A 136,171-nucleotide genomic window follows, 5' to 3' on the forward strand; every position below is an offset into this window, starting at 1 on the left:
CACCTCCACAACCACCCTCCCCCACCTCTTTCCCCCCTCCCCCCTCACCACCACCTAAATTGTGAAGTTGGTTTTTCAACATAGTGTCTTGTACATCTCATTGTTGCAATGGGTCCACCTATTTCCTTATTTAACTATTTTGTTTTTTTTCCTTTCCCCTCCCCAAATTATACCAACATCAAATACAGTGAAAACAGGGGTTTTACCATGGGGGAGGGACATATAAAGCAACAAAAAAAAATCACATGATACCTTATAAATATGTTAGAAACAATAGCAAGAAAGGAAAAACCACTTGTGTCTCTATCTTGGGGTTCATTTCGCTTAACTTCATCTTATCTGGTCATATGTATATAGCTTTTAACCTTTTCTACTTGTCCCAAACATGTAGTAGTTATTGATTCTTAAGACCAAAGAATTTTCAAACACTTTCAATCCAGTGGACCAAATACAACAAGGAAAGTGAATGGTAAATTGAAAGTCTAAGAAACCCATTCTACATAAATATACAAAAGCTGTTTCAAGACTGTACAAAATTATAATTATAATTACTGATAAAGTGTGGACACCACATTGTATTGAAATTGCAATGTACAGTAAGCTTTCAGGAAAGCCTGTTTTTATTAAAATTGCCATTAATTTAAAATGTGATTGCTACAACTGATTAAATCTTAAAAGAACATCATCATCATTATTGTTATTTCAGATTTTTTTTAATGCAACCTAATTGTGGCAGGGCATAGCAAACAAACTCAGTTTTGCCTCAACTTCTTATACATCATGTAAGCAATAAACTTTGGCTAGTCGGTCACTCCCACAGAATACAAGCATCTTGCCACATCTTTATATTTTTTATAATTTGGCTCTTGCCTCCATCTTTAACTTCCTTTACTTTCTATTTGCTATCACTAGTTTCAGAGTTCATATCAGATTCAAACCAAAAATCTCTAAAAGTGAATATAAGTTTATGAAGAATTTAAATACATGAAAATATAAAATAATATTTTTCTATCTTTCTTATGGTGATCTTATAAAAATATTCTGTACAACAAAATTTTGTACAACATTGTACCTAAAAGATACTCATTATATTGCCATTGCAAAAGTCATTATAAATTTAGTTTTAAAACTTTAATATAAACTTACGCTAATGTTAAATATACTCAACTTTGACAGAAAAAATTGATTCCACGTAATGAATTTTTTAAGTGAAAACACTATGTATATGAATTTATCTGATTTTCTATTTTAAGCATTTCATGACAGTTAGGTGAAACTGGCATCACTGTCTGAAAATCCTGGTAAGTGATCTATTACATCACTACCTAATGTTTTACACTTTGTACATGAAGAAATGAAACTTGGAATTAAAAATGAGCAAAAATAATAGAATTTTTAAAGTTAAAATGTACCTTCCACTTACCTCAAGAACCTTACAGTTTAGGGGCTGGGAAGGTGGCTCAGTGGTAGAGTGCTTGCCTTGCATGCATGAGGCCCTGGGTTTGGTTCCTCAGCACCATATAAGCAAAAAAAAAGCTAGAAGTGGCGCTGTGGCTCAAGCGGTAGAGCGCTAGCCTTGAGCTGAAGAGCTGAGGGACAGCGCCCAAACCCAGAGTTCAGGCCCCATGACCAAAAAAAAAAGAATCTTATAGTTTAAAGCAAATAATAATTTATGTATTTATTAGATACCTTGGTTTTTTTCCCTAGTATCTATACAGCCAAGGATGAAATGGAAGACATGATCACTAAATTGTATGATAAATGTTGGAAGAAAAATATCGCTTATAACTTTCGTGTTCTTTACCATCTGTTTTTCAAAGGTAGACCACATGATTAATTACACAAACATTTTTAACACACTGCTACTGATAAATTTGAGTCTAAATTTAAAATGCTATAAAAATTATGAATACATTAGAGATATAGATCATGTGATTACTATCAAATGGTTATTTGTTGAAACGAAAAATACACTACATTTACGAGTATAAATTTCCACTTAGGGTTAAGGTAACTTGATAAGTTAAACAAGATTTTAACAAGACTGTGTTTATTCTGGCTATGCTAATACATAATCAGAAGATATATATCTTTGGAAAAATAAGGAATTATAAAGAGAAAACTATATTTCAGAAAAAATAACCCTGTAGAACATCTGTAGAATATATCTCTGCTTGTTACTTTTTAGCTTTGATAATCTCCCTGTAAACTGGACTAAATTCAGAATTCTTTTGTTTTCTCTAACATCTGGCTATAATTCTTCAACTCAAAACAAAGCCTGCTCAGTCCCCAAAGCTTTATCCACAAGCTGGACAACTTGATATTAATTTGTTGTGTCCCTTGACAAGTTCCTGATATGTGATTCTCACAGTCACATTACCAAACTGTCTAAAGTCAGAAACACTCAAATTTAAAAAAAAAAAAAAAAAAAAAAAAAAAAAAGGTGAAAAGTTAGCAACTTCACACTAGAAATCTCAGCACTATCAGGACAGGATTTTTTTTTATTATAATGAGATATTTTGTCCTCTTAGTTTTTCTCTTCTTATGCCTGTATCCTTCACCTAGCAGATAATGCTGTAATTGGATTTTTTTTTTTTTTTTGTCTGTCCTGGGGCTTGAACTCTGGGCCCGGGCACTGTCCCTCAGCTCTTCACCTAAAGGCTAGTGCTCTACCACTTGAGCCACAGTAGCACTTCTGGTTTTCTGAGTGGTTTATTGGAGATAAGAGTCTCACAGACTTTTCCTGCCCGGGCTGGCTTTGAACCGTGATTCTCAGATCTCAGCCTCCTGAGTAGCTAGGATTACAGGCTTGAGCTACTGGCGCCAGGCTGTAATTGGATTTTTACAATCAGTAGTTTCCCATGTAACTTGGCAAACTATTAACTCTGTCAGGTTAAACCCTGATCTTTATAGGCCCTAAATATCTTTTGTTAAGCTATGAGCTTTGTGGTAACAGGAAGTGATTATTCATGAATGTGCTCATAGAAAGTTAGCACACAATACATAAAAGATTTTCTTTTTCTTTTTCTTTTTTTTTTTGTTGGTAGTGGGGCCTGAACTCTGGGCCTGGGCTCTGTCCCTCAGCTCTTCAGCTCAAGGCTAGCGCTCTACCACTTGAGCCATAGCACCACTTCCGGCTTTTTCTGCTTATTTGGTGTTGAGGATTCGAACCCAGGGCCTTATGATACATGCAAGGCAAGCACTCTGCCACTGAGCCACCTTCCCAGCCTCCTTAAATGATATATTTTTAAATGTTTTTTGGTATTGTGCAGATTTCCTCAAATGGATCTTCATGAAGAGGTGACATTATGGTTAACTTAGAAAATTAATATTAAATATTAAATAACTTAGAAAATAAATCTCATCAAAATTAATTTTGAGGCTTGTTTGATTTTTTTAAAACCTACTATCATTTTGTACTAATTATCCATGACCATCTGGGAAAAAATATAGGTATTGAGAAAACTCTTATCTTTGAATAGTAGATGAAATTTGGTGATGATCAACAAATTACAGGATGCTCTGTTTAGGATTCAAACTTAGGATACTTGATATTTTTAGAATATATATATATATATATATTTTATCTCATTGCTTTGATTTTTTTAGTGAAATCTAGGCAAATAATTATTTCTTTTTGTTTGTTTTTTTTAATTTTGTGTCTGCCAAATAGGAATGTCATCAATGTGTAGACACATTGAAATTAGATGTTATATTAAAGACAAATATATTATATTTTATGTGTGTAGGAAGATAAAATTTTAATAACAAAAGCAAACTCTAATCTTATAACACATTTTTTACTTTTAAAATCTTAAGTTACCATGACAACAGAGAAAGTTGAAGTCCAACAGCCTCAATTAGATATTTTCTCCCAAGAAAACTAAAGATATTGTTCTTCAAAAATTTATACTTTTGTGGGCAAAACCTACCAAAATAAAATCAGATAAAATAAAAATGTCCAATTAAAACCATGCTTTTCTCAGAAATAACATCTGCAAGAAATTTCAATATCCTACTGGAGGCTTAAAATTATTACTTCCTCTACTTAATCCCCAGGCATCCTGAATTTCAATAATTTTAAATAATTTCTATGACAATGCCCAAAAGAACTGAGTGAAATGACTATTATCCATGAATTCTCATTTTGAATGACAATGAAACGACCAAGTTTAACTTGGGATGCAGCCAAAATATCATAAAATGGAGAAGTGACATTCTTTTATTAAATAGGTCATAAAACTGAACATCTTTTAGGTATCTGAGAATTTATTTTTACTAATAATGTCAATGCAGCTTCTAGTTTCTAAAGAATTTTTCTACAAATATTGCTTTTATAACAAGATCATTCTTCAGTCCTGCAATGCTATAAATTATATTAAATTGGCTTAATAATCTATTTATTTAAACCTTAAAAACAGAAGAGAATGTGAAGGTCAATCATAGAAAGACAATTGATAAAGAATTCTTAGCAAAATTATGTTTTAGATGTTTATGTGACTCTCACTTATCTAGTTAAATATACTTCATATTATTGTAACAAAATAAACTTGATGTATGTTTGAATTTTATATAATAATATCCCCTTACAATCTTCCATGAGATTATGCATCAATAATAATGAATCCCTATAGGATAAATTAAGTTAAATTTATTACTTTTCCATTATTGCGATATAATAAGAGTTTTACATCATTTACATAAATCATTTAGATAAATAAGAATTCCATGTCATTAAGAGCTATCAGTTTATTTAAAAACTCGTTAAGATTTGAATGTAAGGCAATTACTACAGACAATTGTGTTAATTTACTGAATTTCATTTATTATTGCACACAATTTATTGACTGTACATATGTAGAGGGACACAATAGAGAGTGAAAAAAGAAAGGGCTAGATTAACTGAGAAAGAATTATAAAGGACACTAGCTGACTGCTAGACAGAAATACATGTTTAAGCAGCATCGATGCTTTGTATTGACTGAAAACATGTTTCTGTTCTACCTAGGACAGTTTATGTCAAGTTGGTCCTTTAATGTATTCATTGGGTAACAGCCAGTGATAAGTAGTATGCTGGACATTGTTGCAAATCTTTGTTGTACATTATTACAATTAATCCTAATCAAAAATGAAAAGTAATTATTATAATTTCCATTTCACACGGAGGTAAGGCTGATTCTCACAGGTAAATGTTCCATGAGATGTGGGGGAGGGGCTTGCAATGAGAGTAGAGTTATGGGTAGCAATTCTTTTTTATTTATTTATTTTTTATTTTTTTAATTGTGAAAATACTGTACAGAGGGGTTACAATTACATAGACAAGGTAATGAATATGTTTCTTATCAAGCATTGTTGCCTCCTCCTTTGTTTCCCCTTCCCATCCCTTCCCATCTCCCACCCTCACCCCCACTCACACCCGCCCCCAAAGTTCGTTCGTTTTTCGACATAACGACTTGTACATCTCATTGTCGCAATGGGTCCACCTGTATCCCTATTTAAATGACTTGTTTTTGCCCTTCCCCTCCACAAATTATACCAATATCAAATACAGTGAAAGCAGGAGTTAAACTGTGGGGGAGGGACATACAAAGCAACAAAAAATCATCTTATTAATATGTTAGAAATAATCACAAGAAAGAAAAAAAATATTTGAATACTTAACCTAGGGTTCATTTCACCTAAAATCAACTTAACTGACCTTTTCTGTTTGTCTCAGACATACACTTGTTATTGCAAATAAGGGAAACCATGGGACCTATGGTTCTTTGGGCCTGGCTTACTTCACTCAATAGAATTTTTTCCAAGTCTTTCCATTTCCTAACAAATAAAGCAATGTCATTCTTTCTGATAGAGGCATAGAATTCCATTATATAGATATATATAGATATAGATATCACATTTTCTTGATCCATTCATCTACTGAGGGGCATCTGGGTTGGTTCCATATCTTAGCTATGGTAAATAATGCTGCAATAAACATAGTTGTGCTGGTAGCTTTAGTACTGCCTTGTTTGTGATCATTTGGGTAAATGCCTGAAAGTGGGATTGCTGGGTTATAGGGGAGCTCTATGTGGAGTCTTTTGAGGAACCTCCATACTACTTTCCGAAGTGGTTGACCAAGTTTACACTCCCACCAACAATGCAATAAGGTTCCCTTCTGTTCTGGGCAGCAATTCTGACTCAGGTCTCATGACTCCATAATCTGGCCTCATCAACACATACTAGCACTGTTCTGGTTATCCTTCTCTCTGAAATTGTTCTCTCATTGTTATTTTATGTAGTATATCTGTCTAGTCCTAAATGACCACAGACTTTGACATTCAGAAACTTTTAGATGTCATAAAATAGTTTGATATTTAGTAGCTTTGGGTGCTCTAAAGAACCCTAGCTCTATAATTGGCCACAACATGGGGATAACAACACAGAAAGAACAGGTTCTTAGTACTTCCTTTTATTTAAGGTTTTCTGCGAATAAGTAAAATTACAGATACCAGTTTAATTTTAAGTTCAGAAATAATTTGAATTTTAAGTGTTGCCTATAACATATATACACAATAATAATCATATACCTGAAATCCAAAATCAAGAAGGTATTCTGTATTTTCATTTCAGAATCACATTCCCATAAGCCATACCTCAATGAAGAGTTATTACTGAGGCTCAAGTCCCAAATGAAGACTTTTGAAAATATTTTAGTATTCATATTTGCAAACCCTAATAGAGGAGACCATCTCTGAGGAACTCTAGACTTATGATGAAACTAATCATCAAAAGAATTTGGGGTGGGAGTGTGGGGGGTTGTGGGGGAGATGGGAAAGGATGGGAAGGGGAAACAAAGGAGGAGGCAACAATGCTTGGTAAGAAATGTACTCATTACTTTGCTCATGTAATTGTAACCCCTCTGTACAGTATTTTCACAATAAAAAAATCAAAAAAGAGAAAAAAGTAAAGAATTAAAAATTATCAGCAAACTTACACGTGACTTACTTTACATTTCCCTTGTAAAAATACAGAAAATGCATTAAGCAATTATTAATGGACATAAAGTATTTTGATTTTGTAATGATTTAATGCTGAATATTGGACAGTTGCTTTCAAATCATCTTTAAGAAGAGCAGCATTCTAATAGATTGATAAGTGAAAGAGAGGGGGGAGAGGGAGAAAGAGAGGGAGAGGGAGTGAGAAAATGCATATAAATCAGACTCCAAAACATCTATCTGTGTGTTTGAGGATTTAGCAAACTTTTGAATATTGGATTTAAAAGTTACTAAACAATATTTCATGTTATTCAAAATGTGTCATGCTGCATTCTATGCTTTCAATCACACTCTTTTATTTTCGAGAAAACGCGAACTTCAAGATAAGTACCTTTCCTGAAGCTTCCTTATCCAGCTTTATAAAATTGTAGCAAGAGTCTCTTCTATTTAGATTATGTAGCAAGTGTCTTCTATTTAAGCTATGATTGCTTGCATGTTCAAAATGCAAATTTCATGTACTAAATCTTTTTTACTTGAACTCAAATAAAAATCTCTTTTACCAATATTATGGCCTCACACCATACAGTTTATTCATTCTTTAAGCTAAAATTCTCTTTACTTCTGAAAGCTGACTTCCTTCTGACTTACCTGCATTCTGCACACTTGGATAATGAAGCAGAGATTTAGAGGAATGAAGGAGTTATTTTTTATTACAGTGAGTCATATCCTATTTGATGTCCAACTAAACATCTCCTGGCTCCTCTGAGATACATCTGACACCATCAACTTCCAGGAGCACCAATAGTTTCCCTCGCTACTCATTTAATATCTAACAATATACAGATGACATGCCAGGCATTAATTGTTCATCAAAACCTTCACCCTCTTCAATTCCATTTTCTATGACTCTGTTCTCTCTTCCTTTCATTGCTCACCAAGCTTTTGTTTCCTCTTGCTTCATCAGAATCTGTCCTTAAAGAACCTCTTACTTCTGGGCAGGGAAGGTGACTCAGTGGTAGAGCACTTGCCTTGCATGCTCGAAGCCCTGGGTTCGATTCCTCAGCACCACATAAGAAAAAAAAAGCCGGAAGTGGCGCTGTGGCTCGTGGTAGAGTGCTAGCCTTGAGCTGAAGAGCTGAAGGACAGCGCCCAGGCCCAGAGCCGAGGCCCAGAGTTCAGGCCCCACGACCGGACCAAAAAAAAAAGAAACTCCTACTTCCTTCTTTCCACTGACATGTATTTAGGAAAACTCTAGCACTGATATTTACCTTCTCCAAACCTACAGTCAAACAATTGAATGTGGCTTGAAAATAACGTATAGTTAAACTGATAACTTCCACTTCAAATTTCATGATTCTAAGCCTCAAATTTTCAATGTTGCCCCAAAATTCTACTCTTTTCTTTTTGCCCTAGTCAATTTGCTTCTCATTCTGGAATTTTCTCCCATATAGTATTTTTCAGATCTTCTACCTTCCTTGTGGGATTAGGAAGGGGACTTTGTTTTTGCATACAAGGCAAGCACTATACCAGTGAGCAACATCCAGAACCCCTCTGCCCTTTCTTTGTTGCCCTATTTTTCTCTACCCAATTTATTGTATACCTCTCTAAGGAAAGAAAAGAAAAAAAAAAGACTTTAGACTTGAATTCTCCCATATTTCCACCACCCAATATACATGCCTGCCTGTAGCAATACTTTGACTTTCTCTTTGCTTCATTATTTTTTTAGTTTATAATATTTTCACATTACTTTGTTTTTAACTATTTGCAATGTTCTGCTTGAAGGTCACAAATTAAACATTTTTTAATTTTATTTTATTGTAAAGATGCTGTATGGAGGGGTTACAGTTACCTGAGTAAGGCAATGAGTACAATTCTTGTCCAGCATTGTTACTCCTTCCTGAGTTGTTCTCCCACTACCCCTTCCCTCCCCCACATCCCTCACTCTTCCCCTTCCCTCTCCCTCCCACCCCACCCAAAGTTTCATTTCCAGTATACTATCTTGTGAATATCATTGTTGCAATGGGTCCTTGTTTCAGGGTTTTGTTATTCCTCTTCCCCTCCCCAAATTAGGCAAATATATATTCAAGATGGAGGGTACCAAATCAAGTACAGTGACAAAGGGGGATATACCATAGAGGGAAGAACATACAAAGTAAACAAAAAATAATACATTAAGAACAACAACAACAAAGACAGACCTCTTGTGTCAATATCTTGGGGTTGATTTCACTTAGCATCCTCTTATATGGTCATATGTACATGGCTTTTGAGCATTTCCACTTATCTGATAAAATTATCCTAAATGTATACCAATTATTGCAAAGGTATTACTCTGACATTCCTTTACTGTGACAAACACCCTAGAAAATCAATTTATTTAGCCTCACAGAGATTTAAGTTTCTGGTCAGTTGGCCCCAGTGTTTTACTGGTCCACAGTTAACTTAGACATCCTTGTGGAAGTCTATGGCAGAGCCAAATTGCTCCCCCTATGAAGGCCAGAAAACAGAGAAAGTAACAGGAAGGAGACAGGTAGGAGATACCATTCATAGACAAGTTCCCAATAATCTACTTCCTCCAGAGTGGCCCCATTTCCAAAAGTTTCCACCACCTCCCAAAATAGTGTCACCAGCTGGAGATGAGTCCTTCAACACAGAAATGAATGGGATACATTTTATATTCAAAACACTACAATGCCTATTTTTCTCCTCAGAGGATAGTTATTCAACCTAGACTTCAAAGAACACGGTCTCTAACATTCCCAAAATTGGCCTGCTTGGCTTATCTTTGCCTCTCCCCTTTCTTGTCAATGTCTTTTTGTGCCAAGGATTGCTTTCAACATACATGTGGTCTTACTTCCTAGTTTCATGCAAGCATTCCTTGACACCTATCCACTTCCAGATAGTACAATTTCTACTGTACCTTTCCAGCTTTGCTCTCATTACATTGGACCCTTAAATCTCTGGCTTTTGGTTTCTTTCTTCTATCCTTTCAATGTTGAATGCTTTCTAGCATTATTTCTGGGCAATCTTTTCATATACAATATGAATTTTATCTCAAAACAACCAATGATAATTATTAATTGTACTTGAATGACTCCCATATGCTTATTTTCCCCCATAACAATTTGTTATACTCAAAGCAGAAACTCTTGATTTACAACACCCATGTGCACACACATGCACGTGCATGCACATACACACACACACACACACACACACACACACACACACACACACACTATTGAAAAGTTCTTTATTCAGTAGTTCCAGCTGTCCACATTAAGAACCTAGGATTTGTCATAATGATCTATTTCTCTCATCTGTTATACTAAATCCACTGGCATTTACCCATAATTTTCTTTGATATATGTTTGTAATTATATATGTCTTTTCAAATCTACCACCTCAATTCATCTTGAAAAAAAACAGAATCGTGGAAGTTTATAATGAAAATCAAATATCGTTCCAATCCTCAAAGAATTCCAAATATAAAAATATGATGCAACTCATAGGTTTCTGAAATGGTAAGATAACCTGGCTACGTGCTACAGAATATATATAGAAATAAAATGAAGTATTGCTTTTGTAATAAGAGATATGAAACTGAAGAGTACGCTGTTTCATCTTAAGGTGTTACCCAAATTTTACTCTTTCAGCACTCTTGAGAATGGGTATGTGTATGGGAGGGTAGAAAACTTATGGGAAAGTTACTGTAATATAAAATCTGAGAGAAGAAAAAAGCTGAGAAAGGAAGCTTGTAAGCAATTCTGAGAGCCAAGATTTGGATATTTTCAATTTGGAGACATGGGAGGAAATAGATACTCTTACACCAACAAATAACAAGGAAAAGATTCCTCAAATTATTTCTAAATCTTGGTGGCTTCTTTGATACCAAAATTACATAATATATTTCCATCATCTCTATTATTATATACTACTCCCAAAATAGTGAATAATGAAAGCCAAAATAAAACAATATCAAAGTCACAGACAGGTAGCTATTCCAGAATTATTTTGTGTCCTGTTCTCACTTTTAGAAATGTATCAAATAATGCTGCAATAAACATAATCGTGCTGGTAGCTTTAGTATGGTCTTGTTTGTAAACATTTGGGTAAATGCCCAAAAGTGGGATTGTTGGGTCAGCATTATTTACTATAGGTAAGATATGGAACCAAACCAGATGCCCCTCAGTAGATGAATGGATCAAGAAAATGTGGTATATATACACAATGGAATTCTATGCCTCCATCAGAAAGAATGACATTGCCCTATTTGTTAGGAAATAGAAAGGCTTGGAAAAAATTAATATTAAGTGAAGTAAACCAGGCCCAAAGAAACATAGGTCCCTTGGTTTCCCTTATTTGCAATATCTAGTATATGTCTGAGTCAAGCAGAAAAGGTCAGATAAGGTGATGTTAGGGAAATGAACCCTAATATATGTATTCAAATGTTTTTTTTTCTTTCATGCGATTGTTTCTAACACATTTATAAGATTATTTCTTTGTTGCTTTGTATGTCCCTCCCCCACAGTATAACCCCTGTTTTCACTGTATTTGATGTCGGTATAATTTGTGGAGGGGAAGGGGAAAAACAAATAGGGATACAGGTGGACCCATTGCAACAATGAGATGTACAAGTCGTTATGTCGAAAATGAACTTTACAACTTCCGTGCGGGGGGGGGGGGGGAGGATTGGGGGAGCAGGGGGCGGGGAGGATGGGAAGTGATGGGAAGGGGAAACAAAGGAGGAGGCTACAATGCTTGATAAGAAATGTACTCATTATCTTGCCCATGTAATTGTAACTCCTCTGTAAAGTATTTTCACAATTAAAAAAAAAACAAAAAAACAATAAAATAATGAGCAACCATATAAAAAAAGAAATGTATCAAATATTTTTAAATAGAAAATGATATTGTCTTAGTATTTAAAAATCTTAGCTATGTCTGAATTTAAAACCAAGGAAAGCATTATTGGTGTAGTACTTAAGTATACGATAATCACATCTTCATCAAGCCATAAGTCCAAAGTTCAGATTGTGCCTACACACTCAGTCCAAGACAAAGGACTGATAAAGGAATCTGCAAATTAAATTCAAGACAGACAGTCATCCAAGATATGATTTACTCATGCATTTCTATTCTTACTGTCAGAGCCAAAGTTAAAATTTTCACTATTTTATGTCAGATTTATCTTGGATGTATTTTAAGACTCAAGAATGAAATGACAGATCTCATCAGTTATATCATGATTTAAATCTATATAATGTCCTATGAGGCTCCACATATGCTCATAGGAAAACAGTAGTATATTCTGATAAATATACAGTACACATGGCTCCCTATTATCTTTAGCCAGTCTACTAAGTGTATGCATCCCAAGAGATATATGAAGAATAAATATTTATATATGTCTTAAAGTTCTTATTTGCCAGTCCACCTCTTAGGCAGAGGACAAATTCTGCAGCTAGAAGGAAGAAAACAACTTGCTGAGATAAAATATAAGTAAATCCCAAAGGATTTCTCCTAATTAACTCCAGCTTTTTTCTGCATTGCACTTCTGAAGCTTTGCTTAAATCAAACCTATTCTGATTATAGAGATCATACACTCTTGTCTGGATTTGTTTAATAAACATTTAGAGAGTCCTTACCACATTCCAAGCTTTATCCTAAGTGATTTATATCTTTAACTCTTCTCAACAACAGGTAAGGTTACTGTTATTAACCTCATTTAACTAGTAAAGAAATTGAGATTTAAAGTACTTAGCAATTTGTAAAATTTCAAAAGGCTAGAATATTGGGCTTTGGCTAAGACTGCTCTTAAATAATTCATAAAGCAAAAAGCACCTATCGAAACATTATGTTCCTTCCAACTTTCACCATTTTTCATTGATGTTTAAATTTTATTTATAGTTCAAAAACTAACCATTAAATAAAGAAAAAGTGTGAGGATATCTTCTAAACTTAAGCATTAGACAACTGATGTATTTTCTCTTCATGGAAATAGGTCACGTTTTAATTAATTGGATTAGCTGCATTTTACTATGCACCATGCAAGGAGATGTTGAAGTATTTGCAAATATTCTATACTGTCTTTACTGTCTTTTGAAGGGAGTACTAGGCTTTGTGAGTATAGGACCTTGTACTTGCTTGGCTGGTGTTCTACCACTTGAGCCATAACTCAATTTTCACTCTTTGCTTGTTACTGTTGGAGATGGAACCGAGCTGACTAGGGCTTAAACAGCAATCCCCTTCATGGCCAAGTATACCAGCAGTATTCCAATTTTTAAGAGCATTAATTTGCGACACAATTTAACAAGAGTAAACATTCATTCCATGTTGTATTAACTACTTTAATATATATTCCTTCTTTGCAAAAAAGAATGAGCTATTTATACCATATTTAATTATGAAATCAAACCATATTCATCCTCCTATATCTAAGAGTCTTATGACTGAAACTCCATAAACTATCTATTCCAAGCACACATAAATCATTCACACATTTATTATATCCTATTCTGCTTTAAACATCTGGAGTAAGCAAAATCTCATCCCATTACAGAATCAGGTTGTTCCTTCTGGAGCAATTCATTTATTTTGAATTTCCCTTTCAGTTTTCCCTTCTGTTGAACCAAATCTGTTCTACTTGAGGATAATTTTATCACTTTGGGCTATCCTTTGTCTTTTGCTTTTTGAGAAAACAGATTTGTCAAGTTTCATATGCCATATCATTCATCATTTCAAGTATACAATTCATCTTCATATTCTAAAAAGCTGTGCACCATCACCACAACCCATTTAGCACATTTTTTCAAAAAAAATCCTCTACATATTAATAATAATTGTTCATCTTCTCCTCAATTTCTCAAGCTTCAGAAGCTACTAATATCTCTACAGATAAATTTAATCACCCAATCTGTAGCTTCTGTGGGGCTACTTGTTTCCTCTTCAATATGTCTTCATCCACACTATTTCATGTCTGAATACAGTTATAACACACAATGAACAAATGTGAAAATGGAAGTAGGAAACTTGAAACAAATGGGCTTGGGATAGATTGAAAGGGATTGATAATGATGGAAGACGTGATGCTGATCAAGATACATTGTAAAAGTATTCAACAGGTTGAGTTGAAATTCCTCTGTACAATTAATTCAAGTTAATCAAAAAAACCTACATCAATCATTTCTATTACTGAGTAATATTTCATTGTTTGCCAAACTTTATTTGCCACTCATTAGTGGGTCAATATTTAAATTGTTTTATGTTTGGATAATTTCAGTATAAATATTTTCGTACTGATTTTGAAGATGCATGCTTTCACTTCTTTGGAACTGTAAATAGAACTGAAACTGTTGACACGTTAACACGAACACTTTGAAACACTGCTAACCAGTTTTCTGAAAAATGTCTGTACCATTTTACATTTTTCAACAATGGAAATAAGGATTCTAAATTTTCCATGTCTTTTACTATTATCTTTCTTTCTTGTTGTAGCCTTTTTATTGTGGAGGTGAAGTTTTATTTTATATTGCCTTTATTTACAGCTTTTGCCTAGCAAAAGAAGTAATAAGATGAAATGTCATGTTTGCAAGCCATGCATCTGACAGGAAATTATCACTCAAAACATATAAGAAATTTACACACAACATCAAAAGAAATGAATATATAATAATAATCTGACTAAGAAATGAATGAAGGACCTAGATATGTATTTCTCAAAAGATATACAAATACCAAACTGGTCTATGAAGTGTTCAGCACCTTGAGGCAAAAGGCTATGTATTGTAATTTATGTGAAATTTATAGCAATTATTCCTTGCTTATAACAGCACTGCATTTCTTTTTGAAGTTTGTCTACTTAGAGCAATGTTTTTACATACTACTTAATGAGTTGCTTCTCTTTGCTTTCATTGTACTTGTTAGATTCATCGTAATTTTATTACATTCCATTGTATGAGTACCTTACAACTTTTTTAAAATCTATTTTCCTGTTTAGTATTTCCTTTTATTGCTTTCTATTTGGTGTGTGTGTGTCTGTCTGTCTGTCTGTCTATCTGTCTGTGTGTGTATCCTGGGCCTTGAACTCAGAGACTGGGCACTGTCCAGTCTCTTTGCTCAAAGGAAGTGTTATATCACATGAGCCACAGCTCCATTTTTGGCTTTTTTCTTTTTGGTGGTTACTTGGAGATCAGAGTCTTATTGTTTTTCCTGGCTGGCTGGCTTTCAACTGTAATCCTCATATCTCAGACTCGTGAATAACTAGGATGACTGGCATACACAACTTACACCTAGATCTTCAGGGCTTTTTCTTTTTGTTTTTTTTTTTAACTTGATAGCTATCTCCTCTACACATATACTAGGTAATGTTATACTAGTTTTCTAAAAGATTTCTTAAGATATCTTACATTTGGATTCTTGTCCCACAAATTCATTTTTTTTATCTCTTTATGCAGTCATCTAGAGAGTAAGAATATTTAGGTATGATTCATATGTATATTTAACCATAAATGAAACAGATCTTTTTTTATTTCTCACTAACAATTGCATTTTTTGTTTTATGCAGTAGCTCATTTTTCATTTGAAGTGCTGGTTTTCATTACTGTTCTGTAAGAATGTCTTGGGTATATTGGCATTATATTTACGATTGTATGTGTTTATTAGTTATACATGCTGTAACTTCTACTGTATGATTGTTCACATTCTGATGAAAAGAAGCTCTTGATATAATGATAGACAACTAGTTCTTAATTTTAGTGTAGTCGAAGATTAACTTGTCCTTTTGATTAAGAGTTTTTATGATTCATGAAGACAACTTAGCCATGAAGATATTTTTCGCTACTAGAGGGATGGTAGGGGAAAAACAAAGGAGGAGGCAACAATGTTTAATAAGAAATGTACTCACTACCTTGCTCCTGTAATTGTAACTCCTCTGTATGGTATTTTCACAACAAAAACTTATTTAACAAAAAGAAATTCTATAATCTTCAAGTAACTATTTCCACTATTTCTTGACCAATACTCAATTATATCACTATGATTCATTTAAAAAATACACTTTTTATTGCCAACAGCCATATATTCTTTTGATCAACCCCGTTGGCCTGTTGCACTACACCTATATAACATACTGTGTAGCTCTACAAGATGCTTTAATCTCTTTTAGGTCAGGCTCAGTAATGATCACATGGTTGCTTCAAATATCTTCATCTAGTATATCTCTATGGAAATTTTGAGTCATCTCCTCCAACTAAATAGCAAATATATAATTTCAACCATTGTCACTATAATGATAGTGTGATGCATACAATGCTTGTGTGATAGAGAGATAGATGTGATGCATCAGATCTACAAATGTATCTAGTTACAATTGACATCTTTACAGTACTTTTTTTTCCAATTCATAGGCACAATATATCACTGTTTATGTATTTTCAGACCATCCAATGCCTTAATGCCTTAGTTTTGCACACTTTTGTTAAAATTTGAAATATTGATGCTTTCTTGGTGTTGTGGCACAAATAGAATTATGTGTTTATCTATTGTTAAGTATTGATTTTGTGTTTAGACTTATTGAGTTATTTCACTAAGTTGCATAATTTATGCACATGAATATAACATTTAATGGGATCAGTAATATTAAGCATTCATGAAAGATTTTTATTTTTCCTAAAATGTGTATGTTGGTAGTAAAATTGTCTGAGCTTTACAAAATAAGCTAAGCTTTGCTTTTTCTTCTGTTTTCTAGAAAAATCTCATTATTTGGTAAAAATCAGAAGTAAAACCATCTGGATCTGAAGTTTTCTTTGTGAAAGAAAACCACAAATGTTTGATTATCATTTTAGCTAGATGTTCCTGAAAAAAATTAAATGTAATATTTCCCTAAAATACACTCTAATTTTCAGTATTATTCTTTTTGTAACTATGGATTATTAAAATTTACTTCTGTTTTTCTCTGTATTATGTAGGTTTTCTTCTTAATGTTTTGTTGCTAACTTTTCAAACTTAAATACATTTTGGTAAGAAAACATGCAATAAATAATATCAATGTTTGTAATTTTTATGGAAAATTGTAAAGGTTTTTATAGAACTTTGCATTTGTCTTTCCTTTTTGTCTTTCTTTTTTAATTGTTTTCTAGGTTTTTACTTTTACAATTAATACAATTAATAGCTAAACCATATTTGAGTTTTGACAGAAAAATAAGAAGATTGGTTATAGGTACAAATACTGTCTTCTAAGAATTTTATTACTCTATTTCATCTGGTAATTGATAAGTATACCCTACAAAGTACAGCAGTGCTAGAGTCAGAAGCACTGAGATATATAATATATATAATATATATTTTTAACACCAATTTTTACACAAATTCATTTTCTTATCAATAAAAAACCTGCCTTTATTTTATTTTTTTCATAATTATGAGAATAAAGTGTTTATCTATTGACTTACTTCTCCAGATGACTTTCTTTGGATAAGTTTGTTTATTGGTCTAGTATTTTTTCAAAATAAATGTATTTAGATTGACATGATTCATTTAAAGCAAATCCATGATCACTTTCTCTTTTTTAGCTGCTCAAAAACTATTTGAATGTTTATTCATCAAAAATTAACATTAAGTATCAAGGTTTCAAGTTTATAGTTGTAAATTCTACTTTCTTCACCTTAATTGTGGTAGCTTCCTTCATTCTCGGTATTCTATTACTTGTCCTTACAGATTACCAATAGTAACCGTGGTGGCAATAGAAATAGCAAAGGTAACATTTTTACCTCCATATATTGTGTGACAGACTTTCTGGATCTTCTACAACAACCCATAAAATTTGGTTACTCCAGCACAGATGAGAAAAGTTGCTTCCTCTAGATAAAAACAGAAAAAGAATCTACATGGAGACATGGGTCAAGTAGTAGAATGCCTTCCTAGCAAGTGTGAGGCCCTGAATTCAGTTCTCAATACTGCAAGCAGAACAAGAGTTGCTTTAAGTCGGTCACCAGTGGCTCATGCCTATTGCATCTCAAGAGGTTTGACATTTAGATGATTGTGGCTTAAGGCAAGCCTAGAACAAAAAGTTCATGGAGACTTTATTCCAATGAACAGCAGTGATCAACTGTGGGCTTGTCTAAAGTGGTAAGACACAAGCCTTGAGTAAGCAAGCCAAGCTGAGTAAGAAAAGGCAGAGACTCCAGGTTCAAGCCACAGCACGCACACGTACACACACAAACACACACACTCACACACACACACACACACCAGACCTTCAGCCGGTGTTATGGACCTGCCGTGAGATAAAGTAATTTGGGGAGGGTTCTTTTGTTTACATTTAAATCCTATAGGGAATCAGTTAATAGATGTGAATCTTGGCCTGAATTGGATCAAGGTTATAACAAGTTTTTGCCATATTAAATTTAATTATTTTGATTACTTTTTAACCCGCCATGCATTTCAGTGTTACTTGGATAGATAAATTAATCTTCAATCAATATCTTTTGCTGATGTCATCATGTCACATTTGAAATCTCCTTAGAACTAAAATTTGTATTACCTCTACAGCTTTATCTAAGCTAGGTGTGGTAAACCTTACTTTTGAAGACAATTATTGTAAAATACACAAGAAAATATTGACCAAGAATCAACAAAATATGCTTGAAGACTTCAAATAGCTACACAATAGTCAGAATTTTACAATAATCAAAATAAACACTTTTATTTATTTTTTAAAACTATTTATGTCCATGTATATATATATACATATATATGTAGGAAATAGTAATCCCCCTTAAATAAGATCTGAATTTTTGCTAGTTTTGTGGAAAAAATATTTATCAACAAATAATATTTTCTGTTAAATTCACACAAAGTTTGCTAATGGATTTTAAGGAAGTCTAAAGATAGTCAAAGATAATTAAGCAAAATTATCCTATTATTTTTTCCTAAATTTTGAAATGCTATTTACATGTAATGTGTTGCTGTAATTTAGGGTAAATTGGTAGTCAGCAGCTATCTCACATAGCCAAACCATCACCGTTTTTACATCTGTAGCTTTAAGTCTGGAGCATTTTCTACTCTCTTATGATGTTAGGACACAGCTGTGCTTTATCTAGATTTGTTCAGTTTATAAAATTGCTTCTTAGTTTATCCTTACTAACACACATTGTATCAATATCCAAAGTTAAAAATATTCACAAATACAAGCTTCAGTCTCAGATTTCATAGGCAGTAATGAAAATGCCTTAGGTGAAGATGTATATCGTAATACAAACTCTCTCAAGCTTTCTATTCTCTCATCATCATTTCCATTCCTTTTTTATTATATTTTATTTTGTTGTAAAGGTGCTGTACAGAGTGGTTACAGTTACATTAGTAAGGGAATGAGTACATTTCTTGTAGCGACCGTCTACTCGACCAGCGAGGAAAAACGACCACCACACCAGGAGTCTTCTCAGATCACGCTTTATTGGAGAGCCTTTTTGTTGTAGGAGAGCTTGGGCGCGAGAGAGCGTGCACCCGAAACACAGCCGCTTATATAGGAGAATCGGAACGCGGGTCTTTCTATTGTTGGTCGCCTGCCTTTCACCGTCACCAGGTGTCATGGGATTGGCTGGGGGCTCTACCTGGCTCGTGCACGCGCACAGCCCAGGCCTCCCACCAAGCACCGTCTGGGGTGGAAACCTCAAAGCTGCAAGGGAGTGGGCGGAGTCTCGCCTCGGCTCCCTACAATTTCTTGTCAACCATCCTTACCCCTCCTTCATTTTTCTCCCACTATCCCTCCCTCCCTGTTCCTCCCACAGCCTGCCTGAAGTTGTAAAGTTCATTTCTAACATAGTGTCTTGGGAGTATCATTGTTGCTTTAGGTCATCTTTTGTTCTTGTTTCACCATTTTGTTATTCCTCTTCCTTTCCCCAAATCAGATAAACCTATGCACAAGATGCAGGGTATCAGAATCAAAAACAGTGGTTACCAGCGATAAACCAAAGAGAAAAAGAAAGTACTTGATATAGTACATTGATGAAAACAACCAGGTCAACAACAACAAAAAAGACCTCTTGTTTACATATCTTGGAGTTTATTTTGATTAGCATCATTTTATATGGTCTTATGTACATGACTATTGAGCTATTGTGATCCTCTGCTAGGAGTATAGTAGACACATACTAATTATTCCAAATGAGGGAAAACATGGAGCCAATGCTTCTTTGGGTCTGGCTTACTTCACTTAATATAATTTTTTTCCAAGTCTTTCCATTTCCTAACAAATGGGGCAATGTCATTCTTTCTGATGGAGGCATAGGACATAGCTAACAAGATATATAGAAAGCCTGTGGATTGGGAGAAGATCTTCACTAGCCATACAACAGACAAGGACCTCTTATCAAAAATATACCTGGAGCTCAAAAAATTAAACACCCCATCAACGAACACTCAAAGAAACAACCACCCTATTATTAAGTGGGCTAAAGAATTAAAAAAGAGACTTCTCAGGAGAGGAAATAAGAATGGCCAATAGACACATGAAGAAATGTTCAACATCACTGGCCATAAAAGAAATGCAAATGAAAACAACATTGAAATTCCACCTCAGCTGGAATGGCTATAATCACGAAATCTAATAACAACAGATGCTGGAAGGAATGTGGCCAAAGGGATCCCTACTGCACTGTTGGTAAGAAAATAAATTTGTTCAACCACTCTGGAAAGCAGTTTGAAGGTTCCTCAAAAGACTAAACATAGAGCTCCCCTATGAGCCAGCAATCCCACTTTGGGGCATTTATCCAAATGATCACAAGCAAGGCCACACTAAAGCTACCAGCACCACTATGTTCATTGCAGTATTACTTACCATAGCTAAGATATAGAACCAACCCAGATGCCCCTCAATAGATGAATGGATCAAGAAAATGTGGCATAATATACACAAGTAAATTCTATGCTTCCATTCCTTCTTTTATTGGGTTCCCTCAATTCTTTGCTCCCTGTTTTTTGTTTTTTGTTTGTCAGTCGTGGGGCTTGAACCCTGGGCTTGGGCTCTGTCCCTGCACTCTTCAGCTCAAGGCAAGAGCTCTATCACTTGAGCCACAGCACCACTTCCGGTTTTTTAGTGGTTTATTGGAGATAAGAGTCTCCCGGACTTTCCTGCCCCGGCTGACTTGGAACTGCAATCCTCAGATCTCAGCCTCCTTAGAAGCCAGGATTACAGGCTTGAGCCACTGGGGCCCCGCTGCTCCCTGGCTTTTTAGATAGAGTTGTTGATCTCATAGAATGAAAGTGCATTAGGGGAACAAGGTACAGATAAGTTTGAGTCTCTGTTAAGTTATTTGTCATCTCACTTAGAAAATGACACATGTATAGTCATACAAACAGCACAAATACACACATACAACTTACATAGAAAAATGTACATCTATTGAGATCATGTATTATAAAACAAGTATTATTTCCCACCTGCTAATGAAGAGTTTAGATTACACAATCTTTAATAATATGGTCTATTTAAAAGGCAACAAAAAAAAAAAGCCTTGTCAGGCACTGGTAGCAGACACCTGTAATTCTACCTACTCAGCAGACTGAGATCTGAGGATCATGGTTCCAAGGCAGCCTGGGCAGGAAAGTCCTCTAATTAACCACAGAAAAGCCAGAAGTGATGCTGAAGCTCAAGTGGTAGACTGCTATCCTTAAGCCAAAGTTGTTTAGGGACAGCACCCAAGCGGATAGTCAGAGTTCAAAGCCCAGGACCAGGAAAATAAAAAAAAAAAACACAAGAGATTTTCATTTGTTGTTGTTTTTAATGTACTATTTGATTTTTTTGTTTCTTTCGTATGTTCTTCTCCCAGTGGTATATCCCCTATTGCCACTGTATTTAATTTTGGTACCTGCAACTTGTATATACATTTATCTAATTTGGGGAGGGGAAGGAGAACAACAAAATACTGAAATAAGGACACAGGATGACCCATTGCAACAATGATACTCACAAGACACTATACTGGAAATGATCTTTACAACTTGAGGGGGTAGAGATGGGGGGTGAGGGGGAAGAGATGGGGAGGGAATGGATGTAGGAAAAAAGCAAAGGGTGTACCAATGTTCAACACAAAATGTACTCATTACCTTACTCATGTAATCCCTCTGTATGGCATCTTTACAATAAAATTGTTTTTAAAAAGCAACAACAAAAAACTCATTATAAGAAAGTTTGGAGGTAAGAAACATTTGTATTCAGCTCTTAATTATTCTGGACAAAAAATTATGAACATACTATGTAAATCTGAAGGAATAATGAATGTCCTCAGTAGTCAAACAGTATTTTAGCAATGCATGGTAACTCACAGCTACAGTCCCAGCTACTCAAGAAACAGGGATGGTCAATCTTGACCCTGCTTTAACAGAGAGAACACAGTAGCACATACCTGTGATCCCAGCATTGGTAAGAAGATTGCAATCCAAGGCCAGTCCAGCCAAAAAGCATGAAATCCTACTAAAAAAACTAAATATAAAACAAAAATGGTGGTGATGATGATGATGGTCATCATCATCATACTAATACCAGGAAAGGAATATAGAAAGGGGTCTATCTGGGAGTTATGAGAGTGAGAGAGAAAGAAAAAGATACTGAGTGTGGGCATGTTGAGTCATATGTATCTATATGTATGAGGAACAGCATATAGATAGAGGTGAAGAGGAAGAAGGAAGGAACTGTAGCAAAAGTAATTATAAGGTAAACTGTGCACATCTGTGAAATTCAGATGACCTCTCATATCAACAATATATGCTAATTCAAAATTGAAAGGAAATAAGTAATTAAAAAAAGGTCTGGGGCATGAATACCTCCCTAGCAAGCATGCTGGCCCCGAGTTCAAAACACTGGAACTACCAAACTCCTCTCTCCCTCTCTCCTGTTCCCACTCCCGCTCTTGCTCTTTCTCTCTCTTTCTCTCTCTCAGCATGATTTTCCTTTACTCATAGTCTCTCATCAGTGAAGGTACGAGTTCTCAGTCATCGGTACCATATTCATATTCTTCTGTCATGAGCTGAACTAACACAGTTTCGGAAGATCTGTAGCCTTTTGTATACATTGCTACCAGATTCCCCTCAAGTGCCTGCTCACCGTCCTTGGAGATACAGTGTTTTTGAGGGGATGAGACCTTTCTCCCGTGTCTGCTGCTAAGTTTAAGGGGAAGATATAATATGGCTATCTGATTAACAATACTATGAGAGGCTAAAAAATAATCAGTATCCAAAACTCGATCCCTTTTTAGAAGGGGTGAAGGAAGAAATGGGGTCTCAGGAAAAATATTAAAGCAATAAATAATGTGGTGACCCAAAAGTGACTCAGTCTGCTTTCACAAAGGAAGTTTGTCATTATGCTGGCTAAAAATATATTAATGAAATAATCATACAGTACAAGGTAACTTGAAAGCACCTGGACTTAACGTAGCCTGAGACACTAGATAGGAAAAGCTTACCTGAAGAAACATGATTTAAAATTTGATTAATGAGTAGAGTTTAATGGGAAAAGGAACAAGAGTCTTCCTCTGCTCTCAAGCAGAAAAAATAACAACAACAATAAAATGCATAGCTGGTGAAGAGACAGCTCATTGGAGGAAATGGAAGAAATCAACTCTTACTGGGTCAGAGAAGAGCAATTTACTAAAATAATTCTCTGAAAAAAAGGAACAGTGCTAAGAACACCAAAAAGAAATGCATAGAATTTAATGAAGATTTTGGTCTTGAACCTGAAAACAACAGGAAAAGATAGAGTTTTATTCAAAGTAGTAACATTATCAGATCTATAGTTTCAAAGATCAATGTAGCTACCATTTGGAGCTGTAGTCTATGTACTTCACACCTGAGCTCCCATCCTTCCTTTTGGAGCTGAGAGTTGTTGCTACAAAGGATTAGCGCAAATTACTGTTGTATCACACTGCATAAATCATAGCACATGGTGGCTGGCTTTTCACATTTATATTGCAGGCATTTATTCCCAACTCTGAAGCTGTTTAAATTGTCATGGTGATGGTTTGTGTACATTTTTACCATCTCAGTGCTCTTGGTACTCCCTGCCTCAAGACATTATTAAGTGAAATCCTCATTTTCTTTTCTTAATGCAAGCTCATATGTGCATCCTGACACATGCTTGATCATAAATCTTTGTTATATTCAAGGATCTAAGTCAGTAGAAAAACATTTATACATGTAATAATTTTGTATTTTGTTGCTGTGACAACTGCAATTTTTAAGGTATGTGGTAATACATGAAATAGGAACTAATTATGATCCCATTCTCTGTAATGCATTTAAATCTTTTTTCTTAGATGTGTGTTGTCTGCCTGAAGAATCAATTAAAGGCATATACCATGTTTTTAATGGGATGATTATCCAGTTTCTAACTATTCCAAATTATCTCACTGTATGAATCTATCATCACTTTCCCAGATACCTTGATAAAGAGAAAGCTAAAATTCTATAAGGTATGTTACTATGTAAGAACCAAAACACAACTGATCCTAGAATACTTTCCTGCATTATCTTCTTGTAAAAAGAAACCATCCAAAATAAAGCACTCAATGTCCTGTCTAGACAAATCCTGACAATCTATTATACATCTACACCCCCTGGTGCCATTTTTTGCCTTGCTTCTAAAATTGTAGAAGTTCTAAAAATACAAAATGCCTTTCTAAGAATAGTGGCATTGAGATCTCAAAACAGCAGCACTATTTTGAAGTATTGTTTTCTATTGCTCTTTTCTGAGGAAACTAGCTCCATACTTCCCCCCAGTGGGGTTCTGAACAGAAATATTAAAGAATAGAAAAAAGAAAAGAAAGGGAGAGGAAAAGGAGAAGAGGGAGAATGGGAAAGGAAGGTCAAGGGAGGAGTTATAAGGGTGAGAAGCAATTGTGTTTTGTTCTTTCTTTTCAGATCTCAAGACTGAAAAGATGACTATGTTTTTCCATTGGTCTTGTTATTATATTTCCAAGGATAACTAGCACTGAGCAATAATCAAAAGCTTCTCGCTCTTACTGAACAAAATGTCCTGCTATGCGTGTAGCAGGTGAAAATGTTTTATTCTATCCTGGAAATATAAAAAAAAAATATGAAGGTCAATTTAATACTACTTCAAAACATAGTTAAAATGAGGCAATTAAAAGTGCTTCCATAAAATATTACTTTTAGATGGATTACTTTAAAAAGACTTAACAATCCAAGCCCAGGCAGATATTCTAGTTTTTTGATTGGATTTCTGTGTAACAGTTCAAGTTTTAGAGGTATTTATGAATGTTGGAGTTGAAACACAAAAAAGAGCAATTATCATCTTTAATTTCTACAATTTCCTCTACTAGGAAACACTTTAAACATATGGAATGGTACAACTTCAAATACCATGGGTTCATTCATTTAACAAATATTCATTGATCATCTACCAAGTGCTGTGAATGAGGGATATAAAAATGATTAAAATAATGACCTATTGTGACAGAGTCTCATTTTGGAGCTGTAGGAACTTACATAAAGTCTATTCCAACATCTCTCTACCCTTATTCGCCAATTGCTAAGTATACTTAGGTAAGATTTCCATTCTGGGGAGACTACTATGAAAAGACCCAAGACTTTTCTACTCTTGATGTTACCCAAGACAAATGTCAGTCTCATCATACTGGATTCTCTCAAGAAAATATTACATCTTATATTCTTCTTGAAAATAACTACCTTAATCAAAAGACTTTCCACTTGTCACATCAATCTGAACACATAGATTTGCAGATGAGATAATTCAAATTTTAGCACATTGGTCTTTTCAATTTTTACCATTGCACTCAGGAATAAGCCCAAATTTTATTTACTTATAATACCACAATATCTATGATTTCTACACACAAAAAAATCTTAGTAATGACAGTACTAACTATAGCAATTGCAGTATCAAATATCCAACAAGTACTTAAGATTTGCCTACAGAGTGCCCTCATGGCGAAGAGATTTGTAAGAGAAATTTTTTTTCTGTCTACTAGGATTTAGAGACTAGCAAAACTAATACATTTGCAATAGAAATAAGTGTGATTTTAGTGAAAGAGTAAACATAAGAAGACAAATGTTATATGTTTTCTGTCATACAGAGATCTAAAAAGTGACATGAATAAAAAAAGTGGGACTGTTTGAGGGGGAGGAAAAGAAAAAGAAGGGAAAACAAGCAGATGATGAAGGAATGAATATAATCCAAATATTTCAGATTACATACATGAAAAAATAATAAAACCAATTAAAATATGAAAAATAGGGTAAAGGACAAGAAAAAACAATGACAATAGTAAATTTGATGAAAGTATATTATAAACATGTATAGACATAAGGAAACTTCTTTGTACAAATAATCACATTGACAAGTGCTATGAAAGTATGTAATGGAAAGGAGTAGATTGGTAGGGGAGGTTAAGAAAGCTGTGGTGTTTAATTTGACATCTGAAAAACAGACATACACCATAGGAATTATAACGATGGTGAGAGATAAGAAATAATCTATGCTCCATGCAGAAGAATCAGTATGTTAGAAAGGCTAGGATGAGGGTTGGGAAGGTGACTCAGTGGTAGAGTGCTTGCCTAGCATGCATGAGGCCCTGGGTTCGATTCCTCAGCACCACATAAGCAGAAAAAGCCAGAAGTAGCTCAAGTGATAGAGTGCTACCCTTGAGCTGAAGAGCTTAGGGACAGTGCCCAGGCCCAGAGTTCAGGCCTCACAACCAAAAAAAAAAAAAAAAAAGGCTAGGATGACACTAATTTATAAACTTGGATAACATCTAAGAAACTCAATCTACCTATGCATAAATCACATGAGGAGAAAGGAAGAGCTGGTTGAGAAAGTTGGATTGAGATACAGGACGTCAGTGAAAGGCATGTTAAGGTAATTAGAATTTATCCCAAGAGCATGATAAACCAATTAGAGACGTTTTGCAATATTATAATTGGATTTATGACTTGGAATTAGGTAGACCCAATGTGAAAAATGTGCTATCAGAGCACAAGAATTTCCTAATTACCACCATAGCAAAGTCTGCTGATTTTTAAATCTATGTTCTATTGTTTAGGAATATAGATGCATTTTTATATTGTAGAAAACTAAAGGAATTATAACTCCTCAATCTCTAAAACCCCTTAAAGCACTGAATAAATATAAGAATTTTGATTAAAGACATAGCATTTCAGAAAAGAAAATAATAAAATTTCATGAAACCAAGTCAAGTACAAACTGAAATCTAGGAAAGTAATCACTCAGTTAATGGTCTCTCCACTTACCAAGAGTCGTTTGCATTACCTGCCTCAAACCCTCCACCATCTCTTCACCTACCACACAGCAAAAGCCTTTGAAGATAGCTCCAACATGTGAAATTGAGAGGGGGGGGAAAATACACCCATTTGCTACCACAGAGAAGTGAGAAAGTAGCTCTAATTTCTTCCTGTTCTAGCTCTGTAAAGGAAGAGAATAAACAAATCCTTACTAAGAATTTGTGACTACTTTCGACAGGTTTAGGGTTTGAATACCTACACCTGGTAGTCCAGATCTCCAAAGCTTAGAAAATAATATAAATTGCTGCTGACATGTTGATAAATCTTTAAGCCTCTTGATAGAACTAAATGCAAAATCATTTTCTAAAGATGCATACTAAATTTAGTGAAGAGAAGATTTCCTGCTGAAGATGAGCAATCTAAAATTAGAAAACACATAAGGGGACTATCCACCAGAGAAAGAATCAGCAGATGCTATAAACAGCAGGTAGAACCCTTAAGACATCAGATAATTTAATAAATTAAAGTATCAGGAATATATAAATCTGTATGAAAAGAGTAAACCCTAAGAACAAAATTATACATATTAAGAAAAATCAAAGTAGATTTACAAAAAAAGTCAGTGACAATATCTAAAAAATAGAAATTAGTAAATTGTTAGTGCTGAAATAATTATGAGGAAAGCAATAACTATAAACAAGAATAATGATTAATTTGGGGAATGTAAAATCAGTGCGGAACTAATGTTACTTGATTAGATAACTTGGAAAACAACATGGGGTATATTAATGAGCAAACATTTTATCAACTATATTATTTGTTTTAAAAACACAAATTCTAATTCCTTTATACTTTTGTTAAATATGCATGTTAATGTTTTAAGGGAAAAATAAAGAAATATAAACCAAGTATACAATATGTAAATGAGGAGAGTAAATAAAAGATATAAAATACATTTATCCAATAGCATACATAAGAAAGAAAAAAGCATAAAATTATATAATAATATAGAAATAAAGATTAATAGTAATTACAACAAAGTTAACTTTTAAATATCTAAAATACATAGATCTCAAAATGAGGTCTATATGGATGGATAGGGGATGATGTCAACAGCATCAAATGCTTTCATTCACAGAGATACATACTCATAGTATTCTAGTCACTCCAGATGTGCAGTGTGAAGGATCAGGAGGAATGTGAGTCAGCCTTGAAATACATAGTGACCTGCTCTCAAAAAGTAAGTATGTAGATAAATAAGCTATCAAATGTGAATAGAAGGTAATCATTCAGAAAGCTTTATGGACAAAAGAACTATATGCTTGAGTATAACTAAGCACAATGAGTTATTAATTATAAAAGTGATAAAAAAGACTCAAGAAACTATTATACTTACAAATATTCATGTATTTACTAATATGACTATGGGTGTATCATATATAATTATATTATAAGAAAACTATTACGTTAGGGTTCTTTATCATGGTATCATTCAGTTTCTCCATTGTTTGTACCAGTGGTTTTTCGCCTGATAAATTCTGCTTTGTTGTGTATGAGGCATTTGGGTTTTTGTTTGTTTGTTTTTAAACTCATAACTCCAGGACAATTTTTCACAGTACCATTTCTTATATAGACCAAAAAACCTGGAAACTTTTTTAAGATAAGTAGGGAGTAGATGTGTTTATTTTATGAATATCTATACTTCTTGTGTACAAAGATATTTTAAACTAGTGAGCATGATTATCAGAAAATACACAAATGTTCTTTTAATTATCTTTACACCAAGGCTTTTGACATCTGTACCTTCAAGGAAATCAAACTCCTGAAACCCAAATCCAAGGGTGATTCTGGAGTCATGAAAAACAGAACTAAAGCATGTTAGGAAATTTCTTTGCAATAGTGTATTGGGTATGTTTTTAACCTCTGCCCATGGCATCATTTGTGGTAAGACTGTAGCTTTGACATATTATTTAAAATGCTTTCAAATGTGAAAAATAAAACTCCACAGCATTTAAAATAATGCAGCATTTAAAATTCAAGTCAAAGATCAAAACTCACATTTAAACAAAGGGCAAAATTCAATGAGTCTGTCAAGTCAGTTGATCTTTTCAAACATGTATCTAAACATTTCTCTTTAATGTTGAATATCTCTTATATTTTATTTTATCACAGATTCTAATTCCCCTCTTTAAATAAATTTCTATAAAAGTGTGAGAGATAAGCATTTAATGTGGAACTGCTGGCACCGTGTGACTAGAGAAGATGGCTCCTAGTACTCAATACAAAGTCATTTTGTTGTTCAAAAGTCGCAGAGGTTGCTATGCAACCACACTGAGAGAAAGGGAGATTTCAAGCCACAGACTATGAGCACATGAATTTAAGGTGTTAGAATAAAATTATTTGAAAGTCTATGTGTATGTAGGCAAATACTGCACAAATTATCAACAGTAATAAGCTGTAAGTATAAGGTATTTTTTCTGTGAGAAAAAAGAGACAAAAAATAGATTTTTCCAGTTAGAAGCTTGTGAAGTTCATAATTAGGCCTATCATTTAATTTGATAGTTCAAACTGCAGCATAGGCATAAGGTACAAAGAAAAGAGAAGTGGGTGGACAGTTAGCAACTAAATTGGGCAGGCATCTCACATCAGTAAAAGCCAAATATATATCTATAGATACAGATATAGATATATGTATATATATATATATATATATATATATATATATATATATATACGTTGTGGGTAGGAAGAATATAAGAATATATAGAACTGGAATTTTGTGCCAGACCATGTATGCCACTATTTGTGAGAAGAAGGAATGATTGATATTCACAATGTGTCAGTTTTTCATTAGTAAAACAATAATCTGAGGCAATCAATTTATAAATAAAGTTAAAGAATTTATTTGGCTCACAGTATTGGAGATTGCAGTCCAGGATTATGGAGGGGATTCATTAGTTTCAGGCCTGTAGTAACCCATGGTAATAAAAGGGTATGTCACAACAGAATTGTTCACCACATAGCCAAAAGCAAAAGAGAGAAGAGAGTAGGGACACACTAACCTTCCTAAGGGCTTAACCTTATATACGTTTACCTTCCAGTACTCCCACTTCCAGAAATTATTGACCTCCAATAGCATGAAGATGGGACAAAGCTTTTAATATAGAGACCTTTAGAAGATGGTTAAGCTCCAAACTGTAGCATAGAATCTTCAATTATTATGCAAGCAAATATTAATTCATCACTAGAAATATATGTGTACAGAGCATTAATGTAGAGCTGAAGTCAAAATGGATATGCTTTAATGGAAGGTTTCTCCACTAAAAAGTAGTTTAAACTTTGGATTCCTATAAAGGAAAATAAAATAAATAGCCATCAAAACTCTACTGTCCAAAAAGACCTTTTTATGTCTTCCTCACTTGGAAAAAAATAGAAGCATAAGTCCCTAAAGGCTGCTTGGACCACTGTATCCACCTTTGAATCTCACCCATGGTCCAGAGGTAGGGTTCACTATTCATTGCATAGAAAAAGAATATTCATGGAGCATCTCAGGAAGGGGAATTTATGGGTTGAATTGTGCTCATCACCAAATTCTTTTATTAAAACCCAAACTTACAATACCTCTGAATCTGAATATTTGATAATAAAGTCTTTAAAGATTCAATGAAGCTTCTTCTATTTCATTAAAGGGAAATAACAAAATGCTAAAACAAGGATACAGGTTGACCCTGAATCCCTCATTGTAACAATGAGACGTACAAGACACTATGTTGAAAATGAACTTTACAATTTCCCAGGAAGTTGGGGAGGTGGGGAAGGAAGGGATGGTAAGGAAAAAACAAAGGAAGACGTAACAATGCTCGATAAGAAATGTACTTATTACCTTACTCTGTACAGTATCTTTACAACAAAAAATGTATATTAAAAAAAGATTCAATGAAGCTAAAATGAGACTTTTTTCAATTAACCCTAGTCTAATCTGACTATTGTTGTTATAAGGGGAGGAAAGTTGGGTACACAGACCTGCAGAGCCAAAAGAAAGTGGCCATTTGCAAGGCAAGGAGAAGGCCCCTCAAGAAAATAAACCTGACAAGAGGCTGTCCTCAACTCCAAGAATGTAGAGAAGATATTTTTGTTTGGTTTGGCTTTGTTTTTGTGCCAATACTGGGGCTTGAACTTTGGGCAAAAATTTGTACTGAGCCAGACAAAGAAATACGCCCTCAAAGCTGTGTATATAAACTGTATGTGCTAAAATGTAGTTGCAAATAGATCATACAATATTCAAATTGATGTAATTTAAAATGCCTGGTAATTAGAGCCCAATGTTCTTATTTTAAAAGCCTGAGCCTTTCTCATTGCTTAGGTTCACAAAGTTGACATATGACAATGCATAGTTTATTATGTGTTGGAAATACACTGAGTAAAGCTGTTTTACCAATGTATAACCCAGTCACATTTCCATCTCCTGACACATTTAAGTAGGAGCTCTTCACATATAAGGCAGCAGAGTGGAAGTGCTGAGAATCCTGGAGTGACTTCCATGGACTGTAAGATGAGTGTCATTATTAAATATTATTTCATAAAAATCCTTAAGAAATTGTTTGCTCTCATACTCTGGCTAATTTCTTGACCTATTTGTAACATTTGTAAAGATTTAGGATAAGCATGAAGTACAATTGAAAGTGCTACATAAAATGTTAAGAATTTACTAACTTTTCTCTTCTGATTACAAAGGTAATACATGTACTCATTGTTTTTGGATACATTAAGCAATGGCAGCACAGCAAATTTTCAGATGTTTAACACACTAAACTGTTTATGTCTTCCTCATGTACAATTGTGGCTGATCCCATGCATTACTTCTGGATCAAGTATTCTTCCAAGTTAGAGCATTGCCATTCTCATGAGCCTCCAGAAGAGTCAGAATGAAAGGAATCATTAAAGCCCAGACAAGCATGATGTATTTCATTTTTTCCTTCCTTATTTTTGAGACTTACTAGAGCCAAAATGATGTTAATCTGAATGAACTTCGTTGTTCCTATTTCATTTTTTCCTTCCTTATTTTTGGTAGTAGTCCTGAGACTTACTAGATTCAAAATAATGTTAATATAAATGAACTTCATTGTTCCTCCCCCACTGCACACAAAGTAGATGAGATAAACTTAGATTCTGTTCTTAGAACATTCTCACTTAACATTAAGGATTTCTGTGTCTGAGCCTTCTTAGCATGTTGAAGGACGGGAGTTGTCTTATTCTTCAGATTTCAAACCAAATCAGTTTCTCAGAAAAGTCAACATTGATTTAAGATAGTGTCTGCCAATCAGTAATTTTTTCCCCTTCCTTATATATCCTCTGAGTTTATTATTACCCTAAACGAAAATTCTCTAATATGTAGGACTCATTTTTTTATAAGTTTTTTATTGTGAAAATACTGTTCTAAGGGTTACAGTTACATGAGCAAGGTAATGAGTACATTTCAAGCATTGTTGCCTCCTCCTTTGTTTTTCCCCTACCCTCCCTTCCCTCCCTCTTCCACAATTACACTCCCCCACCCCTCCACCCCCCAACCCCTACCCCATCCCCTCCCCACCTAAATAGTAAATTTCGTGTTCAACATTGACTTGTACATCTCTTTGTTACAATGGGTAAACCTGTATCCCTATTTAAACATTTTTTCCCTTCCCCTCCCCAAATTAGGCCGACATTAAATACATTGAAAACATGGGTTATACCACGGGAGAGGAACATACAAAACAACAACAAAAAATCACATGGAATCTTATAAATACGTTAGAAACAATAGTAAGAAAGAAAAAAACACTTTTATCCCTATCTTGGGGTTCATTTCCCATAACATCATCTTATCTGGTCATATGTACATAGCTTTTTATCTTTTCTGCTTGTCCCAGACATATACTGGTTATTGCAAATAAGGGAAACCATAGGGAAACTATATTTCTTTGGCCTCGCTTACTTCACTTAATAGAATTTTTTTCAAGTCTTTCCATTTCCTAACAATGGGGTGATGTCTTTCTTTCTGATGGAGGCATAGAATTCCATTGTGTGTGTGTGTGTGTGTGTGTGTGTGTGTGTGTGTGTGTGTGTGTATCTATCTATCTATCTATATCACATTTTCTTGATCCATTCATCTACTGAGGGGCATCTGGGTTGGTTTCATATCTTAGCTATGGTAAATAATGCTGCAGTAAACATAGTTGTGCTGGTAGCTTTAGTATGGTCTTGTTTGTGATCATTTGGGTAAATGCCCAAAAGTGGGATTTCTGGGTCATAAGGGAGCTCTATGGGGAGTCTTGAGGAATCTCCATACTGCTTTCCAAAGTGGTTGAACAAGTTTACACTCCCACCAAAAATGCAGAATGGATCAAGAAATTAACCCCAAGATAGGGACACAAGTGGTTTTTTTTTTCTTTGCTATTGTTCCTAACCTATTTATAATGTGCCGTGTGATTTTTTTGTTTCTTTGTATGTTCCTCCCCCATGGTATAACCCCTGTTTTCACTGCATTTGATGTCGTGTCCTGCATCTTGTATATCTAGTTCTCTAGCTTGGGAAGGGGAGGGAAAAAAACAAAATGCTTAAATAGAGATACAGGTTGACCCATTGTAACAATAAGATGTACAAGACAGTATGTTGAAAAACAAACTTTACAATTTAGGCGTATTTAGAAAAACGATACTGTACAGAGGGGTTACAGTTACATGAGTATCAAAATGAGTACATTTCCTACAGAGCATTGTTACCTCCTCCTTTGTTTTTCCCCTACAATCCCTTCCCTCCCCAGTTCCCCGACTCCTCCCTCCCACCCCCCCACCCCCTCACCCAAAGTTGTAAAGTTAGTTTTCAACATAGTGTGTTGTACATCTCATTGTTACAGTGGGTCAACCTGTATCCTTATTTAAGCATTTTGTTATTTCCCTTCCCCTCTCCAAATTAGAAAAATGTATATACAAGATGCAGGGCACCAGAATCAAATGGAAGACCCTCAATCAGTAATTCTATAACATGTACATATTGAATTCCTTTTCATTCTGAAGTGACTTTTATTTATTTATCTTGTTTTCTGCTTGTTCCCAATTTCAATGAAAATGAGTCCAATCTTTAAAGAAATAAGGCAACTTGTACTTAAGGAAATAGTAAATTTACAAAATAGTAATATATATAGTATATTATATATACTATATATAACATATATAGTATATATACTATATACTAATATAATATATACTATATATGTATATATAGTATATATACAAATATATTATGTATATATACATACATACTATATATTATATGTACATATATATACACTATATATAGTATATATAGTATATATTATATGTACATATATAGTATATATAGTATATATAGTATGTTATTTATACTATATATAGTATATATATAGTATACTATATATATACTATATAAAGTATATATATATAGTATACTATATATATACTATATATACTATATAAAGTATATATAGTATATATAGTATATAATAACATACTATATATACTATATGTGGACATATAATATATAACATATATATTATATGTCCACATATAGTATATATATAGCATATATAATATATAGTATATATAATATATAGTATATATAGTACATATAATATAGTATATATAGTATATATAATAATAGTATATATAATATATAGTATATATAGTATATATAATATGGTATAATACAATAGTATATATAATAGTATATATAATATATAGTATCTATATAGTATATAATATAGTATAACAGAATATTATAACAGTATAAGGTATACTATAGTATATAATATATTAATACGCTATATTGACATTATAATATAATTAATATAGTAATACAGTAATAATAATATACTATATTTTATATATATACTAAATATATATGGCATAGATAATATATATTGAAAATAGTAAGTCTTCTCATCTTCTCTTCAGAAACTTTGGCCTTTATAGTCTTCAAACCAAACATTCCCAAATTTTCCTTTGCTATGGCTGTTTCTAGTTTTCAAACACTTGGCTTTTTCTGGCACATCCTACCTCTGAATTTTTGGTACCTCCCAGAGATGCTGTTTCTAAAGTAGCCACCCAATCTCTTTGTCATGAGCTTCTTTATATTCATTAGAATTATACATTGTTCATTTAATTGTAATGTAAGTTTCAAATATAAGTTCAAAAACTAGAGATCTCATCCCCTAGGTTTACATTTTAAAGAATAGAATTTATTCACTAAGAATTTGCTAAAATTGTAAACAAGCTTATTTTCCTTTTTAACAAAGAACTAAAACTTGAAGAGGAGCCCAGGCAAAGTATTCCTAGGTAAAAGATAAATAATGATGAATAATCACTTGCTCTGAAATTTTCCTACCTTCTTTAATTGCTTCTAAATAAAAATTTCACTCATTAATGTTTATAAGTTTGCTAATTAAGCACTGTGTAGAAACAAACAACAAAGCATTAGGTGTGATCACTAGCATCCAAAAGCTTTCCATTTAAATAAAGAGACAACTGGATACATAAAAAGATAACTAGATGTCAGATTAAACATGGTAGATGATTCATTCAAATAGCACCAAAATTATTTGTAGGGTTAAATGTATTTTATAGGACAATTATTGAAATAAATCTTTTTTGTTTCCTTCACTATAGAAATATAAAATGGCGTTTACAAAAAAATGGAAGTCTATCTGCAAATACTATCTGGAAACAAAATTTTGAGAAACTTAATATGTTAGCTAATTTTAAAAGTAACAACGTAAACAATGTAAATGATGTTCTCTAAGGAAAAAAAAACAATTTGGAACTGAGGGAAAAATGCTATAGTGGTTTGAGCAGAAATAGATATATGATAGTTCTAATATACACCTTTTTAGAAATTTGAGAGCTGGTTAGATGTTTTATGTTATGTTAACTTTCTATAATGAATGTGCATCATGTTTCTAATTGCAGAGATTTCCACCACCAGTGTCACTTTTTGAACATATTCAAATTATTTTCTGTATTGTAACTCTCCCCAGCCATGACTTCTGAGTTCAACCTACAAAACGCAGCATAGATAGAATGATTTGATTTTTTTTTTGAAAAGCACAATGTGAATGGGATTAACAAATTCATTTATTCTTACTAGAAAAGTCTGAGTTACTAGAAAGCCATCAAATGTCTAGAGGAAATGAAAGATGCTGTACTTGGGAAAAGGTCACCAAAAAGAGCAAAAAGAAGATGTTACCTTTTGAAAATAACAAGGCATGAACATCAACCAAATAGCAAGGTTCTTCAATAAGCCTTAAAAGAAATGGTAGGGAGGGTCAGGCTTAAGTACAATCTATCAGAAAAATAATTAACAAACAATTTTCAATTCTTAAAAAAAAAAAGTAAAAGAAAGAAAAGAAAAGAAGAACAGCAAGATTAGGCTCAAGTCATCTTGCATGGTCCTATCACCATGGTAACCTCCAGCTCAGTCTACATTACATCTTCAGAGCAATAAGAACATTTCTGTAAAGGGGGGTGGGGGGAAAGGCATGGAGACCACACGTGGTGGGGTAAGCCTGCGATGGGAGAATTGTAGGATGTGTGAGCTGAACGTTAAAGTGATGAAACATTTGGAGTCTTTCATGTTTAGAAAATATGCAAAATTTTAACACCAGCTCCTAAAAGTGGGAGTATTTCTAATGTGGGAAGAAGGAAAAATCATAATATAAAAATGGAGGGATAGGAGTAGTTTTCCTCACTACATAGTCCAGAAAATGATACCCACAGAAAATGAAGGTGGAATAAATTTCACTTGTCCCTCTCTGGAGGTACAAAGTGATTCGGTGGCAGTCATGCACAGCTACCCCCAGGCATTGTTGTAGAAAACATTTTGTGCACATACAGAAAGCTGCACCTCACTCATTGTTAACAATGTAGAAACCAATGTGAGAAATAAGCATGGAACAACTAAGTATTGTAATTACAATATCAAGCATTACATAATGCTTATTATTTAATACATTCTTTATGTGAATTCACTCTCTTAATCTTTCCAGCAATGCTGACCTATATGTACCATTATTTTCCTATTTTATAGCTGAAGGAACTAAAACACAAATAGCTTTAGAAATCTTCCCAAGGGCACACACCTAATATTGGTCTTATCCAGAATTCAAATAATTTAACTCCTGAGTTCCTGAATTTCTTTCTTTTATACACAAACAATAAATTGCAGTATCTATTATTGTATTATTTACTTATTATCATATAACAAATTGATTTAGATGATAAGCACTTATGATCTCAGATTTTCTGCAAACCAGAAGGTCAAGTAGCATGATTCTCACTTAGAATTCCTTAAGTGATTGTAATTAAGGTATTAGCTGAGGGGTTGGGAAGGTGGGTTAGTGGTAGAGTGCTTGCCTAACATGCATGAAGCCTTGTGTTCAATTCCTTAGTACCACATACACAGAAAAAGCCAGAAGTGACACTGTGGCTCAAGTGGTAGAGTGCTAGCCTTGAGCACAAGAAGTTCAGGGACAGTTCCCTGGCCCTGAGTTCAAGCGCCAGGACTGGCAAAAAAAAAAATGTTAGTTGCGTCTACAATTATCTGAAAGCTTGATTGAGGTTAAAAAGCCTACTGCCAAAATAGTTCACTCATAGCTAGTGGTGGGAATCTTCAGTTCCTTGCTACTTGGGCCTTCAGCATTTATCTGTTCATGTGACCTTTGAAAATGACAGCTGACTTCACCCAGGGTCAGAGCATCTCTGAAAAGTGAGAGGAAGATAACAGTCAAATGTCTCACAACAGCCCTTACACACCTTTTGTTGGTCACACAGAATGTTCTGTCTTTATGAATACCCGACACAAAGGAGAGGTGGTAGGAACTTCCTGAGAAACAAACACAGGTGGTAATACCATTGATTGGTATAACGTAAGACCAGGACCTGAGTAAGGCCTATGAGGCATTTGAGAGTAAAATTTAAGCAGACATTCATCCTCAGCACCAACATGAATTTGCATGGTCTAACAATCAGGAGAACCGTGTTGTATTATGTGTCTTAGGTATATCATTTGTTGCTTGTCACCCAAGTGCTGGCACTGAGGGAGAAAAGTCCTTTTCTATATTTTACTTTACTATTTCTTGTTTTGCTTAATTTTGCTTTGGTTATAAACTCAGTCCTTATTTAATCTATTGTGGTCTTTAAAATAATTTTATTTTAAATATTAAATATAGTAAACCTATGTTGTTATCATAATTTTTATAGTACACATCTATTATATCACAAGGTTGTACTGGAGTTCATACTTCTGAAATCTTCCCTAAGGAACTAAAATGTAATTTTTTTTTCAAAAGTGGATTTAGCTGGACTCCGGTGGCTCATGTTTGTAGTCCTAGCTGCTCAGGAGGCTGAGATCTGAGGAACACAGTTCAAAGCCAGCCCGGGCTGGAAAATCATTGAGATCCATCTTCAATTAACCACCAGAGAACCTGAGTGATGCTGTGGCTCAAAGTGATAGAGCACTAGCCTTGAGCGGAAGAACTGAGGGACAGTGCCCAGGCCCAGAGTTCCAGCCCCATGACTGACAAAAAAAAAAAAAAAGTAGATTTAACCTGTGTTTTCTCACAGTAATGCTCCATGAAAAACTTTTTAGTGTGATATTTAGGTTATATTTATGCCAATTTTTCTGAGGTAACAGTCCATGTCATTAATTAAAAGACCTTAAAACACAAGCAGTACCAAAAAACTCCTGAAACTTTCATTTTGAATTGTTTTTAAATAAGAAAGATAACAACAATTTATTTCTTTACTTAATGTTATTTAATTCATAATTTTGAGAAAGCTAATTGCAATACAAGATTAAATAGATATAAAATTTATATTTATTATGCAATCAACAGAATAAAATACTAGTGCCAAAAAATAAGTGTATACCCTCTATAATATATCAACTACTTTATCAAAAACCAAACATTTTCCTATAGTCATACCTTAGTCACACAGAGTAAAACATAGAAGAGATATACTGGTTTTTCACTTACATTCTAAATCTCTCTCTATATAAGTATGCACATTGCTCCACAATCCTTAAATCACTTCTTATTTTACTTTTTATTCCAGAAAATTGTCAATCTTACACAAATGCACAGTTGCAAAATAAATCCATAGAATATTCATCACAGAGCTTGAAGAAATACCAATTACCTCCTCAACAGTCTTAAATCAGAAATCATTTTATTGTGATATGTTCCATATCTTCAAACCTCATTAAGTTGCAAGCACACATCTTTAACTTATACCATAATTTATTTATATATTTATTTACTTATCTATTCATTTATTTATTTATTGGTCATGGGCTTGAACCCTGGGCCTGGTTGCTCTTCAGCTCAAGGCTAACACTCTACCACTTGAGCCACAGCATCACTTCTGGTTTTCTGGTGGTTTACTGGAGATAAGAGTCTCACAGACATTCCTGCCTGGGTAAGCTTTGAACCATGATTCTCACATCTCAGACTCCTGAGTAGCTAGGCGTGAGACACCAGCAGTTGGTTGTACCCTAAATTTTAAGGTATCTACATTCCAAGAGAGACTTTCTTTATATCTCTGGTTCATCATGCAACAGCCTCCATCTCCCTGCAAGGATATTTTTCATGAACAAAAGATTAAATTGTGTTAGAAAGTTCTACAATATATTAGTCACTCTTGTAACTATAACAGAATATCTGAAATAGAAATCTTAAAAAGAGAAATATCAATTTGGCTTCACAGTTTCAAAAGTTTCTGTCTGTGATTATTTTGGGAGTCATTATTTTGGGCAGGCAGAAAAATCATGCTATCATGGTGATGTGAGCATGTGGAGGTAGAAATTGCTCACCGCATTACACCTAGGAGGCAAAAGGGGTGACAGGAATTGGCCAGATACCAGTCCTTAAAAGACATGTTCTCAATAGCCTACTTTCTCAACATAGTAACACTTCCACTATCTTTCAACTGATTACCAAGCCTCCAACACATTAGCCTGTACAATGCATTTTATATTCAGACCATAATGCATATTATCATATATTTCAATTGGATGCAAAAGCGCATTAGAAGTGATTGAAAATCAGCCCAATTTGATTTAAAAATAGAAAAGCATAAAAAATAATCACTTAATAGTGAGTTGTTTATCCTTTTCAATTGCTTTAATCATTGTTTAAAAAAAGGAAAGCATTTTTGGGGAAAAAAATTACAGTTTTAAAAAATGGTAATTCTAGGAGGAAAAAAATCAAAAGACAAAGCCTAAATGTATTTTGTTATCTGAGACTTGGAGAGAGGAGTGATTGACCGCTGAGTTCAATTATATTTCAGAGAAGAATGTCAGAATTAGCAAATCTTTAACAAGTCACTCTGGCAGGAAATTAATTTTTGATTAAATAACATGATTATAGAGTGAAAGAGTTTAAATCATAGTGAGAAACTGGATGGCTTCCAAATTTGTTACTTATGTCTAAGAATTAGAGAATAGCTTAAAATAGCATAAATAATACTTTAAACTGCATTAAAATCACAACTTAAAAGTTGGTAGAACCCAATTTTGTATAAAACAACTCTAGTTAATATTTAAATAATATATTAGGTTTAGCAGTGTTCCACATTAGTTATGTTTAGCAAGTCTTGTTTCAAATACAGCAAAACTTTTCCCATGCCCACTGGAACACACGGAGATATTAACTTCGTATTTCACCAAGAGTTGTAGCAGTAATGAAAAAGAAAAATATATATAATATATATTATATATACATAGACACATATAAATTCATCACTCTATTATAACAAGTACAAAGAGGAACAAACTAAAAAAAATTAATCACATTTCTTGGACCCTTCAGAAAAAAATGTGATCACAGGTAATTACCCCTCACACATTCAGGAAACAGACAGGTAGATGCAGATATCAGAGCTTCACAAGCAGAGACATCAGAAGTAACCTCCATGAGAACTAAAACTAGGATAAGAAAACTTGGACCATTGACATTACTGGGCGCACAAATGGGAGAGCTGAAAAGTACAGAGCACTATTTACAAGAAAGGCTCCTCCTTTTGCATTTTATATCTAGAAACTCTACCATGTCCTCACAGAAAACATTGGAGAAAATCCCACTAGCTTGTAATAGAGGTGGAAAAAGGTAACCATTTTGAAATACACCAGAGCATTAATTTGAGTAAGACTTGTCCCTAGAAGAAACTTTTTAACCAAAACCTAAAACTCGGCTTTTTTAGCAGATTCCAAAATATTGGCAGTTCTAATCAGCTCTATCCTTCTGTGTGGGAAAAGAAAAATAAATCAAATCCAGCCCATCCTAGCTAGACATCCTGTTTCATGTAAACAATATGGATGAATTTCACTGTTAGGATAAACATGCTTACTACAACATTGATCTGGATTCATAGAACTATGCAAGATTTCCCTTTCCCATACATTATACCACCATACCATAGTCTATCCACTAGAGTTCATTTTCTCTATGAAACAATAGTCTGATAGATTAGGGCTATATCTGTGTCTACCCCTCACCATCCATCCCACCCCTGGCAATGAAGAGGTTCCAGAGTCTCTCTCCTCTACATTCAGGCCTGCGGAAATGAGCTATTAGCATATTCCCAATATTAGTTTTCACCTGCCTATGACTATATTGGTGTGTTTTTTTTTTCAGCCAGGCAAATTTTACTTCTGCGAAGAAGGGTTTGCTATCAGCCAAAAATCTGGCAAGCAAACACCCAGAGCAGCCAGTCTGCTCTCATATCTACTCCTATGGCATCAGGTGCTGACCCTTTCTCTTCAGATTGGCTGAGTTCAGGTTCACAATATGCTCCTGACTGGCCAGTCTGGCTAGGATAAAATGTATTTACATAAGGTGATTTTGAAGTAAGATAAACAGTTCACAAGTAATCTCAAAAGATGTCCACAACCTTTGCTATTTCTTGAACTGTCTGGAGGGTGTTGCGATTCTATCTTGAAAAGAAAGTATCTTTTCCTCACAATTTCCTCCTCCTCTTTTATTTCCTATTCTTTCCCTGAAAGTCTTATAAAATTAGTCTTTCAATGAATTAGTCCCACAACTCCCAATTAAAGCTATTGGGCATTAAGGACATTAGAGCTGAGGTTAACATTCCCTGTATAACAAGGAAGCCATTTACCTCTGAATTTTTAGTTGATGGTCTCATTCATGGCTGCATTTTTGAGGATGAAAGTACAACCTTCACTCCCACTCCACCTCATAATTAGAACATATGCCCACTTTTTCCTGCTAGAATAATATTAGGAGCCATCAAATTCTACTGTGCCATATTGCTAGAAGTATTTAATTGTTCCAAGCCTTAGGTTTATCAGGAACACCTTGTTTGACCCTGACAGCATCAATATAAACCTGGAGGTCAAATGACCCACTGGCATTGAGGTCCTGTTTTTGTCTATTGTTGAAGAGGGCTTTGTTTATTTGAAATGCCAGGCTGAAAGGTATAGCCAATTGAACCAAAGTACAGGTTCCCTTTCATTAGACCAGAAAGGCCTCTAGCAAAAGTCCTCCACAGTTCCACCAGGCACAGGCTCTAACAATAGTGAGTGCAAATCCCCCATCTCTTCTAAAGACCAGCTTTCATTGTACCTGAATACATTTCCCAAGGACTCAACTTCTCCCACCCTGACTAGAGAGGCACGCAGTGAAGTCCGGTGAAGTCAGTCAGAGTTATGGGAAGGTGACTTAACTGACTGACTTGGTTTAAGCGACTATGGGAAATAATAAGGACAATATCCTTCAGAATTGGCCTTGCCTGTAGTAAATAATGCTGCAATAAACATAGTTGTGCTGGTAGCTTTAGTATGATCTTGTTTGTGTTCATTTGGGTAAATGCCCCAAAGGAACCAACCCAGATGCCCCTCAGTAGATGAATGGATCAAGAAACTGTGGTATGTATACACAATGGAATTCTATGCATCCATCAGAAAGAATGACATTGCCCCATTTGTTAGGAAATGGAAAGATTTGGAAAAAATTATATGAAGTGAAGTAAGCCAGGCCCAAAGAAACATAGGCCCCATGGTTTCCCTTATTTGCAATAACTAGTATATGTCTGAGACAAGCAGAAAATGTCAGATAAGTTGATGTTAGGTGAAATGAACCCCAAGATAAGGATTCAAATTTTTTTTTCTTTCATGTGATTGTTTCTAACATATTTATAAGATGATTTCTTTGTTGCTTTGTATGTCCCTCCCCTATGGTATAACCCCTGCTTTCACTGTATTTGATGTTGGTATAATTTGTGGTGGGGAAGGGAAAAAACAAATCGTTTAAATAGGGATACAGGTGGACCCATTGCAACAATGAGATGTACAAATGAACTTTACAACTTTGGTTGCGGGGGAAAGATGCAGGGGGGAGATGGGAAGGGATTGGAAAGGGAAACAAAAGAGGAGGCAACAAAGCTTGATTTTAAAAAATGTACTCATTATCCTGCCCATGTAATTGTAACTCCTCTGTACAGTATTTTCATAATTAAAAAAAAAAAGAATTTGCCTTGCCTTGGAAAAGGGCTATAATGCACACCATGCTGGCAGGAGCTGTGCTTTATTCCAGAGAGAAGGAGGCAATCTGAGGTCTTGGCCTATGTGTTGCATTTGCAGAAAAATTGCTTTTAAAATGCAAAAAAAAAAATATTTTATGCAGTGACCAGACATTTGTTTTACCATGCCCATTTTTGACAGCCATGACATGTCCTAAATCTTTTACCCCCACTAAAATTATGTCAAAACATCTGCATTAAGGGCTGACTAAGACATGTAAGGGCATCATAGTAGTAGACTACATTAATTCCAATGTTCCTATGACATTGGGAATGCCAGTGTGAGAAATTTCTTTTTTTGGGGGGAGGGGTCCAGTCGTGGGGCCTGAACTCTGGGTCTGGGCACTGTCCCTCAGCTCTTCAGCTCAAGGCTAGCACTCAACCACTTGAGCCACAGTGCCACTTCCGGCTTTTTTTCTTTTTGATTATGTGGTGCTGAGGAATCGAACCCAGGGCCTCATGCATGCAAGACAAGCGCTCTACCACTGAGCCACCTTCCCAGCCCCCAGTATGAGAAATTTCTAACCCATAACACCCAAATACAGAAGGAACCTCAGTAACAGAGTGAGGGTTTATAACCATGACCAGGGGATTATACTGATTCTTGTTAGTTGACCATCCCACATCATTCCTACAATAGTAGGATGGATAACTGCTATCTGGAACTTTAAATTTGGGGGACACACACACATACACACACACCTCTAATACTGCAAAGAGTGTTTTAAATCCCTGTCTGTCCCAATCATAAGATAGCTAGCTCCACCAGTGCTGGTGGCTCATGCATATAATCCTAGCTACTCAGGAGGCAGAGATCTGAGGACTGTGGTTCAAAGCCAGCCCAGGCAAGAAAGTCCATGAAACTTATCTCCAAGAAACCACCAGTAAACCAGAAGTGGCGCTGTGGCTCAAGTGGTAGAGTCCTAGCCTTGAGCTGAAGAGCTGAGGGACAGCACCCAGGCCCAGAGTTCAAGCCCCACAACTAACAACAACAACAACAGCAACAAAAAGATAGCTAGCTCCCTTGGTGGAAGAGAAATAACAACAAACGACCACATCAGTCTTTTTAAAGTCATTTGGTCTTTCCAGGACTGAAAGACATAGACTGGTCTTTCCTTGGGAGCTCAGGTTACTCAAGTGTACCTAGTTCATCTATTTTTCTGTAGTGAAAAGTGCCCATTTAGTGGTGAGGTCCCTCTTCCAAGTCTTGATCAGGATGTAAACTTCAGGCTTGTACTGGTATCTGGGGAATTCAAGGTGTGGAGTCTGGGCCAGTAGTTCTTGTTGCTTTTAGGGATGGTAAGTCTGAACGAAACAAGGATAGTGGGTCTAACTGGTGCCAACTTGGCAACATGGTGGATGATAGGGAATTGGGCCTACTTGGTGCCATCTTGTTTTCTTGGTGGATGAAGGTGAAGTCTCTAGGCAATGGGTGTGCCTGAATCCCTAGAGGCAGAGGCACAGACTTGGACAATAGGTTACTGGACCTGCCAGTCCTGGGCCAGGAACTCCAGAGACTCCAGAGCTCCAGAGCTCCCTGTGACCCTGTCCCCTGACCATGACCCATTTAGGCCCCTACCAGCTAAGCTGACATTTTGCACCATGCCTCCTGAATCTTCTTAGGTCATTGTGGCATCTCAATTTGTCTCCCCATTGGAGTTGATCTGGTTTGGTGGGATTGTTTTCCTGCTCTTTCTTGGCTCTGTTTTCTAACACCGTTAAGTGTATTTGAGGTTGCATATTTTCTAGGGACATGTATCTGCCTGCAGTTGCTGGCTTTCTAATAGACTCCCAATCCATCCTCTCAAATGTGGCTTCTCTACCTCACCACTTAATTTCCATATAACATGAGGAGTTACAATCAATGGTGCTGTTATTTCTTGCCTTGGTTCATGAATGAACTTGCTTGATCGCAGTGGTACTTGCTGGGGTCCCTTTCCCTGCATAGTTGAGAGAACTCAGGCCTTAATTGGATTTCTAGTTTAAGAGCACTGGCTGCCCAAGGCCTTTTCAACAAGGCATAGGGATGCTTTTCCCTTAGGGAAAAAGGCTCTTGAGTACATCTCCTGGATGAAAAGATCCTGGATGGGTTCCTCAAATTGTTATAGATATGTTCTCAAAGAACTATTGGAGTCAACCACAGACACAAAAATAAATGTCTCAGCTAGGCAAAACGTACTTCTGTGCAGAAGGGTGTTCCATCAGCCAAAAATCTAGCAAGCAAGCACACCTTTAGGACTATATTCTAAGACAATGTTTTGTGCTTGCTACCCTTCCTATCTCCAGCAGTAAGGACTTGTACTACTCTAGGCTGCCTAAGATCGAGGTACTGTTAGTGAAGGCAGACCCTGGACTACCTAGAACGTGCAAAATTATATCACACTTGAGTTTCACCAACACAGGACCAGCACAGTTTCAAGGGGGCCCAGGCTATAGCTAGCAGTGATTCTGGACAACACAGAAGCCTAACCAGCTGGGGAACAGATCTCTGTCTATTGCCAGAACAAATCACAACTCCATCTATGAGCCTGGGCCTTGTGAGAGCTGTGCTGCCTGAGGGTAAGGGTCTTGGAGATAGTCCTTCGCCACCAAGGCTGATAGTAAATTGTGGTTTTTCTTTAATATCACAGCTTCATACCCCCTCAGAATCTGACAAAGGATTGGTGTGGGCCAGATCAGGGCTGTAATTAGTGTGCTCCAAACTAGAACTGTCTTATATTCATGCAGGTTTCTGCCTGGTGCCACTACAGTTTTAGGGGCTCTCTCTGTGAGCCCCATTGTGTCTGTTGAAGTAGAAGCAGGTATTATGGGTTTTTGTAATTCTTGTGAATAGCTCTTCAATGTATGCCTATAAGGAGCTACAACCATTGGAGGATATAAATAAGCTTCCATCTTTTTATTTTTCTGTCCTCAAGGAAAAGAGAATTAACCCCCAAAATGATCAGAATACCCCCCAAAAAAACATTCTCCACTGATGTGGAGATTTACTGCCTCTAGCTCCACTTCTGGACCATAATTTCACCAATAGATGTAACTACACTGGAGATGTAGATATTGAAAGTAAGCCACCTTTATGGCCTGAATATATATGTACCTCAACACCAATAACTGGAGAATGAAGCCTGAGACATGGCAGCAAACAGATGTCACATCTTCATAACTTTGCTTCACACAGTATAACAACCATCCCATGGTTGATCCATCTCCACAAATATTGATCTTGTCTCCCAAATCTCATATCACTCCCAAATCTTGTATCATTCAATATTGTAGATAAATCAAAGTATACAACCATTATACATTTAGTGCTACTCTGTGGATTCAACTGACAATCTAGTTAAGTCATCACCTAAACATGATTCATTCTGCCTTAAAGTAAGTAACCAGAGTCATTATCTGTCACTAAGGCTATCTCCAATTACAACTAAAGCAATAACTACAAAAGAAACTAAAGTTTAGATTATGATATTTAAAAGTAATTTTTAACAAAGACATCATTGTTATTTATAATCTGCATATCTATGGCTAACTGATCAAATGAAATGACGTGCAGCTATGATTTAGGAAGGTATAGCTAAGCAATTTACATAAAAATCATAGATAGTACTGTATGATATAATACTTTATATAATGTAATGTAATTGAGGTAAGCAGGGTAAAATGTATTAATTTTCATCTGAAGGAACTGAGTTATAAAATTATAAACTACTACGTAGCTGATACATAAGTCATAGAATGTGTGTCTTCTTATTCCTAGGACAATGTTTATCCCAGGATACAATACACTTTAATGTCTTGTTTATTTGTCCTCTGAGAACAAATACCACAGGAGCACACGATGAAATGAAATGGGTATCAAAGCTGGGGCAGGAAAATAGTGTCTTATCAGGAGGACAAAGCAGTAGCCTAGAGAGAGTTTATAACTTTTATATCTAAATAAAAATGTTACAAGTGTAATTCTATATGCAGAAATATACTAGGGTTAGCTACAATAGAATAACAAACAATTCCCAAATTCATGACTTACATAATAAAGTTTATGTTTTGTTCCATTGAAGAATGGAGGAGGATCTTAATTTGTCTCATTGTCATTTGAGAACTCAAGCTAATGAAGCAGATATTAGCTGTAACAAGGTTAATCGTGATAGTACAAGAGAAGCCAACTTCTAGGGTCTCTTACTGACATAGCAATGATACACATCACTACTGCTTACACCTCACTGACCAGAGTAAGTCTCATGGTGTCACCCACCTATAATGGAGCTAGAAAGTACAATACTATCATACAGTTGGGAGTTTAAAAGAATACGAAATATTTGGAGCATAGCATTATTGATTATTACAACGTTTTCAAAACCAAATTAGTACATCAGTAAAGATTTGTTAAAAAAAAAAAAAAACCTAGAATCAAAGACCAGAGACAAACAGCTAGAGTAGACTAACACTGTTCATATAAGCTTAGTGGCTGTGAGCAAGCATTTTCTATCATGAATATGGAGAAACAGAAGGCTAGAAAGAAAAGGTAAGACAATATTGAGTGAAGGGGGTAGAGAAAAGGGATAGATTACAGGTAGGAGCTGAAGGGCTATGTTGACCTTCTAGTCAATAGCATACCTCTTGCCCATTATCTTGGCTAGTTATCTTGGTATCTAGCAATAAATTCCTTACTATTAAAAAATTCATTCAAGTAAATTTCTATTGTGTATAATTACAAGAGCTGTAAGACATGACACTGATTTCTTAATATCTTTCCATAAAGTGAAATGCAGTATGAGCTCTAACAATATATTAAAGTAGTTCCTCTCAAAACCTGATCAGCTTTATTTTATCTTTGTATAACATGCCAAAAAAGAAAATTATTTTCAACTTAAATTACTACCACAATGTTAGAGAAAGGGGAGTAATTGTGTTGGTGTGAATGTTTTTAAAGGCTAAACACTTGAAAATTAAGTGAACATCAATGAAGATAGGATAATTTGCTTAATATATTAGTTTTTCAGAATAAAAAGAAAAACAAGCAAAACTTGAAAAGCAAATATTTTTAGAAATGACAAAAAGCTAATTGGTCAAGTAAGTAACCTCTAGACTATAAAATATTAAATGGAATGTATCAGTGAGGACAAACTTTAAGTATTTAATAACGTTCAGAGAGAAAAATGAAAGGTATAAAGCTTGAAGTGTTCAAATACATTATGCAATAGTTAAATATTTGAATTCAGAATAGATTCTATTAACTCTATCAGAAAATGTGAGTTAAAAAACTAAAAATCCTTAACATAATTCTTGCACTAACGTAGCTATCTAATCAATGATAGAGAGCTTTGAAGGTAGCTACAGTGTTCCTATAAACATTCAAGTTACAAGGTAACAAAGGCAGGAAGTAGTCCTTTTGTTAACTTTATTCAAGAAAATCTTTTGGTTTATGTTATGAAAAAAATTAGACAAAACACTAATGATGCTGTCAGATAAGCCAAATTCTCAGTTGTATTGGATTATTCCTGAAAAGAGGAAGTACTTTGATCACAGCTTTCACCAAATAGGACAACCACTTTGGTACAGGGTTAAATAAATGTGAATCAGTATTTGCACATACTAATTAATGACAAAATTTTGTGATTGTTTCAAGATTCCATTAAAAATGTTTATTATTTGTAGGAGAGGTAGTAATGGCTTTTTAAAAAATCTGTTTTTATGTAGTATGAGAGTATGATAGTTTGTCTTCCTATATATCTTACAGTTTTTAGTAGTAGAGTATACTTCTCCAAACACAGGTTTAAAATTTGCTATATATGTAAAATATTTAAAATGTATTTTTATTATTCCTAGTCTGTAGTCTCAAGCAGGTACAAAAATATAGTTAAGCCATAAACTTTAACGAACTGAGATTCTGTGGCGAGTGGCTCTGGGCAATGAGGGGGTATTGATTTCTTTTAAAAATAGTTCAGTATCTACCAGGTGCCAGACATTGCTTTAAATGTTCAAGATTCAATCAGGAACATGGTAGGCCAATTTTCTGCTTTAGTAAATGTTATCAAGTAGTGAGGAAATAGTTTCTCTTGGTAACAAAGAAAACATTTCTAAGAAAACATGTAAATAATGTGACACGAGTATTATGAATAACAATAAAATCAGAAAATGTGGCGGAAACTCAGGAGAGGTCTTTTATCAGGACTCAAACTATGTATATCAACAACCTCTTTTAACATCCTCTCATCATTGCAACATTATAATTTTCACTTATAAACACTTTTAGCGAGCACAAACAGAATCTGTCCATGCAGCACCACCTCTAGAATCTATGAACCTGTTTATTTTACCTCAAATTGGAGCAAGAGTTCTTTCTTTGGTGGCTTATTTGTTTTTGTGCTAGAAGCCAAGACATCATGCATGCTAAGTCTACATTCTACCATTTAGCTATATCTCACACCCCCAGCAACTTTTTAAGTATTCACTTTACAGATAGAGAAAATGAGCTTTGCAGGTCTTCAATAACTCACCTTGATCTCTGTGACATAGTTGGAAATTGAACCTAAGTTTATTTTTAAAAAACTTATTATGATTTTTGATATGACAGCCACATGGTAGTTATTATACAAATGAATATAGTGCAGTCCTGACTTCAAAGTGCTTCATCAAGAATATAGTTCATTGCTCTTTACCCTAGGTAACAGCAATCATACTTCTAAAAATAACACAGGGAGGAGAGAGAGAAAGAAAGAGAGAGAGGGAGAGGGGGGAGAAGAAAGGGGGGAGGGAGACAGAAAACATTTATAAATGTTACCTAAAGTGAGCAGAACTAAAGGATAAGATCAGGATAGATCAAGAGAAAATATTTGTAGGAACTTCTTTATTTCCCTACATGTGACTGAGAGGCTCACACTTGAAGCTGAGGAGTAAGCTCCCTATAGCCTGTGGTCATCATTATAGCTGGGCTCAGCCACATATGCAACGTAGCAAAGTGACTCTCTTCACTGATTCAAATGTGATCCTATTAAAGTAGCTTCTTAGGATCATTGATGGGGTGTTAAATAGCTTTCAGAGAATTGAACTTGGCTAATTGAAAGACAATGCCGTAGATTTCCCCAGAGGTACACGAGATAGATTCTCAAAGTAAAGGGTTGCTGAATTCTTAGAAGTATCATCTTTTGAATGAGTTTCAAAATGGAAGTACTTATGCAAGTGCTGAAAGGCCTAATACTAGCTAATGTACACAATGGGTAGAATAATTAGAAAATTTAGGAACTTGCACTTTAAACATTATATAGATAATGTTTAAAGATCAAGTTCTTCCTGGTTTCATTAAATTTGCGTTTATTAATAAATGCAAATAGAAATATTTGGGTCTATTGTAAGTATATTTACTGTACAATACTTTACTATACAATAGTTTAGTAAATATTTACTGGAGTTCTCACATATGTGTGTATATATATCAATATGTATAGATATTAATAGATATCTATATGTAGAGTGAGAAAGATCACTAGACAAAACATTGCAAACTATATGAAACAGAATTTAGTCATTAGGTTTAAAAAAGGAATAATTCACTAAATTTTCATGGCCATTGTGAGAACATAGTTATCAATTTCCCAAATATAAAATTAATTATCTTGGAGAATATAATTTTATACATGTTTGGAGTTTTGTTCACAATTAGGATTATGGCCGTTCAAGTTTAAAGTAGATGAGGACAAAGGGCCTGGAATCACTGTGACAGTTATAACCGCAATTCCCTCTAACACTGCAGTTCTGGCACAACCCAGACCCTCATCTGGAGCTTATTGTGTTCAGACAATCTAGCCAAGTATGTGATTCTAAGCCAGCACACAGGAGAAACTGATACTTTAGACATTTAGCATGAGGCTCCCACGTAAGCACCTGCTCTTGTAGTCACAGTTATTTAAACTCATGCTCACTGGTTAAAACAAGAAAGAAAAAGAGGAAGAGGAGAGGAATGGCGGAGCGGGGGGGCGGAGGAGAACAGGGGAGATGAGCAAGAGGGGCTAAAAGATGATATTTGGGAAACTAAGTAGAAACTTAGTTCAGAAAATAAAGTAGAGGAATCTAAGACTATGTGTATAATGGTGTCAATGTTAAAAGCAGTTTCAAAAAGGGAAAAATACAAGCTTTTAATTTAATTGATCTGACTTAATGTCATAAAATGTGCAATATGATAAAACTTGCAAAAAAACATCAGGCTACAAGGGAGTTCAAAAGTATATTTGTTTCATTTCCATGTTCTCAGAAAGGTGAATTTCAAAACTGCCCAAACAAATGGTTCTCCCTTTGTTCTAGAAAAATCTCTAGAGCAAAATGACTCTTTGTCCTCCTGAACAGATTGGCATGAAATTTTCATGAGCATAAACTTGATGGTATTAGATATAAACCAAATAATTAATTACAGTGTCATTTTGAAACTTATTTTTAGGTTCTCAATAAATCATTTATGTTGAATATTTCTGTTTTTTAATTTTCTCATAGTAACAAAAGTATACTATATAAAAATAAAATCTATGTTCTTTTGAAAATAGAAATTTGGAAAAATAGAAATTTTTGAAAGCATTGGAAATAGTTTAAAGAAAACTACTTACATTTCTACTGGCCAACATTAGAATTTTTTTGCTGTATTTCCTCTTAGATAATATTAATTCACAAATTCTGCTCAAAATTAGAATTGTTTCCTCTATCTCTCCCACTCTCTCTCTATATATGAGTAGATATGTATCTATAACCATACACATAAAATAAACAGTTTTTGTCATCCTTTCTGAATTTAAAATCATTGTTTACTATAGAATTAAATAGCCATAGTATTTGTAGTGGCTGAATAGTAGCCCTGTCAAATATATGTTTATGCAGAAAATAAATATTATTTGTGAAGTGTCTATAAATGCCTGTAAGGCTCTTCAGATGACCTCACTCTGGTTGAGGTTGGACCCTAAATACACTGACCAGTACCACTATGATAATACAGAATAGGAGAAGAAGATATTAAGAGATGGTGATGGGAAGAAGGAAGCATAGATTGCAGTGCTGTACTAAAGACTTATCAGTAACTACCTAAAGTAAATAGGCATGGAACAATTTCTCCATCTGGATCACCAACAAGAATGAATTTTATCAACATCTTGGCTTCAGACTGCTACCTTCTGACAAAACAAATGTGCGCTATGTACACTATCCATAATAATATATGAGAATAATAGTAATTATGAGAGCATTTGGAAAGCAATACAAATCTAGATATATAGTGATTTACAGAACTATTCCTAGATACAGAAAAATGCTTTCTAGTATCTTTGCAATCATGATTGTAATATGAGCATCTTCGATAGTCATTCAAGTCTTCATTGTAAACATTTAACTATAAGGATATTCTTCCAGAGTTCTTAGGAAAAGCCAGTATTTGTTGAGCTTGAATTCCACTATAAGGAGACAGATAATCACTATACAGGATAAGTGCAGTCATTGTTAGTATGCTATCAGATATTGTGTGTGATGAAATAAGAAAATGAACTGAACAATGGCAAGGGAACTTGGATTGGAAGGGTGAGGTTTGTGATTTAACCAAATCTGTTGAAGAGACCTCCTTGAACCGTGGGTTTGGAGTAAAAAGAAATGAAAATATAGGGGAGAATTAGCCACATAAAAATCCCAGGAAGAACTTCCAAGTAAAGACAAAAATCAATATGCAATATTAAAAATATGTCTCTAGAATAAATTCTCAGAAATGCAATTAATGATCAGGTCACAGAGTATAAATACATTTCAACAATCTTGTTAAATATCAGAGAGTAAAGATTGAAGCCAGCCTGGGAAATTTAGGGAGTCCCTATATCAACACAATATATTAAAAAGGGCTGAGGCTGTTGCTTAGTGATAGAGTGCTGACTGCACACATGAGGCCTTGCACTGTGAAAAGAAAATATACCTGAGTTACTACTTCTTTAAATTTTTGCATTAAATTTTTATGCTAAATTTTCACATTTTTATATATTATTATTTTAATTGCCAAATTGTATGGCAAAAATGAAAAAAACCTTCAAATTTGCATTTTCTATTGAGAATATGTCTTTTATTCATCTAGTAAACCTGTGTATTTAAGAAATACTTCTATTTTTAAAATCAAAATGTTTTAATTTTAAATATTGCATTGGGAAAGTGTTCAATAAATCATAACAGTTTATTCTGTCTTGTATTATCTGTAATACCTTGTGCACATTTCTTTTGAAAGTTTGGACATGTGTGCTATGTTTGTTTGATATGCAGAAATAATTTAAGTTTATGTAATAAAATACATCTGTCTTCTTTGATTTACATTAAGGTAATACTAAATTATTTCTAATTATCCAGGAAAACATGAACAAATATATTTTTCCAAGCGTTTTGAATATTTTCTATTTTCAAATGGGTATATTTTATAAGAATATGTATTTTCATAAATTACAATCAGAAATTTAAAGGTAAATTTGTTTTATTAGCAAGATACAAAGCTCAAATCACTCATATTGTATAAAATATTTGACAGAAAAGCATGAAAAATAGCCTCAATGATAATACTTTAAATTTATTACTCTGGATATTTAAATTTTTAATTCTTTCTACACTAAACCATCATGTATTTTGGAAATTTTGGTATTAAAATAAATTTTTAGATCATCACTTTATTCGTTTACTCCCAAAATACTGTTCATCATAAAAGATTATATAACAGAATGTCACATTATTACAGATTTGCATACACATATATACATACTTACACAGCATTTAATATATCTTCACAACACGACTACTTCTAGAACAAAAAATGAAATGGATATATCAAACTCAGAGTAATAGAGTTACCTTAATAGAACATTAAATTTAACACTCAGCTTCCTACTTAAAAATAAAATGTTCAGTACAACCAAATCAGGTCTACCTCTGCTATCACATAACAAGTGTCCCTCAGGGCTTCAGTAACCTTTGCTTGATTGAATTACTGCCATTGAGGGGCTCAGTGAAGCATTTACTACTCCATAGCAATTTTCATCATTCTGATATTTATGAGAGCAAAGAACAGCAGGCTGCAAACAAAACTTTCATTGCAATAACATAGCTGTTTCTCTGAATTTTTCCCTAGCTGTGACCTCCCCCCCAAAATAACTAGGAATCAACTTACTACACTGCACACATTATTTCTGTTTTATGTTAGCTACATTGTATACAAAAACTAACTTTATGCCAAAAATACCCCCATTCTAAAGATTTAGGTTCATCCCTAAATTCAGTTACTTATAGATAGCCTATAAAATATTTAGGCAAGTTTTGATTATTTCAGGTTAGCTTTCAGATGTACAAGACACTATGTGAAAACAAACTACAGATTTGGGGTGGGGGGAAGGAGAAGTTGGTGAGGTGGGGAGGGAAGGGATGGGAGGGGAAAAACAAAGGAGGGGGTAACAATGCTCCATAGGAAGTGTACTCTACCTTACTCATGTAACTGTAACCCCTTTGTACAGTATCTTTACAATAAAAATATATATTAAATAAAAATGTTAAAAATAATGGAATGAATAAATATTTTGAATTCTTCAATCCATTCCATAAACCCATAAAAGAACACTTTAGAAACAAATTTAATTCCTCACTACCAAAACATTGTCTTGTACTCCCTCTACTGGCTTTAGAAGAGTATAGGACATTCGTGTATTTGTATGAATAAAACACAGAAAAACAGAAATGCTTATAACACTTTAAAATATTACATCAATACTTCAGCTGTGATAATAATTCACATAAAGTAAGCATTTTTAAATTCTTTTATTCTTAAAATACAGCTTCGTGTCATAAGATGTGAAGATCAAAAGGAAAGCACTAAGACAACACAGTAATTAAAAGTTTAAACAGGCAGATGGGATGCCAAAATAATCATAGTAAAGAATGGCACATCCAAATTTCAGAATTCAGTAAATTACAAACATGACAGTTTGGTTAAGGAATGGATGAGGAATTTATTAATAATGTATACCAACAAAATTGGTTATATTTATGAAGGAAACCAAGCATATAGATTTCTACCTCACACCCCATACAAAACTAAATTTTAGATGGAATTTTGAAACTTTAAATTTAAAAGATATTTGTGAAATGAACATAAGCATCACAATATTTTGAAGATTTTTTATGTTTTTAAATAAGTTTTTATTGTGAAAATACTGTACAATCACATGAGCAAGGTAATGAGTACATTTCTTATCAAACATTGTTGCCTCCTCCTTTGTTTTTCCCCTACTTTCTCTTCCCTCCCATCTCCACAACTACATTCTATTTTGAAGAATTTTATCTTTCAATAGGAAAGGTTTTTCTAAACAAAACAAGAAACTTAGAAGCTCTTAAAGGAAAAAATAATAATAACTTCACATTCATTTTCATGAGGAATATACCACAAATAGCAAATGATTATTGTTCAATATTTCAATAGATAAAATAAATGTATATATTCCCTAATATTAAAAAAACTTCTGTAAAGTAGAAAGAAAGGAAAAGAAACAATAAATATAAGCAAAGACTTGTGTTGAGAAAAATCATAGGAGACATCTAAGCCTGGCATTGTGGTACATGTCTATAGTCCCAGCAAATCAGAAGGCAGAGGCAGAAGGATATTCTGAGTATAAGGACAGCCTAGGTTAGTTAGTGAGACCCTGTAGAGAAGAAAAAGAAAGAGAATGAGGAGAAGGTGGAGGAAGGGAACAAAGAGGAGGAAGATAAAGTAGAAGAAAAAACACATATGAAAAACCTTTGATAAAGCAATCCTCCTTGAGGGTATAGATCCAACAAAAGTAAAAGGATCAAGGTGGGCACCAATGGTTCTTGCCTATAATCATAGCTACTCAGGAGGCTAAGATATGAGTATTGTGGTTCTAAGCCAGCCTGGGCAAGAACGTCTTTGAGACTCTAATCTCCAATAAACTAGCAAAATTCAGGAAAGGGAGCTGTGGCTCAAGTGGTGGAGCACTAGCCTTGAGCAAAAGAAGCTTAAAGACAGCACTCAGGTCCTGAGTTCACACACAAAGCAAAATACAAAAATAAAAAAATCAGTATTCAAAAATATACGTGTAGTGGCACTTAAAGTATATGTTTGGAGTAGCAAAAATTTGAGAACATTCAAGTATCTAAGAAAAACATTAATTTTACCACAGTGATCTCATTGTATAGTTATATAAAGGAAGGATATGATTAGGTATATATACACACTGATGAGCAATATATTTTGGACATGATGAATCACTACGATGAATCATGATGAATAATGATAAAAAGCAGTAACAGTTGGGTATGGAACTGTACTCCTGTAAGTCCAGGACTGAGGAGGCAAAGAAAGGCAGGAGGATCTTAATTTCAAGACCAGCCAGTCCTGGCCAGCCTGCTGAACATGGTGAGACTCTCTCTTAAAGAGAAAGAAGAAATGTAAGAAAAGAGAAGCGTAACAATGATATGATATTTGCATATTATTGTTCATGTCTGTGTGAGCTGAAAATAAATGGAAGGAATGGAGTAGACCCTTCCATTGACTAGGACATAGCCAAAGAGGGACAAATTTTAACTTTTTAACATTTGCATCTTTGAATTTTTTTTTTTGCTAGTTGCAACAAATGTTATCAGGTTAATTCAATACCATAATTAAAAAATAAAAGTTACAGAAAAAGAGTTAATAGGAAATATGTGTATCTTTGAGGCCATAAGGTATACTCACATATTCAGGTCATAGGCTCTTTGTTAATTCTCCTGGGTTTTTCTTTTCTTCCCTCCCAAAGCAAATAGAAGCTTTAACCATTCAGTAATATATAACCATTAAATCCAGTTGGACTAAGGGAGAGTTAACAAGAGAACTCCCAGTATTGAGTGAGGGACAATATTCAATGTACACTTGTGTATGAGAAAATTCACAGATAGGTGATGCAACCCCCATCTCCACAACTTTACGGAAGGCAGGAAGAAAACCTCTCCACACTGCCCCCCCCTCCCTACACACACACACACACACACACACACACACACACACACACACACACACACACACACACACACTTGTTTTCCACATACTTCCTTAGGGTTGGCTTTGATCACACAGGTGCCAACAGCATTGATTGATTCCCTCAATCGCTTCCAAATTAGTCCAGAAAAATAGTGCAGTGCTTTCTATCAGCCTTGGCATCTCATTAGAATCAAGAAGAGAACAAACAAGCAAACAACATACTGAGCTCAAGCTGATTAAGTACAAACCTTGGAAGTGGGGATTGTTCTGTGCCAGTGTTTTTGAAAAGCTCTCCTGGTGATTCTGCAGCACTATTGAGCGGTAAGAACCATTAGTGGGCTAAATACCTTAAATCTCATGGTGAAGAAATAAGGGATCTGTTGTGCGTCTGAGCTAGTAGTCTGAAGGAAAGGAGATGGTTACAAAGGATAAGAAAACTTAAAAAAAGAACAAAAACTCTATACTCACAGTTGTATTTTTCTTTTCATGCTAATTCTAAAATAGCATTATCAAAGCATAATCTGTACACAATGCATTTTACCTATTCAGATATATCATTTGGTATGGCTTACTAACTTTAATATAGTTGTTCAACCATTACCACAATCAGGGGCTAGAAAGCTTGTATCACCTCCCAAAGATTTTCTCTTGTCAATCTATAAAATGCATCTAGCCCATACACTTAGACCGGTCAGTATACCAAATTACATACCCTGAATGAATATATTCATGCTAATGATTTGTCTTATTACATCTTACATTTTGTTCTCCTTCATCTAATCTTTTCCAGTCCACTCTGACACTTCAAGGTTTTAGTCTCTTCTCTATACAGACTTGTAAAATACCCAGGTGTGGGGGCTACTTCTTCTCGGTGTAGTCCTTGTACTTTTCACATATTCTATGTCTGAAAGCAACCAGAAGTCCAATAATAATGAGGAACAATGATTGGTGAGGAAAGGTCTTTTGTTTGGTTTTGTACTCATTGTGGAGCTTGAGTTCAGGACCTTGCCCTCTCCCATGCTTCCTCACAGTTGGAGTTCTACCACTTGAGCCACACCTCTAGGCCATAAAGGGTTTCATGTGGAAGAAATCAGCTATTTTTTTTCTGTATATCTTATATTTGAGGAAATTGATGATGAAAGTCAAAGTAATATTGAAGTTCTTAGGCTTGTCCATCTTGCTTGATTATTCCTGTCTGTGGTCTCAACATTCCATTCCTGGCCCTTTAATATGAACAAAACTCCCAACAAAGACTGAGAACTTATTTGAGGTTAAAACTCTGCAACCTTGCAGGCAGACATAGAAATAGCTTCAGTCATATCTGATCTCTTAGCCAAATGAAGTTTTTTAAACTCCGTAAGTGAAATGTATTCAAGACTGCTCTTTTATTCTTTCTTTCATGGATCCCAGATATTTCTAGTTATTAATTTGCCATTTCCATATTTACACTATTTTAGCCAGGAGAAAAGTGTCAACGAGTATTTTCTAATCATACTTTTTGTCCTAAAAAAGTTTCATGATAACTTATAGCAAAATGCCTTATCTTGCTCATATATTATACTCATGCCAGTATCTATGATCATTTAAATATCACCACATCAGGATTGATCTGTATCTCATTTATTTCTAACAGCCTTCAAATATGTGAGCAATTTCGTTCCCAAATTTGGGTTCTATTTCCTGGGGTCATGTTTAATATATCAATTATTATAAGATCTTGGCAGGAAGCAGATGACAAACAAAATAAAGAAGTTTCATAACAAACTATTCACACGGGTAAAGTAAGGTGTAGGGAAACCATAAGGAATCCTGCAGTTCTAGACCTGGTGCATTCGCAGATTCTTAACCTCCACTACCCACACCTACAACCAGTGTGCTTAGAACTCTATTTTCCTATTTTGCACACAAAATGTAAGTTGGGGATGAATCCCACATTTCCCTTTCTCTACTTTGTACCAGTTTCAATTAAATACCAACTCCTATTCACTTTAATCTCTTAAACATACATCTAAGATATCTTGTCCTATCTACAATGTTGATTCTTCCCAGTGTGGCATTATGGTTTCATGCTTAGAGTCATAGGAATTTTAATAAAACATAGATTGTATACATAAAACCTGCAGGAGAAGCTGAAGTAATAGGAAGAACAAAGTCATGGAGAGGTTCCTATCTTATAAAAGGTTCATTTTCCTTTAATTTACAGCAAAAGAAAAAACAGGAACAGCAACCCTATTTTTATATCCATATTATTTTTTGCAATTGAATGCAAAGCTTGATAAGATGCACTAATACCACATCAGCATAAAAGACATGAATTTTAATATGTAGCATATCTAGTTGAATCACTATAAAACAAATTATAGGAAAGCAGCTATAAACATCCAGATGCAGTTTAAACAGTCATATACTGTGACTCTGGAGAATGCAAGTTTTATGTTTTCATCTTATTTTAGAAACCAAAGGGCATCACATTAGAGCTCAATCTATATTGTGAGCTAGGAATTATATGCTTCAACATAATTGAGGAAATGAATGGATTCACTGAATTCTTCTTTATGAGTATTCATGAAAAATGTTAGACTTCATATGAGATGACTATAGTAACATTTACAAAAGTGTCCCTACATGAATCATTCATTGGTTACATACATGTCAGAATAAACCTTTACTCTTTTACTTTTCTCAAATTCCCTGGACAAAAATGAAGTTTATTTAATTATCATTAACATTCAAAGGGACATTAAAAAGATTCTCCCAGTTTCTTACTTCCTACCACTCCTAGCCAGAAATATTCTCATTGCTTAGGTAGACTCCTAAGCATCTACAGACTGTTCTAAAAAAAAAAAATGAGTATGACTAATTGCATTACTTGAGTTAAATTAATTCAACATTAAGCATGCTATGACTTGACTCTTAAAAGATCCAAAGGTAACAAAAACACTCAATATAGTAATACTGGTATCATAATCCACAAACTTAAATTAAGGCAATTATCTTATACAAAATTACACTCCCAGAATTCATGTAACAGAATCTGTGGTAGGGTGAAAGCTGGTAATGACCTCAGCCTCATCAGAATGCAGTTCACACCACATGCACAGTTAGAACTAAACTGAAAGATATTTGTTTACAATAAGTTCAGTTTATCATCATTCATCCAATATGGCACACTATCTTCTTTCTGATGAGCAGTTATTTGCAATTCTATGATCTTGTTAAGTATAGAACTGACACTTGACATTCCGTTTACATAGAATGATCAAAATCTCTTTATATTCAAATCTTTAGCACTTCAATTCACTAAATCCTTGAACTGCAGGTCTGTATTGCATACAGGCACCAGCCTTAAAGTATTGACAGTTAATACCTTCATATCTCAGAACACATCATTAAGTTGTTGTTGCATTTTCTAGTCTTCCAGGCCTCTGATGATGAGACTCCTGACTCATACATATATGCGTTTAACGTAGGTCAAGGTCAAATAACAGCAGCTTGCTTCTGGGGCTAGTGACTCATGCCACTGCCTTTCATGATGCTAATCACAGTCAAGGAAGCTTGCCAAGCCTCTTCGCCTTGGCTGACATCTGCTGATAAGCCATTCCAGTATTTGGGTGATGATCACTGCCCATGCCTGTGCCCTTTTGAAGCCTATTAAGCATAAATCACTTGTTTCCACACACTAGTTTTTGGTGGAGCCTGCACATTTTTATTTAAGGCCATTTAGCACTCTAGAAAGAACTGATTTCCTGTACAGAGCTACTCCAACATCTCATGTTTTAAAGACTTTTACTAAAACTATAGCAATTAAAAGCCTGCTTCACACTTGCAAAACTCTAACATAAATCAATAAAAGCTATAAACTACCAATATCAAAACTCCAATGTACACATTAGTCTGAAACTATAGGTACTTCTCTTGTACATAGTACTCCAAGTTTTGTGTTGATACAGTGGACATAGTATATAAGGTACAAATTTTACTTTTTTTGCAGTGCCATAGTTCAAATGTAAAGCCTTGCACATGCTAACAAGCCATGTACATCTTGAGTATACACTAATTTTTAGATGTTATATCACCCCAAAATAACAGATTTCTCCCTAATCCTTCCTCTTCTGACCCTTTTTCAACAGAATTTATCTTTTACAATTTGTAGTAGGAAAATACCAACCATGTGTATGTGTACTCTAGTCAGGTATGGTGGTATGTGCCTCTAGTCTCAGCTACTTGGGAGGCTGGGAGGCAGATTCCTTGAAGAAATTAAGCAGTCAGCTAGAGTAACCATTTCAAGAATAAAAAAGAAAAGTGAAGGGAAGAAAGGAAGCATAGCTCAAGTCCTTCCCAGCTTGTTTTGGTAAGTTATGATACCTGCCCTAAGTTAAACAAGACTATCAGGAGACATCATTAAGCTAATGGGTGTCTCTTCCTTATGGAGGGCAATATCAGAAATGACAGTCTCCCTCCTTATTATCACATTTTGTTAACAACTGTTCTTTGATATAGTATATCCCAAGTTTTTGCTTTCCTCCCTTTGTAATTTTCCTTATTTCACCTCTAATCTTTTACAATCTTTGAAGTCTTTTCTCAAATGCCAAGAAATTTCCCTTCATTTCTTCAGATAGAATCTCTTCTTTAAGGCAGTGACTGGCCTGATATATGGTGTTTTTATGAAATTCCTTAGGTGATTTTCTACCACACTCACTGTTTTTTTTTTTTTGGTCCAGTCGTGGGGCCTGAACTCTGGGCCTGGGCACTGTCCCTCAGCTCTTCAGCTCAAGGCTAGCGCTCTACCACTTGAGCCACAGCGTCACTTCCGTCTTTTTTCTTTTTGCTTATGTGGTGCTGAGGAATCGAACCCAGGGCCTCAGGCATGCAAGGCAAGTGCTCTACCACTGAGCCACCTTCCCAGCCCCCACACTCACTGTTTTATGTCGCATGGATTGGTAGTTGCACAAGGATTCCATTATTTGACACGCGTTCTCCTATAAGATTTCTAGATATAATTTTTTAAAGAACTTTTCCCTTTCATGTCATGAACAAATATCCTGAATGAAATCTTATACTCTGAATAATCATGTACTGTCTGTACAGCCTAGCTAGATTTTTGCATTCTGCATAGTTCATGCGAAGCAATGTACAACACATTTTTAAGCTTTTTCTTTTTTGGGTGGTTCTGACTGAACTCATGCTTGCTAGTCCAATGCTAACACTTGAGCCTCAACCCAAGAATAAGTTTAAGTGTTCTCTAAGCACCTTCTAGAATACTTTCAAATGAAAGTAGTGGAGGGCAAAACTCCCTAAACTTTAATTTCAAACTGTATTTGCCATTATTTATCAAATTTTTACACTATTAATATATGACCCTTTTGTTTATAATAACTACACTTCAGCCTCTATTTTCCTGGAGTTACAATTCAAGGGAAAGTTATTTCTCTCAGCTGACAAGGTTAACAAAGACATTACACAATTAGTTATGGTCTATTCCCATAGGATCTAGAAAGTTTAATTCATTTTACTGTGAACCTACTGTATTTCTACCATCAATTAAAAGGTTTTTCATTAATAAGCCAGGCACTTCATTTAAGAGAATGCTTGTAGACTGTTTTAAGTCAAACTACTTTTTTGTTGTTTTGGAAAAATTGTCTCATGACATAGTTCAGGTTGGCCTGAACTTTGTATACAGTCCAAGCTAACTTTAAACTACCATTTCCCTTGCCTCTGTCTCCACGTGTTGAGATTATAGGCATGCTCCACTATGCCTGACTTCAAACTATTTATGAAGGTAAAGACAAAATATTACTTTGGTGCTCAGGATTCTGGAAAATCCATTGTCCTACAGGATATAGTTACATTAAAATAACTTTCAGAGGAGTCTTCCCTTCCTTCATTGTTAAAATGAATTTATTTAGGTAGTACTGGGATTTGAACTCAGGGCCACATGGCTTGCTTGCTTGCTCACTCAGATGGCACTTCACCACTTGAGCCTTGTCTCTAAGACTGTGTTTTGCAGGTTACTTTGGAGATGGGAGTTTAGTTTTCTGCTTTAGCTGGCCTTGAACTACCTCTGGATCTCAACCAGGATTAGCTAAGTGTTCTAGGCACTGGCTTATTAAATGAATAATAAACAATAGGCTTATTAAAATGAATTTAAAGCCTTACACTGTGTCAGAATACTAAACTGAAACAATCTATATCACTTAAATAATTCACAGAAAGCTTTGCTATTTTAAAACATTTTATTTCATATAAATTTTATGTATAGTATAAAAGTATTCTGAGTTTCAGCTTATCTACCAAACTAAAGGATTTTAAGCTCTTCAAGCCCCCTCCCTTCAGAGGTAAATAAATAAGAAGCAAGTCCTACACCATGTAGTACATATACAGAAAATTTAACAAGAACAAAAACATCTGCAAAATAATTCAGCTTTGCTAACTATAAAGTCCACTGCTTAGAGGCGTACCAGTATATGCACAAAAGAGTCCAAGAGGCAGTAAAACTACATCAACCTTTAATGCCTAACTTTTTTCCTGTATTTTTTGAAGAAGATACTCCATTTGTAAATTCAAGTTTGGTTGGCCCTTTTTAGTCTTTTTGCTCAATATTTTGAACATTTCCATTTTTTTCTTTTTGTACTGTCTTTGGGCTTCTTCTCTCTCTTGTTTTCTCCTCTCAAATTCCTGAAAGTATAAATACATGTAGCTTTCATTAATCAGTACTTACAGGTGGGAAATTATTTTTTCTCTTATGTTTTACAAAATGTAACTAGTTTTCCCAAAGTAAAGAACTGTAGCCTCTTTGCCTTCTACTACAATAATACATGGTATACAATGGAAAAACAGTTACTGTCAAGCTTTATGTATTTATATACAAATAAAACTAGATACAAAAAGAGGAAAGGCAAATAGTTATGAGGACATTAAAAGTTTATATAGTCTGATCTTCCATATATATATATACTGAAACTTAATTTTCATCTTGTCACCACATTTACATAGTTAAACTAAAATACACTTATTGACTGCTTTCTGTGTATGTGCCAAGCACTGCTAGGCATTAGGATTCTGGTACCATGCTCATTTCATTGGTACAACAGACTCAAATTTGAGTACAAAGAAATAAATTTCAAAGCTATAAAATCCTGAAGAGTCACTACTCAAAATGCACTATATATCAGTATATCAAATATTTTAACAGCTGAAAAGATGCTCCACCTTATGTACAGTTTTTCTATTTCTCCAGTAATCCATGTAGCTATAATCATGACATATTATATAAAGATAAGGTTTTACACTTAGTCACATGTTTCTAATTTTAAAAGTATGTGTATTGTATAAAATCACATAATATTCCATTCTCTGAAAGTGTTATTTTGTGTGTATATGTGTGCTACTCCTCAGGCTGTCCCTGTGCTTTTATCTCAAGGCTTGTACCCTAGCAGTTGAGCCACAGCCTTTCTTGCCCAGAGTGGTTTTGAACAGCAATCCTGAGATCTCAGCCTTCTAAGTATCTAAGATTGTAAGCTGGAGCCACCTGTGCCCAGCCTGAAGTGCTTTTTTTTTTGCTAGTTTATGATGTTTATCTTATGGATGAGCCAAGCTCAGTAAATACTGCACATGACCTATCCAAGATCCCTAGTAAGTGGTAAACCTGAAACTCATACCAAATTATGTAAGGTCCCATTGTGTTATTAAAATTGTATTAAAAATGGTATATAGCATTTATTTTAATAAGTATATAAAGATCTAAAACTTGGTAGAGAAATAGGAATATGGAGCCTTGTTTAGCTCCATGGAATTTTTTCCAAACAAATTTTCTTAACTATACATATCCTGAAACATAAACATACATCAACATCTTTGGGATGTCTGATGAGTGACAAATTACTAAAGCTTTAATATAAAAAGAAGCTAACTAACACATGAGAATTTTGTTGTGGCTACAATTCGTTTTACTCATTTGGAAAAGTATATTATAATGCTGTTTTGGGGAATGATAATAAAGTGGCAACTACCTGTTGATTTAAAACTGGTACGTTTTTTTAATTGGCAAAAACACTTAATATTATATTCTAATACTTCCTCTGGTTTTTAATTGTTTCAATATAAAATTATGGAAATCATCCATATTTTTCTTAGGTTGGTAGTTTTCATATTTTAACATAAGAAATATCTCAAGTTACTTGTTAAAAATACAAGTTTCTGGGCCATTCATTAGCAATGATATCTGAAATGGTATTATTGACCCATGAGTAGTATCTTTAATATCCTATTCTTAGCCTACAAATATTCCTGCAAAAATATAAGCAATGAAGGAATTTGAACGCAATGCAATTCTCCAGTTCTGCTCAAGACAATCATTCATTGAACAACTATGTACAGAAACTTATATATCAATATACTAAAAAACACAACTTAAACTTAAATATGCATTTAAGAAAAATGAACCTAGGGCTGGGAAGGTGGCTCAGTGGTAGAGCACTTACCTTGCATGCCTGAGGCCCTGGGTTCGATTCCCCAGCACCACATAAGCAAAAAGAAAAAAGCCAGAAGTGGCACTGTGGCTCAAGTGGTAGAACGCTAGCCTTGAGCTGAAGAGCTGAGGGACAGTGCCCAGGCCCAGAGTTCAGGCCCCACGACTGGACCCAAAAAAAAAAAAAAAAAAGAAAAATGAACCTAAAAGTAAAACTTACTTGTTTCTTAGCAGCACGCTTAGCTTGTATCTGTTCATATTCTTCTTTTGCTTTCTGATTTGAAGTTTTCTTTTTATTTTTCTTTGCAATAGTCACAGAACTTCATAACATAAATTAAAACAAATAAAGTACAATTATTAAAAATAATAATTTCATACCGGTAATACTAGCTATTCAGGAGGCTAAGATTCAGACAAAAGTTTGAAGGCAGCCTGGGCAGAGAAGTCCAAGAGACTCATTATCCAAAATAAACAACAAAAAGTGCTTGTAGTCTAAAAATGCATGGAAATTAATTGAAGAAAAGAGTAATGAAACAAAACATCAATTTTTATGTAAAATGTCAAAAATGACAAAAATTACAGTAGTTTTTAAGATTATAAAGCAATAAAATAGTAATGGAAATTCTTGGAGACATACTTAACCACACCATGGGAACTGAAAAAGCCTTGAGAGATCTTAAGATGTTAAAAAGACAAGATTGAGAAATTCAAAAGTCTGTGACAATCTTGCCTCTTCTATCTCATCTCGTCCTGAAACATTACCATGCCTTGGATGTAGTCTCCAAAGTCTTTTCTTTGAAAGTCTTAGATTCCCAAGGGTAATCTAGTTGAATTTCACTTGTTTTCTCTGCATACATAATATAGTAATAACCTTTCTGTCCACTGTCTCTCAACTTTTCATTATTCTCATATGGTAACTACAATATATATTTCAGTAGCTCCCTTGTTAAAGTAAACAAATGCATAACTTACCAGACAGTCACTTCTATTAATCGGGTTCCCTAATTTAATCGTTTCAAAATGAACAGAAAACAGAGTACACTGATTATCATTTCCTTTTCACTCATTGTCTATGATATCTGACTTTTGTTCTACTATTCCAACTGTCCTTACCAAGACAATAATGATGTCCTATGGTCTCTTTTAATTGACTATTCACTCTTCTTGAAGATTCTACTTTTTCAGTGTGGGTGAAATCTTCCTACAAGTGCTTAGTCTGTCACACTGGGTATCTTTCTATTCTTCTAGAACTTCCTATAACATGTTTCTTTTTAGTTTTTATTTTGTCTTTATGCAATCATATCCATAATCAATGACCTCAAAACACACACACACACACACACACACACACACACACACACACACACACACACACGAAAGTTTTGTCAGGGTTATCTATTGAAAATCTTTTGAAAATTACTAATGGTTGTATAAACCACAGACCCAAAGATCTGTTGTTTGTCAGTTCCTGTAGTTTTGGTAGCTGACCAATTCCTATTTCTCATACTTTTCCTCTGCTGACTTACCTGAAACTGTATTCCCCAAGTCTCCAGTTTTGACCACTTAATCGTTTTAAAGATGGCTTATTCCTGTTTTAGCCTAAAAAATGTAGTATTTAAATATGATTCTATTTTTCTGATTTTGTCTCATGATTTAACTTCACTTCAATCACCACTGAGAATGATTCAAATCTACTTTTCTAGTGAATTTCTATTCTGCTTTTACTCTCAAGTACTTTTTTCTGGAGTTCATTTTACTTGCAGTACAGGTCACAATTTAAAACACAACATTTTGCTACAGAAATTATAGTTCCAAGTGGTATTTAATTTCTTGCAGGCTTAGATTTCAGAATATTTTACTTCAAATGCATGTAGAAAGTTTTATAAAAGTTAGTTTCTATAAATGCAAAGTGTTATGGAGCTATGCCACTTGCTTATATCTCTCTTATCTTATAACTTATATCCTCTCCTCAACAAATAATCTAGATTAGTAATAGGAGCAGTGGTAGTTAACAATCATAAGCCTGTTATGAATTAACTTTGGCATCACAATACAACATGGTGACTCTCAATGGCTTACTTCTTATCCTATCCTTTCCAATTTAGAGAACACAAAGATACCAAAGTCTAGCTCTAGCTGTTTATGATCACACATTTTTAGTAATTGTAAAAAAACATTTTTAAACCAAATATTTTACAGTAGCAATTAATTACTAAGTTTCCTGTTTTTGAAACAGGAATCTAAAACTCTGATCTAATTCTCATTTCACTACTTCTTTATTTATGCTACACTAGCCTAATTTAGTCATTTATAGCTAAGACGACTCCAGGAAAACGTTTGCCTAATATAACTGTAATGTCAGAAAATGTGTTAAACAAGAAAAATTTAATTCCTATATATGAAATGTAATATAACACCTTTCATAAAACACATTTAAAGCAAAAGGTTGAAAAAATATACACATACTTTACTGTTTGGCTATCTTGTTCTTCTGGCAGAAGCTGGTGAACACCACAATACTGGTCCTCGACCAAAGTCTGATCAGTGTTAGAGTGTTCTTCAGGCAAAGGCTGGTCAGTTGCTGATTCTGGCAAATGCTGGCCAACTCTTCTTTGTTGATTCCTTAGCCTTTCTTCTTCAGCTAGATAGAGATGCTTCAGATGATCCGGGTAGTGATCTGTGAACTGGGATTCATGGGACGTTTGACCCTTCTTTTCCTTCCACTGCAATTTCCTGTAGTATTTCTGAATCTTCAGTTTTCTCCGAAATGCAAAGCCTTGTCCTACGTTGCAAGAGTTCAGTTAGCTATTTCCACAGGCTACAAGTTGAAGGAAAACCAATGAGAAACTCTTTACATAACACATTCAAATGCGAGACTTACTTGTTTTGCTTTAGGTCAAGCAACAATTTTAAGCTGACTGGATCAAAGAACAAGTTGGTCCTAAGTTGACCAGACGGTTGCACAACTTAAAGTGAAATGCAATTCAGCTAAGTATATCTCATCTGATGTATATTTTATAAAATATATTTAATCCGATATAACCTATTTAAATATAATCTGGGCTTTCAATAATTACTTAAAAGTTGAAACAGCTATCAATCACTTTATCTTGGAGAAACTACCTATCCACTTATATCCGGAAATACTTAAATGAAATAAAACTAAAAATAAAAAAAGTCCGGGCACAGGTGGCTCATGCCTGTAATCCTAGCTCGTCAGCAGGACTGAGATACGAGGATCGCGGTTTGAAACCAGCCAGGTCAGGAAAGTCCACGAGACAAGACTCTCACCTCCACTTACATAAAGAAAAAGCTGCAGGTGGAGGTGCGGCTCGCGTGGTAGAGTGCTTGAGTTTGGTTTTTGTTTTTAAGCTCAAGGACAGAGCCCAGGCCCTGAATTCGAGTTCCAGGAAAAATAACGACAGAGAAGAGTTAGCAAATTTATGTGCGATGTAGGTAGCCTCACCGACAGCAAGAGACAGAAGAGGAAGGCTAGCCAAGGAGGGGAGAAGGCAGGGCTACGGGGGTGTGTTTGCAACACGGGCCAGGGCTCCGGGGCCCGGCACTTCCGAACCATCCTTCCGGTCTGGGCGACAGGGCCGACGCGAACGCGCCGGTAGGAACTCAGGCGCCGGCGACAGGAGCACCCCGCCGCGGCTCCCCGCGCGGAGGTGTGCGGGCCGCCCCGGCTCCCCGCGCGGAGCGCTGCGGGCCGCCCCGGCCGCCCCCCCGGGTCCGCGTCCTCCAAGGGCTCCGCTCGGCCGACCGCGCACCCTGAGCCCCAACCCGGGAGGACTTACCCTCGCGCACGCTCCCCGCGAAGGCTTGAGAGTAGTTTGGCCGCCAGGTCTTTCGCCTCCCATTCCCGCTCCTGAGTCCGACCTCCCCGCGACGCGGCCCCACACCCTCGACGCGGCTCCTCGACGCGGGCCTCGCCGGCGCCATCGTAGAACCACTTCCTGGACTGCTCACTACAATGGGCGCTCAGAAAAGACGTCATCAGACTGAAGTAATCAATTACCGATGTCTCTGCAAGAGTTCCGGCTCGGAGCTCCACTCACCCGGCCTGCGTTCCTTGAAGGCAAAGCAGTCTGCTCACGGCCATGTTTGCGCCACCTACAGCTTGGGAGGGTGAGCGTCATGGCGGCTTTTTTCCCACTCCCGGGGACCCCCGACCTGCCCACGCTGCGTGCCAAGTTGCGGGGACTGTTGAAGTTTTTAAGGGACGCCCTGTCCATTTCTAACGCACACACGGTGGACTTCTACACAAAGTCTGTGTGGGAAAACCTGGTCAGCCTGCCCCCGGACGCGGTGCTGGCGGCCTTGAGGAAGTCGGCAGCGGAGTCGGAGCACCCGCCCTCTGACGCGCGCCCCCTAGTGGAGGAGGCGAGGAACGCAGGTGAATGGATAGCAGGCCGGCGGGGCGGGGCCAGGCGGGAGAGGCGAGGCCAGGGGGCGTGGTCTGTGGGGAGAGGCGTGGCCCAGGCCCTCTAGAGACCTGTTTATCAAACGACTTACAGTCGTGCTTTCATTCATTGATAAGTTCAGTTTGGGTTTGTTTTTGTTTTTTTAGCTGTTGAGCCTGTGATGGGGAACACTTGGAGTCCTTTAGGCAACCTAGCGACCAACTGTAACATATATTTGACATGATGAGTTATTTGAAAGGTACACTACACAGTAGTGCAGAAGCATACTATGCTAGGTCAGTTAGACTTTCGGGAAATGTTATGGCTATTGTGTCTTGGCCTAGACCGTAGCAGTAAAATCCCGCCTCTTTAAAAATGCGCTTTAAATCTGTTGTCTTTGTTAGGCCCTGTGATTGCTGAATTGCCTTGAAGAATCTTACCTTCTACCAGGGTTCTCTTTTGGAAACAGAAAGGCAAAAGAATAATACCTACAGCCCCCTAGAGTGCCTCCTGCTTTGCTTCCAGGCTTTCCAAAGTTTGCTCTTGCTAGAGAGCTTTATGGAACACACTCTAAATACAGAACACCACTATAGGGACCCTTTAAATAGCAAGTAGGAAATATTTGTTTGTTTTTTTTTTAAGTTTTTGTTGTGAGAAAGCTAGACCCCTCTTCCGTTTGTTCTCATAATACCCTGGACTCTCAGGAAAGCCTGACAACTTAAGTTGATGAAGAATAAGTACCTGTTGTTTTGTAACTGATTTATTCTCAGCAACTAGAAAAGTGCTGAGAATCAAATGCTTCAGTGAATGTTTGTTGAATGAGCAACTCGTGTTGTCCTCAAAAAGAAGCAAAGACAAACTACCTTTATATAGAGTTCAAGACCCTCATAGGGATTTAACAGCCTCCAAATAATGGAGGAAAGAGATTACCTTACATATTCTAATGATAATTTGGTTAATTGGTATTTATCATTTATGTTGCAATGTGTTAAGGATTTTCATGAATATCTCCTCATTTAATCTTTACATCAGCCTTGCATTACACTCCTTTTTTTCTTCTCAGCATGTGAAATTGCAATTTAATTTTCCAGGAACACAGATATTAATGGATGATTCAGACGTTCGAAGATGGGTGCCTGATTGTCTATGCCCTGATTTATTTTTGCAAAAAATAGCAGTTCTTCATTATTACACTGACCTAAGTGTTTGTGAATAAATCTAACAGTGAACCGAGTTACAATCTTTGTCTTTAAAACTTTACCTATAATAGGGAGGATAAAAGAAATCACTAATATATGAAAAAAAAATAGATATCCTTCCCAATCAGAACTTTTTCCTCCCATATGAAGTGGTTGGAAAATTATTGTCCTTTTTCTAGATATAGTAATATATAAAAATCTTATGTTCTGAGCTTTTCCTAGGAAATACTTTTTGATTGTTATATTTTTGTATTAATTTCCACCTCTGACTTTTTTATTTCATTTAGTTTTTAGTTCATATAGTTTATTTTATTTTTCAACTTATAAGTTCAGTCTTTTTTTTTTTCAATAATGGAGTTTTAACTCAGCTTGGCTCATTTTTAATCAGTACTCAACTACTAGAGCCATGCCTCCAGGTCCCTTTGGCTCTGTTTCTTTACTTATTTTAGTGGTATTATGGTTTGAACTCAGAGCCTTCTGATCACTTGGCTTGCATATTCAACTGGCACTTACCTTTGAGCAATACCTTCAGCCCAGCTTTTTGCTGATTATTTTGGAGACTGAGTCTCAAGGACTTTTTCTACTTTGTCTGCTTTCAAAGTATAACCCTCTAGATTTCAACTGCCTGAGTAGCTAGGATTACAAGAATGAACCACTGGTGCCCAGCTAGTTTTTCTTTTTTTTTTTAATTTCAGCTTTAAAAATATATATGTGCCTTATTTGTATTACTTTCCAAATTACTCTTTAAAATCTTCCCAATAAAATGCTACTCCTTTCCTCACATGTTATGCTGTTCTTTGTTATTTAATTCATTTGTTTCTTAAAACATTTTTTGCTAATAGGAACTGAACTTTTACTTCATGACAACTATTTCACCTAGTAGGCAGTCCAAATTATTTTACATTTTTATCTGTGTTTATTGTTTAACAAATGAATTTCTGAATTTTTGTTTCATTGTACATTTTTCCCTGAAAATTAAGCTATGCAAAGTGTGCTACAATTAAAATACTGTTTAAATTTTTCTATTTTTGAACTTAATTTCATTTTTATAAATAATGTAGTTAAATGTGAAAATACTTTTCGAATGGTTAATTATATTTATGAATTCAATGTGATGTTAATATTGGTACAATAAGAGCATGCATGTCAATTCCTTGTTAATTATATCTTATTCTGTCCAAATGTGGGTTGCATGTTTAAATAACATATTTCTTCATTTCATATGCAGCTGAAAATTAAGCTTGAATAGTTTAAGCACATAACTGGGTCATATAAATGGATTTATTTTTAAAGCAACAATATGTATTCTGTTTTCTTCCTTGGTAAATTATAGAATGATGTTGTACACTCAAACCTATATAAAACTTAGATCAGTCTATCTTTAATTTTCAATGTTCAGTAAACAAACTTAACTTTTGATTAGATGCTGTTACATAATTATCAAACACTGAAGATAAAGTGCAGCTATTATGGAAGTCAGAACTTTAAAAGGCTTGATTAAATTTGCAATGAATAAAAATAAAATTTCTATTTTAGAAAATATGCTTACGAAAGCCAAAATTTTTTGAGCATTGTGTTGTGGAAATTTTATTGACATGGACAATACAAACTGTGGGGCGATTGCAGTAGCTCTGTTCATTATTAATAGGGTTTAAATCACCACAGTGATGTGGGGGTAAGTTCCAAATGAAAGACTTTTTTACATAGGGATGGATGAGTGTCTGGGTATATGGATTAAGGATAGAAGAGACATTTCGTAAAGACTTTTAATTTCAGATATGAATGCAAATACTATTAAATAAAACTAGATTTAGAAGAAGAAAAAATTGGGGGAGCATAAAAATGTTGAGTTAAGTTTAAAGCCTTTTGAAAACATGTAGAACATTAATGCAGAAATAAATATGAAATATTTCTGTAGCCCATTTTATTATTTAATGGTACAATTGATTTCTTACAAAAATTCTAGGAATATGTTTAACCATTTTTCAACCTAAATAACAGCTTTATCTCAAAATGTAGCACATAATTGCATTTTAACTGACATCTCATTCTTTAGTTTAAAATCACTCCTGGCTCACCCTGATATAAACTTTTCAGGCTGAAATGAGGTTTTATGCTTCCCTGACAGGCTCAGTGGTACTATTGAAGTTCTTCTAGTGGCCTCAGTGATTACACCAACCACAAAATCTGAGGAGAATTCCTTTCTCCTGTGTAGTTGATGATGCTCCAATAGTAAGTGTATTAAGTATTGTTGTCGTTCATGCATGTATGCATGCATCCATTCATTCATTTATGCTGTGCAAAGTCCTCTTGTTTACAATTGAATGTAGAACAGCTGAATTGCATTGTTCCAGAGGAAAACTTTATGAAAAGACTACCTTTTTCATTATACGTAAAAAATGCCATTTAATAGGACACTTTGGGTAGAGAGAGAGGTGTTAAGGGAATGAAGGAAAGTGTTTATGCAGATAAATTGACTGAAATGTCTTAGCCAGGTTTGCCCACGTTTTGATTTTTTATATATTTCTATATTGCTTACTATGGTGGCAAAAGTTACTGGAATGTAGGAATTGAGAACAAGGTCTAAATCAGAATGCCCCATTCCACTTTTCTTACCAGTTAATGGCTTGCAAATTTAAATCAGTTGTAGCCACTCTGAAAGCTTATAATACCTGCATATGGCAGGTAAAGTGCTCAGCACCAGGCCTGGTACATAGTGTGTATATGCAGTAAATGTTAGCAGTACTGGTAATGAGCAGTGGCGAACCCTGATAGATATTTTCCTTAACATGCTGTATAAATTCAAATAAGGAAATAGGCATTAATTTTTGAAATTTTATTTTCATTTATTAGTTATAAATGTTATACATATATTGGTTGATTTTGTTTCATTTTTAACTTAAAAAATTTTAATATGCACTTGTCTGCCTTCAGATTTTCATAACCTAATATGTATTTGTGACTTGTCTCTTTTTCCTTGTACATTATCTCTGGTGTAAAAATAACAACAAACAAACAAAAATACTACAGGTATCCTTATTTCATATTTATAGAAATGATCTTCCTTGGTAAGAAATGTACGCATTATCTTGCCCATGTAATTGTAACTCCTCTGTACAGTATGTTCACAAATAAAATTAAATTAAATTTAAAAAAAAGAAATTATCTTCCCTGTATACTTCTCAATTAACCTACCCTAAAATATATCCTGTAAGCTACCTTACTAAGCAGTTCTTTCGGATAATGATGTAGGTTGCACAGAAACTTAAGTGTGTAAAGTGAACGTGTAAAGCATGTAATAAAGGAGAACAGCAACTTCCAGTAGAGGGAGACATGGGCAAAATAATCAAGCCAACACAAAATGCACAAGCTGCGGTGGGCAACAAATTAAAAAAAAAAAAATCTGTCCCCATGTAAAATTACATACATCTGAGTAACAGTGTGGCTTCTGTTGTACTAGTTGCTAATCTCAGATGGGTTATAAAGACATATAAGGAAGTCCTATGAGGACTTGACACCATTATCGCCTCCACCTAACTTTCTCACCTCTTGTTTCCCAGATGGAAGAAGAAGCAAGATCATCTCCCTTTCTCTCTCAGTCTCTAACAGCAGAAATCACATCTTGAATCACTAGAAAACAAAAAAAAGTATGGCAACTGTATTCCAGAATTTGAAACAATTTTGTTCATGGAATTCTAGATGGTGTGAGCTGGTGTCAGCTCATATGGCTTAAACTATTGGACTAAATCAGAACATTAGCCTTTTAAAAATTAATCAGGTATTCAGATATTACTGATATTCAGATATTACTCCTTTTTCTGAAATTACTGAGATGGGTCAATAATTAAAAGGAAATTTACACTTAATTTAGTCAATAATTAAAAGGAAACTTACACTTAATTTAGATCAGATTGGAACTTTTTCGGTTTTCAGTAGGATAGTTAAGTTGATTTGGATTTTTTTCTTCCAGCAGAAATTCATATTTCCTCTTGCTGGCAACACTGTCTAATAACTATTACAATCGTCCCTCTGCAAATTAAGATTTAATACTCTTATTCTAATCACACTCTAAGAAATTGCCATCCTGAAACTTAGGGATGTTGGAACCTGAGAGTCTCACTTAAGTTGGACTGAGTTTTTCCCTTTGTGTTATGTCTAAATATTTTGATGAAATTTTATTACTTTTGGCTATATTAGTAAATTCAGTTTGTAAAATATCCAAGAAATTTATGTAATGTATAAATATATCTAAGTAAACTGCTACAATACTTTTGTAGTCCTTTTATTTAGCTGATTCAAAGTGAAAGTTACACATCTCTGTCAATTATCGTATTAATGAATTGGATACATATTACCACTACTAACTTAAGACATACTAGCTTAAAATGATATTAATTTATACATATTTGTAGGGTTTTTTGAGAATTCTATAAATCTTCATTAGTTTTGTTGTTTTCAGGTTTCATAAAAAATCATCATTCTTTTGTGTAAATAGATTTGTAATTTCATAACACCTCATGATGTTTATAATATCTGTTGAACCATATGGCTTCAATGTTGGACTTTTGTTTCTTTGTCTTTGGCTGTTTTCTGTTTATTGTTTTTTTTAGAATCGAATTTTTCCTTACATTGTATTGTCATTATGAGATTAACCATAGGATATATTGGGATTCTTTTTGTTTCTTTTTAATAGTTTTGTTTTTTGTGTTAATTGATATAAAAATAATTTTTATTTTTAAACTAACAGATGCACTGGACCGTTTTTTTCCTTTAAACACTTGGAGAAAAACTGGCATACCTTGGAAAAGAGAGGACAAAGCGGTTGAACAAAGCTGTCACTGAGCCTAGGCATAGTCCCCAGAAGAGGCAGGGTTTTTCTATAGTAATTAGCCAGAAAACTCCATGACTCAAAGAAATAGTTTAACTATCATTTAATTATTGCTAATGTTCTTTTTTCTACTTTAATTTTTTAGGTATTACCGATTTTCCCAAAATATTTTGTGAAACTTCACAGAAACTACTAAATGTGGAAGCCTTCGTTCTAGCTGCAAAATACTACTCTGTACAAAATTTAGGAATATGTACTCCTTTTGAACAGTTGCTTATAGCCCTTCGAGGAAATAAACATCAGAGAACTGGTATGTTTGTTTCCATGTACAGATACATACCTTATAGATACTTAGAAGGAATAGTATTCATATATGTATTTCTTTCCAACATGTTCTTAGTTTATAAGCCCTTATAAGCTAGCTTGTTACATAGAAGAGTAGATTTCTTTTTACCATATTAAGGACAACTTGTAGATTGTTAAATTTTTCTTACATTAATCCTAGCTGTCTTTATTTCAGCTAGTTCTGACCCCTCAAACATGTTACAGTGGGCTACTACAAATATCAAATACCCTACATTTGTTGGACTCACTAATGACCATGATAACTGATTCTTTTGGAAGAGGTTTGGGAATGTGGATGGGTAGACATAGGGGGAAGAAATACATCAGAAATAAGGAATAGCACAACTTTTTTTTTTTGTATTATGTAAGACATGGCACAACTTTTATAACAAATTACATCAAAGATTAAAATTCAGCAGTATCAAAAATTCTATTAATGTTGGATAGACAGGCGAATGAAAAGATAGAGAATATACTGTGAATGGTAGTGTATGCCCTACAATATAGGCAGACACAGGAGGATTGCAAGTTTGAGATTAGCCTGAGCTACATATCTAGATCCTGTGTCAGAAAAAAACAACAACAAAACAAAATAATACCAAAAACAAAAAAAGCAGCAGCAGCAGTTACAATAAATACTGTATGCATTTTACTAGATCATCATTTGTTAAACCCTTGCAAATTTGTTGTATTTCTCTTCTACACAGGTGTGTAACCTAAGTTACAGATACCATAACACATTACACTCAAGTCCTTATGCATGTATCTAGCAAGAACAAGGATATTTGCATTTCTCAATGCACTCAGGAGTTTAACATTAGTTAAGAGATACCTAATAAGCAGACTATATTCAATTTTTTCAAGTTTTAAAAATATTTTAGCCAGGTGCTGGTGGCTCAAGCCTGTAATCCTAACTACTCAGGAGGCTCAGATCTGAGGAATGAAGTACAAAGCCAGACCAAGCAGGAAAGTCCATGAGACTCTTAATGTCCAATTAACCATCAGGAAACCGGAAGTAGTGCTGTGGCTCAAGTGGTAGAGCACTAGCCTTGAGCTGAAGAGGTCAGGGACAGTGCCCAGGCCCAGAGTTCAAACTCTATGATCGACAAAAAAAATAAAAATAAAATAATAGCCAGTTGAGGTCCATACATGACATTTAGGTGTAATGTTTAATTTCTTCAGTTTTGAACCATCCCAGCCTTTTTTTTATTTTTTTTTCCTGGCACTGATACACTAATATGTACATAGGTCAAGTTTGTGTGATTTCTTGCCTATTATTAGATTCAGGTTATACATTTTTAACAAAAATATTATTTAAGCGATTTCTTTTTCTTGTATCTTATCAGGAAATACATATTATTTTGTCTCATATTGATTATAATTGTTCACTTCATAATGTCTCACTTGACAAAAGTAGAAACAATATAGTTCTTTATTATAATGGGAAGTTTTCCCCTTTAAGTCAATTCTTTTAGTATTATTTCTTATCTAGTTATTTTAAGCAAAATTACTACTTTTTGCCAAGCTAGTATCTGCCATCAGAATGCCATGTGTCCATTGTAAAATCTAAACCTCTGTAATAGAAATGATGTCTTACAGTGGCCACATGCCTCCACACAATACTGAACAACTACTCCTTATACCTGAGAAAGTTATCAATGAAATCTTCATTGTTTCCCAATGTACGATGCTACATTAAGTCTATACCCAGACATTCTGAAATGCTATCATGTAAATGCCATCATGCCATAATAACCATCCCAGCCCTACATTTCACTTCCCTACTTTCCCACTTCCACATATCTGATGATGTTGATTATCATACGTTCTTTTCCCATTATAATTTGATTATTGTAATACATACTCTAAAGTGCTGTCTTACCAAATATTCTGCAGTGATAGCAATGTTTCCTATTTAGCTATGTACCTGTCGTTCTCAGCACAAACAAGGTATTTAATTTGTGATTTTATTTGGGTTATTTAACATGATAATTTAAATATTTGTTCACATGTGGTGGCTGGTAGCTGCTATGTTGGACAATAACTAGTAGCATTTTTGTAACCATTACTATTGATTGGGTAATGTTTTTCTTATGTGTAGGACTTCGTTGTTTTTGTAGCTATGTATATCAGAAATATCGTAAATACCTTTTCCCTTTGTGGTATTGAAGTTGCCTTTTGAGAAAAACGTTCTTTATGTAAACAGCTTTTTTTGTGGGGAGGGGGGGACTGCAATAGTCGATAGTCCTGGGGCTTGAACTTGGCCTGGGCGCTGTCCCTAAGCCTCTTTGTGCTCGAGGCTAGCACTCTACCACTTGAGCCACAGTGCCATTTCTGGTTTCCTGTTGGTTAATTGGAAAGAGGAATCTTAAAGACATTCCTGCCCAGGCTGGTTTTGAGCTGCCATCCCCAGAGCTCAGCCTCTTGAGTAGTTAGTATTGCAGGTGTGAGCCACTACTGCCTGGCACTTTAACAGGTTTTATTTTTCATAGTTAATGACTTTCTGTGTTGAGGTAGTTTAATAATCTGTAAGTATCTTCATTTTCTTATTTTTTTACTAATTTAAATTTGAGTCATAGCAACTAACCTACTAGAATCTACACTATTTCATATTCATTCTCAGAAAACATACATATCAACTAACAACTCAGATTAAGTTTTGCTTTAATAGCAGTATGTCTATTTTGTTTTATTCTCATTTAGGTGAAAATGTGAAACCAATTGAGTTTATGAATATGAAAAAATCTCATGAAGTTCACGCAATGTCAGAGCTAATTTTCAGTATCACGGATTACTATGGAATAAATCAAGTAAGAATATTTCCCCTATATTTTTATATGGTAAAATAGTGCCATTTTTGGTGTCATTCAGAATTCATTCTCTGTTAATCATTATCAGGCTTTTAAAATGTCTTTTTTTGTCTTGTTGTTTGTTACTTTTTAAGATTTTTTATTTTATTGTAAAGATGTTGTACAGAGGGATTGTAGTTACATGGGTAGGGCAATGAATACATTTCTTATTGAGCATTGTTCCCCCCTCTCTTGTTGTTCTCCCACTGTCCCTTCCCCACCTTCTCCACTCCTCCCCCAAACCCTGGAGTTGTAAAGTTCATTTACAATATACTGTCTTGTGGGTATCATTGTTGCAATGGGTCATCCTGTGTCCTTGTTTCAGTGTTTTGTTATTCCCCTTTCCCTCTGCAAATTAGACAAATGTATAAACAAGATGCAAGGTACCAACATCAAGTACAGTGACCTCAGGGGATATACCATAGGGGGAAGAACATACAAAGGAAACAAAAAAAAAATCACACAGTACATTAAAGACAACAACAAAGAAAGACCTCTTGTGTCCATATCTTGGAGTTTATTTCACTTAGCATCATCTTATATGTGCATATGTACATAGCTTTTGAGCTTTTCTGCTCATCTGATAAAATTATCCTAGACATATACCAATTATTTCAAATGAGGAAAACCACGGGACCTATATTTCTTTGAGTTTGGCTTACTTCACCTAATATGATTTTTTTCCAAGTCTTGTCATTTCCTAACAAATGGGGCAGTGTCATTCTCTCTGATGGAAGCATAGAATTCCATTGTGTGTGTGTGTATGCGCACACATGCGTGCATGTGTATGTGTGTGTGTACCATATTTCCTTGATCCATTCATCTACTGAGGGGCATCTGGGTTGGTTCCATAGCTTAGTTATGCTGAATAATGCTGCGATAAACATAGTTGTGCTGGTAGCTTTAGTATTACCTTGTTGGTAGTCATTTGGGTAAATGCCCAGGAATGGGGTTGCTGGGGCGTAGGGGAGCTTTAAGTGGAGTCTTTTGAGAAACCTCCATGCTGCTTTCCAGAATGGTTGAGCAAGTTTACACTCCCACCAATAGTGCAGTAGCGTTCCGTTTTGGCCACATCCCCTCCAGCGTCTGTTGTTATTAGATTTCTTGATTACAGCCATTCTGACTGGGGTGAGGTGGAATCTCCATGTTATTTTTATCTGCATTTCTTTTATGGCCAGAAAAGTTGAGCATTTCTTCATGTGTCTATTAGCCATTCTTATTTCCTCTTCAGAAAAGTCTCTCTTTAAGTCTTTAGCTCACTTATTAATGGGGCAATTGCTTCTTTGAGAATTTGTTTTTGGAGGATTTAAGTTTTTGAGTTCTAAGTATATTTTAGATATGTAAGTCCCCTGTCTATTGTATAGCTAGTGTAGATCTTCTCCCAGTCCAGGGCTTTCTGTTGATCTTGCTTGCTATGTCCTTTGCCATGCAGAAGCTCTGCAACTTCATGCGATCCCATTTGTCCAACCTTTCTTTGATTTGTTGTGTTTCTGGGTCTTCATTAAGAAAATTTCAGCCTGTGCCAAGGAGCCCTAGAGTTTCTCCAATTCCTTCTTGTAATGTTTTCAGATGACTGCTTTTACTTCGAGGTCTTTGATCCATTTGGAGTTGATTCTGGTGCAGCATGATATATAAAGATATAATTTTAGTTTTCTACAAGTGTTTAACCAATTTTGCCAGCACCATTTATTGAAGAGGGTGTCTTTCTTCCATTCTATTTTTTTTGGCTCCCTTATTGAAAATTAGGTGACTGTAGGTCTGTGGGTTCATTTCTGGGTCTTCAGTTCTATTCCATTGGTCCTCAGGTCTGTTCTTGTGCCTCCAGTACCAAGCTGTTTTGATTAGTACGGCTTTGTAGTAGAGTTTGAAGTCTGGTATTGATATTCTTCCAGCACTGTTCTTTCTGCTATGGATTTTTTTTGCTACTTGGGCTCTTTACTGTTCCATATGAATTTTTGGATTGCTTCTTCTATTTCATTGAAGAATGAGGTTAGGATATTGATGGATGTTGCATTGAATTTGTAGATAGCCTTGGGAAGTATTGCCATTTTCACGATGTTAATCCTCCCAATTCCAGGAGCATTTCCTTTTTCAGGTTTTTACAGTTTTCATCATAGAGGTCCTTCACCTCTTTAGCTAATTCCTAGGTATTTTATTTTTTGTGGGGCTTTTACAAAAGGAGTTGCTCCCCTGATTTCAGCTGTGCTCTTCTCCTTATTTGCATACAGGAAAGCCCTTGGTCTTTGAGGGTTAATTTTATACCCTGCTAATTTGTCAAAGTTTCAAATCAACTTGAGTAACATAGGAGTGGAGTCCATGGGGTTCTTTAAATGAAAGAGGGAGAGTTTTATTTCATCTTTCCCTATTTGGATCCCATTTATGTTTGCTTCTTGTCTTACTGCTCTTGCTAGGCATTCTAATACTAAAAATTGAAGAGGAGTGGAGAGAATGGACATCCTTGTGTCATTCCTGAGTTTAGAGGACATGGCTTTAGCTTTTTGCCATTAAGTATAATGCTGGCTGTAGGTTTGTCATACCACAGCCTTTATTATATTGAGAAATGTTCCCTGGATTCCTAGTTTCTCCAGAGCTTTCATCATAAAGGGGTTTTGGATCTTGTCAAATGCTTTTTCTGCGTCTATTGAGGTAATCATGTGGTTCTTATCCTTGCTCTTATTGATGTGATGTATTTATTACATTACTTGATTTGCATATATTGAACCAGCTTTGCATCTCTGAAATGAATCTTGTTCAGTCATGGTGTATGATTTTTTTGATGACTTGTTGAAGTCAGTTGGCCAGAATGTTGTTGAGAAGTTTTGCATCGATGTTCTTAAAAGAAATGGGTCTATAGTTTTCTTTTTTTGATGAGTCCCTGTCTGGTTTTGGGATGAGAGTGATGGTAGCTTCATAGTAAGAGTTTAGTTTGGTAGTGAATTTTCACTTTCAATTTCATTGAAGAGTTGGAAGAATATTGGTGTGAGTTCTGCTTTAAAGACCTATAGAATTCAGCTCTGAACTCATCTGGTCCTGGGCTTTTCTTGGATGGGAAGTCTCATTGCAGTTTCTATTTCGATGCTTGATATATGTCTGTTAAGTTGGTTTAAATCATCTTGGTTTAGATTGGGCATATCAAGATTTGCTAGAAATTTTTCCATTTCTTCCACGTTCTTAAACTTATTAGCATAAAGGTTTGAGAAGTATTCCCTTATAATGTTCTGAATCTTGTTTTTTCTGTGGTGATGTTTCCATTCTCATCTATGAGTTTGTTTATTTGGGTGTGTTCTCTTCTTTTTCTGATAAGATTTGCTAAGGGTTTGTCAATTTTGTTAATTTTTTTGAAGAACCAGCTCTTTGTTTTGTTGATTCTTTCTATGATTTTGGGGACTTTTAATTCATTTAATTCTGATTTAATTTTAATTACTTGTTTTCATCTACTGGATTGGGGTTTAGCTTGTTGCTCTTTTTCAAGGAGCTTCAGGTGCATCATTAAATTGTTGGTTTGAGATTTCTCCAATTTGTTGATGTAGGATGTACTGCCTTTGCTGTGTCCCAGAGGAGCTGATACTTTGTATGTCCATTTTTTTTAATATCATGAACATTTGAATTTTGTTCTAATCTCTTCTTCGACCTACTGGTGGTTCAATACTGTGTTGTTCAGCCTCCATGTGTTACAGGATTTTCTTTGGTGGCTTTTGGTGTTGAATTCTAATTTTATTTCCTTGTGGTCTGAAAGAATGTAAGATATAATTTCAGTGTTTCTGTGTTTGGACAGATTTCCTTTGTGACCTAAAATGTGGTCAGTTTTGGAGAAAGTTCCATGTGCTGCTGAGAAGAACGTGTATTCTGTTGCTGCTAGGTGAAATATTCTGTAGATGTCTGTTAAATCTAGTTGCTTTATGCAGTTGTTTATATCCGAGGTTTCACTGTTGAGTTTTTGCCTGGTGTGTCTATCCAGCTGGGGGAGTGGTGTGTTAAAGTCTTTGAATCTAAGTGTGATTTTAGGGACAGTAGTGTTTCTTAGATAAATTTAGGTCTCTGGTATTTAGTGAATAGATGTGCAGAATTGTTACATCCTCCTTTAAGAGAGATCCCTTTATTAGTATGTAATTTCCTTTATCTTTTTATGCTAATTTTAATTTGAAGTCCATTTTATCTGATATTAGGATTGCAACTCCCACCTGCTTATTGGGGCCATTTGCTTGGTAGATTTTGTTCCACCCTTTCACTTTCTGAATATGTTTGTTTTTGTGGGCGGGGTGTGTTTCTTGAAGGCAAATAGAAGGATCATGCTTTTTGATCCAACTAGACAATCTCTGTCACTTAATTGGAGAGTTAAATCCATTAATATTGAGAGGATTGAGAGGTGTTTGGTAGTGCCTGCCATGTTATCCACCATCTTGGAGGCTGAGCCTACTGGGTTCTTACTATGATTATCTGATTCTTTGTTTGGGAGCTATTTCTCTGCCTTCATCATGTTCGTGTTGGTTTTCTATGTGTAGAACATCTTTAAGTATCTTTTGTAGGACTGGTTTGATGGAGATTCATTGTTGCAATTTTTCTTTGCTGTGGAAGGTTTTTATTTGTCCTTCTGTTATGAAGAGAGTTTAGCTGGGTACAATATTCTTAGTTGATAGTTGTTTTCCTTTAGGGTATGCCACACATTATTCTAGGCTCTTATTGCTTTCATGGTCTTTCCTGAGAAATCTGTAGTTGTTCTGATTGTTTTCCCTTTATAGGTGATTGATCTTTCTCCCTGACAGCTTTAAGGATCCTTTCATTGGTCCTGTTGGTTCTGTGCAGATTAAGATGTGATGGGGGGATGTCCTGTTCTGCTTTGTCTCTTTGGGGTTCTAAAGATTTTCTTGTATCTGAATGGGCCTTTCTTTTTGTATGTTTGAGGAGTTCTCTGCTAGGATTCTGTTAAATAAATTTCCTAGCCTTTAGCTTCTGTCTCTAGGCCCTCTTCTACACCCATTAGCCTTAAATTAGGCCTTCTGATGGCATCTTCTATCTGTTGAATGGATTTATCATATTTCTTGAATTTGTCTTGAATACTTGCCTGTTCTTTCTCTATAATATCTAGGCTGTCTTCAATCCTAGAGATTCAATCTTCTGCATGGTGTAACCTACTGTCCAGACTTTCTACTTTTTTTTTTTTTCATTTCCTTCCCTTCTAATTGGAGAGTTGATGGCTTTAATATCTTTGTTGGAGCTTTGTTTTATTAAAACGTCTTTAAGTAATATAGTGGTATTGGTATCTGAGGGTATATGATTTAAAGGACAACACCATTAAGAAAAGAATGTGAATGCTCAGGAGGCATAGAATTCAGCACTGAACTACAGATGCTTGATTACTTCTTCCATAGTGCTATTCCACTTCTAAAAACATGCCATCTTTTATCATCTGAAATTATTATTTTATCACTTAAATTAAGCACATTAATTTTTACCTTGTTTTGGAGGGAGCAATTGCTTCCTAAGGAGGATTATTTTCAAATGTGAGAGTAGAGAGACACTTAACAGGTCGCATGCTTTCAACACAGCTAATACCTGATGACACCAGTGACCCTTGCCTCAAATCCTAGCTACACCTGAGGATTAAGGTTTAATCCGAAAAATTTGTGAATCTCCTCCTCCAGTTAATCAGCAAAATGTGGACTGGAGGCATGGTTCTAGTGATAGAGCTTGAGTTGTGAATGTAAAAGTTGTGTAACAACACATAAAGCCCTGAGTTTAAGTCCTATTTCTGGCATATATACCACATAAACACACCCAAAGTCCACAACTGATGACAATGCAGAATTGACTAAAAGCTTCTTTGCATTCACCAAGATGTATAATGCTTGCACAGCTATTTTTATAAGTACTTCACGCTAACCAATTGCGCTACTGGAACTCTAGCACAGCTATTTTTTTTTAAATGTTGGTTTTAATATTTTTACCATTTGGTCAAAACCATATGTAAGGAAGCTATAAGGCAGACTGACAGTATCATCCTTTAAACATATGATTTTTTAAACATATGTTCTCATTTTCCTGTATACTGTATAACCAATTGAAGGTAAAAACAAAAAATGTCTGTTAGATGCTGTAGGGGATGTGGACAGAAGGGAACCTTACTGCATTGTTGGTGGGAGTGTAAACTTGTTCAACCACTCTGGAAAGCACTATGGAGATTCCTCAGAAGACTCCCCATAGAGCTCCCCTATGACCCAGCAATCCCACTTTTGGGCATTTACCCAAATGTTCACAAATAAGACCACAATAAAGCTACCAGCACGACTATGTTTATTGCAGCATTATTTACCATAGCTAAGATCTGGAACCAACCCAGATGCCCCAACCCAGATGAATGGATCAAGAAAATGTGGTATATATACACAATGGAATTCTATGCCTCCATCAGAAAGAATGACATGGCCCCATTTGTTAGGAAATGGAAAGACTTGGAAAAAATTATATTAAGTGAAGTAAGCCAGGCCCAAAGAAACATAGGTCCCATGGTTTCCCTTATTTGCAATAACTGATATATATCTGAGTCAAGCAGAAAAGGTCAGCTAAGTTGATGTTAGGGAAATGAACCCTAAGATATGTATTCAAATGATTTTTTTTCTTTCATGAGATTGTTTCTAACACATATATAAGATTATTTCTTTGTTGCTTTGTATGTCCTTCCCCCACAGTATAACCCCTGCTTTCACTGTATTTGATGTCGGTGTAATTTGTGGAGGAGAAGAGAAAAAAAACAAATCATTTAAATAGGGATACAGGTGGATACATTGCAACAATGAGACATACAAGTTGTATGTTGAAAACGAACTTTACAACTTTGGTGGGAGGGGATGAGGATTGGGTGGGGGGACAGGGAGGATAGGAAGGGATGGGAAGGGGAAATAAAGGAGGAGGCTACAATGCTTGATAAGAAATGTACTTATTATCTCGCCCATGTAATTATAACCCCTCTGTACAGTATTTTCACAATAAAAATAAGTCTGTTAATGCTTTGCCACAGATATTTTTTTCAGAATGAATAGAAGCTGTGGCCTGCGTGACTTGCCTCATTATAGTAGCACAAAAATGTGTTTTCTGTATTTGAATTATTTTATAGTTTCTGACTTGTGAGATAATCTTGTTTTGAAATGAAGCTTTTATGCAAGACACTGATACCTGACAATAGGTTTAAAATAAAATGTTCCTTGACCTGTAAAAATTAAAATTCTTCATACCCTACAAGAAGATCTATGGAGACAAAGAAGGATTTTCTGTCCTATAATTTTTATTTGACATCAGAATCCCATAGAAACACCAAGACTTATTAAAATTTTGCTTGCTTTCTCTCCCACTCTCTCTCTTTAGAAAAATAGACAGATAGACAGACAGACAGATAGATAGATAATCAACAATATCCTTCAACCTATTTCCAAAATTGATTTTGTAACTTCAATTTGCTTGCCTTCCCAAATAAATTATACTATCACTTGTGAGTTTCTTTAGACAGCTCTTATAGTATGGTTATTAGAATTGTGTTTTTATATCAATTTAAAAAAATTACCACTGTAATTTTGAGCCTGATATTTCATGAAATAAAAGCATTAAAATAACATAACAGACTCTGAAAAACATTTGTTTCCTTACTTTTTTTTTTTTTTTAAGACTAGACTACTAAAATCTTATAATTTGTTTTTCTTACTTCAGGTAATCGACTTGGGTTCTGGTAAAGGCTACCTGAGCTCCTTTCTGGCCTTGAAGTATGGATTAAAAGTTTATGGGGTTGATTCCTCAAATACCAACACTCATGGAGCTAAGAAGAGAAACAGGAAATTGAAGAAACATTGGAAACATCATACTCAATCAAGGGTAGATGTCAATGGACTGGCACTAAGAATGACAAAAGAAAGAAAAGTGAAAAACGAGATTAAACATAAAGCAGATATAGAAGAAATATATGACAACAATCCTAGGAATCAAGAAATGATAGCTACTTCAGATATTTTGACAGATTATTCGAGCTCTGTAATTTCCGACTTAAGAAAACAAGTGGAAAACCAACAAGTTCAACCACATGAAGGAGAAAATTTGTGTTTTGAAAATGACTTTTCTCTGATTGACCTTTTGCCTATCAATGCCATAGAGCCAGCTTCTTCATCACAGATATCCAACAGAGAAATGTCTGAAGCAAATAAAGGAAGAAGGAAAATGATACCAAAATCAAATGAACCAAGTATATATTCACCTTTAACCTCTTTCATCACAGCTGATTCAGAACTACATGACATTATTAAAGATCTGGAGGTAATTTCTCTTTTGAATCATTGAATCTACTAAAATGCTGTAAACATAGAATTTAATTTGAATAGCTTAGTTACCATAGTAATGTGATCTTATTTGATTAAAATAAACTAAAGACTTAAGGAAATAAATGCTAAGTAGGTTTTCACTGTAGTCACAACTGTCAGAGTCTAGAACTGTCACATTCTAGACTATATATTATATACAATAATAAAGTCACAACTGTCACACTCTAGAATAATATATCCTTTTATTTATTTCAGTTCTCCTATACCAAAGATAAAAACTAGAACCAAAGTTATCAATAAGCTAAATCCTCTAACTGCAATTTAAAGATTGTTAAAATTATAGTCCAAGGTCTTCTCAGCTTAGTGATGACCTCTCACTCTGTTGAAAGTAGATTGTTTTCCTAATAAATATTGTTATTATTTTCAGACTACTAATTATCAACAAGGACAAGGCGCTTACAATCCTCCAAAAACTGCTTTAAAGAGAATTTTAGACACAACAAATAAATATTGTATTGCCACCTACAGAGACAATTGTTTTTCTTAGATTAGATTGTAATTCTGCTTGTTTTCCAGATTACATGGGCAGATGCAACATTTTTATAACATTCTGAATAATACTTAAAAAATTTCATGTTTTCCTGAATATAATTATTAAAATATACATGATTTGTAAGTTAATACTTCTCTTAATTTGAAATTGCAAAGTAACATAAATAATAAAAATGCCAAAATAATTGGTAAACATCTACTGGATTATAAAATTCAGTATGGTATGCTAGAGATTGTACCAAATCATTTGTAAGAGTTAAGTGAAGAGTTAAGGTACTATATTACCCGAATTTTATCGATAAGAACATTTTTTAATTTTTTTATTGTAAAAATACTGTACAGTGGGGTTACAATTACATGAGTAAGGTAATGAGTACATTTTTTGTTGAGCATTAATACCCCCTCCTTTGTTTTCCCCCTACCATCCCTTTCCTTCCCACCTCCCTAACTCATCATCCTCCCCCAAGTTGTAAAGTTCATTTTCAGCATAGTGTCTTGTATGTCTCATTGTTATAATGGGCCAACCTGTATCCTTGTTTCAGCATTGTGTTATTTCCCTTTCCCTCCCCAAATTAAAAAAATTTATATGCAAGATGAAGGGCACCGGAATCAAATACAGTGACAACAGGAGTTATAGCATAAGTAGGGAGGGGAGAGAAATTTTATGGATAAGAAAATTTAAAACAAGCCTGTGAAATCCCACATGTGCCTGAAATGAGATTTAAACCCAGGCTGTGTGTCTTACAAGGCTATATTCTTAAATATTGTAACAATTTATAGAATTGGGTTTATTAATAATTTGTTCTTTGATATTCCTTAAACACATGTATCACCAGTATACATTAAAAATTGATTTAGTTGATACTGAAAAGGATGTAAACTGTTGGGAAGCACCACTAACATTTTAGGGACATGATAGTTTCATTTAAAAATAACTGAGTACTATGTCTGTGTTCCCATCAAGATCTTACACTTGCGGGGTGCCTGTGGCTCTTGCTAGAACCCTAGCTGAGATCTGAGGATCACAGTTGCAAGTCACCCCAGGCAGGAAAGACCATGAGACTCTTATCTCCAATAAACCACCAGAAAACTGAAAGTGGCCCTGTGACTCAAGTGGTAGAGCACTAGTCTTGAGATGAAGAGCTCAGGAACAGCGCCCAGGCCCAGAGTTCAAGCCCTACAACCGACCATAAAAGAAAAAAAGATCGTACACTTAATACAACTTTGGGACTACTGTCAACTGGAAAATTGAGGGATGACTTCCCTACAAATCTTCAGTTCCACCAGGTGCTGTTGGCTCATGCCTGTAATCTTAACTACTCAGGAGGCTGAGATCTGAGGATCATAGTTAAAAGCCAGCCTAGGCACAAAAATCCATGAGGCTCAGTTCTAGTTAACCACTAGAAAACCAGAAATGGAGCTGTGGCTCAAAGTGATAGAGCACGAGGATTGAGAAAAATAGCTCAGGGACAACACCCAGGCCCTCAGTTTAAGCCAGATGACCAAAAAACAGAAAAAAAAACAAAAACAAAAAAAAACTTCAGTTCCTAATGATAATTGAGTACAAATGTTATATAGAAAAAGACCTTTTGCTCCTGCTTAAATTTCTGTTAGTCATGTCAAAGACAAGACTTTTTAATGACTTGTAAATTGACTAAAATTCTGTTCATGTATGCATTTTACCCATTATATGTTTTTCGGTACTGGGTTTTGAACTCAGGGACCTATCGCAGTTGCTCTACAGCTTGAACCATATCTCCAGCCATAGAACATAAAATTTTATATTGAATTTTATATTGCTATATTTGAAGTGACGAAAAGCTAAATATTTGGTATGAGGAGTAGAAAAGCCATATTTGAAGCATTTTTATTTTTATATCAATGTATATTTTTTGATGAGCAATCTGAAGAAGCTTATCAATAAAAATTTCATTAGTGTACTTAAAATAGGATATAAATATCTTACATCACAGGCTTAGCCTAGTAGTACATGCTACATATCTTTGAGCCAACCCTTGATTTACACTATCTGTTGATCCAATACTGATTGTGAAAGAAATGAGAAATTAAAGGTATGAGCCATTGTGCTTCACTCTGTTTTTAACTCTCCTTTGGGTTACTAAAGTTTACTTTTCTTCTTGTCTTTAAAGGATTGTTTAATGGTGGGTTTACATACCTGTGGTGATCTTGCTCCAAATACTCTGCGGATATTTACTTCCAAGTCTGAAGTCAAAGGAGTTTGTAGTGTAGGTTGTTGCTACCACCTCTTATCTGAAGAGTTTGAAGACCAACCCAAAGGTATAAAGCTTTTCCATGTGTTACAATTTTTATTTGATTAATGATTGCTGTTTTGTTTCTCTTTTTTTTTTCCTTTTGGAAATTATTGTGATTTGACTTAACATTAAGATAACATTTAGCTGACCACCAATAACTCATGCCTGTAGTCCTAGTTACTTAAGATCTGAGTATCACAGCTCCAAATCTGCTCAGGACAAAAGTCTAAAAATGATATAAAAACTTCATGTTGATCTTTTTTTTTATTGGGATTTGAATTCAGGAACTTTGCTTACAAGATTTTCTTTAATCATTAATAACACAGATTTTTTTTTTTTTTGGAGAAAGCATTGGCTTAGGGTGTATTATTTGGTTCTGTGAGCTCCCAGTCCTAAGAAAGGTGCAATGATTATTTTTTTAATAAGTGGCCCAATATGGAGACGGAGATAGACACTTGGGATTTGTAAATTTAAAGATAATATTCCTACATTTAATACCTTTAATTTCAGCTGCTTGCTTCTTTCTTTCACATAATCATTACCCTGAAGATATATTCTCTTTCCAAGGAATACCTCTTTAAGACTGTCCTGCTAGACCCTAGCAGCTGTTGATTTGCACCATCTGGTCTTAATACTTTCCCACTAAGGGTAGAATTTTCCTCTCCTTTTGGCAGTGTACTCTATTCTCTACCAATAATATTTTCTACAACCACCTTACTCTACCTCCAGAGTTTATTTATTAATGTATATTAAGCTAGAAATTTTAGGTTATGAGTAATTTTATTTATTCTCTGGTTTTTATCAAGTATGTAAAAAAAAAGCCTAATTAAGGTGAACATCACTACTTTAGGCAACCAGGAAGTAACAGTTTTTACCTACTATCTGGTTTTCGAATCCTACTTATAAAGAGATTTACAGAAGCTGCTTGCCAGGATTGAAAAAAAGTATTGACTAGTTACTTATTTGCCACTCCATTTTATATCACTAGTCGGGTATCTTTTCTAATCAGTTGTTACAATAAATGGTTAAGGAATATTTATTGACAATGTATATTAATTAAAACTAGTTTGTCGGATGGAACAGCATTGAAGAGCACAAAGGAGTGATAATGATTGGCTTACCCACATACTTGGTTACTTTCTTTCGTGCCAAGGAAAACATTATCAGATTGATGAGCCATTAGAGCTTAGACTTAGTCTTATCATCCCAACTAAGCACTTTAATTTAAATGTAATGATGTAGATTAATGTTTATGTCATATGTATTGACTAGAGTATTGAAAAAAGTGGCTAGAAATAGGGGAAATATATCTGTGTTACCTTCTGTGGCAGCTGCATTCACATAGGTAATAGGGTACCTGATTGAATTGAACAAATGTTTTTTGAATAGCTACTATTTCTAGTCCTCTGTACTTGGCACTTCGTGTATAATAAAAGGAAATTGTGAAGGTCCTCATAAAAAAAAGTAAATGCTTTGGGAAAGAGGTAAAAAAAAAACTCAAATAGATGACAAGTAGAGTTCAATTTAGCAAGCATTTATTAAGTGCCAGCTGTGTTCCACTCTATTTTAAGTGGCAGTGATCTAACAACGTATGAGGTACCATTTTTACTCTCAAAGAACTTTTTCTAGAAGCCCTTAGTTTAGAAAACCAGATATACTTCACTAGTAATTTAATTTTTTTTCTTTTCCTACAAGCATTGTCAATCTATGGCAAAGCATTCCTGTCAAAAATATATAACGTAAATCACTGATACTATCAAATAGAGTATTCTGTGCTTCAGTGGGACAAGCAAATGATAATATCTTCATATATATATATATATACATATATATATATATATGACATGAACAGAAATCTGGGTATTTGGGTTGTCAGAAAAGCAAAGAATAAGCAGGAAGAAAAGGATTGAGTAATACATGAAATGGGTTGAGATATATACAACATGAAATACTTTGGAGGTTAAAAAAAGTGTTGGAAAGCTAAAATGTAATAAGAAAATGTAGAAAAGTAAGTGGTATGAATAATACAAGTTAACTAGATTTATGTTGCAGTTTTGCTTAATTCTAGACACCCACATTGATCTCAAAAAGTAACTTACTCGCTTTTGGTGACAATCCATTTTCGTTTCTCATACTTTATGGACTACCCTTGCAGTTTTTATAACTATTTCCTAACCCTGGTTGCCCAGTCAGGTCAAACTTGAGATATTTAGTATGCTACAGACTTGGGATTTCTCAATTATAATTTCTAGGTATAAAAATTGAATATTAGTATCTTTAAGAAGCTACCTAGACAATTCTAGTGAACAATGTAGTTGGAAATAGTGTATTTCTTATCATTTTTAAGAAGTTTCAGAATTATAGAGGAAGATTTCCAGAAAGATATCCAAAATAATACATATTACTTATTTCAACATTCCTTGGCTACAGTCTTAAGTGGGCTCTGTATTCAGATCCATTTGAAGGTCCAGATCAAATGTTCAACTCAGAAGCACTGAACAGAGTCTAATAGTATGCCCGAAACTGGTGTAATTAACCCACAACAAAGTCCTGTGTACTAAGATCTTAGATGAAGACATTGGACAAACCAAACACAGATCTGAGAGGATAGGAAACTAGATTGTAAATATGGGATGTAGAGTAGAAGCTAGACAGATTCTTGTGTGTGTGTGTGTGTGTGTGTGTGTGTGTGTGTGTGTGTGTGTGTGTGTGTGTGTGTGTGTGTGTGTGTGTGTGTGTGTGTGTGTGTGTGTGTGTGTGTGTGTGTGTGTGTGTGTGTGTGTTGTGAGACAAGGTCTGAGGATTCTGTGTTTCAGCTTCCCAGTATGCTGGGATTAATGGGGTATACCACCAGGACCAGCTGAACTAGACAAATTCAAGGAAAGAAATACCTAAACTAAGCAGAGAATATCCAGGATAAATGGTGTAGTACCACTAGAATTTTGATAGATTACCTTTATTGATGAGTAAGATGCAGATAAGTATGTAGATGTGAGGAGAGGAGTGAGGATAGGCAAAAGACAGATACGTACATACACAGAGAAAGCGGAATAGGGAGATAAGGAACACAGGTGAACAATGACAAAACCAAGTTGATTCCAGGCTAATTAACAGCCACTATTCTGCTAGATGAAATATGATTGAAATCTTACTTTGTATCTATAATACATACTATATGGTTCTAGTATTTTTTTACCAAAACAGAAATATATCACTATATAGTTTGCTCATTATATTAAAATAACTCACTTAAAGAGCAATAGTTTATGTGCACAAGGTATTTTCTGTCCTATATTCTGTTGTATATCAAATGTGTATCCTAAAAGGTCAGAGATGTCATGTGTCCCTTACTTCATCTCCTACATACCTGCCTCTCATTCTCACTCTATGTGCAGTTCTGTTTGTATGTTTGAATTGGGGCGATGTTGCTGTTGGGATGAAATGCAAATGGAGTTACTAATAGTCCAGTATAATACAGTAGAAGATTCTGGCATGTACACTATTATGATAATATTTACTATGTAAATAATACCTTTTTGCATGGATGTTTACCCAATAATATTGTGGTAGACCATAGAGGTGGTCTCTCATGTATGTGACTTTTCAAAAATGCTTCAAAGGTCTCTATGAGTCATTAGTAATATTGAATTTATACCATATGTTTTAAAAACTACTTTTAAATATTTTTAGGTTATGAGCCAGTAGTCCCTAAGAGAACAAAAGTATAAAAAATAGTTTTATTAAAGTGCCTTATGGAATATACATTTTCCCAAGATTAACTAGTTAATATTATTATCATAATTAAGTTGAAATATTTCTATTATTTCTCCTCTTAGAATGTGGAGAGAAAACATTTTTTGTGAAATTTCAGTATAACTTGGATATTTTTCCCATGAAAGTAGAAGTCAGCTGTATGAAACTCTACCAGTTACAGCTACCAATCACATTTTGTTCAGGCATCAGTTATCAGAGAATGAGCCCTTCTATGGCCTTAGAATTAAGTGCATCTCGTAGAGCGCTAGCCTTGAGCTGAAGAGCTGAGGGACAGTGTCCAGGCCCAGAGTTCAGGCCCCACGACCGGACCAAAAAAAAAAGAATTAAGTGCATCTCAATTACTGTAAATTATGGCAGTTTGGCTAGATTAGGAATTGATATGAGGCACAGTTTTTATTGGCCAGACAAGAGAGTCATGTCTCCTAGAAGGTTTCTGTTATTTATTTATTTTGACTCTAAAACTGAACAAAAGACAAAAGTGCTACTTTTTTTAAATTCCTGTATGGATTTACTCAATGGAACAGAATTATTTATAACTACATGCATTGGATTAAAATGTATTCTGTCAGTTCTCTAAATGAGGTTTCAACTGAGAGATAAATAGCAACTTCAGGGCTGGGAAGGTGGCTCAGTGGTAGGAGCGCTTGCTTTGCATGCTTGAGGCCCTGGGTTCGATTCCTCAGCACCACATGAGCAAAAAGAAGAAAGCTGGAAGTGGCGCTGTGGCTCAAGTGGTAAAGCGCTAGCCTTGAGCTGAAGAGCTGAGGGACATCGCCCAGGCCCAGAGTTCAGGCCCCACGACCGGACCAAAAAAAAAAAAATTGCAACTTCACTTTTACTGTAAGTTTAAATGATTATTTCAGCAACTTAAAAGTGTGGAAGGAAATGAGAAAGGCAGAGACCCTGTAGTCTCATTAGGTAGTTTCTTCCTTGCCTTTCATGTGAGCTTTATTAAAAACAACCCCTGTGAAGGCACAAGTTTGTTCTTGGTCTGCTTTTTCCTCACCTTCTCCCAATGCACTTCCAAGGAGTCTTTTAGCAGAATTAGTCCACCCCAAATACTGTAGATATGCAGAGGCTAATATTACAGGTGTGGCCCTAGCACATCCATAGTCTGGCTTATGTTTGCCTTCTGCTTTTAATGTGTAGAACGGTGATTCTTCAGTTTTAATGTGTAGAACGGTGGTTCTTCGGTTAGTTTCTTTATTTATTTATTAGCTAGCAGAAGGTTGCAGGCACATGTTTGTGGCATTTTTCAGGCTAGCTCTCTTTGTTCATGTAACCTATAGGAATTTTAAGAGAGAATACTAAATTTTTTTTCTTCACTTTCTCTGAAGTTAGTTTCATCACATTTTTTTTAACCAGTCCTGGGGCTTACACTCATGATCTGAGCACTATCCCTTAGCTTTTTCACTCTAGGCTGGTTCTCTACCACTTGAGACAGGGTTCCATTTCTGGCTTTTCAGTGGTTAAATAAGAGTATCATGGACTTCCACATTCTGTAAACCATGTTTTATATAGTTTTTAGATGTTTTATTGGAGGAATAAGATTTCATTACATTGGTATGATTTTAGTTCACGTATCCTGTTTTAATTTCTCCTTTCTTTTGTAAACTAGGTTACAGAGCTTCTATCTTTTTCTTTTCCTTTTTTTTTTTAAATTTCAGGTTTACGTGTGTGTGTGTGAACACAGGCTCGGAGAAAAGAGATTGAACAAGTTCAAGATAAACTCTATCTGTAATGTAAAATGCACAAGACTTCTAAAAACCCACATTTTAAGGGGGGAAGCATAGTTCCCACCAACACTTAATATCACCCTACAATGTGATACTCATTAGGCATAAGGGTATTAGAAGCATAGAGTGATGGCCGTACGAATGAAAAAGTACTATAGTAGAAATGTTTTGACTAACTAGAGTCCTCCTTCTGCCTCTACAGAGATGTATGCATGGATAAAGCCGATAGATTATCTTTAAATTAGAGAAACAAGAATGGTGAAATTAGATGATTTATCACTTTTGGCACTAGTATTGTTGTCTTACTTGAGTAGCTTTACAAACAGGTCTGTTACTTAAACTGAACCTGACTCATTTCTATTGGTACATTTTTGGCTTAGATTTTGTATGTATTTCTCTCAATTATATTGCCTTTGCATAAACAAATACTTGGATTTTCTGCCATGATTATGCATTTGGATGATAATGTGAAGTCTTTGAAAATCATGAATCCATATGAGTCCAATAATGACATAAATGGTGTTAACATTTCACAAAGTTTTAATATTCTGGTTCTTAACAAGGAAAACTAAGTTAACTATCTTTAAAAAAAACTAAAAACTAACTATTGTTAGTTTTCCTTATTCATTTTTTAAATTACCAATTATTAACCAGTTCAATTATTAACAATGTCGATGAGAAACTTGCAGGAACTATCTCAATTTGAAAGGGGTTTATGAGGTCACCAGTCTAGCTATTCTCTTCAGTCTTAAAGGAGATAAGTAGACTACTGTCAACTTGTAGATTAAAAGCTTTTGTTGGAATATGACATTACTTTCACTGTTCAGCTGAACCTGTATCACAGATAAAGTCGTGCCAATTTGTATGGAATAAACAGATTTCTTGGCATTCTTAGTACAATTACCTCACACTGACAGCTGTATATGATCTTCAGTAAGCTGTATGTTTTCTAGAATGTTGGCACTGATTTTGTTTGTCCTGGGGCATTTTTTTTTGCCTACTTCACAGTTTTTAGAAAAGGATCTTTAATAATTCATTCTCTTTTTTCTTTAATTTGAACCTCATTTTTTGTGACTAATATAAAATGGTTTTAGAAGCTTATGTAGATTGAGTTTATTTAGCATAAAGAAGTTTTCCTTGTACTCATGATAAGAAAAGAAGCCACGACTTCTTAGATCTAAAACAAAAATTAATATATCCATTTAAAGAGTAGAAGAGGAATATCATGTCTGCTTTGAATATAAAATAATGTAAAAGCAAGTCTGGTAGATATTCATAAGAAGTTGACTATAAAATTAACACAAGACAGGCTTAAAAAAAACAAAAACAAAAAAAAGCAAACTCATTTAGACTGGTAGAAGGATTGAAATAGTAGAGTACCTGCCTAGCAAATGTGAGGCTCTGAATTCAAACCTTTGTACCTCTATTAAAACAAAGGGAATTTTGTAATTAAAGGGGGAATAATTTTTTTCTTTTAGTTTCTAAAGAAAGACATACTTAGCTTGGTGGATAGTGCTATTAATCAATATAAAGGAACTAGCTGGAGCTCTACCTTTAAGAGACTGACAAGTTTCTAAAGCCTTCAAAGATGACTAAGAAATAGAAGAATAAACAAAAGGCTATCCCAAAATTATTATTTGAAGGTAGCAAAGGAAATGAGGAAATCAACATGGTTCACTGATAAGGGTGAAAAGTGCCCATCTTGACTAGACTGGAACAGGAGTACACAGTTAAAGAAGACATAGTAGAAGAAGACATAATAGAAGACATACACAGAAGAAACAGTGAACCCTGACCATGGAAATTGTATGCAGGAGGCCTCATTCTTCATGAGATTCATAATCTGATCAAGATTGTTTCCAAAGATATTTAATTCTACCTGAAAGGCTTTATTTAACTGAGTGTTTCTTGCTTCTGTGTCATTTATTTGCACTTATTTGTTAAAAGAGCCTATAAAGCCACCATGTATTAATCACAGAAGGAATCATGATGCCTATTAGAAAACTTCATGATGATTATATGACAAAATATCCAGTGTCAGAGTTTCACATAGCCTAACAGTTCCTTTAAATTTCTTTAGGACCTTTTGAGTCTGTAAAGGTGCTTTGGATATGGAGCCAGGGGAGACAGATCACACAGTAAGGCTGTCCTTCTGTCTTAGGTTTTGTTGTGTAAGGTTTACACAACAAAGGGGCTCTTATTAGGTACCCTTATGTTGGCCTTCATTGTGGTGGTAATGTTTTTATACACTTGGTTTTGAATATGTCTTCCACTTCTCCAAGTTCTAAAATTGTTCTTCCACAGCCTCTGGGATTTTGTCAGTCATTACCAATTGTCTTTATCTGCAATGTCTTTTTCTGAAAGGCCCTGCATTTTCTTGTATGATCAAACATTTATCTCTTACCTTCAAAAGGGAATTTCTCATGTCTCTAGAGCAGTAAGTTTTCAATCACGTGTCTTGTATGGAATAATTACCTCTTTCTAGCTCATTGCTTCTTTTAGACTCATTTGTTATCTAAAACTGTGTACAAAATCACCTCCCAAACTTATTGCAGTTTATTGCCACAATAGTTATTTATTATTCCTAATAGTTTCTGTGGGTCAAGAACTTGAGAATAATTTGGTTATTGGTTTCTTATTTTAGATTTTTTTTGGAAATGATATATTCGGCCCAATGTAATGTATTTATCAGAAATTCTGTGCTCTTTTTCAATGTAATATTAAGTTATATTACTTTTCTGCTCAAGTTTTTTTTAAACTATCGTTCCAGAAGGATCTCTCTGCCTATTTTCAGCACGTGCTATTTTCTTCACAGCCTAACGTGAATTGCAGAGTAGTTGTAGCCACTAATTATACCTTTCATTACAAATCCATTTTATTTTATTGTATTTTAAAATTGAGATTTGGTTCAAGCAATAAATTGACTTCCATCTATTTATTCCAGTGTTTTTCAAGCTTGTTTGATCATTTCTTTCTTTGTAGATATTTGGTTGGATATTAGAAAATATTGAGAAACAGATTGTTATTTTAAATTGTAAGAGATTCTCTATTTGAAGAATATAACTTACTTGAAGCATGCATATTTGTATATATATTATATGTACATTGTTTTGTCTTTTGCTTCATTAAGTCATCCCTTGATACAGTTGTTCCTTGGTTTCTGTTTTTGCACAGGATTAGCTGTAGAATCTCAAATTCCAAAAATCTGTGACTTTTCAAGTACTTTATATACATGAGCATAGTATTTAGTCTATGTATATCATTGCCTGTACTTGAAATCATCTCTGGATGGCCTATGATACCTGGTACAATGTAAATATCATATAAATATAAGATTTGCCTGTTATAAGCTTATCCTTTAGCATTCATGTCTCTTTTAAATGCTAAAACCTTCAATAAAACACAAAATTGTTCTTGGAAGCAAATATGACCAAAAGCAACTTGTATAGACTTTGGAGATTCCGTGAGTTCTCCATAATTGTAAAAAAGGTTGTTTATAAATGTAAATTTATAGCTTGATAGTTAAAACCATTGATTCTTGACTCAAACTGCCTTGGTTTAAATTCTAAGTCTGCCATGTTACTAGATTTAGAAATTGGACAGCTTTCTTAACCTGCCTTTAGTTACCCTATCTGAAATATGGGAATAATTGTATACCTAGTTCATAGAATTACTCTAAGAACTAAGCAAGTCAGTGGCTTTAAAGCATTAACAATATTTCCTCATAATATTAAGTAATACGTTAAAAACTACCATTATGATTTATATTCTTATTTTAGAGGTAGGGCTATATCTGAATATTGGTCTATCAGTAGGATATTTCACAAATGTTAATACTTGAAAGAATCCTTTATCACTGGTTCTCTGGAGGAGGACTGGGACTATGTCTCAAGAGTCTAATACTGCCAAAAACAAACAAAAATGCTATTTGATCCTTTATAGTAGTTTATTTCATGAGATTTACCTCATTTGCATTTTCTTTTAAAGATTTCTTTTTGTTTTCACATTTGTAGTTCTTTTTACTTTTTAGCTTAAAAGAAATTTATATATATATATGTATATATATATATATACATATATATATATATTCCATTAATCCTGTCAGTTTTTATAATTTTTATTGAAATTTATTTTCCAGGCTTTAATTTAAAATAAATTTTCTTTTCTTTTCCCTGTTCAAAGACTCCGTAGAACTAATGGTTCCATATGAAAAGTTAGAACATCAGGAAGTTACATATGTGAGTTGGGCAGTAGATATGTTGATTTCTGGTGCCATTACTTGAATCAAAAGTACAATGAAGCCAGATTAAAACAGTTGAAAATACTGCATGCAGCCTCTTAAAACATTGAAGAAAAAAGACCCTATATAGCTATTCTTTTTCTTAGAAGTGATCATAGTAGAAAAAAATTCATTGTTAGCAATGAATTCATACTATTCTATAACAAACTATTAAATGTTATTTTAATAAGTCATATTTTTAAAATCAAAGTCAAGTCAGCCATTAATGTCCAGTATCTCTTTACTTACCTCCTGTAGCTATACAGTCATGAAGACGATTTGCCATTTTATGTTTCTTTTGGTAAATCCTAGGAAAAAATCCTAGCAAATTGGTAGGAATCAGACCTGAAAACTTAAACACAAAACAGGTGTTATTGAATCAAAACTATTTTTACAAAACTAATATTTTTAATTAACAAACTGGAATAAACTGTTGCAGATCACCACTTCCATATTTAACTACTGTTTAACTTTCTAAATGACCGATTTGCTTTCTCATTAGATTATTTACTTTAACCAAAAAGGAAAGAATGTTATTTAAATAATAGGTATTTTCTCCCTGTCTTCAGAATGTCCTCAAGAAAAGTGGGGATTTCCAATGTGCAGCTATTTAAAGGAAGAGAGATGGTGCTGTGGTCGCAATGCTAGAATGTCAGCCTGTTTGGTATGCTTTGATTTTTATTTCCTATAGTCAAATCTGTGTTTAGATGTTGCAAAATTTCTTATTTTTGGCTGTGCTCATATGTCAGATGCCACATTTTACAGATCTTTAACATTTTGTTTACTATAAATTATGAGAAAACGATATGCTCTTCAAATGTTATGCATTGTTCCTGCAGTGTCATAGCTAATATTTACACATCATTCTCTATTACTGCATAAAATGGACCAACTACCAAGCCTTAAAATACAAAATCAGTTCAATACATTCTATCTGACCCTATAATGTATTCACATTTTTTATAAAAGTCGTTCAGTCTCAATATTTTTATGAAATGGAATAAAATACTAAGATACCTGGGACATGAAGTAATTATCTAATTAAATAAAAACTTTACTATGCCTGATTTGACAAGTGTCATTAGACTGAGGACATCCTAATCCATGGCATTTTTTGTTCCTGATTCTAGTTGGCTTGCAAAAGAGGTAAAACATTGTAGGTGGTCCCATTGTCATGAACAATTTAAAATATTGCAGCTATATAGATGAATAAATCTAGAGACTGAAGTTGCAAGATAAGGACTATAGTTAATCAATTACATTATATACTGGACACTTTGTAAGAGTAGATTTTTTGGTGTGCTCTTAACAGGCAGAAAAGGTAACTGTTTTGTATATTTTGTAAATTATATAGCATTTGTATATTAAATCACCAATACTTGTATTCCTAGCCACTCAAAAGGTTATGATTCTGAAGATCAAGATTCAAAGCTAGCCTAGGAATAAAAGCCCATGAGACTCAGTCTCCAAACTAACTAAAATCTAGGCTGGAGCTGTGACTCAAGTGGTAGAGCTCTAACCAATCAAGCAAGGCAGTTAAGTACACAGTCCTAATCAAGCCTTTGTATTAGTGCCCCCTCCCAAAAAAACACATTATTATTAGATATCTATACAATAAAATATTTAGTGATGTATAGTTGATTAAATATTTTAATGTTCAACCAGAAGATAAATGAGTTATTTTAAAGCCCTTATTTCTTTGCAATTCTTATACTATTTCTCATGTTGCTATGTAACTGGCAGAGATTATAAATTGTAGAAATGGTTTAGAAATCTGTTTTTGCTCAAACAAAAATTTCCTTAATTTAACCCGAGTTAAAATACTTTACTGGAAATTTTTCTTGTTCCTTTATTGTATGTGTAAGTGAAACTTGCTCAGAATCCTGTTTCAACAATAGTCATTCTTGGAATTACATTGTACTAGAACACTGATAACCTTATACCTCCTAGAAACTGAAAGTTAAGTCTTCTCAAAGGAAGTTGAGCTTTCTAAAAAAAAGTTTAAAAATATTGGCATCAAGGGATTTTACATTTAAACAAGGTAGATCTATACCTCTCTGATAGGTAAAGAATGTATAGTCTGCCATCAAAATCATTTAATACATACTTCTCATATGATTCTACTGGGCTGATCCTGTATACCTATCTGTGTTGATCATTTTATATTGCCCTCAACTGATGTTATAATATCCAATGACCTTTGGTAGAGAGAATGTATCCTTCCCCTGCTCATGATGTCTTTTTTATTAATAACCTTTGATCATAGGCTCAGTGCCTGTAGTAAGGTTTATAAAACCTCCATTTTAATAATCAGTGAACTGCCAAGAATCATTAGATGACAAAGGAAAGTCTAGCATTAAAATGTAGATACTAGATTTTGTTCTAAAAGATAAAAGGAAACTTCAAGGAAGTGAAAGTACCCAAAATAACATAAATGACCATTCATATTTGTTAGAAAAACAAAAGAATATATTCATAAAATAATAATTGCTATAAAATAAACTTCAAAGAAACAAAAAATTAGGTTGAAAAACAAATTCCATAAATATAGAGTTTACAGAGCATATTGCTCTAAGTAGCTTCACTGGTAAGCCTAGCTATTCTTGGAATGTCTCTCTTCTTACCTGCATCTTAACCCTTGCTCACCTTGACTTCTTTCTTTGTTTTTAATCTAAACTCATTTTTGGAAAGACTAGAAAAAATTTCTTCTGTTATCTTGTTTTTTCATCTTTGCAACTAGAACTGACCCATCCTCTGCTGTATGATTTTTTTGACACAAATTAACTTTTTTAAAAAAATTATTTCTTTATTCAGTTTATCCTGTACAAACATCCATAACAAAATTTAATTTGAAGTTGCATGATGAATACATAAATGAAAACTCATTGTTATTTTCAGTTGATTAATTTATTTTGGACTAGTTGCTGTTTAACTTCATATGAAAATGATGTTGTAATTTTCTCCTGTATTTATTACATTCTACTTGACAATTGATTTTGATGGAGGCTTTCTTTAAGTATTTTTCATGTACCCTGAAAATATTCCAATTTTATTCGATAATTCCCAAACCAATTTCTGAGTTGTACATGTTCATACAGTGAACTTTTTTCTCAGTAAATCTACATTGTGTGAAGGTATAAGTACACCAAAACTCAAAGAACAAATTTTTATTTCTTACTCACTTGCTAATTAGCTATACAACTCGAGGCAGGTAGTGATTCTATCAGTGACCTTGTGCATCTGCAAAAATTACACTTACATGACCAGCACTGGCTCTCAACACAAACAAGGAAAACTTCTGAAATAAAAACAATCCTGAAGTAGACAACTGACCCTGGATTGGCTCACCCTCAGTCCACATGTAGCATCAAATCATACACTTGGAGACCTAATAGACTTCAGATATTTTCTTTTTTCTGGGTGGTGTTATGGAATTATCCTTTGCACATTGAGCAGATGATGATTGCTTGGCTATTGAGCTGTGCCATGAGTCTAGTGGTAAGAACCTGTATCTCAACTGGCCCATTCCATAGTCCTGCCGAACTCTGAGACTGTTTCACTTGAAAGTCTACAGTTAGATAAAACCTCTAACCAACATCTTGGCCTGAGCTGTGCAAATACAACATACAAACATAAAAAATATGAGAAAACAAGGCAATATTATTCCTCTAAAAATCAAAAACTGTACAATAATAGACTCCAATGATAAGAAAGAACGTATAATCTCAGGCAAAAAGTTCAAAAGTATGATTTTAAAAGTATGATAAATAAAATTAAAAAGGTAACAAGTAAATACCTGATTGAGTTACAAGAGGATACAAATAGACATCTGGATGAAACAAGGAAGACATTACTTTTTAACAAAAGGAATTCAATAAAGATTTATGAATGCAGAAAAATAAAATTCATGAAATGAAAAACTCAGGTCAAATTAAAAGTGTCATTTGAAAATCTTGCAAGTAGATTGGATCAAGTTAAAGAGAGACTATTAGAGCTTGAAGACAAGGTAGCTGAATTACAGAAAATTCAGACAAAATGCAAATAAAACATACATCTCTTCTGAGACATCATTGAAATACAAAAACATAAATCATATTTATAAAAGAAAGAAGTATATACTAAAGGTAGAAACAGAAAATATATTCAATAAAATAATAGTAGTAAATGTCCCAAATTTTGGAAATGACATGGACATTCAGACTTTTAGGCTACTAAACAGCACAAGAAAAAAATGTTTGTGTCATATGCTAGTTAAAACTCCATGTACAGAAAATGCAAAGAATATTGAAAGCTGCAAGAGAGTACCATTAAATTGTAAAACAGGAAAATGTATCAGAATAGCAGTAGACTTGTATACACAAACTCTGAAAGCAAGGAGGGTATAGAATAATGTGTTGCAAGCCTTGAGAAAATAACTACCAACTTAGAACTCTATAGCAAAGTTATTATTTATGATTAAAGAATAACAACAAACAACTAAAGGAATTCATGACATAAATCCATGAAAAATAAAAACTAAAAGAATCCCTACACAGAGAAGTGAAAGACATACATACCTATGAAGACATAGGAAATAATGAATTTCACCAGACAAGGAGATAAAGAAAATAAAGATTATAAAAAAATCAAACACTAAAAAGAGCAAACTGACAAGGAAATTAATACAAACCTGTCAAATTTTCTCTTAACATGTTTTGTCACCTTTGTTGAAAACCAGGTGGTACATATGCCTGAAATTCCAGACTACTCTGAAGGTAGAGCTAGGAGGGTCCTGGTTCAAAACCAGCCTGGGCTTTGTTACAAATCCCCTATTCTAAAAAATAACCCAAGATGTGGTGGATGATAGCTGTAATCCAGGTACTCAAAAGACAGAGGTAAAAAGATATTTGTCAGAAGACTATCCAGGCAAAAGTACAAATCCCTATTGAAAAGTGAACTGAAGCATTAAGAGGTTGAAAGTATGACTCTGGTACAGTGCTTGTCTATCAAGCTTGTAACCATGAGTTCAAATTCCAGTCCCAAGAGAGGGGGAGGGGAGAGAGAGAGAGAGAAGAGGAGACAGAGACAGAGAGAGAGCTTTCAGATGTAATCAGTTCATTTTCTTTGTTTGCTGAAAGCTTCTTTTAGAACTAAGAATGTAGCTTGCTGGTAGAGCTTCAGTCCAACATGCACAAAGCCCTAGATTTGGTTGCAGCTCTCAAAAATAATGAGACAAAATTGTATGTTCTTTATAAGAAATATGTTGAAATGGTATCATAACAGCTTGAAATTTGATTGTTTCACTGTTCTAAAGTTAAGTCCAACTAAGTCATTTCACTGCTTTCCTGCTTTCTAGTTCCTCCTGGAATTCAGGGAGTGTGTGTTTCTATATATGAGCCTTTAGGCATTACCCCTAATTTATATGCACATGTAGTTGCCATTCTTTAAAGATATTACCATGTTTGTATAATTTTATGCTATTGCTTAATTATTTTGCATGTCCCTTTTATGAACCCTTACAGTATGATTATGAATCATAGAAGACTAAATAAATATATCAGCAGTCTTTTCTCTCTCTTCTTCCTTGCAGGCATTGGAGCGGGTTGCAGTTGGCCAAGGGGTGAGTGAGAATGTTTCCTTTAATCCTGCTAATGAACATGACAGTTTTCTCTCAAGCACTCTTCAACTTGACCTACTAATGAACTTAAAGCCTGATGGATTTTAATAAATATCACCTCTTCTTGTCATCACTGCATAATCAAATCTATACATGGCCTTTAAAAGTGAACATTCACAAATGTAAATTGAGCTTTTAAGAGAGTTTCCACATTATGCTCTTATAGTAACTTTTCATTTCTTCATATTATATTAAACAGACTATAAATATTTCTAAAATATGTTGTTGCTGGCTATCAGGCTTTTATGGTTTTAGTTCAAACAAAGATAAACAAAGTACAGCATTCAGTATATTATTTAACTAATCTAAAACATATTTCAGTTGGTTGTTTGATAACTTTTTATATTGGCTCATTAGTCATTTGTTGCAATAGCAAATGAACTTGAAAGTGCAAACAGAAGTTTAATGTATTCCCATAGTGTCTATGTAATATTTACTATATTAAGTGGGATATAAATAGATATTTATAAAATTTATTTATCTTCCACCTTTAGTTAAGAAAATCTTTAGCATTTCTTCCCATTGCTCTCAGTACTAGAGTCTCAGGTGTGGTTGCGCTCAACTACTTGAGCCAAGCACTCCATCTTTTTGTTTTTGTTGTGATTTTGAGATAGGACATTGTTTAATTTTTTCCCTGGACTAGCCTCTGACTTCATTCTGTCTCTCCCTAGGAATAGCTGGGATTATTAGCCTGTACTTCCACAGCAGACCAAGACTTTCCAAAAGCTTTTTTAAAGCTTTTCAAAAGATTATTCTTGTTAAATCTAATTTTAGAAAACTCTTTCACTTCTTTTCAAGGAACATTAATAATGTCACTTCAAAGTCAGCCCTAGTGGCTCACACCTGTAATCTCAACTACTTAGAAGGCAGAGACTATAAAGATTACAGAACACAACTGGAACAACAACAACAAAAAAAGTTAGCAAGATTGCCATGTAAACAATAAGCCCAGCATGGTAATATGTTCATATTGTCCTCAGGTCTGTAGATAGAAGGATTACAGTTTCAGGGTATTCCCTGATTCAAAGCAACAACTAGAGACCCTAACTGAAGTGTTACTAAGGCAAAAGTATACTATATCTGTTGCTCAAGTTGTATAGCACTGGCCTAAAAAGCACAAGACGCTTAGTTCAAAACTAAGAACTACCAAGATGTAAATAATAATGCTCATTTGAATTTAAAATATAACTTACAATAATAGAGGCCAGGTGCTGATGGCTCATGCCTATAATCTTAGGTACGTAGGAGGCTGAAATCTGAGGATCAAGGTTCCAAGCCAGCCCATACAGGAAAGTCCAGGAGATTTCTATCGCCAATGAACCATTGAAAAACTGAAAGTGGAGCTATGGCTCAAAATGGTGTAGAGCATTAGCCTTGAGCAAAAAAGCTCAGAGACAGCTCCCCACCCCTGTGTGCACACTCCAGGACCAATTAAAATAATAATAATAATAATTGCATTAATAAGTGCCATTTACTCAAGACCAAGAACATTCATATGTTCTTTAGATGTTGTTGATATTTAATGTGTGAATTATGCCTGTAAAAAAATTGGTAAGAAATGATATGCTATGTTTGAAGGTATTAAAATTTTATTGTGTAAGGGGGAGCACTTCATTTTCAGACTGCTATGGTCTATTATAGCTCCATCCTATACCAGTGTCCATCATATTCTGGTGGTCTTTTCTATCTCCACCATATTGTAGTCTAAAGACTTTAGATAGATGTCATAATTTTTCTGTAGATTCATTTATTGGTCTGTTAAATAGGAAAAGTGGCAGTAATAACAAGAACACTACCTTGCTTATAGCTATCTTATTACAGTGAAATGGATAAAACAACAAAATGCTTAAAACAATATCCAGTGTCACTTTACTACAAATAATTAATTGTCATGACCGTGAAACTAATAATTAGGTCTTATACACAGTTTACCAAACTACTGGTCAAATTCTTCTCATTAAGTAAGGTTTAAAAAAAAGACAGTCCTTTGACCTATTTACATTTGTTAACCCCTGACAAACGTGAAGTAGAAGTAAGGTAGCAAATACCATAGATTGAGTCTCTCTACTGGAGTTCATACTGGTAAGTATACTATACATACTATACTGTACTATGCTATGATATATATGTCACTTAGTAGTTCCCTAGGCATCTGAGAAAAGAAAGCTCTCTATGTAATAGAGCTTTTATTTCCACACTGGTGGTATGGTGGGTCTTAATTTTGAAAGTGTTTGTTCATGCTTCTAAACCAGTCTGGTAAATTGGATTTTGTTCTAAATTTTCATGGAATGTGATCCACAAAAGTGTTGGTTATATTCACTTAATTAATTGCAGAGCCCTGACTTCCAGCTTAGTGCCCTTTCTGTTTGACCTGTAAAATGCATTCATAATACATATGCTTTAAGGATGTAAACTTCCTGTTTCCTCCTTTTTTCTGATGCATTAGAATTAGAATTGTTAAAGCATTTATCACTTGTGAGAGAAGGAAATTAAACTGAGCCACATCTAGTGTATTGTAGTCCCACAGACAGCTTAAGAAATTTTGACTCCCTCCCACTTAAACCCATCTGTATTTACCAGGATGGATAATCCTAGTTATTCCAAGAATGTGCATTTGAAGGCATTTCCTAAACTCTCTTCCATTTCTATTATGGAACAGCTGTAGACCTCTTATTAACTCAGGGTAATGGGAATGATTTATTCTGTCCTGTTTGCATTTCTTTATGCATTCCATTTGTATATGCTCTCTCACTAAAAAAAATGATTTGTTTTTTGTTGTCAGCCTACACTTTTAATAAGAGTATATACATTTATTTATAAATTATCTCAACACCATTTCATGTAATTTTCTTAAAAGCATGAGAAAGTTTTAGCCATTTCAGGAGTTTGATATAAAAGTTTCCTTCTACTAGAGTTAATCCAAGAAAAGTTGTAAGAACTGTAACCAATTTATAGTGCTATTCATGCAATAGTAGATTTACCAAAATGCCCTGCATTTCAATAAAATAAGATTAGATGTTAATATCTAAAAGGGGATTTTAGCATTTTGTGAGAGAAGAGATTTTTTTCAAGGAACTGAGAGTTACATGACAGAAATTTTTGTGTTATGAAAGCATGTTAGTGAGGTGGGAAAATGAAAATCAAAAATATATCTGGAGATAGATTTTAAAAGAAATATTTTGTCATTGTTTTGGCAGAAGGAAACTTTTCAAATTAATGGCTTTTGTCTCTATTTGTGTTTAGAAAGAGTTTTTGTTTTGTTTTGTCGGTCATGGGGCCTGAACTGTGGGCCTGGGCACTGTCCCTCAGGTCTTCAGCTTAAGGTGAGCACTCTATCACTTGAGCCACAGTGCCACTTCCAGGTTTTTCTGTTTATGTGGTGCTGAGGTGCATGCTAAGCAAGCTTTCTACCACTGAGCCACCTTCCCAGGCCCCTTAGGAAGAGTTTTTAATGTAGGAATTGTGCCTGTCTGCAATTATTCATTTATTTGCTTGTAAACACTCAAATATGTATGAATCTACCTCCTATGAGTGATTTTAGCACTATAGTAGTTATGGTTGCTCCACTAAAGTGCTTTTTAAAAATATTTTATTAGAATATATTAGTTATAGGAGATAGATTTCTTATGATACTTTCTAACATGAATATAATATATACAAATCAAATTCACCCCCTCTGTCATTTCCCTTATCTCCCTCTTCTTAAAAGGGTTTCAGGCCAGATATCAATGGATCACACATGTAACCCTAGCTAACTCAAGTGGTTGAAATCTGAGGATTGTGGCTCAAAACCAGCCTGGGCAAAAAAGTTCATGGGACTCTTATCCCCAGATAGCCACCCAAAAGCCAGAAGTGGATCTGCAGCTTAACACTAGCCTTGAAAGAAAAAAAAAAAAAAAAAAAACAATTTCAGTAGATTTCATTGTTTTACCTCCATACATGTATATAAAGTTCTTCAATCATATTCACCTCCTCCCTTTCTCATTTTCCCTCCTTGTGGTACTTACCTCCAACAGATTCTTAATGTGCCAGTTCAGGATATATATGCCTAAAGAAAGGTTAAGGTACCTACACAAACATGTTTATAACAACACTATCCACAATAGTTGAAATATAGAATCAGCGCAGATCCTCATGGATGAATAAAGAAAATCTTGTGCATATACACAATAGTGTTTTGTTTGATCATGAAAAAAATAAAGTGACAATGTTTTCAGGAAAAGGACAAAACTAGAGATCAACGTTATTAAGGTGAAATAAACCAAACTTGAACAAACACCACATGTTCTCTTTTTTTGTTTGCTTGTTTTCTTTTTTATTTATTGTGAAAATACTGTACAGAGGGGTTACAATTACATGGGCAAGATAATGGTACATTTCTTATCAAGCATTGTAGCCTCCTCCTTTGTTTCCCCTTCCCATCCCTTCCCATCCCTCCACCCCCCTATCTAATCCTCCCCTACCACATGTTTTCTTGTATGAAGAGTCTATTCCTTAAAAGTGAACAACAGAACTGTTTAACATACTTTAAAGTATTTTTTTCTTTGATAAATACCTCAATACTTTTTTCTTTTCTACCAGTCTTAGGGCTTGAAATCAGGACCTAGGCTCTGACCCTGAGCCTCTCTGTGCTCAGCATTAGCACTCTACCACCTGAAATACAGCACTATTTCTGCATTTATTGGAGATAAGACTCTTACCAACTTTCCTGACCAGGCTGGCTTTAAACGGGGATCCTTAGCCTCCTGAGTAGCTAGGATTACAGCTGTGAACCCCCAGGTGCCTGACTCATAAGTACTTCAGTACTTTTTAAGCCTCTGCTTTAAAATTATATTCATCCAGGTCTTTCTCTTCATCCTCTCATACTTTCCTTTTAAAAACTTTTAAAATATGATAGAATATGTTCTCTTTCTTCCTAGAGTATTATCTTCTGTCTCCATGCCCTTAATAAAGTAAATATGCTATGATTTTCCACTCCATATATTTTTGAAATTTTCTCATTTAAATTTATGAATCCTACTTAGTATTATCTCCATTCCATCTACATTTAGACAGAGCCACATTCACTTTGACATATATGCTCTTGGACTCAGTCTTCAGGCTGACTTGGCTGGCTGGTCTTAACATTTTTTTTTAATTTTATTTATTTTTTGTGCTTATGTGGTGCCAAGGAATCAAACCCAGGGCCTCATGCATGCTAGGCAAGCGCTCAACCACCAAGCCACCTTCCTTGCCCTGGTCTTAACATTTTTTAATCGGTAAACACTCCATTTGGGACTCTAGCTCATTCTTTATTATGATTTTTCATTCTTATTCACTATTTTATGTTTTCCTCTGTTTTCTTATAGAATTACTTCACAATGAGAATTGGTTAATTTACAATACAAAAACTACAAGCTCTCTCTTTATATTTAACCACAAAGTCAGGTTTCTAATATCCACCACAGTACCAAGTCTCTAGTATTAAATTGATTTGTTTTAATTTTTTATGCTTCCATATGTCTGCATTTTTTTTCAGCTGCCTACTGAATCACTCTTCTACCGTGCTGTTCTCCAGGATATTATTAAAGATTGTTATGGCATCACCAAATGGTACGAGGACTATATTCTCACAAGAATAACTATGGTAGGGTAGGGGATGTAGCTCAATTGGTAGATGGGCTTTCCTAGTAGATGAGCCTTCCTAAGCTATCCAAGGTGCCTTGGTTTGATCTCTATCAGATATGCCATTTTTTAATTAAAAAATTAACTATGTTATGTTTGGGTTAATTTATTAGGGGTAACTATTTTTGGTCTATAAAAGCTTTTTATTTGGCATAATACAAGTAACAGAAATACATCTCAGACAGTTTGTACATACTAGACAAATACTCCATCACTGAGCTAAATCCCCCAGCCCCTCATCTCTTTCATAATAAGAACTGTTGTACAAACATACAAGAAACATTTAACTTTTTTTCTGCTGTAATTAGGAGCTTCCAGTTACAGTTTAACTTTAACTTTGTCTTGTTGAGTATAATGGAATGGGAAAAAGAAAATCTAAATTTTAACAGCTGTCTCACAAAATGGAAACTGACTGTTTAATCCATAATGTGATCAAGTTGAAATTATGTTACATGTTTTAAATTGGAGAGTAAGTTAAACTTGTCATGGAGTTCCTGTGAGTAATCTTTGAAGCTTTTCATATGTAATATGTATTTTACCATGTGAAAGGCACAAAATAATTTATTAATATTTTGTAATGATAGAGAAACTGAATTTTGGTACCTTCTCTCCTGCATGTGCTTATTTTCATTATTTAGTTAGTATACATGCACTTCACCATTTCCTACAACTTCTTACAATAATGCTGTTTCTTTGGAAAGTACTATGAGTAAACTGTGCTTGCTCTTACATTGTATTTTTGGAAAAGTGTGTGGGTGGTGTTGGTTTGACTTGAGTGGAATTTTAATTAGATACTGTGCATTCACTTTTATTAAGAAAGAATACAATTCCTCTTTAGCATGCAGACCACGCTTTATTCTAACAGAGGCCCCCTATTTAATCTCTTCTTAAAATCCCATTAGTTACCTTTTGGAAGTCACGCCACTTTACTAACTTGTTGAAGATGTATGATATCTTCTTTATACCCCAAATTAAAATATCCTTGTAGTAGCACTCAAGGCTATTTTTAACTTGTGAATAATATCCTTTCCAGTGTAATCCATCATCTCAGTCTTCAGCCTGTGCACCCAGAGCAGATGCCCCAACACTGTCTGGGCTTATTATTTGTTCCCATGCAGCTAATTTTACACCTTGTATTCTTCCCTGGAACTATTCTTTTAATCAGGAATATTCTCTTCCCCATCTGCCACCAGCTACTCACTTGGCTACCTCACTCTTTTCCTTCAGATCTTCACTAAAAATTATTTTCATCAGGATCTTCAACAGTTAGCATCACTCCTTCCTAACATTTCCTATATGCTTTCTTGCCTCTATACCAGCTCTTCATTGGCTCTTCTTACTGATATATTATCTATTGTGCTTGTTTTTTTTTTGGTGCTCATCTTTCAATTCAGATATTATTTTGTTTTTGCTTTGTTTTGTCTACTTTGAGAGAACCAAGTAATCTGGCTGTAGAGTATTCTTTAAAAACTTTAGAAAGAGGATAAAGCAGGTTTTTATTATTCTATAATTATGTTCTAAATTTGTTTTCCCAAAGAGTGATAATCTTATAAAATATTATATGGGAGAAAATACTTTTTAATACGTTGAATGCTTTCTGTATAATCCTCTTCTTTAAGGCTCCTAGTACAAGTCAAGCAAACAAATCTATGAGATTCTTATCTCCAGATAACAGAAAGCAAAAAGTGGAGACATGACTCAAGAGGTAGAGCCTCAGCCATGAACAAAATAGACATGCAGTATCACAGGGCTCTAAATTCAAACCCTAGTAGTAGGGGAAAAAAAGATACCCAGTGTTCATTTAAAGTTTAAAGACTTAGTACTTTGGTAACAGCAGAAACAATGTCACCATTAAGAACATAAGCCTACTTAGGAACCTGAGACTGAGGCAGGATTGCCTTGGATGGCTAACTTCAGTGAGACAGACTCAGTCTCAGAACAAACAAAAACAGAAAAATGAGCTCTACTGCTAATCCCAGTTCCTACTTTCCCACTACATAACAAGTGTGGTCCTAATGCTTTAACATCTATTCACCTCTAATAAATCATATCCATTACATATCTAAGAAATTGCATTAGGATTACATTTATTCTAAGAGAAATTTATTCATTATTTATTCATTATTTTTATATATCAGGCAGGTCCTGATACTTTTGTGCTTCTGATTGTTACATTAGGCCTAAATTGCAGCAAAAAAATATAATATGTGATAGTGTAAATGTATTATTTTACAATGAAAACCATGTCATGATACTTTAGTTAAACTGAAATGAAAATTGGAGGCAAAATGGCTTCAAATCAGACCTAGTACCGCATATGGTACTTGATCAAGAGCTAGCTTTGAAGAGGTTCGCTTTTCAAAGTTGTTGAATTATTTTCACTATTAACAGGTATTGCCATGAAATGTGTACTATAATGTTAGTCAATAAACTAAATGTGTTTCATTACTCAATGGAAACTTTAAAAGACTTACTTATTCCTTTTTAAATAAGGCTTTGTATATTCTAAACTCAATTTTTGTTCTCACTGTATTGTTTTTATAATGTTTTCATCCACTTTTATATATTGTAAGAATTCTCAGAAGCAGATCCTAAATACTTTGTAATGTTACTTATAACTGTATACAAAAGTATTACTACATTTCTTTGACATCTGAATCTCATGCTATGTAATTCAAAAGATATTTAAAAGTATTTCATGTCTAAATTAAAAACCATCTATAATATAAATTGGAGAAACTAAAAAATGTTCAATTTTTTTTTGCAGTGATCAGCATATTGGGAAAATTTTTTCCAAATGTTCTTCCTTTCTGGATTATGTCAGAAAGTCTTTGAGGAAGCTTGGATTAGATGAATCCAAGGTAAGTGTGTGACTGTTATTTTTACAAAAGACAAGAATTTCTTGGGATAATATGTTGATCATAGTAAATAATTTACCTTCTACTTACTAGTAAGAGTTTAAATTAAAGTAAAACTAATTTTCCAAGCCAGACTGGTGTCTCACACTTGAAACCCTAGCTACTCAGGAGGCTGAGATCTGTGGATTGTGTTTTGAAGCTAGCCTGGTCAAGAAAATCTGTGAGACTTTTATCTCCATTAATTACCAAAAAGTTGAAAATTGAGTTGTGGTTTAGCTCTAGCTTTGAGGGAAAAAATATACCATTCTCTTGATTTTTTTGTTCATCTTCCTTGTTAGTGTGATAGTTCTTTAATATGTATTTCCAAAGAAATTTCTATGGGAAGTTTACTCTTAAAAATGTGCTATTTGGGCTGGGAAGGTGGCTCAGTGGTAGAGTGCTTGCCTTGCATGCATGAGGCCCTGGGTTCGATTCCTCAAGACCACATAAGCAAAAAAAAGCCAGAAGTGGTGCTGTGGCTCACCCAGAGTTCAGGCCCCACAACCGACAAATTAAAAAAGTGCTATTTCACAGATGAAAATTGGATTAAAATGCAAGACAACACTAAATAGGAATTTGAAATAAGCAAGAGAAAATTATTAATTTTTAATGCTTTATAGCTAAGGAAATATTTAAATACTAAATTCAAAATGCCTTTAAGCAGAAGAGCTCAGAAAAGCTATAATATCACAGAGTTCTAGACTAATAATTGAGAGCATATTATGTAATACAAAAGGTAAACTGAATATATCTCAAAGGGAAAAAGAACTTTCAACAGGAGTCAAATGATTTAGTAACTGAAATATTAAATTGAACTTGGGTTACTGTGCTATATTTAATTAATCATATATTGAAAATGAATAAAATATGTGGATACAGAAGAATGAAATTATTTTCTTCAAAGAGAAGACATCCATAACAGGATTAAGTCATATCAAGATTAAAGGATGTTATTATCTATAGCATTAATTGCCCATTTAGTCCCCATTTACTTTGATGTTTAACACAGTTGGACTAGTCCTAGTTTACTCTCCCCAGTGAAATAGTTACTAAAAAGCTTTTAGTTTAGGAAGGATTAAATCAGGTAACCTAGAGTACCTCATTTTTCATTGTATTTTTTTGTTTTGTTTTTGTGGTAATAATAGGATTTGAGCTCAAGGCCTCACATTTGCTAAGCAGTTACTCTTGCATCAGAGCCAGACCTCCTGTAATCCTGTACTCAACAATCTCAGCCTCCAAAGTAGCTAGTATTATAAGCATGAGCCACTGTTTCCAGATTATATAAAGCTCTTAACACAATGTGTATTTTAGCAATTGTTAAACTAGATGATACAGCTTTTATTATTTCATCACTGTGTTTTACTAATAACAATGCAATATGTGATTCTTACATTTTTATTTAGTTGCTAAAATAGTGACCCTCCTGCTCTTGTATAAATGAATGAGAATAGACACTGTGCTTTGCTTAAAATAAATATGCATTACGCTTTGTCAAAACTAAACAGTAAAAAGTCAGAAAGATTATTAGTTGTCTTTCTTTGTAGCTTTGTCTTACCAGGTTTAAGAGTAGCCTTATTAAATGTCCTTTAATACATTTATTAATATATAACTAGTAAAATATTAATATTGGTTTACATTTACTGAGCACTCACTAAGTGATATTATGCTAAAGACATCACAATATTATCTCATTTACTCTTCAACAAACATAACAATAGACAGTGTCTACTAGAAAGACTCCATGTAACCCTTCCAACATGTAGTTTGTTAACTGGACACAGGACTCAAAACAATAGCAACTGAGGTATTTCTTAACCATAGCTTTAGGTACACAGCTCTAAGCCAAATAATTTTGCACTTTTAGATTTTTTTTCTCATGACTTCAGTTATTCTTTGCTTTTGCGTTTATGCTTACAATCTTACAGAAAACCTTTGGGGTTTTTTGTTGTTGTATTTCTGGTTTTTGGTTTTTCTCAAGGCTAGCCCTCTATCACTTGCGCCACAGTGCCATTTCTTGCTTTTTCTTCTTATGTGGTACTGAGGAATCGAACACAGGTTTTCATGCATGCTAAACAATCACTCTACCTCTAAGCCACATTCCCAGCCCATAAAAAAACCTTTGTATAAAAATTTCAGTCATTTTCTCCATCCTAACTTTAGAAAAAATTATTTAATTCATATATCTCTTTCAAATCTACCTTTTATAGAGTTTCTCTTCCACACCACTTCATCAGCCTGGTTACTACATAAGGTTATACACTGTTCTAAGCATACTTACTTAACTTATTAGCAGTCATGATACAGAAAAGGGGTTGTTTGGCTTTTTTTTTTTTCTGGAGCTAGCAATCATCAGGCAAACAAGCCCAAGAGGAAAGTGAATAAAGACAAAATCCATGTTTGCCAATAGACAAAATAAATGTACTTCTAATCTGATCCAATATATTCTTATGCAAAATTGTGATCTGAAAGGTACACATTTAATTCAAAGGTAGATGAAGTTTGGGAAAGATGAGATGGTACAAGAAGCTACATGGAGCCGGGCGCTGGTGGCTCACGCCTGTAATCCTAGCTACTCAGGAGGCTGAGATCTGAGGATCACGGTTCAAAGCCAGCCCGGGCAAGAAAGACCGTGAGACTCCTATCTCCAATAAACCACCAGAAAACCGAAAGTGGCGCTGTAGCTCAAGTGGTAGAGCGCTTGCCTTGAGCTGAAGAGCTGAGGGACAACGCCCAGGCCCAGAGTTCAAGCCCCACGACCGACAAAAAAAAAAAAAAAGCTACATGGGTTTTTTACCAAAGGGGAATCTTTACTGAATGATTTTGTTGAGATTAAGCCTTACTCTTTGTTGTTGCTCTTTTTGTACTTTCTAAATTCAGAAGTTTAGTTCAATAAGAACAAGAAGACTGATCTTGAAAAATATTTATTTAGACATTTGGTAGTAACACTGACAAGTCCTTTCAGATTTTTTACTTAATCTAGCCTTTCATTGATGTTGACATGTATTTTGATATGTTACTTCTAGTCAGTTTCTGGTAAGCCCTTCACAAAGGCTTTCCACTTACAGAAACAACTTTTCATTTTGTATTCATATTTCATCAATTATGTAGTACTTACATTATCAAAATAATTTAACAAAAAAAAATAAACCTAGAGCCAGACACAGTGTCACAAGCTTATAATCCTAACTTTTCATGAGGTTAAAATCTGGAAGACTGATTCAAAGCCAGCTCAGGCAGAAAATTCCATGAGACTCCTTCTCTAATTAGCCAGCAAAATGCTAGACTGTAGGCATGGCTCAAGTGAGAGTGCCAGCAATGAGCAAATAAGCTGAGTGAGACATTGAGAGTTCAAACCCCAGTACTGGTTAAAACTGGTTCAGTAGTCATAAACTTCAACTGGATGATAAAGAAATGTATATGAACTGGAAAGTGGACCTCTAAGTATGAGGGTGTATATGATATGAGTATCATTCTGAGACAATATGGAAAGCAATGCTTGTTGATGGATTTGTTAAGTGGATATTATAAAAATTTATTATAAACTTGTGCTGTTACTGTGTTTCTGTTACTTTTGGTCTTTCTTTAGGACATGGTTTTAGATACCATTTTTTCAATATTTTACCACTACTTGTTGAAATTAAACAATATTAAGATATTAGTGATTTATGGTAGAATGAATAACCTATGATGTTGCAGCCAATTTAAATGAACTAATTATACTTACTTGCTTGGTAAATATACTTAAAAAGATCTCTTCAGACATCTAAGGTTCATTTTACAATAATTCCATATTTACTTTGATTTAGCAATATATTTGATACAGAAAATGTTAATTATTTGTTATTATTTTTATCTGGAAGCTGCCAGAGAAAATTATAATGGAGTACTATGAGAAATATAAGCCACGAGCAAATGAGCTAGAAGCATTTAATATGGTAAGCCTTAGATTTTAAACATATTAAATTGGGTATTTTGCTAGAAAACCATTCTATTAAGTTTTGTTATATGCCAACCAATCTCTCTTTTTTTTCTCATTGTATGAAAGAATTGCTTTGGATTATTTCCTATTTCAGGACTATATTAGGTGTCAGTAATGTAATAAAGAGAGCACATGGTAGATTCTCCTAAAGTATGTTATGAATGTGTGGAAAGAAGTTTCAGAGGCTTTTGAACACATATTGGTCTCAATGCAGTTATTTCACAACATTCCTTTTAATGAATTTCATTCTTAGTATTTCTTTGAAAGCTTTCTATCACATGTGATTGTTTGCTGGATTCAACCTCAAAGTTATTTAAAGGATATTATTTTCCTTTTTTATTTTAAAGAAATACTTTTGGTCTGTTCAGTATTTCTTTTCTGAAGATGTTGAACTCGTAATAGAGATTTGGCCTATGTAATTTTTCTGCAGATACATTTTCTTAAACATAAATGTTAAGAAACTAAACAAATCTCTTTTAAGTTGATCCTATGTTATTATTTCTTTTAGCTGAAAGTTGTTCTGGCCCCTTGTATAGAAACATTGATTCTTCTGGATAGACTTTGTTACCTGAAGGAGCAGGTAAATCCTGTTATTTTTAAATGCGTAACAAAATATCTTTATTTTAGGAAATAATATGAGCTCCTACTCATAGCTGTGATAATATTGTTTTACATAAAACTAATAAGATAATTTCCCTCAAATATTCTTTAAACATTCATTCTGTCTACTTTTTTAATAATATATAAATTGTATGTGTAATAAATGGCTTCAGAAAAGCTGCCATAACAAAGTTTACGTACGTTTAATTGTATGACAATTACTACAAATAGATAGTGACACAAACCACCATGACATATTTAATAGTCATAAAGATCATGCATAAAAATTACTGCATACACATTTCATGTTACAAAACTTTTAATTGACTTTTTTTAAATTTTTGATCGGTCATGGGGCTTGAACTCTGGGCCTCAGCGCTGTCCCTCAGCAATTCAGCTCAAGACTAGCACTCTTATCACTTGAGCCACAGCATCACTTCCAGAGATAAGAGTTTCACGGCTTTTCCTGCCCAGGCTGGCTTTGAACTGTGATCCTCAGATCTCAGCCTCCTGAGTAGCTAGGATTACAGGCATGAGCCACCAGCACCCAGCCAAAACTTTTAATTGTCTTTTAATTCACTTGTAAGTTTTTGGACAAATAAATCCTTCAGTAGAGGAACTTCATACTAATCAGTGAAAATTATTTTCTGGGTTTTTTTTTTCACAACCTTAAATGTTTATCTCTGTAGAGTAACAAAAAATTACTCTCTTGGATTATTGTTGGGAAAATATTTTTTGAAACTATGTTTTTAGACTCTGCTGACCTATAGTCAGACTATTGTGAATGTTAACCCATTATTAGACTCAGCTGTTATAATGTTTCCTCTATAGTCTTTTTATTTTAACAGTCTTATTTATCATGTGGATCTTTTCTTTTCAACAGGCATCTTTAAACAAATAGATTTTAACAAATGTGACTTTGTTCTATTTTTTTTTATGAAAAAAAGACATTGTTTTAAGTATTTAAATACTGATATACTTTCTTAAGTGGCCAGCTATCTCCAAATCACTAGAGAGCCTGACTCCCAAGTTGTTAGGTGACAGAATCAGTATGTATTTTGTCAGGTACGCATTTCTTTTTTTCGGAATTTTACATTGGCCTTCATACAAGCGTTAGGCAATGTAGTACCCATAAAGATTAACAGGTCCTAATGAAGTTACAGAAAGTACATAATTTTCAGTGTTAATATTTTACAGTATTGTATAAAAGTAACATTTATGCTAGAAAAAGTTAAAATATATGATTATAAAGAAAACAATTTAAAGTAACTAATACTTGCTTGCAATATTAACTATTAAATATATAGTATACTTTCTAAGGATGTTCTCAAATATATGTATATGTACATACTATTAATAGTTTAACAAAATAATCACTTTAACACATAGTTTTATTTACAATTTTTAAATAAAAGAAGTAAATATTATGTAATTATTATGTAAATATTATGTAAATCTGAACTACTAATCAATCTTGCAGGAAGACAGTGCCTGGTCTACAATTGTGAAGCTGTTTGATCCTGTGACATCTCCCAGATGTTATGCTGTCATTGCGCTGAAGAAGCAGCAATGACTTCAGTAGAAACAAGTTATTAGTTGTGTTTGTTTCCAGGACTTATTGCTGAGATTGCTTTACTAAACATTTATGTCCTATTATGTAAGTATTTTAAAATATTTGCTTTATATTTTAAATAATAATCAATTGAATAATAAAAAATCATACTATTTTTCTACTGTAAATGCATAAATTAATAAAGTTTGTTGTCATGAAATATTATAAAAGAGTTGACCAGCATTCATGTGTTAATGTCAGTAGTACTTTATAATCTGAGTTTTAATTCCTGTTCATATATGAAACTTTGATATTGGCTATGTATCACATTTCACTTCTGTTGACTTAGAGCACATTAAAAGGTGCAAGTGCAGTTATACCCAGGCGTTGAGTAGTATTTGTACTTTTTCTATATTTTAGAAAGGCTCTTCATGTTTCCATAAGGGAAAAATTCTGATTCGATAGGAAGACATATTGAGAAACCAAGCCAGTTATAAAAAGTATCTAATGTAAAGTGTACACTATTTTAATTGAAATTACATGAGGTTTTTTATTCCACTAAAGGAATGTGCATTTTCTAAGTAAGAGATTCACTTTGAGAACTTATGGGGCTATTTATCTTACTAAAATCAAGTGATGGTATAGCACTTAAAGGAATTACCTTGTACTCTGTAAAAAGCTAGTCTGAGTAAAGTAAGACTGAAGGGGAGGAGACAGCATCTTGCCCAGTGTAGAATGAGTTCCTTTCATAGAAGAAAGCTTGAGGTTTCTAATGCATCTGGACGATATGAGCAACTGGGATAAAGCTTCCTTGATGCTCAACTAGAAAACCTCTCTAAGATTCTCTAAGATTCTCTCTTTCTTAAATTTATAGTCTCACTAGATGAGAATAATGTTTTTGCTTTGAAGTGTCATAGTGAATTTGCAGCACTATGTATGAGTTATCAGTTGAACTCATCACAAAACTCATCACTTTACTAATTTTGTTTTATATAGACATAGATGAATATGAACACACACACACATGTGCCATCCAAACCTTCCCTTCTAGAGAATCCTAAAACAAGTCCCAAGCAGTTTGTTACTTGTCCTAGATGCTTTAGTATGTATTCCTAACAGCTAAGGAGTTTTTTTATAATAAATCTATAGTTGTTCATACATGGTCTTGATTTTCCCAAAAGTAATTTATATCAGTTTGTTCAACTTAAACCTGATTAAATTCAGGTTATTGTTATGTGCTTGATCTTTTGGCAACAATACTTGATAGTTGCTTCTTCTATAACATCACATATGAAGTCATGTCATGCTAGACTGCCCCACATTTAGTGACACTGACATGGATCAGGGGTTCTCAGTTCTGAGAGCCTGATTTATCTAGTTTAATCCCTCTTCAACCTCCTCTTCATGGCTTTAGCAAGTAGTGGCAGAGACTGAAAATAGTAAAAATGAAAACACACACAATAAGTTGATTTGTGATTGGCTGAGAATTTTCCTTAGTTCCCATTTGTATTTTTTATTATTTTTTTGTCTTCCATTTCATTGTACAATTATTCTCTCATGTTGCTTGTTGTATGAGTAATTATCTGATGGGGGGAAAATCCTTCATTTTTTTAGTAGAGAGAAGTAAATTAGACCTGCTTCTTGTCCATGAGGAAATACTCCTTTTTATAAACTTATTTTATTAGCATAAATTTGATTGCACAAAAGGGTTGCATTGTGATATTTACCTGTTTATATAATGTAATTTCATCAAATGTGTTCCCTGTATTACTCTTTCTTAACTGTGTTCCTTTTGCAACTTTTTTATTCATTTTCAGTGGTTTCATTATGCTGTTTTCATACACACACACATACATTTCTTTCAATCACCTTCTATCACATGACTGCTCCCCCCCAACAATCCAACTTCTTTACTTACAGTCTTGTCATTTTTTTAGGTCTACACTCCAATACACTGTTCAACATCATAATCTCCTCAAGTGTCTCTTTAGCCATCTTTCACCCAGCCACTATGACCAGGGATCCCAGTTCTCCTTATTGCTATGATTTCTTCCTAGTTTTCAGGACCCCAGAATAACTCCATCTAAAATCCTGCCTATCAGTAAATCTCCACATCCAGTCAACCAGCTGTTCCTGGAAACTAAGCAGTCCACTCGCCAGTTGTTCAATGCAAATTCCACAGTGTTGCTCAGGCAGTAGATCTTGCGTTTGCCAGAGAGGGCAGCACCAGTAACCATTTTCACTTCCTGAGATTTTGGCTACTTAAACTGCTCGTTCATGCATGTCAGACCCTCTTCTTTGACACTCGCAGCTCTCATGTCCATTTCCCATCCTGATGTAGCTATCTGATGTAGGAAGCAAAAGAATGTTTTGTTTTGTTTTCTTCCCAATGTCTTGGCACTTCAGAGCAGTCACTATCCCAAGGGTTTCTACTGTCATTAAACGGGACTTGTTCTAAAACTAAGTTTCCTGGTCTGTCACCAAGGCTGCCTAGCTTACCTTATGGTAGAAGCTTCAGCCCTTTCCACCCTCATCTCCCATGAGGTGGATCAGCAAACTGTTTCCTTATTTATTGTAATGCTTTAGCATCTCAGAGTATTATTGGTAAAACGGAGTTTCATTTAGTATTCATTTTGAAAACATTTACTGAATGCATACGGTGTATCAGTATGGAGTCCCCTGTTCTCAACAGGGTTCATAGGGTCGTGGCTGCCATTCACAAGGTCTTGACTTTAATCTCCCTTCCCCCCTCCTTTTTATAACTACTTAAAGATAATGAAAAATAAATAAAGTTAGGCTCAGAATTGAATCAGGATAACAGGATTTTTTAAGATATATTTCTGAATAAAAAAGTGGGAGTCACAGGTTTAATATCCCTTATTTGAAAGACCTGAGACCAGACATGTTTCAGATTTCAGACTTCTCCAGTACAATATCTTAAGACAGAAACCCAAGTCAAAACATAAAATTTACTTGTTTCCTACACACCCTTTACCCAGCCTGAAAGTACCTTTTCTCCCCAATATTTCTAATGATGTGCATAAAACAAAGGTATGTTGTATGGAATTTTACATGTGTGGCTTTATGTTAATGCATAGGTTTTCATTTTTAGAGTATGTGGTTATCAGATTTTCAGGTTATAGTTGCTTAGTCCAGAGTACCATAGTTTAGATTCATGTGTTTTAAGTTGTTTTGTGCTAATAGGCAAGTCACTCAACAATTCAGTATACCTCAGGTTTCTAATATGAAAAAAAAAACCTAAGAATTCAATTTAAGTTGCTGATATGATTAATATGTTCTTTTTGTCTCCTCCAGAATTCATGTGTTAGAATCTTAATCCCCAAATAGCACAGTGTTGGCAGGTTGGGTCTTTTGAAAGATGTTTAGGTCATGAGGGGTCCAGTCTCCTGAATGGTTTCGTGCTGCAATAAAATAGAATTCTAGGGCTTTTTTCCTTCTGTTTTTCTCTATTAAAGGACACAGAAAGAACACTCATCCCAGTTGCCAATACTGTGATCTTGGACTGTCAAGCCTGCAGACCCAAGAGAGAATAAAATTGTGTTCTTTGTAAATTACCACATCATGAATACCATGATAGAGCTGCACAAAGTAAACTAAGATAGTTGTATGGAGGTTTAAGTGAATTAATGTTATTAAATTCTACCAATATTTCTTCAAAACACCTGTCAGAAAAAACAAGATTGTTTATTGGAACTCACCACTATGACAGAGAATGTTTCTGTTACAATCCTTTTGTCTCTGAAGGAAAAACTTGGGAGAATATTTATAGGATTTGGGTGTCTGGGCTCAAATATAGAAGAAAGACAGTAATTGGAAAATGCATATGACATAATTGACTAATATATGTACGTATATATACATATATGTAGCAATACATAGGTCTTGAAGCAAGTCTTCACAATAAACTGTTGCATGATACATGAGTTCTTTGCCAAGGTGAGATGATTGTCTAAGATAAGTTGATGTATAGGAATTTCCTGAGATAAACAATGAAGTTATTTATTGGTTTACAATCTTATCTTTCCTAGGCACAGTTTTCTTGTAGCAAACACATACATCATGTTGACACAGTTTGTTTTCAGTTCTTAGACCCAAGGACGCTGTCATGTTAATCCTGATGCTTCATGTTCTCAATGTGCAGCACATAGTAACTGGTAAATAATATATGGCCTTTAATGATTATGTTAGTTACATGTCCTAAAGGGACGGAAATAAGAACTTAACCATATTTTTAGTATTGATTTGGTAGGGAAAATATTTTCTAAATTCTAGTCAAACAACTTTCAAGAAAATTTTACATATTAAAAAATGAATCTGATTGGTGGATAGAAAACATTACCATTTATATACTACCATATATACATGTAATTTTGTTTGGAATAATACATTTTCTTAAGATTTATATTTACTTCTAGGATAAATTTTGCTCCCTACTTAGTTCTGTCATTTCTAACTGTATGCAGGTGTAGATACTGACACAAAAAGATTGGTCTTTGACTTTTGGTTCCAGCCACTGCACATATGTATTATTTATCATTATCTTGTTTTAACATAGTTAACAAGGTCTTTTTATAAGTCATAATTCCATCCTTTCCTTTGTGGCTAAGAGCTTTACATTGACTGCTCTCTTTTTTTATTTTTTTCTTGCTTTCTATTTTTTATTTCTGTTTCTGCTTTCAATTTTGTATTCTTTGAAGTTTTCTTTTCAGAATTTAAGAAATACATTTTGTTTAACTCTCTTCTACCTCAGTTCATTGTTCTAAAGCCAGTTAGGAAGATTGGTGCAATCAATTCCTTTGTAAATTTATACAGCCTAGAGATGAGCTGTTATAACTAACAAAGATAGACAGGTATCTAACCTGAAATTCACTATTGATAATTCTGCCTTTGTAGTTAGTACTCAGGAGTTTAGGACAGATAGAAGCACAGGAAATTCCTAAAATATATTTAGGTATTACACTTTTGAAAAGAACACTACCACAAATCTTTCACTCTAACATCTGGTAGGTGGCATTGGGATGTCCTGTACAGATAACTGTCAGTCCAGATGGTCCTGGGCACAAGAGGTATGGGGCACATGGAATGTGGGGCCCACAGTGGGGAACCCTGCTTCTGTAGATGCAAATGTGGTATTGTTTCTTGTTTGTCCCTCCCACCTCCAGGAAAAAGAAATGAGACAGAACACAGAAAGCAAATAATGAAATGGTAGATTTAAATCCACATTCCATTGCATGTAAACAACCTTTCAACTGAAAACTGAATATTGTGTCTGGCACCAGTGACTCGTGTCTATAATCCTAGCTACTCAGGAGGCTGAGATCTAGAGGACTGAAGTTTAAAACCAGCATGGGCAAGGCAGGGTGGGGAATGCTTGGTACAATCCAACTCCAGAATAACAAGAGGCATGGCTCAAGTGCCAGGGCATTGGAAAAATAAATTCAACATGATACTGTTCAGAAGACCTCATCTCAAATATCAGATATAAAAAGTTTGGACCTGCAGGGCACTGGTGGCTCATAGCTGTAATCCTAGCTACCCAGGAGGCTGAGATCTGAGAATTACAGTTCAAAGCCAGCCAGGGCAGGAATGTCCATCTCCAATAAACTATTAGAAAAGAGGAAGTAGCACTGTGCCTCAAGCAGTAGAGTGCTCGCCTTGAGCTGAAGAGCTGAGGGATATCGCCCAGGCCCAGAGTTCAAGCTCCACAACCAACAAAAGCAAAAGATTGGACTTTAGAGAGATGTTTTACTGTTGGTCAAAGGTATTCTTAAAGAGAAATCTTTATAACAGAAAGGATAGGTTTCATTGTTCAGGAAGGTGAAAAAATTATAATTCATTTTTAGCAAGAGAATTTCAAAATAAATACAGCAAAACTTAATTCTCACAAGGAAAAGTAGGTAAGTTTTAGACATGTAAGGAATTCATGCTCACATCTCTCAGGTAGAAAAAGCATAAAAGCAAAAGTTATAAATGTATATGATTTGAACAATAAAGAAATGAAACTGACTTAATGGAAAAGTATAATAATATACTGACCCCAGAGTATGGAATACAAGTAGAACTTTTAAAAAAATGAGTATATGTTGGGTGGTATTAGTAAATTTACTTTTGAAAAATTGGAATAATAAACTGCAGAGAGTATTTAGACTAAAATATATATTCAAAAGTTTTAAATCTTACATACCTAACTTTGAGTCATGTAAATCAAAATATTTTAAAGTAAATCATAAGGAAAATTATGCAGAATACTGGGACAAACAATAGTTATTATTTCTTAGCATTTTTATATAAATGTCATTTATTTAAAAAAGAAAAAGATTAGTAGTCAATGAAAGAAAAAGACATCCAGAGAGAATGAAACATATATAAAAGTTGGCAAATAATAAAACTAATACAACTCTGATAAGAATAGATTTTAAAAAGCAACATTTAAAAATGAATATTCAAATAACTAGTATCTGGAATGGAAAAGGTACACTACAGAAGTTGGAAAGATAGAATATTAAGAACAACCTTTTGCTACTACATTTTTTAAATGACATGAAATCAAAATGTTTTTCGAAGAAACAAATCATTAATAACTACTTAGTTGAATCTAATCAACCCTTGGTTTACCTTCTTCTTGTCAATAAAAGTAGTTGTAAACATTGTGGTATAACTTTTAATCACTAACTTGTTAGCTATGTGATTAAGACTAAGCTAGACACTAAGCATTGGGAAGAAAGATGTAAAAACTAACACTTCCTAATCTTGAGGAGGTTAGTTATTGAAACATACAGTAGGTATATGGAAGAGTGGAGATGATAGCTTAGTTTTTAATACTACAATTTTGTGGGGGGAAAATCCAGAAAGCTGCTGTATAAATACACAATCCTTTACTAGGACCTACGTCCTAGAGCTTTTCATTCCTACTTTATCCTCGCTGTTAATTGTAGTTTTCCTTAGGTTGTTTTCATAAGTGCTCCGTAGAGTGCACATTCTCATGGAAGTGGGTTGTTTTAAGAAATAATCTGCTGTGTGAAATATGTGCTCTGGTTAACCTGTGACCAAAAGAACTCCAAGCCCACAAGCTTCCCCAGAAGGTTTGTACTTGGCCAGGGATGCTACTGTCTGCATGTATGGGAATTTATTAGTTGATGTATTTGTCTCCATGGATTGCCTCATTAAGTTTGCAGATGTTCTGTCAGTGGAAGACCTTTTTTTAAATTGTTACTGTTTTTATTAGAATTTTCCAGTGTAACATTCAGCATGAGTGTTAACACATTTCAGCATAGAACAAAGTAGTGTGCATTTAAATCTCATGGGAGAAATGCCTTTAACTTGTACTAAGCCAGTTATGATTGAACTTGCTGAATTTTAGAAAAAGTATGCAAATTCTAGCCTAAATTTTACCAGTTTGCTTTCCATTCAGTGGACATGGGATTTTGTGTTCCTCGGCTAATCACACTGAATTCAGTGCTTAGGTATTCTGAGTTAACTGTTCTTATGGAGGGGAGGGGAAAGGAAGACTTCTATTATTGCTCTTTTAATGATAATATGAATGGTGTTTTTCTATGGAGCAAATCATACTCACATAATGTATTTCAAGGAGAGGTAAAATAATCTCAGATATCATTTGATTATAACAACAGATACTTCTGGTGGTCTGTCAGATTCAGCACATTTTTAATTTCACTAGACACTCTATTCCTGTGCAAGTAAAACCACTGTAAATAAAGACACAGCAGACTTGCAATCATAAACCGTGGTACTTTCAGCTTACCTCAGAAAGTTAGATTTTAAAGGCTAAAGATCTCTTTGAATATATAGGATAATGTTGTATATTTTTCTATGTGAACCAAAAAAATGGCTTTAAAGAGTTCATATTTACATTCACATTACTAAGTTGAAGAAGGTTCAGAAAGTTTAATAAAATATTGTTAAGAGTGGGTTTACTATACTGAAGAATTTTTTTCAAACAATTTCAAGATCACCTTTTTCTGTAGAAGAGTGGAAAGATTTTGGGCCTGGGTGCTGTCCCTCAGCTCTTCAGCTCAAGGCTAGCGCTCTACCACTTGAGCCACAGCACCACTTCCAACTTTTTCTGCTTATGTGGTGCTGAAGACTCGAACCCAGGGACACATGCATGCAAGGCAAGCACTCTACCACTGAGCCACCTTTCAAGCCCAAGAAAAATTCTTATATAACTATAAGGTCCACTCCTGGATGGCGAGCAGAATCCACCCTCTTCCCAGCAAAGTCTCCACCCAGTACCTGCATTACCTAGGCAACTGGGACACCTGGAAGAGGTCATATCTGCATCCGCTGAGGTCACATCTGAATTTGATATGGCCACACCTTTCTCTGCCCATACCCTAGATAAGGCCTAGCCCAGGCCCAGACTCTCTCTCTCTCTACTCTTCTAGCTCTTTTCTAGCTCTTTTCTCTCTCTTTCCTCTCTCTTTCCCAGCTCGCTCTCTCTTTCCCAGGCCTTTCCCAGCCACGTGGAGTGCCAACCTTGCCTGGTCCCAGCAGGTCTACTGAATAAACCTACCCCTTACCTGAATACCACGTGTGTGGTGCAGTTCTTACTCAGCTACCTCTTTTTAAAAACCTAACAATAACTTCTCTCACAAAGATTAACAAGAGATCTGTTGTGTATAAATAAATTGGGATGTTCTTTGAAAATAATCTTCATTTTTAGATATGTCTAGCACAGATATAATACCATCTTTAGTTAGTGAGATTATTGATAATGTCTTGATTTTAGTGCATTGATTATAGAGAATTTTGTTAAAATTTTATCATTAATTGCTTAGGTACTACATTTAAGATAATGAAGTATAGATAAATCAATCAAAATCTCCTTTGCTTAGTTATGAAAATCCCAACATTCTTGTGGAGCTTTGCTCAGTTAAGTAGGCAAAACAATGTTAACAAGTTCTGAAGGTTACAGAACATCATATACACATTTAACTCGTACCCTAATATTTAGTTTCTAACTTTTCTGCAAAATTTTAATATATGAAGAGAATAAGACGAGTCAAAACAGAACATCCATCCTGGAAAGATGGGAAACAGGATATAAAATCTCTACACTTTTCAAAAACCAGGTATGTGTGTTCGTAATAAAGTAAGGCATATCCAAATCTAGCCAGTCTTCGATGAACAGCTCTGAGCAGGGCAGTGTGGGAGGTGCCTTCCCTCATGTTCATCTTCAGAATAATAAACTAATGTTCTGAAGTAGGGTACCTATCATATCAAAACACAATACATCCAGGCAGGGTATAATAACGTAAATTTAAAATATTTATATTCAGTTTAGGGATTTAGTTATCTTTAAAGCGTATCGATTGAAATGCTCAATATCTGCCTATGGACTCTTTCCCCCCCCCCCCTTTTCTTTCTTTTTTGGTTTTGCACTTATTTTTTAGCTCTATTGGCTCCAAACCTTGGTAAAACAAATAATTAAGAGATGTGCACTATTTTCAAATTAAACAGACAAAAACATATAAATGTATTTTCCACAGAAATGTGTTGTCATAGTAAAAACGTTTTTAAAACAGTATTCTGTTCATGAGTTTAAAAAAGATTCAAGGATAAGAATCCTATTGATTTCCAAATGTGTTTTGTTGTTACTCTGGATAATATATTTCAGAATTAGCTTTTATTGTCTCATGGGTATGTAAGTTATAAATAGAATTTTCTAATTAAAGTGTTTAAAGGAATTGAACAGAAAGGATAATATTACTTGTAACTTATTAACAAAGATCTATAGACATCAGAAAACATTTTCCCAGGATACTAACATGCACACTTAATTCTAAGACGATTAGTAAAAATAAGCCAAATTATAATTGCTAATTACTAGTACAAATACTTAGACACTTTACATCCATATATCCAAGGGGACCCAAAGAATCAGAGAGCAGTTTTTAGAAAGGCATCTATTTGTAAATGAAATTAGAGAATTGTAAAGCAGTTTTTCAACAAGTCAGCTGTGTTGCTTTGTCTTATTTTGATGGAATAATGTTCCAAATAGCTGGCAGGCATATACAGATGCCTCAGCCTTCAGCATTAGAGTTACATAATACATTTCTTGCTCTTCAATTCTGCTCTTTCTGGATATTAGAGTGACAAAATCTGTGAGAACTTGTTCCAATATACAGTAACACTTTTTATATATATTGGAAGCCACTGCATTAACATGTCTCCTATTCCAAAGGTAGTTTCCTTTCATAGAAATAACATGAGATTAAGCAGGGCCTTCCCACATCACTTCTTTTCCACAAGTAGAGGGCCTTCAGACTCTTACCCTTCTAAAATGTAGTCCAGTGATCAAGGATATCAGTACCACTTAGAAGCCTGTAAAAATTACATTATTTCAGTGCTTACCTCAAAACCTATCTCAAATCAGAATAAGCATTTTTAGAAGATTTCTAAGTGCTTAAGATTTGCATAACACAAACTTAAGAAAGTATTTACTCAGATTTGGTTTATGTTCAAAGAACAAAACCCCTGTAAGGCTCCTTAAAGTGGGCTACATTCCAAGTTTGGGAGGAGCCTCATTCTTGTCCTGAAGAACTAGATCAGGAAACTTGTACTTAAAATTAGACCTCCCTCTCTTCAGTCATTGCCAAAGAGCAAAATTGGAATTTGCCATTTCTACCTTCAGGCCTTGTATAGACATTGTGCCAAAGTAATTAAGTATGCTTTTGCAACTATCATAATTGACTATGGCTACATTGTTTAGCAATGTAGAACCTTTCATTTGAAAGCAAATTTTAAGAATATGAAAATATTCTATATTTTTATATGCCACAAAAATCTTTACTTCTCAAAAACAGGTATAACAACCTGGAAAAACATTATTTTTTAAATTACTTTTTAAAATGGTGTTCATATTCATATTCATCTCTTTATCACTATGATTCTTTTCACACATGGGATTTTTTTCATATTTATAAATGTAGAAAATCAGTTGCAAGACCAGGTGCTGGTGGCTCACACCTGTAATCCCAGCTACTCAGGAGGCTAAGAGCTGAAGATCGCAGTTCAAAGTCAGCCCAGGCAAGAAAATCCATGAGACTCCAGTTAACCACCAGAAAACCTGAAGTGACACTGTGGCTCAAGTGGTAGAGCACTAGCTTTGAGCTGAAGAGTTGAGGGACAGCACTCAGGCCCACAGTTCAAGCCTCACAACGGACAAAATGAAAAAAAAAAAATAGTGGCAGTAAAATTTACATAGAACTTATTTAAGAAAATCCAGACAAAAACCCAAATTGCCTTAACATACTAGGTGTAAATTTTACAAATTCATGAAAATAAGCATGGAAAGTGGTTCTAGAATATTATGATTATACCATTGAAAATGACTTTATTTACCCTTTTTGTTAGAAAAATTAAAAGCTATTCATACACCTGCCACTGAACAGATATTTTCCTTTGTCTGAATGCATACATTGATTATATTTGCCATAATAATGAACACACCACTATTTATACTGTATCCTTTACTTACTATTTTGTAATGAACATCTTCCATGATTTGGTAACTGACTTTATCATCAAATTTAATATCTTCATTACTATCCATAATCATGAAATATACTGTTTTATTGAAGGCTTTTAGGTTGTTTTTAAGTTCTTGCTATTAATATCTGAAGCTGTGAGTATTTTGGCCTAACATTTCATTTCTTTTTTGTTATTTACTCTCTAAGAGTATATATTCCCAGTAGGATTGAAAGGTAAAGGCATTTTATAAGTTATTTAGGAACTCTGTTTTTCCCAATTCCCTTTGAAACTGCCAAAGCCATTTCAAACATGTGTGCAGCACTTCAAACTTAGTTGGCTGTACTAGTAAACGGTGCCATCTTGGGAACTCATTTGTGGTAAGCACGAGATCCATAAAAAGCTTCATGACAATGAACTGAAAGCCTTGAATATTCTTCAGTCTACATATCTCTACATGAAATAGCAGGAAACATAAGTGAGCAATCTACTAATGATTTGACAAAAATCAATTTAGATAACTAAGGTTTTCTACATAAATGTGTCATTATACTTAATTCTACAATTACCTATCTCACAAAAATGCACAAATGACCAGTTGTCAGATATATGCATAGCAACTTCAATGTGTCTCCTTCAACTAAAAGGAAACTTATAATTAAACCTAAAGTACAAACTGTGCCCCCAAAGGAACTACATCTAATCTGAGAAATGCCAAAAACATTCAGTTTAGGTACAACTATAAACAGATATAAGCCCAATTTAAACAGATCTCATCATAAAATATACTTACCTTCCTTACCTGTATTAATAACTAGATGTCAAAGTGACTGGTTTGACAGCAAGAGAAGTTATACAGTATTTCAGTTACAGATTCCACGGAACCTTTCAGAATTTCCATTTTTATTGGCTTCTTATACTCAGTCCAAAGGTGTTGCATAAGCCCCTTCCTGGCAAGCAGGAATACATCATCAATTTTTTTGACAGTTTTGAAAGTGTACCATTCTAATTGATGTTTCCCATCACAGCTGCCATAGAAGGTTCCCATATGTTAACATAATTCCAGATTCACTGTTCTCAAGTGTTCTGGCATTAGAGCAGTGCTTGCTTTCTCATTTGCTCTCGCTCTCAAGGAATCTTCTTGAATGACCAGATCTGCTTTAAAAATATTAGAGGAGACTACAACTGTATGTTTCTCTTACACACATACATACCATTGGTACACAGTGTCCTTGGCAGCCACTCAATTTTTAAAAGGTTTTTCAAGCTCCAGATGCCACCAGGAATTATAAAAATAATGTCACATAAATATTGGGTGGCTACCTACACTGGCTACATGCAGTTCTGTGCAATTTATATTTATAAACTTAATTATTAACACACTTATAAGATGAAGGGACTACCTTGTTTCTATTGCTCTACTGAAAGTGAAGTTTAGATACAGAAGTCAAGCATCTTGGTCCAAGTAAGAGTAGGTAGAGAAAGCTATTAAATAGAAAAAAAAATCAAGAAAAACTTGGGCATTCTTGCTTGAAAATCTGACTACATCTAAAAATTCCTTGCTGTTTATTAATTTTAGAGTTCTGATAGTCTTCTTCCATTTGTTCCCTTGAGAAAAGCAAGGTACCACTAGACATAACCCTTGCTAGATACTTCAAACAATCAATGATGCTCTGATGTCCTGCCTCTAAATAGGTCCATCTCATGATTTTTTTAATTGAAGGAACTGATTACTTAGTGGATAGAAAACAATTGGCTTTTCCTTAGACAAAAATCCTATTTAAACTTACTTCAATTTCCAGTCTGAAATAATGGCTATTTGCTTTAATGTTTACATTGAAAAATAAAAGATTGTTCGAAAGTCACTTTTTCCAGACGATGACTGGTGGCTCGTACCTGCAATTTTAGCTCTTCAGGAGGCTGACACTGGAGGATCACAGTTCAGAACCAACCAGGACAGGAAAAAAAATATGTCCATGAAATTCCATTTCCATTAACAGATAAAATGCTGGCTGCAGCCCTGGTTCAAGTGGTAGAATGGCCTTGAGCAAGGAAGTCAAGCAATAATGCTAGGCTCTGAGTTCAAACCCTAATGCTTGCACAAAATAATAATCAGCAAAAACAGAGCTGGAAGCATAGTTTGAGTGGTAGAGCACCAGCTTGGCAAGCACAAAGCCTTGATTTCAAACTCCAATACCACAAATAAATTCACTTTCTCTAAAAGTACATTTCTAAAACTTGAAGATGCTAAAATTGAAATAACCATTACAATGTTTAGACACAGACACACAATTGCATGCTTAACCAGACAAACAATCTCATCCTCTCTGATTAACATTCCTGACTGCTGCTTCTGAACTAACTACTCTTAAATTCCTGAAACCTTGTTGTTTATAAGTCTTAAAAAATTAACTATTGAGTGGGTGCTGGTGGCTCATGCCTGTAATCTTAACTACTCAGGAGGCTGTGATCTGAGGATCACAGTTCAAAGCCATCCTGGACAGAAAAACCCATGAGACTTATCTCCAATTAACCACCACAAACTGGAAGTGGCACTATGGCTCTAAGTGGCAGAGTGCTAGCTTTGAGCAAAAGAGCTCATTCAGGGACAGCACCCAGTCCCTGAGTTCATACCCCAGAATGGGTTTTACAACATCTAGAAGTAGATTCCTCAATCCTTCCTATTTCCACAGCACAAACCAAAATACTCTTAAGTTCCAACCAAGAAGGAGCAAGAAGCATCCTGAAAAAAGGACAGCATGTTAGTAATATAAATAGTCAAAAGTTGTACCTTGCACAGACAACTTGCTTATTTCCCTTTTTCACAACCATGAATTACAAAAATATACAGTAACTGTCCAAACATCTGTAAGGAGTAAATAATTAAAAATTCTTGAATTATTGATTATATTTATTATTTATTATCTTTCAATAACATTAGAAATACATATTAGAAAACATAAAATAGCATGACATCAATAAGGGTTTGAAAATAGACTTATGTAAATGTTAAATATAGAGATAAGAATGGAGAGATGGACAAGACCTCTTGAATGCTATGTTTTGCAGGTAGATTTCCTCTCAAGCATAAGGACCAACTCAGGAAGTACTTTTTAAAAAAGGAGGTGGGGAACAATGTGATGATAATTTTTACATCAGTGTCTAAAATTGAACTTTCCTGCTTTCCTGTCAGTCTTGCCCTTCTGTGCTTCTCCTTTTTAGTGAAAGGAGCATCATCTAAACCCCCAAAGAATGTTAGAATTCTCTGCCTTTCCACTCCAATCAATTTAAACATTAAGTCAGACTCATCACTGTACCTCATTCATGTCTCTTGACTGCCTCTCGTCTCCAGTCCCACGGCTACTAAGTTTGGGGCATCCAAACCACATTTTGGTTTCGTAGATATCAGCCCCCTAATCCTGC

The 136,171-nt window shown here is 34.5% G+C and overlaps 2 protein-coding genes across 2 annotated transcripts; one reads left to right on the forward strand and one right to left on the reverse strand.

Annotated features, from left to right (window-relative positions):
• Positions 1–64,108: 64,108 nt before the first annotated feature.
• Ccdc59 (coiled-coil domain containing 59) lies at positions 64,109–70,293 on the reverse strand. The gene is made up of 4 exons (XM_069989309.1): positions 70,149–70,293; positions 68,815–69,130; positions 66,569–66,668; positions 64,109–64,556 (listed from the first exon to the last, which is right to left on the reverse strand). The coding sequence occupies exons 1-4, from the start codon at positions 70,291–70,293 to the stop codon at positions 64,395–64,397; spliced, it is 723 nt and encodes a 240-aa protein (XP_069845410.1). The 3' UTR covers positions 64,109–64,394.
• Positions 70,294–70,371: 78 nt separating this feature from the next.
• On the forward strand, positions 70,372–121,442 carry Mettl25 (methyltransferase like 25). The gene is made up of 12 exons (XM_069989294.1): positions 70,372–70,747; positions 76,927–77,091; positions 79,830–79,936; positions 87,674–88,270; positions 90,978–91,125; positions 101,459–101,553; positions 106,459–106,488; positions 112,064–112,137; positions 114,977–115,070; positions 118,967–119,041; positions 119,594–119,665; positions 121,166–121,442. Exons 1-12 carry the CDS (start codon positions 70,372–70,374, stop codon positions 121,256–121,258), a joined length of 1,926 nt encoding a protein of 641 aa, XP_069845395.1. The 3' UTR covers positions 121,259–121,442.
• Positions 121,443–136,171: the final 14,729 nt, after the last annotated feature.

This window comes from Dipodomys merriami, unplaced genomic scaffold, assembly GCF_024711535.1.
Source record: "Dipodomys merriami isolate MVZ:Mamm:240054 unplaced genomic scaffold, mDipMer1.0.p SCAF_10, whole genome shotgun sequence".
Classification (NCBI taxonomy): Eukaryota; Metazoa; Chordata; class Mammalia; order Rodentia; family Heteromyidae; genus Dipodomys; species Dipodomys merriami.

Coding starts and splice junctions, on each gene's coding strand:
- Ccdc59 (XM_069989309.1), bottom strand. CDS start 70,293: ATGGCGCCGGCGAGGCCCGCGTCGAGGAGCCGCGTCGAGGGTGTGGGG. Junction 69,131..70,148: donor CGCGGGGAGCGTGCGCGAGG/GTAAGTCCTCCC, acceptor CTTGCAACGTAG/GACAAGGCTTTGCATTTCGG. Junction 66,669..68,814: donor CAAGATAGCCAAACAGTAAA/GTATGTGTATAT, acceptor TATGTTATGAAG/TTCTGTGACTATTGCAAAGA.
- Mettl25 (XM_069989294.1), top strand. CDS start 70,372: ATGTCTCTGCAAGAGTTCCGGCTCGGAGCTCCACTCACCCGGCCTGCG. Junction 101,554..106,458: donor CTAGAATGTCAGCCTGTTTG/GTATGCTTTGAT, acceptor TCTTCCTTGCAG/GCATTGGAGCGGGTTGCAGT. Junction 106,489..112,063: donor GGGTTGCAGTTGGCCAAGGG/GTGAGTGAGAAT, acceptor ATTTTTTTTCAG/CTGCCTACTGAATCACTCTT.